We start from the raw sequence: 144,179 nt of genomic DNA on the forward strand, positions 1-144,179 counted from the left end.
TTAAATAGGTATAGCAAGAGATTGAAATAAACAAATATCAATTTAACCATTATAGGCAATTAATGCAGATGCAAATAAAGCATTAGAAACAGTTTGAAGGATGGTTTGTACAGACCACTAGGTGACACTGTTTTGTGATAAACTCCTTGAGTGAAATAATTCATATCTAATTTATAGCTTTTTATGTTTCTTTTGTAGCCACATATTGAATTGGGAAGCTAACTAATTATATTTATTAGGTGTGTTATATTTTACCTGGAATAAGTTAAACCAGCACAATAATGAAAGTAATACCATATTTAAAAGAAGTGATAAAGCAGAGTTGATTAATATCAATGTAAATGTTGGGCTGTTAAAATCAACCAATTATCAATCAGTGATCAAGGGATGTATGAACTGAAACCTTCAGCAGTTGCAATGCATGCAGTAAAATGTCTTTATAAGCATATTTAAACTGTTCATCATTTGATTCCAAAGTACCTTCCCTTCTTACAAGTGTTTATAGAAAGTGAAGAGTGAAAATACAAACACGATGATACACGAAAACTTCCTGAATGCAAATCTCCTTAATTTGTCAGTTAGCATTATGTAGGGGTCCATATCAAAGCTAAAGAGGGTGAGATTTTCTTCAGATGCCATCGACTTATTGATATCCAAATACAAAAGACACTTTTCTTATAAAAAGATAAGTATTAAAGTCTGCTTTTATTCGTTCCTTAAAATGAGCCTAAATAAAATCATTAATCTCATGTCAGAGTTAATGCTCTGTTGGACTTACATGTAGCATTTTCTTAATAGCTGTGGAAATTTGGTAGAAACTTGTAAGTATGTGAGAATTTGTACTTTTTAACTAACACAAAAGTTTAAATAATTATTAACACTCCTTTGACTGCCCAACAAGATAATTAAAGGACAAAGCTTTGAAGTCTAAGCTATTATTGTTAATAGACTATTGTAGAGTTAGATGATGATAATAAGCTGTCCTCCGATATCCACAATACTATATTGTCATAGCACAAGGTGTTGTATTTTTAGTTGTTTCTTCCTATATAATATCTCAAAATTTGGTAGCTTAATGGTACTAACCATTTGTCTCTATCATTCAGTTTCTTAAGCTCAGGAATCCAGGAGTGGCCTAGTGGTACAGTTCTAGTTCACATTTTCTCACATGGTTGTTAAGCTGTCAGCCAGGGCTATAGTCATTTCAAGTCTCAACTGAAGGATCCACTTCCAAGTTCATGATCTCTTTTCAAGCATCTGTTTTACAGCCATCTTTGGTTGCAATCCGAAGGTTTTCATTTCTCACCAGATAAGCTTCTCTATTGGTTTGAGTACAATTCATGTAGCTTGTAGGCTTGAAAAGGAGTAACATGAAAGTCAGTGAGCACCTGACAGAAGTTACTGTCTCTTCATAAGTGGCTTACCATTGTCACTCAAGCAAGGTGACTGTACCCTGGTACAAATACCCATGGGTGTGGAATCCTGGAAGTTATCTTAGAAACTGCCGAGCACATCAACACCAAAGTCTTCACATATCTCCTAAAGTTAACTAATGGTTTTCTAAAATGAATATTGCTTTATCAACTTTCAACTGATGACACAACTGATGTAATTAAAAAATATTCATAAAAAATAAAATTAAAATTAAAAAAATATTCACATAATACTAGCATAGCACCAGGCTACTGATTTTGTGAACTATACATAGAACAGTGAAGAGTCTGTTGTTGTATTTTATATCATCTTGGCAGATTTTCTGACTAATAAAAATGAATCACTAAAATAAGACAGAATAGCTTTTTTTCTAAAGTTATTTATTTCTTCTAATTATAATTGTTTATGTTATATAATACATAATCTTGGCAAAGAGATGGCTTATTGTGAATTTGTCTAAAATACTTTTTTTCTATATAAAAAATAAAATTTCCCTGACGAATCTTGTTGAAATATGATTGTTTTAGTTTTACTTCTCAGTGCACACTGAAATGTTCAAGAGATTTGGCTGCACTATTTTTGCCCATTTTACTAATTTTTCTGATAAAACTCCTTTGCTTTTTGCCTGTCCCAAGTATGTATTTCTCCATATGATATACGATTGACATATATATTTCCAGAAAGTGCCAATTAAAACTTTCACATTTCATTTTATTATCCTCTAGTGACTGGGAAAATAATTCCCCCAGAGCCTGAATGACCTGATAATTGATTTTGGCATCTAACTGATATGTTACAGGTAAAATATGTCATATGTAAAATACCTTACTATGCAAAGGGAAGACTAATTTGACCACACATATCCTTTCCTTCCTTTTGAAGACCATTTCATGCCCTTTAGAAACACACTATGCTTTTTTCTTTGTTGTTGTCTCATTGCTACTTTCAATACATTCAGACTATATCCTCCCGTAAGTATTTGGTTATTCCATTAGACCCTGTCACATGCAACATGATTATGGTAGAATTTCTGTGGCCTCTTGGGAAAATGCATGGATTGGAAAGGTTACAATTCAACCCTATACCTTCAGCAATAGGATTTCATAGCTTCAACCTGATTATTATGTCATAAAAACTAAAGTTGGTGAGGTCAAAGGAGAGGTCAACACCATTTCCCTAGTCCACACCTCGCTTACCTAAACTAGTCTTGTTATGTTTGCATACAAAGCTAGAAGAATCTATTCAAATTCAGTCCAGAGCTAGGATGATAAAAATCAAACTATATCAGAGTTAAAACATAGAATACTTCTCTGCATTCAGAATTTACAAAAGCATTTATCTGCCTGTCAGATAAACAAAGCTGTCATAACTTGAGAGGAAACTATGTAAAGGTTTTTAGTTCCCTTGAGAAGAGAGCAGAAATTCTGTGACTTCTCTCAGTAATATGAAGTTCTGACATATCCATACTATATAGGTTAAGGACCTGAAAGATAAAATTATTTTATTCTGATTGGAGCCCAACTGATGAACCAGCAATACCAGCTGTGAATAAAAATAAGAAAGCCACAGAACCTGATAACATTATCTTGAAATTTAAAGACAATCACAATTACAAATATCAAAGACCAAGGCCACCCTGGAAAATAAACATGCATACACATATACAATTTATTCTAATCATTCCTTGGTTAGCTGTGAGAATATAAACATGTTATGTAATTTTTTTCCTTCTTCTTCAAAGAAAGGGCACCAGTTAGTATAAGTATTGTATTAAACTTCGTGTTTGAGAAGTAAACTATTTACATGCCTTCCGTAGCATTCCTTTCTGGGACTACCAAATGTTAGTCTTGTTCCTTTTCTAGGAGCTGTTTCAGAATCAATAGGAAGTTCATACGTGAGTAAATTTTCCTTGTCTGTTAGTGATCTAATTGACCTTCTCCCTTTGTGGAAAACCAGTTTTTTCTCCATTTGAAGTTTGTCTCAACATTCTTTTATTTCATAATGACTTGTGCAGTTTTCTCGTTTCCTTGGAATCAGTTATAACATCTACCTGATACCTTCATGTCTTATAAGAAAAACAAACTCACTAATATGCACTTGTTTTTATATTAATGTAAGTTTTAAGTATACCTTTTTCTCCAAAATTAGCTTTTAATATGTACAGAGTATGGCCCATATTAGAAATTCAAGAATACAAATCCCAGTCCTGCTTTTATGTACTCTTATTTTATTTTGAATTCTTCACACCATTATATTTTCACAAAATTACTGCCAAATATATTTTAATAAAGTACCAAGGTATGCGATGTATATTAGTGAGTCACAAAGATATTCTATCTCTCAAGCATTCACCTCCCACAAGCCATGAGCCATATTTATAAATTTTTTCTCTAGTACTTACCTCTGAATTTGTGCAGCTATTTCATATCATCAGTTTTAGAAAGTTCCTATTGTGTTCATGCCATGATGAATTAGAATCTAGAACTCTCCTACCCTGACTGTTCAAATATTATTTAGAGCAGTTCAGTATTTATCATTGTATGTTGTATGAATGGTGCTCCTGAGGGTCTATAAGGTAGGAACAGGAAATAAATCATTCTCTATCATGCAAGCATTATTTAGTTTTCTACCAAATAGTGAACTTCAATTATTCCGTCCTTTTTCATGTTATATTTGTTAACTATTGCTACTTAACAAATGACTTAGAGCAGCAGTAAACATTTATTATCTTTCCCAACTTGTGTGGGTCAGGATTTCAGAAGTGGCTAAACCTGTAATTTTGGTTTGGAATCTCTCATGAGGTCATAGGAGCCTGGTCAGGGCTGCAGTCACTTAAGGACTTGAAGTGAGACTGGATATTACCTTACTTACAGGGCCCTTTATGGGCTGCTTGAGCATCTTTGTAACATGATGGTTGCCTTCTTGCAAAGTGAGAAAGACAAATGTGGAAAGAAGTCTTTTGTGATCTAACTTCAGAAATTACACTATCATATCTTTAGGAAACAAACAAATGGATGGAATTCTTTGAGACATAATTAATATACCACACAACCAGCCTATTAAAATTATTTTTCATAGAGAGGTCTAATTCTAGTTTGAGTAGGCCTTGAATGCATTATCCCCCTTCCTCTGCCTTCCAAGAACTAGCATTGAAATATACAGCACCATACCTGCTAACGCACCCATCTACCTTATTCAATTTAATGGTTTTTAGCATATTCAAATATATTTTCAGCCATCACCACAGACACAGCCTTCACAGCCACACACCACAGCCTTCTCTCTTCTATTTATCGCCTCTCCGCAAGGCATGATGACAGGCTTCTAGGTATATCTGTAACAGAAAATTCATTAACATAGACTGCATGTGTTTACACACCTTTAATTTGAAGTTTGTATCCTTAAATCTTAAAATGTGTATACTGTTGGTAACTTATTCTTTTTTCCCTTTCCTCTGTAACATAATAAATGGATGCTGAACCTCATGAAATGATTAATTTTCTATTATTTCCATGTATGTGTGTATGCATGTGTGTTATGCGTGTGTCTGTATATTGATGTTTTGGTCCTTTATCTTTCAATTATTTTATTTCATGTATTTTTATATTTTTGTTCTCTTGGGTTTCTTCCCATAGTATTCTAATTTTGTTACATCTTCTTGAGAATAGTAAACTTTTCACACTAAAATATTTTTTCTGAAGCTGGGTGCCAGGTGGTGGCTCACTCATGTAATCCTAGGTACTCAGGAGTCTGAGATTTTAGGATTACAGTTTGAAGCCAGCTCTGGAAAGGAAACTCCAAGAGGTTCTTAGCTCCAACAACAACAACAACAAAAACTACTCAGAAAAAACTGGAAGTGGTGCTGTGGCTCAAGTGCTACCTTTGCAAAGAGGTTCGGAGAAAGTGCCCAGACCCTGAGTTCAAACCCCAGGACTGGACAAAAATAATCTGTAAATATTGTTTATGTTTTAATATTAGTTGCTTAACCTGTTTTATACCTTTGCTCAATTATTTATACCTTATTTTTAAATTAATTTATTCTTAAAACATTAGCCCACATTAGCCACTTTCATTGTAGCATTTCCATCCGTACATAAAATGTACCCTACCAATCCCTTCCTCTCTATTAGCCTCCCTTATTTCCTCCATTCCACTTTAAAAACAATTTCAACTGGTTTCATTGTTTCTATTTTCATACACCCAGAGTAAGTATATTGATCATAATCACTCTCTCCATTTATATATTCAACTTCACACTGATTCTACTCCTTAACAAAACCTGCCACATTTTCTTGTAAGCATCTTTACCAAGGTAGTTAGATAAGTCTATATTATATTATAATGGAAATAATTCCTTTTCTTACTCTCTTGCTCCTAAATACCATTTTTAAAGTTTTCAGTGAAATTTCTTGTACCATTTTCATTATATAGACAAAATAGATTTTGATACTACATCCTCCCCATTATTTAAGATACAGCAAAAATAACAGGAAATATAATATTTAATATTAACTAAAGTCAATGGTCTCAACTCTCCAATCAAATGACATAGAACAGCAAGTTGAATTAAAAAGTAAGACCCAATGATTTGTTGACTACAAAAAAAATACCTCAATGACAAAGACAAATATCAGCTTAAGGTTTAAGAACTAAATAAAAATTCCAAGTTAATGAAACAGAAAGTAGGCAAGAAAGGGTATATTTATTGATTACTATAGTTTTAGTAAGATGTTCTGAAGAAAATAAAGCTGCAGTGTAGGATTAATAACATAGGTTTTGCAAAAATAAACAAAAATATTCATTTCTAGTGTTTCCATTTGTAGTAGGTACATATTTTTCAGGAGGAATAGCCTCTTCCTGGAACGTACATCTTCTTAGACTGTAAGTGTGGCCTTCTTTGGAAATACTGCCTATGCAGATGTGATCAATTTAAGATATGATCATACTAGATTAGAGTGGACACTACAGCCAACCTGACCACTGAACCAATAAGAAAAGGGAAATTTATAGAAAGGAATGTGAAGACAGAAATAGTGAGTGGAATGATACATCTATAAGCCAAGGAATAACAAGGATGTTGACAAACACCAGAATGTAAGAGACAAGGAAGTGACTTTCCTTGGAAAATTCAGAGGGAACCAAGTCCTGCTGACACCTTGATTTCAACTTTTGCCCTGCTGAACCATGAGAGAATAGACATCTGTTACAAGTCACCCAGATATGGTACTTCAAGGTAGCCCTAGCTAACAAACACACCATTGGCACATGAAGATGAATGTAGAAACAGAAAGATTAACTTACTTTTCGAAAAACTTGTCTCAGATTGATACTCCCTTTTTTAAAAACCTTGGTGTTTTTTTGAGTATCAGAAGACTCCGACAGCTCAGAGCCCAGCACCTTTTCCCTGTAATCCCAATAGCACTGACAATGTTAGCAACACCACATGAACGTTGTCTCTCATGACCAGGTCAGCTAAGGCAACACTAACAGTATTTTTTTCCTAGAAGGGTAAATTAAAACTCTTCTTCCTCTGATGATAAAGATAAATTGCAGTTTTATATCTTTAGCTAATTAGTAGTGTAGATAATGACTGTTTTCATATATAATTTTGGAGCCTGTGCAGTTTGATGCCTTCTTCTCTACAGCTGGATTGGCATGTATTTTTCTTTTATGCTTACAGAATTGTCTTGATGTTCTTATAATTTGACAGAATTTTTTTTGCCTCAAGACTAGTGGAAGATTGAAGGAAATAAAGAAAACATGAAGACAACGCCAGAAAATGATGAGGTCAAAAAGCAAAGAGTCAACTTGATCAAATGTCACGGAGTCCAAGTAAAACACTGTGTGGAGAGTGTTTTATGTAAAGGTAGTCTTCAGTATCTTGAGAGAGGCTGTGAGCAGGCAAATCGCTACAGGCTTATAACTGAATTATAAGTGAGGAAATAGGTAGGTGTGGAATATTCTGCTCTGTCAAGTAGTTTGGTTTTGACAGGAAAGAAAAGGGCAGTTACGGCGTAGTATTTTTAGAACAAAAACACTGGGAGTGTTTACATGCAAAAGGGAAAGAAACAGTCTGACAGGAAAGGGTCTGTGTAGACGAAGTTGAAGACATAGGAAAGATGGAAATTAGAAAAGAGGGACTGATGGACCTAACAAAGGTAGAGAGAGTTGATAAAGGATAAAAAGGAGAGAGAAAAACATAGACACAGATAATTAAGAGATAACAAATCATTAGATATTTTCTTGAGCACATATGGATGTGAACAACTTGTATGGTTTTTAGTTTTGTGCACAAGCAAGTCTCTACAACTAAAAAAATAAAATAAAAAGAGTGAGTAGATGCATGTTTGTGTAGTGGCAGTTAAGTGGGAAAGAATAGGAAATTGAAAACTCTTGACTTTCTGTGGATTTAAAATCAAGTCATGTGTGAAGTACACTAAATTTAATAACCTGAAAGTTTTATGTCAAAGTCAAAATAGGAATAAAAATTATCAAATGAGCAAAAACTCCAAGAACTCTCTTTAAAGCAAAAGGAAGAATCACTGAGCACATGGCTTCTTAGGGTGCCATTATCAGAAATTATGGATTTCATAGAGCCTAGCCCTCTTTTATTTTTAGTTCATTTACAAAAGAATAAATGACAGGTACTGACTGTGGTTCAGACACTAAGAGATCAGGAGGTTCTGTTATTTTACCTCTGAAGACTTTAAGTATCCTGTTTCGATTGAAAAAATAAACAGTGCTTCCTCTAAAAGACATCCATTGAGGATGTGGCTTTAGAAGACAAAAGTTTTACTATTTTTGCCTAAGTACATGCTCTTAAGGATCTAAGAAAATACTCATGAAAATTATATTTAACTTTCCATCTAGTTGCACTATTTTATTTCAGAATAAATAAAACCTGGTAAAAGGAAATATATGGAACCTCTAAATAAAATAAAACTTTCTGACATAAATTTCAAATATCAGTAAAACTAGTTGCTTGAAGCACTTTATGCAAAATTGCTTTCTGAAAAGAGAAGTGTACTCATCAGTTAAGCCAATGATTTATTCAATCCTATCAATTAAAGAAACACATTTATAATTGAACATTGCACAAATGTTCATCAGAACACCAAGACACATAATAAGACTGTTGTTTACTAAAGTAAATCTTACAGAGATTTTTATGAAGCCTAAAAATTGAAGAGGCATTGGGAAGGTATTTTCGCATTGACGTTTATATTCATAAATTCCCTTCTTGATTTTATTATGCAGATAAGAGTATTTCAGAGAAAATGGGGAAGTGCCACAGGTACAATTTTTGTACTGACTTCAGGAATATACTACATGGAATTCATCTCATTTCCAAGCAAAATTACAATGTAATTGGTGCAAATCAATCCAAGCTTGAATGAAAACTCTGCCTGCTATAGCAGATTAAGAGATGGGTAATGACGAAAGAGCAAAGTTGCATTAAATGTGTTACCTGATTTTTGGCTTTTATTTTTTTCTACTGAGGATTGTTTCTGAATGAAATTTAGTTGTGCAAATGAAAACACAATGACATGTTCAAGAATTCTTTTTTTAAAAAAGGCTAAAAATATAGAATTATGGAAATGATCCCAGCCTCATTTAAAAAAAACTTTCTTATACTCATGCAAATGAGACTGCTTAACTCAAAGATTAGATACAAATTGAGGGTTCTGATTACCATAGAAAAAGAAGAATTGGATTTTTTAAATACCTTTTTTTGTAATGTATCAAGGTAATAATATAAAGCGTTTCAAGACATATTGAGAAATAAGCAAAGAGTGAGCTGAAAGAATTGTTTCTATTCACTGCATAATTAAATGATAGTGAACATTAGTAGTAAGGTTTAGGATAAAATTGAAACTTAATTACAGATTAGGAAGGAGTAGAGCAAAAGTTATGCTCAGTGTTATCAAGCGTCTTTGTGTTACTATTAGGATTAGGGCTATCGGTAAAAAAATAATATACATACAGTCTACATTGTATTTCTATTGCATAGCACTCATACACACATAATATATATTTATTTAGAGAGATTTTTAATAAATAATTTTTATGACAAAGATACTATTACTCTTACATGGAAAATGCAACTAGCCATCTTATCTTATCTATTCTCCTAACCATAGAGATATTCTGTATTTCCATTTTAAAATCTTTACCCTCACCTCTATTTTCACTACTTATTTTTCTATTTTTCTACTTATCTTCCCAGAAAAAATGCCTTTTGCTTAATCTAACATAATTTCTCCAATTCATCCATTAAAGTTCTCATATTTAACTTTGTTCTCTTTTATCCTCACTCTATTTTTTCAAGGTCATCAAGATCAGACTTGACAATTCCATAGGAATTTCTTTACTTTCAACCTACTTGGCTTTTGGTCAGAATCCCAGGCACTGGCAATGATGATCTTCTGGAAATCTCTCCTCCTGAACCAGCCTGTACATAATCATTAAGGACATTTCCTCTTACCTCACTATCACTTCAAATTCAATCTCTGATTTGGGTCCTCTTTTGCTCTTTCTGATTTAAGCTCTCATTTTTCATAATATTCATATTTTTTTTCTAGGTTATTCCTTTCTTTCCTGTGGCTTTAAGGCATTCTTTTTTTTTTGGGGGGGGGGGTCCAGTAGTGGGGCCTGGGCGCTGTCCCTCAGCTCTTCAGCCCAAGGCTAGTGCTCTAGCGCTTGAGCCACAGCACCACTTCCAGGTTTTTTCTTTTTGCTTATGTGGTGCTGAGGAATTGAACCCAGGGCCTCAGGCCTGCAAGGCAAGTGCTCTACCACTGAGCCAACTTCCCTGCCCGTAAGGCATTCTTCTCTATGACCTGAATCTCTACCTGAGTTGACACAACCTTTCATGTGTTAAACTGCCTGTCAGATATCTTCACATAGATACCTAGTAGGAGTGAAATGCTTACACATCCCTCTTCTTTTGTTTTCCATCTTACAATATGGCCTTGGCCAATTTCTCAAACAGAACAAAACAAGAACAAAAAATTTTAACAATCATGCTCAATTATTTTTCCTCTAGACCATACAATTCCTGGCATCCAAATCAATCATCAGGTCCTGTTCACACTCAGAGTTACCACTGCCATTTTTTTAAACTTCTTTTTGATCTTTTCTGAAATAGTTACTATCCTTGCTTCTCTGTGTGTCCTTTTAAAATAAATTAAATTACATCCTACTCTGCTTTATCCTCTCAAACTGTTCCCACTCCGTTTTCACATCACTAAGCTCTTGTCCATCTCACAATACAAATATGTCCTCCATACCCTCTCTGAAAGATGCCATGGTTCAGCTCCCTGGCTTCATTATGCTATTTTAGTATCCATATTAACTTCATTTTTGAGCTATCTATGAGTTTCATAATGTATATTATAATGTACTATGTAAAATATAATGTAGTTATAACTTATAAAATGAGTCTTCCAACATTTGTAAAAGCTAAGTCATTTCTAGTTTTCTGAAGAAATATATTATGGTGAAAATTTCATCTCTCTAAGTAAACTTCTTTATAATTTAAAGCAGTAATTTTTAATAGAATACAAGTCTTTGGATTTAATTCATTTAAATTTCTTGTTTATTTCTGTCACTTTTGCCTGTATTTGGGAATATACCCTAAGGACAATGTTCCATAACAAAAATAAGTGCATGTGCAGGTACCCTAAGGGCAATCCTGTTGAGAAAACACATTAGCTCTGTACTGTTGTCATCTATTTAGGTTCTGTTCAGGTGTTTGACAAGATGTGTAATGGAATGCTTCTTGGACCAGCTACAGGGAAGCCTTCACTCTCTGAGAACCCATCCTCTTTCATCCATTCCACTATACTCTAGAGCAGAGGAGATAAACAAAGTCAGACTGTCTTGCTTCTTCCAGTGTGCTTCTTCCATATGCTCAATATTTCAGTATTGGATGTTAAGTATGTATTTCAGACACCAATATTCAGTACCTCAGGGTCTTATTAGGTAGTTTTGTTTGTTTGTTTGTTTGTTTCTGAGTAGTTATGGGACTTGAACTATGGGCCTGGGTGCTATCCCTCAGCTCTCAGCTGAAGTCTAGCTCTCTACTACTTGAGACACAGTGCCACTTCTGGTTTTCTGAGTGGTTTATTGGAGATAAGAATCTCATGGACTTTTCCTGCCTAGGCTGGCTTTGAACCATGATCTTCAGATCTCAGCCTACTAAGTAGCTAGGATTATAGGTGTGAGCCACCAGCGCCCTGCCTATTAGGTAGTTTTCATAGGAACATAGCACAGGATTCAAGTTAGTGTGAAGTAGAAAATAAACATTTATTATTTCTGGAAAATTTGTTTTAGAATTTAAATTGGTTGATTGGGGGGGGGGCAGTAAGGCATTAAAACAGTCTTGGTATATGAAAATTGGCCAAAAGAGTTTGAAGGAGGTAAGAGACCCAAGAAAGAGACATTTAGATCCAGGGTTACACAAACTGCAATTTATTGGGGCCATATGGACAGAAGCATGTCTTGAACAACAGTAAGACAAAAAGATCCTTAAATCTAGGGGAGAGAGGGAGGGGCAGAGAGAGAGAAAGAGAGAGATAGAGATAGAGAGAAAGAGAGAGAAGGATCTTTTATGCTGAGCTTGACAAAGGTATAAATGGCTACCTGAAAAACCACTCAATATGCCTTGCTGTTCAATTACTATACCACCTTCACCTGACTATCTCATTGATCACTTGTCCAAAAGGACTTAGGAGATGGCCAATAACACGTGAAGAACAAAATAGCAATCACAACCAAGACGGCTAAATTCCATCAAATGGATTCTCCACATTTAAGCTACTTCCCACCTAAAACTAAACACTATGACTTTCTTGAGTAGTACAGTAATTGCAATATATTTGTTTGTATTTTGTCCCCAGGTCCTTTATTGGAAGTTTTACATAATTGTAACTGAACTTATATAAATAATAAGTGAAATCCAAACAATGTTCAAATTGTAATGTTTCAGCCTTTTTTATAACTCAATTGAAAATCTAGTTTAAAGACACCCCTTTCGCATTATTGCTGAACTGTCACCTGGAAGCTTTGATTCTTTTCTGCCTCTGCCGAGACTGATTATATAAGAAAGGATATGCTAATTAGTTCCTCCCAAAGAAAAGTTCCTCATCTATAATTTGGGGACAATAAATCCTATACTGTCTACTTCACAGAATTCTTGGAATCCTAGAGAAATTTTAATAATAAATACAACAAACTCTACAATAGTTACTGAACAACTGTTACCTATACTAGTAATCTTATATTCCTATATTAGGAGTCTTAAAATTGCAAGCAGTAGAAATCAACTCAAATTATCAAGGGAACACAAGGTGGAAAAAGGATTGTATTGTAAAAACACAAAAACATGGCCCGGGAAAGTGGCTCAGTGGTAGAGTGCTTGCCTTGAGCTGAAGAGCTGAGGGACAGCGCCCAGGCCCAGAGGTCAGGCCCCACAACCGGACCCAAGGGAAAACACACACATACACACACACACACACACACACACACACACACACACACACACACACACACACACACACACAAAACAAAACATTTCCAGGGACATTTCAAGGTTTCCCAAATAAGTGGAACCAATTATTTCTTTTTTTGGGGGGGGAGGGGGTCCGGTCGTGGAACTTGAACTCTGGACCTGGGCGCTTTCCCTCAGCTCAAGGCTAGCACTCTACCACCTGAGCCACAGCGCCACTTCCGGCTTTTTTCTTTTTGCTTATGTGGTGCTGAGGAATCGAACCCAGGGCCTCAGGCATGCAAGGCAAGTGCTCTACCACTGAGCCACCTTCCCAGCCCAGAACCAATTACTTCTTAATTCTTCTCTTTTATTTATTCTCTATCCAAAGCATTATGTAAAGAAATAAAATAATTTTTTTCTGTTAATTCTTACATGAAAATATGGCTGCTCACAAATCTATAGTATTTTACTGGTCTACCTAAAAACACTTAGATATCCTGTATTTCTACCTGTGTATTCATAGGTAACCAAGCTAGGCTAGACTACAAGTAATCAATGATATGAAATAACCATTGGTTAAATGGAGATATTCTCCCATGTATTAGAGAGACCTACACCCCCACCTTCCCAAAAATGATGTATCCTCTATGTATCCAGTATTTTCTTTTCTTTCACATTCCCAAGCACCTTTACACATGAGTGAAATGAAAAAGAAAATGTATTATCCTAACAGACAGAAGGAAAATTTCTCTGAGGGATGAAGCTATTTAATTGCGAGGGGAAAAGGACACTTTGGTAAACCATTTGAAAGAGAAGGGGAGGCCTTGAGTGCATTGGTACCACCTGAGTCCCAAGTGGAAAGTAGTGCTTAGGGTGCTCTGAGACAGAAGATAAAAGGCACCAAATATTGCTCCTAAATGCATTAGGGAGGAAAGAAAGGAGAAAGAGTGCAAAAGAAAGGGACCAGACTCGCTGTGCATTAGATCTCTATGGCATAAAGGACTTGTGCAAATCTGTCTTGTAGAACATTATCTCTTCCAGTGCTTTCCATGTCCCACGTTTAAGAACAACATCCTAGGGGCCTGGCTTACTTCACCTATTTGCAATAAGTAATGTATGTCTGAGACAAGCAGAAAAGGTTGGATAAGATGATGCTAAGCGAAATGAACCCCAAGATAGGGACACAAGTGGTTTTTTCTTCCTTGCTATTGTTTCTAACGTATTTATAAGGTACCATGTGATTTTTTTTCTATTGCTTTGTATGTCCCTCCCCCACGATATAACCTCTGTTTTCACTGTGTTTGATGTAGGTATAATTTGGGGAGGGGAGGGGAAAAAACAAATTGTTTAAATAGGGATACAGATGACCCATTTCAACAATGAGATGTACAAGACGCTATGTCAAAAAACAAACTTTACAATTTAGGGGGGTAGGGGGTGGGGGTGTAGTTGAGGAGGTGGGAGGGAAGGAATAGTAGGGGAAAAACAAAGGAGGAGGCAACAATGCTGGATAAGAAATGTACTCATTACCTTGCTCATGTAACTGTAACTCCTTTGTACAGTATTTTCACAATATAAAACTTAATTTAAAAAAAGAACAACATCCTATAAGTGAATTTTAGCTCCACTTGTGTAATTTTTGTTATTTTTGGACCTTATTGGACAATGTTTGCAGAGAAATATCTTAATGAGGAGACAAGGAAGAGAGAGAGAGAGAGAGAGAGAGAGAGAGAGAGAGAGAGAGAGAGAGAGAGAGAGAGAGAGAGAGCAGACAGACAGACAAAGAGATAGAGATAGAGAGCAGACAAAGAGACAGAGAGACAGAAAGACAGAGAGAGGTGGGCAGAATTGACATATCTGGACCACATCAGTAAGGAATAGATGGAATGTATGTTAAAGCAGAAGCAGAGTGCATAGCACTCAGGATCTCAGGATGACAAGGGCTGGGAGTCGGCAGCTGATCTGGGTTGTAAATGCATTTCCTATCATCTTCCCAAGAACTTATCAAGAAATTACAATAGACGTCATTACTGTTTGACAGATGAGGAAGCTGAGGATAATCATTTACCCAACAACCTATTGCAAATTAGTCTCAGAGTAGAAACAAAGTCTATATGACTCTTCCCTGAATAGACATATCTTTTTGCACTTTCCTTCCTTCTTTCATCTATTAGGAGAGTGACAGAGCAGTAGCTGCATAAGTTAGTGGCAGAAATCAAGAAGATATTGCTTTAAATGAAATGCTTTTAGCACTTTTATGAAACCACTAAGATTGCCTTTTAGTCATTTTTCCATTCATTAAATATCTATTTGTTGAAGTTATACTCTGTCGTGACAGGATAGGTGAAAATTCTTTGCTAATGAGTAATAGTAATTTGAACAAAGGAAACTTCAAGTCAGGAAATCAAAAGGAGAGTAAATGCAAAGGAGGGACTTATATTTCATAGCATCCTGCAAGTTTTTTATTTTCCTAAAGTGCCTGAAATTCCAGTAATATACAAGGTTTAACTATGGTTTTAGCAGTCAAGGTGACGAAGGGAGAATTCAAGATTAACTATATAACTCTCATATATATGAGAGTGGGAATGTAATGACCTATCAATCTTGAAAAGTATCATGACAGTGTCATGAAAATGTTAAAACACAGAGGAGTTGCCATATGACCCAGGAGTTCCATTCCCAGTGAGAAGGTCAAGAGAAGTAAAAATAACTATTTAAACCACTACTGTTGCATATTCAAATCAGCACTATTCACAGTAGTGAAAAAGTAGAAACAATCCAATTGATAACTAGATAAACAAAATTCAGCATATCCATATATAGAATACTTATATTAGGCAGTAAAGAGCAATTGTTCTGCCATGATATAATATGGCCACATATTGTATGACTACAGTCATATGAACAGTCCAGAATAGGCAAGACCAAAGACAGAAAGAAATCAGTAGTTTTCAGGAGTTGAGGCCAATGAGGAATTAAAAATGACTAATAAAGAGGATAAGTATTGTTGGAGGGGATGATGAAATGTTCCAGGGTTGTTGGTAATGGGCATACAACATAATGCCTATATTAAAAAAATTCTGAATTCTTCATTTCATAATGGTGATCTATCCCAATTGAATAAAACTAGTCACTATAATTAGCTTATAAATGTATAATTAGCTTATAAATGTATACACTTGGCATGCAAGTGTATGCAAACATTAACTGAAATATGGTAGATCCAAGAGAGAAGTCAAATAGTATAATTCATTAGAAAGGCAAAGTCGAAGTTCAGCAAAATAAACACCAGGAAGCATGTACTCACAAAGGGTGGGGTGGCATCCAGGGAAAAGGGGCAGACAAATGAAGAGAATGGGAAGAATGCAGACAGGAATCCATTGCGCATCCAATAAAATTAAGAAGATTGAGGGATGGAGTGGGTAGGGGAGGGATGGGTGAGAATGTCGAAAGTGATTACATTGGTCAAGAAGTGCTGCATTCATAAATGGCCTTGTTACTGGTAACTGCTTTCTACAACTACTTAAAGATAATTAAAATAATAAAATTGTTTTTCTATTTATGTACCAATAAAGGACAACAAAACCTGTGCCAAGGGGCTGAGAGGTTGGCTCAGTGGAAGAGTGCTTGCCTCGCATGCTTGAGGCCCTGGGTTCAATTCCTTAGCTCCACATAAGCAAAAAAAAATGGAAGTGGTGCTGTGGCTCAAGTGGTAGGGTGTGAGCTGAAGAGCTGAAGGACAGCACCCAGGCCCAGAGTTCAAGCCCCATGACTGACAAAAAAAAAAAAAAACAACCTGTGCCAAAATGAGCACTAAACACAATACCATCACAGTACTTTCATTGCTGCATTTTCCTTTCTGATGTGTCCCCATGTTGGTCACCACTTGCTTCAGTCACTCCTTTATGTTAGAAACAATCTCAACAGTCCTAAGGAAGATGGTCTTCTAAGAAAGAACCATGCATTGCTTTACTTTTCCTTTACCAATGTTCTGCTTCAATTTGTGGTATTCCTGGTACTGTCCTCAAATTTTTGTTTTGGGGGAAAAAACACCCCAAAACAAAAACCTGTTAGCACTATGTGGAGTCTTTTGAGAAACCTCCATACTGCTTTCCAAAGTAGTTGAACAAGTTTACACTCCCACCAACAATGCAGTAGGGTTCCCTTCTGTCCACATCCCCTCCAGCATCTGTTGTTTAACTAGAGTTCTTGATTATATCCATTCTATATGGGGTGAGGTGGTATTGTTTTGATTTGCATTTCTTTTATGGCTAGAGAGGTTGAGCATTTCTTCATGTGTCTATTGGCTATCCTTCTTTCCTCTTCAGAGAAGTTTCTCTGTAAGTTTTTAGGCCACCTATGTATTGGGCAGTTGATTCTTTGAGGATTTGTTGTTGGAGTGGCACTGTAGCTTAGTGGCACTGAAGTTCAAATGGTAGCATTCTCCTTGAGCTGAAGAGCTGAGGGACAACACCCAAGCCTAGAGTTCAAGCCCCACAACCAACAACAACAACAACAACAACAACAAAAAGGCAAAGGAAAAGGATTTGTTGTTGGGAGATTTAATTTTTTGAGTTCCAAGTATATTTTAGATATGAGACCCTTGTCCATTGTATGGTTAGTGAAGATCTCCCAATCTGTGGGTTTTCTATTGATCTTGCTAGCTATGTCCTTTGCCAAGCAGAAGCTCTGCAATTTCATGCAATCCCACTTGTCCAACCTTTCTTTGATTTGTTGTGTTTCTGGGTCTCTTTTAAGAAAAAGTCAGCCTGTGCCAAGGAGACCTAGGGTTTCTCCTATTCCATCCTGCAATGTTTTCAGAGTGTCTGCTTTGAGCTCCCCTATGACCCAGCAATCCCACTCTTGGGCATTTACCCAAATGATCACAAACAAGACCATACTAAAGCTACCACCACAACTATGTTTATTGTAGCATTATTTACCATAGCTAAGATATGGAACCAACCCAGATGCCCCTCAGTAGCTGAATGGATTAAGAAAATGTGGATATATATATATATATATATATATATATACATATACATATATATACATACACATATATACACAATGGAATTCTAGGCCTCCATTACAAGGAATGCCATTGCCCCATTTGTTAGGAAATAGAAAGACTTGGAAAAAATTATATTAAGTGAAGTAAGCCAGACCCAAAGAAACATAGGTCTCATGGTTTCCCTTATTTGCAATAACTAGTATATGTCTGAGACAAGCAGAAATGGTCAGATAAGTTGAGGTTAGGCAAAATGAACCCCAAGATAAGGACTCAAATGGTTTTTCTTTCTTGCTATTGTTTCTAATATATTTATAAGATGATTTTTGTTGCTTTGTTTGTCCCTCCCCCACAGAATAACCCCTGTTTTCACTGTATTTGATGTTGGTATAATTGGTGGAGGGGAAGGGAAAAAACAAATCATTTAAATAGAGATACAGGTGGACCCATTACAACAATGAGATGTACAAGACATTATGTCGAAAAATGAACTTTATAACTTTGGTGGGGAAGGGAGGGGAGAAGAGGGGTGTGAGGGGGATTGAGGGGGAGGAGATGGGAAGGGATGGGAAGGGGAAACAAAGGAGGAGGCAACAATGCTTGATAAGAAATGTACTCATTATCTTGCCCATGTAATTGTAACTCCTCTGTACAGAATTTTCACAATGAAACAAACAAACAAACAAACAAAAACACCTGTTAGCGGTTTCCTTGCATATGGTAGGTCCATCTTTCCTTTGTTTTAAAATGATCAGTGCTTGAAGTAAGACTTTGAGAATTATTTTTACCTTTTCCTTTCTAAGAGCAAGAAAGCGCCTTTCCAACCTAAATCTTCTTTCTCTTCTTAGAGTCTTGTAAAAGGGACATAATAGGGATTATAACACCCTTTCCTCAGTCACTTTGCAGCCACACATACCCAAAGTATAGCCAGTTAAAGGGAAGAGGATAAAGCTCTGGTTGGAGTTGGAGAGCTAAGCAGCAGCTTTTAATACGAATCCATTACAAGTGTGGCAATCAATGTGCTTGGATGAGCTTGTGGAACCCAGGTCAGTTCTGAGCCCATTTACCCACCAGGGGGCCTCAAAATCAGAAACTCTCACAGTAGATCTACCTGAGTCTGTCTCTTTTTAGAATTCCAAAGCATGATATACAAGCAAAGCAGGGGGCTTATGAGTACACTTTCAAGAAACAGAGGTCTGAGACCCATTTTCTATTTAAGGCTGGAGCTGATAATAAAATTGTGAGGTTGAAGGTAGGCAAAGGAGGGAAGAAGACATAATTCATTTTGTCACACTTGTTTTTCCTTACTTACGTATCCTGCAAATCAGATTTGGGATCTAATCTCTTTCCAAATTTGGCTGATTGACTCATTTTTTTTCATGCTGTGGGGCTGGAGATATGAAAATGAATAATTTCATGTCTCAACGCTTGACATTCATGGCACTTTTTTCCATTTTGTGACCTGGAACTCTTAAAGGCCTCCTTTCTTTAAAAAAAAACAATGCAAAACCTATTTTGTCCCTTTTAACCCCTACTTTATATGTAGCCTAATAAGATATTGCTATTCAACAAATGTTTGCTAAATTCCTTAATATCAGTAGTTGGAACAATATGGCTACTAAGAGTAATTAGAAGAGAAAAGCTCTCTGATCTTCTCTGAATCCTACTGGCCTGGCTCCTACTCCCAGTTCTCCATCAGCCCAGCTGTCACAGTTCCTGCTGAGCTGAACAAGAGACACACGTGTCAGCTTCACAGCTCGAACAGAGAACTGCAGTGAAAGGAAAACGGCTGAGCCAGCAGGAAGCATAAACAGAGGGGGAGGTGACAGTATAGCTATTTTTTAATCCAATGTAGTAAATAAACACAGACTTTATCAAACCAGGTAGCTCTTTCCTTGAGAAGCCAGGCTTTGCTCCAATCTTGGCTCACTCAAGTTTTAGCTTCCTATATTAGAATAGGATTTTTGACACTTCCATGGAGTCAAATAAACATAAGAATAAGGGAAGACATGTCCTCATTCTTAAGCATATTCTCAGAGTTATGGAAACACAACGCAAAAGTAATTCATACAAAATTTTATTATTGCTCACCAAGCTGAAATTTGGTATTGTTTCATGGATTTGACTATAAAGTAATTTTATTATTTTGAATCTTATCCACTCCCTTCATCTTTGCCCTGGAAGCTCTCAATTTCCCCTGCACTGTAAGTTCTTTCACTGGCCTATTTAGGTTTTATGCTTTGATCTCACAGTGCAGAAAGAAAACAGTACTGTAATTATAGGCACATGATGAGATAGATACTATGTTATGCGTCATATTATGTAATCATTAAAACATTGAAGACATCTCCAGTTTTAAAGAAGAAGTAGGGGCTGGGAAGGTGGCTCAGTGGCAAAGTGCTTGCCTTGCATGCATGAGGCCCTGGGTTCAATTTCTCAGCATCACATAAGCAGAAAAACCTGGAAGTGGCGCTGTGGCTCAAGTGGTAGAGTGCTAGCCTTGAGCTGAAGAGCTGAGGGACAGTGCCCAGGCCCAGAGATCAAGCCCCACAACTGGCAAAAAAAATAAAAAAATAAAAAATAATAAAAGAAGAAATGGACACAAATATCAGTTTAGAAGTAGATATAGAATAACTTCAGAATGAAGTCTGATTATCAGTTGGTTATCACTGCACAGTGATATAGGCTCTGGTCCTGTCTACTTTGCAGTCCTCTTTGTCTTATCTCCTGCCTCTTACATCTTCATTATTGTACTTCAGTCAACTCAATTTCTGATTATTTCAGTTACTTTGTTAACTTTGGGTTCTTCTGTCCAACATCAGTTCTACCTAGACTTTGGACTTAGCACTCCGCCAATGAGAGAAACAAGACTCTATATGCTATTCCCCTAGAATTTGATGCTCAGCTCTGAATCATTACCCTAAACATTCCGCTGGAAGGAGCCATCTCTTTCTTCAGAGTGATACCTTGCTGTGGCCTTTGGGGTGCATCCCTGATAACACCTACATTTTAGGCCCTGTTTTAATGAGGGTGTTCTTAGCATAATACAGAGCAAGCTGGAGAAATAGACCCAGGCTGTTGTCATAATTTCTGCCTAATTCAGGACTCTTGAGCAATATCTGCTCAAGTTGTTATATGCAGAGGTCTCTATAGGCCTGGATGAAATCTCAGAGCTGCACCTTGGTTTAAGATTGTTCTTGCAACAGATTTCCTCTCTATGTCTTCTTCCCAGTTTGAGATTTGTACCATATTCAAATATTTCCAAATGTACTATGTCTCCCTTGTTCTTCACATGCATTTCCTCCAATAAATTAGAATCACATGTAATTATGTCCCACTACCCACCTCTCAATAAACTCAAATGGCTCTTATAGTTTCATATCTGCATAGCACATACAGCTATTTAATTTTTATTCAAGTTAATTGACATATTTACTTATTTATTACTTACTTATTTATATATTTTAAGTTTTTTATTGTGAAAATACTGTACAGAGGGGTTACAATTACATGAGCAAGGTAATGAGTACATTTCTTATCAAGCATTGTTGCCTCCTCCTTTGTTTCCCCTTACCATCCCTGCCCTACCATTCCCTTCTCCCCAAAAAGTTGTAAATTTCATTTTTCGTTAATCTCATTGTTGCAATGGGTCCACCTGAATCCCTATTTAAACAATTTGTTTTTTTCCTTCCTCTCCACAAATTATACCAACATCAAATACAGTGAAAACAGGGGTTATACCGTGGGGGAGGGACATACAAAGCAACAAAGAAATCATCTTATAACAATAGAAACAATAGCAAGAAAGAAAAACCATTTGAGTCCTTATCTTGGGGTTCATTTTGCCTAACAACAACTTATCTGACCATTTCTGCTTGTCTCAGACATATACTAGTTATTGCAAATAAGGGAAGCCATGGGACCTATGTTTTTTGGGCCTGGCTTACTTCACTTAATTTAATTTTTTCCAAGTCTTTCTATTTCCTAACAAATGGGACAATGCCATTCTTTCTGATGGAGGTTTCCAAGTCTTTCTATTTCCTAACAAATGGGACAATGCCATTCTTTCTGATGGAGGCATAGAATTCCATTGTGTATTATATACCACATTTTCTTGATCCATTCATCTACTGAGGGGCATCTGGGTTGGTTCCATATCTTAGCCATGGTAGATAAAGCTGCAATAAACATAGTTGTGCTGATAGCTTTAGTATGGTCTTGTTTGTGATCATTTGGGTAAATGCCCAAAAGTGGGATTGCTGGGTCATAGGGGAGCTCTATATGGAGTCTTTTGAGGAACCTCCATACTACTTTCCAAAGTGGTTGAACAAGTTTACACTCCCACCAACAATGCAGTAGGATTCCCTTCTGTCCACATTCCCTTCAGAATCTGTTGTTTAAAGTTTTTGATTATAGCCATTCTAACTTGCATGAGGTGGTACCTCAATGTTGTTTTGATTTGCATTTCTTTTATGGCTAGGAAGGTTGAGCATTTCTTCATGTGTTTATTGGCCATCCTTCTTTCCTCTTCAGAGAAGTTTCTCTTTAAGTCTTTAGCCCACTTATTTATTGGACAGTTGTTTCTTTGAGGATTTTTTTGTTGAGGGATTTATTTTTTTGAGTTCCAAGTATATTTTAGATATGAGACTCTTGTCTGTGATATGGCTAGTGAAGATATTCTCCCAATCTGTGGGCTTTCTATTGATCTTGCTAGTTATGTCCTTTAATATCTCTTTTATTACTATATCCACCTCTACCTCATTGCAGTTTTTCTAATTCATTACTTCTAGTGGTTGAGAGTAGTTTGTAACTCATTATAGATCTCCAACTGGTATTATGAATGAATTAATGAATTTAGAAGACTCTACTTCTCTAAATTCGGCTTCTCCTCATGGTTTGGTTTCTTTAGAGTTTACTATTTTGGGGGTGAGGGGAAGGGGTCCAGTCATGGGGCCTGAACTCTGGGCTTGGGTGCTGTCCCTCAGCTCTTCAGCTCAAGGCTAACGCTCTACCACTTGAGCCACATCACCATTTCCGGGTTTTTTCTTTTTCCTTATGTGGTGCTGAAGAATCGAAACCAGAGCCTCTGCATGCAAGGCAACACTACCACTGAGCCACCTTCCCATCCCCTAGAGTTTACTATTTTAGATCCTGGAAACAGACAATATAAGAGGCAAAATATCTGCCCTTCTGAATTATTTTCAAGTGAAGAAAGACAGGTAATAAACTTCCACAAAAATATACATGCTATATGATAAAAGTTATAAAGAAATTATAGTAGGTAGTAAAAGAATATGGTGGGTGGAAAAAGACTTCCCTCCCTGATATAGTGACATTTGAACAGAGATTTGAATGAAATAAGGGAGTGAGTCAAGCAGCTATGTGTCTGATTGTTTCAGGTAGGTAGAATATAAGTACAAAGACCCAATGATGGCATATATTTGGAAGCTCAAGGAATAGCCTAACAGTCAGTAAGATTGAACCACAGACACCAAGAGTAAGAGTGATTGGAAATGACATAGATGAAAATGAGTGGATATGGTGAACCTGGTAATGCCTTATATGATATAATAAGAAATTTAGATGACATTTTTTTTTACCAGTCATGGGGCCTGAACTCTGGGCCTGGGCACTGTCCCTCAGCTCTTCAGCTCAAGGCTAGTGCTCTACCACTTGAGCCACAGGGCCACTTCCAGCTTTTTTTTTTTCTGTTTATGTGGTGCTGAGGAATCGAACTCAGGGTCTCATGCATGCAAGGCAAGCACTCTACCACTAAGCCACATAAAAAATTAGATAGAATTTTTCTAAGAGGGAAAGCAAATGGATACCTCCAATTGACACTTCAAAAGGATAACTGTAGTTACTAGGTAAACAATAACATACCATAAGGTAGAAGCAGAGGAAGTAGAGGGCAGGTTAAATAGTTCACTGATAGTGTGGACTAACCGTAGATATACCCATGTTAGATGAGAGGCACAAGACTCTGACTCCATTTGATTGTAGAATTAATTGAAATTTGGACACAGATTGAATACACAGGTTTTGCGGGAAATGAAAGAACTAAGGATGTTTCCAAGTTTTGAACTTGAACGAATGGAAGAGTGGAGTTGCTTATTATTGTGCTTTGCTCAAGCTAACTTTTGCTTTTGTACAGCTAGAGTTACAAGATAAGCAAAGAATAGAGTCTACCAGATTTCAAATTTCTCCTGTTGAGTTAACAGTGGTCTTTTTTGAAGGTGTAAGAAAGAGAATAATTGTCCTGATAAAAATGGAGTGTAAGCTGAATAGAAACTACCACATGACAGGGTATGAAAGACAGAGAAATGACACAAGATCAGTGGATGGAAGGTCTCTTTGGTATTGAAGAAAAAAATGATGACAATTAGGTCAGAAGGTATGTGACGAAGCATCGGAGTTAAAGCCACAAAGTGGGGTAGCTGTGTTCTTTGCTCTTTACTATAGGAAACTACTTTTCTACTCCTGACTAAGGTTTAAGAAATCATGACAAAAATGAATAGTAAACTCTATACCTTCCTTTCCAACTGGTATCTCACCTGCCTACCACATTCTATGGTTAAAATTTGTGGTTCTATTCAGTCAATGTCTTTAATCTCAGTGTTTGCCTACTTCTTGGTCCTCCTATATGGTAAAGGCTCTATTCAAAATAGTATATCAAAATGCTTTGCTACATGTGTCTACCATCTGTCCTTTAGAAATCCATTAGTGTATAATCTAATTCAATCCAATTTTGTTTATATCTTGATATTAAATTAGATGCTGAAGGACTTTCTAATATGTGTGTAGTTAAACACAGAAGTTTGAATCACTCTAAGATTACTTGATTATATGCCTACAGCTTATAATTGCTATTGACAGTTCATTTTATTTATATCTTTCCCAATGCATGTTTTATGCATGAGATAGATGGGAGGAGGAGAAATTCATATACATGTATATATCCTTTATTTACATATTATTGTTGTCACTGGCCTCATCAACTCATCAACAATAATCTCAACATATACTTAGCAGGAAGAAACATCTCCAAAATTAATTTTAATTTGGAGTAATTAAAATTCTTCAAGTGTTAAAATATATCAAGGAAAGTTGGTATTTTGTCACAAGTGCTTACAAACTAGTTTGAATCTCAAAGTTGGACTTGATCTTAAAAGTTCATACTAATGGAGGTTGTACCCAATATGAGATCAACTAATCTTGATTTTTACATTTTAATCAAGAATGAACAAGCTTTTGAAATTACCTATTTCCTTTTGTTGGAATTGTATATAACTTTTTCTTACCCAAAGCAAAATTTTACTTTCTGTAGTTTTTTTATTTTCAATACTTCTACATTAATGATACAAAAATGATACACAGAATGGCTATTGTTTCTGTCCTCTCCTCAGTTGTTTGGAAATAACATTGAGATCACTTGGATCTCCCATTCCTAAATTAAATTCCACTAGTTCCTCCAAATGCACTTTCTGACATAGTTTAGATTTCCTTTAAAACCTGATGCTCTCAGCTAAATATGTTCTAATTTGTGTCTTAACATATGTTTGTTTCTTGACATATGATGCTCAGAATTATTCAGCAATAAAAAGGAATGAAATAATGAGACACTAAAACTTAGTTTAGTTTGAAAACATGTTAAATGAAAGAAGTCAGTTATACAAGACCACATACTACATGATTTCTTTTATTAAAATGTACAGAACAGGGAACTATGACAAAACATTAGATTAGTGATTGTCTGAAACTGGAAGAGTGGAAGAATTAGGGATGATGACTGAAGAGTATGGAATTGTTTTTTTGGATGTAGAAAATGTTCTACAATGGCCTGTGTGCAACTCTTTGGATATATTAAAAGTTACTCAACTGCACACTTTAAATAGGTAAATCCTATGGAACAAGATTTATATTTCAATAAAGTTGTTATGACAAATATGACATTCAGAAAGGAAAACAGTACTCTGAGAGAGTACTTTAACCTCTGTAATTTAAATTGCACTCGTTCACTCTTTATAAAAGCGATGAGTTAATAATGTCTACTCCACCCCCTTGACAGGGTTATTGAATCATAGTTTGCAGCTCATAATTATGTAAGTTGTTAGTTCTCAGAATTACCCTCTTACCACCTCATACTCCATTGCTACTACCATCCCCTTGTTGCTAACTCTTTTGTTTTACACATGATGATTAAAAAGCCATTTCCTAACCCCTGGAGAATCTAGGGACAGTTAGTACTAAACGTATTCAGTTCAACTCTTCATTTTAATATTTAAATCTCTCTTTTGATTTTGTTTTACATGTCCTATCAGTGTCAAAATGCATTTCTATGTTAGTTGTTAACTTCTATCTATATTAATCCTTTAGCTGGTGGTTCCTCTGAAACAAAATATTCCTTATTTTAGATTGTATGCTTATGTCTCCACAAAACTCCTAACTTGAAGTCTTAACACCCAATATGATGGTATTTGGAGAGATCTTTGGTAGCTAAGTAGGTTTAGATGAGATTATAAAGTGGGATTAGTGACCTTGTCCTAAGGCTTGAATACTCGGCCTGGGCACTGTCCCTGAGCTTTTTTGCTCAAGGGTAACACTTGAGCCACAGTTCTACTTCCAGGCTTTTTTTTTTTTTGGTCCTCGGGCTTGAACTCTGGGCTTGGGAGCTGTCCCTGACCTCTTCAGTTCAAGGCAAGCATGCTACCACTTGAGCCATAGCACCACTTCCAGTTTTCTAGTGGTTTATTGGAGATAAGGGTCTCTCGGACTTTCCTGCCCTGGCTGGCATTGAACCATGATCCTCTGATCACAGCCTCCTGAGTAGCTAGGATTACAGGTGTGAGCCACTGGCACCTGTCAACTTCCAGATTTTTGTGCTTAATTGGATATAAGATTATCATGAACTTTCCTTCTTGGGCTGGATTTGAACTTTGATTCTCAGTAGCTTCTGAGTAGCTAGGACTACCATATTCCTGTCCACAAATGTCCTTTTTTCTCTCTTTTTTCCTTCTTTTTTCTCCCTGTTTTCATCACCATGTGAGGATACAGCAAGAAGCTGACCCTCTACAAGGAAGAAAGCCCTTCCTGGAAAAGTCAATCAACTGGTATCTTAATCTCAGATTTACTGACTTCAAGAAATGTGAGAAATTGTTGTTTATGAAATTTTGCTGTAGAAGCATATACTGACAAACTTTAAATCACACACCAATTCTGTCATTACTTCCTTCAAAATTTTTTCCAAATGATTTTCTCCTATAATTTCTGCACACATTGATAACTCTCTTACATCACATCCTTTTAGAAGTTTTACTTCATACAAGGCAAATTGGCAGTTCTTATTCTCTGTGTATTTTACATTTAACTCCTCATTCCCTTAGCAAACTTTTCACTGGCTATAGGCAATATGTATAATATTGTCAGTTTTCCATTTCTCCAAAGCACAGCTTTTGCAATTGTTTCTACCAGTGCTCAGTCATAATTAATTCCTCTTTGACTAAGACTTTTGGTCCTACACTCTACCTGGTGAAGCAAGTAGTTATAAATCCACTGTATAACTGCAGCAAAATAGTAGTCACCAGACACTATGTTGGAAATGAGCTATATAACTTGTGACTGGGGGGGAGGAGATTGGGAGAAAGTGAGGAAACATTGTCCAAAAGAAAATGTACTGTTCACATGATGAGTTATGCAACTGTAACCCCCTGTACATCACCTTTATTGTTATTATAAATGATTTTAAAATGTAAAAATGTTCCTTTCAAACTAGTCGTCTCTTGTAATATGTTTTTGAACAGAGCTTCAAAGTTGATTTTTTTGTTTTCTTTTTTTATTGTTAAGGTGAAGTACAGAGGAGGTTTTAATTACATAAGTAAGGTAATGGGTACATTTATTTCTTGTCAACCTTGTTACTTCTTCCTTCATTTTTCTCCTATTTTCCCTCCTCCCAACCCCCTTCTCAAGTTGTACAGATGTTTCCAACAAATTGTCTTGTGTATGTCGCTGTTGCATTGGTTCCCCCTTGTTTTTTGTCTCACCATTCTGTTGTTCCCCTTCCCTTCTCTAATTCAACTAAATATATAAACAAAGATTTTTACAACTAAAACAATGAAAACCTCGTAGCTAATCCTAAATAGCTAGTACACAAACACCATTGAATGTTAATTTTATTACATTTAATCCTAGAGTTCCTGGTGAACATCCAATTTGCCAGGAGTTAAGGGTAGCAGTTGCTCTGTTTTGGTTGTTATTACATTACAAAAGTCTGTCGTGTATGTTTTGAGCCCAACAGGGTTTGATTATTGTAGGAGAGCCAGAAAGAAATTGAGAAAAGGTAGCTAACTGGTATGCTGGTCTCAATGATCCACCTTAAAGCTACTTTGCCTGCATCATCAGTCCAGCTTACGTTTAGAAAACTCAAGGCTGTTTTTCCAAAATTATTATGTAGAAAACAAAACTTTCAGACGGAAACAACAATTTCTTTAACAACAACAACATAGAAATATTTTTCGATACTAGTTTTGTGGTCTAGTCAATGTTTCCTGTGTATCTATCAGGTGTACCAGAGCTACTGGGAGAGACTAGACATTCATTTATTCCTTCATTCATTGCTTCTATTTCCCTGAATCTCTTGCTGGAAGATTGGTGCAATAGTGTGGAACAATTCCTCGTTGTATGCCATCAATTATCCCATAAATAATAGTCAAGGAAACTAGGTACTGCATAAAGGAACGACATGCCCACTGGTTGGTGTAGGAGCTCCTTAACAGGGTCATAAATATGGATTTGGAACTCGGCAAGGGAGCTTACTTGTGTACTCAAGGGGATCTGCTCCTGTCGGAGAACAGACTTGTTTGTGTGGGTGTGTTTTATCGCCCTTGTCATTTCAAAATACACTTTTGCTTCTTTGTCTCACATTTTCTTAGAGTGAAGAAATCCTTCAAAATGGGTTCTGTTAAGGAAGGTGAGAATGGATAGAGGACAGGAAAGCGAGAGGGAAGGCAAGAGAAAACACGAAGGAAGTTGATCCTGGTTTCCCCTGCGATCCCTTTCACCAGGGCCCCGATTCCTCTCCAAGCTCCTCTGGGCTCCCCCTGTTTGCCCCAAGGCCAGCGGTCTGGGCCAACCTAGCCAACCCCAGCACCCTTCCGCGGCTGCGGGCGTCGGGCATGCTCCGATGCCGCCCAGCCCAGGACTGGCTTCTTTCCTTCCAACTTTGGCAGCTCGCCCACCGGCCCACCCCACCCAAAAGGACAGGCACACACAGATTCCCAGGCACGGCGAGGAGGGGCGAAACCACCCCACTCAGCCGCGGAGGGCGCGGGCGCGGGGCAGGGCGAGGGCCAGGAGGCCACATCCCGGCTGGGCGGCTCCGGGCTCTGGGGTAACTTGCAGGTCGCGCGCCTGGCATGGCCGGGGGTCGGGGGTGGGGGGTGGGGCCGCGGGTGGGCGGCGAGCGCGCGCCCGGGGGGGGGTGGGCGCTGTCCGAGGGCACGTGCGCGGGGGCGGGCGGGTGCACGCGTTGGGAGTGGTCGCGGGTGGTGGGAGGGGCCGGCCGGGGCGGGGCCGCGGCGGCGGCGGCGGCGGCGGCGGCGGGCGCGCGCGGACGCTGGAGAGCTCGCCCGGGTTTGGCGCGGCTGCGGCTCGGCCGGCGGCGGGAGGGCCGTTAGCGCTTGAACCCCCGAATCTCCCAGGCCAGGACTTGCGGGGCGAAGTAGGGGGGTGGGTGGGAGGGTGGTGTCTCTGAGCAGCCGCCGGACTGTGCAGGTGAACGGCCGCCGCCTGGGGAGACTCCGAGTAGGACGTGCCGGGAGCGGTGTGGCCACCGTCGGGAGGTGTCCGAACGCCCGCCCGCCCGCGCGCCCGCATTGAGCCCGGGCGCATTCACCTGTGCTCGGCCCCGGCCCCGGCGCTCCAGGCACCATGGGCTGCACGCTGAGCGCCGAGGACAAGGCGGCGGTGGAGCGGAGTAAGATGATCGACCGGAACCTCCGCGAGGATGGCGAGAAGGCGGCGCGGGAGGTCAAGCTGCTGCTGCTCGGTGAGGGCCGCGGCGGGGCCCTGGGCGATCCGGAGCGGGGAGGGCGGCGGGCGCGTCGGTCAACGTCCCGGGGAAGGTTCGGAGCGGACCCGGAGCCGGAGCCCTGGCTGGAGCAGAGCCGAGGCGGGCTCCCCTCCCCGACTCCCCCCCCCACCCCCCTCCGCCGGCGCGGCTCCCCGGGCGGAGAGAACTCTCCACCCCGGGCCCCGTGCCGCGTGGGGAGCCCGGGAGCGCGTGGAGGCGGCGGGGCGCGCGCCGAGACCCTCTTTGCTTTGAAGTTGAACTCAGCCGTGGGGAGGGGCGGGGGGCGATCGTGATACAACATAACCCCATGGACCCCCGGGGTTGTGGAACACCCTTCATCTGGGGTGTTCCGCCCGGGTCATCTTTGTTGTGGTTGTGTGTTTGTTTATTTTTGGAGTATTCTCTGTCGGGGGTGGGGGGAGCGCCGCGCTGGGTGAAGTCAGCGAACCTTTGTTGGGGTCTCGGTGGGCTTGGCTGTCTCGCCTTTCAATTTCCGATGGCGTCCCCGAGAGCAAAAAGAGCACGGACTGTATTGAGCCTACGCGAAGGACGGACGGCGCCGGGCGCTGGGGTTTCAGATGGTTGGGGGCATGGAGCATGCTGAACTCGGGGTGGCGTTTGCGCCAGTCGTGAGAAAGGGAAGATGCTCCCGGGAAGGAAACCGCCGGGAAAGGAGCGACAGGGCCGTGGGGACAGGGTGGGTTCTGATGAGTGAGGTTTGCCAAGACCAAGCCAGGCGTTCATGTGTTCCTAGCAGCACCTTTGTCTGGCTGAAATCTCAGGCGGAGGTCTTTTCTAACTGCTTGAAGCCGACTGAGCACAGTGATCGGAAGGAGCCAAGATTCTGACCGTGGGTTACATGAAGAAAAAAAAAAGTCACAGCTTTAAGATTTCCAGTTTCAGGGAGTTAAGGCTTCCTTTCGTTGGCCTGTTTTCTGCCCACATGCCATCGTTATTTTGGTGGATGAAAGATTTCTAAGAATCTTCATTTGCACTTCCAAGCCTTTGCTGCATTTTTTAATAACAGTTGTAAGGAAAGAAATATTACTGCACAAACCTGTTTTCAGTAAGCTTCTGTGTCATTGGTTTAATGACCGCAGGATTTTCCCCCCTTACTCTCCATTACTAGTAGGTTTAGAAGAACCAAACTTGGCAGGATTAAAAGTAATAATGATCTGAGTCATTCTGCAAGCACACTGTGAAGTAAGTTCGCATTTTAAAGACCTGGGTACTTGTTGTTGTTTTGGGTTTTTTTTTTCCCCCACCCACTTCAGCCTCTGACAGCAAACACTGTTAACCCAATTTTTTTTAAATTAATGAGAACGTTGTATTTTGACTAAGTCAGTGGATTTTTAAAGCACCAACCATAGAAGAGACACACCTGAGAACGGAACCTGAGGAACCATTAAAAAGTTATTGTCTGCAGTTTCTGTACCCTGCTCTCATGAATTACCTCAGTGAGCTTGTGCGTGACTCCGAGCCAGTCATCTACCATGGTTATGGCAATTGGAAAATGAGTCCTCTTGCAGTGGTGGTTTATCTTCTGATAAGTAGATGACTTAGAAATGGGCTGGGGTAAAGGTCAGCAGAAGACAATGTTCAAAAGAGATAGGTTTCTTACCTAGCACTACTGGTATGTTGGGCTTGCTAGTTCATCGTTGTGCAGGCCGACTCTCCTGCTTTGTAGAATGTTCAGCATCTTTAGCTTCTACTCGTTAGATGTTAATAGCAGCCCTTTAATCCGTGACCCTCAAGTATTGGCATATGTTCCCTGGGGACAGAATTTCACCTCTGAGGAGAACCATTGTGCTAGTTAACAATTAAATATAGTTGGCTATGTAATTCAACCCAAAGTTAAGCCTCTGCAGCCCTCTGTGGTGAGTTACGAAAGAAATGTACACTAGTTCTCATTTTCACAAGAACATAGGGAATTCTTTCTCCACACCGGTGACATTAGGAATATCTCAGAATGATATTTAACTAAATGATATGTAACTAAATTCCTCCCGTGTATTTTCAAGTTTTTATTTTTCCATGTTTTTTCTTCTGTCTGTAGGATTATCTCATCCCTGTTTTGCTGGGCTACCCTCCTCATCTGCCTTGTACTACGCTGTTCTCCTCTTTTCCCACAGTTCCAACACTAGCTTCTTTAAATAGAATCCTGACTTATTTAATAAATTCGTGGAATAATTGAAAACGTTTTTTCACCCCCAAATTTCAAATTTCACGTTATCAATAGATTGTGACCTTTGGCCCCTTCTGGGTGTTCAGCATCCGCCTGGAGTCATTCCCTCTAAATGATGGCAGTGGAATGAACTGGAGATGAAAAATGGTTTCTAGGTAACCTGTAATCAATGGCATGTTTGTTTACATCAGTTTTATTTTTTCTTCTTCCATTGTTTTCCCCATCAATATATATTTAAGGCATACAACTCTCCAAAGTACATTTAAAAGTTTCTTAAATACCCTATTACATTTAAGATGACAAGATTACAATTCTGTTGTAATATATAGTTGTGTGCTCCTATTGTATTAAGAGATTTGTACATTATGAGTAAGGATTTGTACATTATGGTACTGGATGCCTAACTCCTGTGATTTACATCATAGATGTTTCACCGTTCTAATTAATCCAGTAAACTAAGACTGGGACCCCAAAGAAATTAGAGTTTGGGTAGTTTTAAGTCTTACAAGGTTAGTTTTCAGATTTCAGAATTATGATACACTGCTTATCCTTAATAAATCATATTTTAACCATGATTTTCAAAGATTTAAGGTATTAGTTTATGACACCGTAATTTCTCTGCATTAATGGCTTCTTAATTGAAATTTCACTGTAAGGCATAGGGTTAGATTTTCTTTTCTTCCACCTCACTATTCCACTATCTCAAGTCTTCCCTCTACCCACCCACCTTCACTAGTGAGTGAACAGAAATCCACATCTTCATCTTTAGCTTAGTTTAAATTTAACAGGGTTGAGAGAGAATAAAGAGAGGAATTGGAATACTTCAATGGGTATTTTTCCATGGCTATCAGAAGCCAGCTTTTGGGGATGCTGTATCATTAATCTTTTCAGTCTCTTTGAACTTGTCCTAGGACTACTTTAGTTGGGAAATTCTGTCATTGCAGGAGTTGTAACTTTACATTCTTCAGTTATTTCATCACCTTTGGCCCAGGATGTTAGGTATCAGTAAGCTTGTTTCCTTGAATAAATGGATCTGGTATTTCAACGTGGCTTGCATGCTTGTCTCTTCCTGATTGTCTTGTATTATTTTAATAGAAGCTACAGGTAGTATAATAGTAAGTCGAATGTACTTGTTTTCCTAAACCTGATTTTCACTCTCACACGTATGGTAGAGTGCTAGCCTTGAGCAAAGGAAGCATAGAGACAGTGCTCAGACCCTGAGTTCAAGCCCCATGACTGAAAAAAAAAAAAAGGAAATTGTTGTCTTCATTGCCTGCAGAATAAAATTTTTCTCTTATATCTGGCTTTCTTTTAGTCTTTGTACTGTTTTCCTCAGGCTTTCCTCTAGTCATAGACTATTCAGAGAAAGTTATCAATTCTAATGTATTTTCTCTAGGCTTCTGGTGTTGTTTAGTCTGTTTTTTTTTTTTTTTCCTGCCTGTTTTCCTACTACTGTGGACAATTTAGGGGCAGAATCTTTACATTATCTTTGTCTACATAATAGTCCATCTATTTAGTCACACTTTAAATAGTGTTAAAAATCTGTTTTAAATTATAGCTTTGGTATGGGCTTGAATCTTTGGGAATCAGAAGTGGACTGTGGTTGTCCGAAGAGACATGGTGTAACCATGCAGTCTGTGAATGTGTACCTGAAAATCCAACATTTTTAGTGTTTATGGCAACATACAACTACCTACTAGTATGCACAAATAGTAAAACTACACGATGACCAAAATAAATATACAGCATCTAAAAGCAATTGAGTTGAATATTTTATTTTCCATATTTATAAGAGGATGTTACAAACAGATTATTTGATAAATTAGGTAAGTTTTAGGAAATCACAATGTATACTTGTTGAAGTATGTCTGTGGTTTTTTCAGTTATGATCTGATCTACTAAATATTTTTGTAGGGTAGATCTCATTTTTTATTATTTATTTTTGATCTCTTTTCTATAAAAGCATTGGTGAACATGTGGCATTTATCAAGATTAGTAAATACAATGCGTACTTTATAGGACATAGTAAAGGATATTAGGAAATACTATAATGACTACCTTGTAGACTGACTACCTTTAGAAGGTATCTTAAGCCTGGAAAGGGATTTCCTATGCTTTTAAATAAAACGTTGACTACCCAGTCACAATCTTAATTTTTATTCTGTTATGTATTTCTTACTGCCTTGGAAAATTCAAGTTATAACACATTGAAATAAAGTGACTTGAGTGTGTTGGCTACATTTCTAGGTCACATATTTCTTACCACATGTCCTGGCATGCATTCGTCCAGTGGTACTACCCAGAGTATACTGTGTGGTGAAGTATTTGAGCTTATGAACTAAGTAAGTTTCATAGTACTTGATCTTGTAATGTTTAGTTTGTTTTCTGTCCCAATTTGTTGAATAATAGTTAAAAGACTTGCAAGAAATAGGAAAAAATAACTGTAAAAATGGCTATTTATTTACCACACATTTAGTGGCCATGTATAATTTAGAACCAAATAGAATTTTTTTATACAGTTCTGGAGGTTAGAAGTGGAAAAGTGATTTTTACTGGGATAAAATTAGGATTACAACAGAATTTCATTTTTTTCTCCAGCCTGTCTAAAGGTTACCTGCCTTCATTGTCTTAAGGGTTGCTTTCCCCATCTTCAAAGACAGCAGGTAGTTTGTCTTGTGCAGCTATTTTTCCTGACTCTCTCTTTCAATTATGAGGACTCTTGTGGTTACTGTAGGTCCACCCATGTCTTCTAGGTGAACAACCTAATTTCATGATTCCTGATTATATCTCCAAAGTTTCTTGTACCTGGGATATATCACTCCTGGGTTTCAGTGATTTAAGCTATGTCTCTTTGGGACTCCTACCCTACATATCCCAATCTATGCTTTGGCCCACCAAGATCCAAATTTCTTCTTCATATAAAACTCATTTATTGTCTTTTAATATCTACAGATCTTCAATTCATTATAGGACCACCTTCAAAGCTAGTGGTTTAATTGATGAATGAGATTCTGGGTATAGTTAATACTGGGATAAATCTTTTACATTTATGAACCTACAAAATAGAAAGACAGTAAAAGGATAGGAGAGACACAGTATGGACATTCCTTATCAAAAGAAAGAAAATGGAAATTTAAAAAGGAGTTGTTTTGAGAACTTTCAAAACCTTAGTAGATTTCAAGTCCTGGGAGCATTTCTTTGTGACTCTGGCAATTTCTGGCCACAAGATTCTGTCCTGTCACCATCTTAGCTTCTAATGAAAGGTAACAAATGTTTGTAGCCTGTTTCTTCTTCATAGAAAGGTATGTGTACGTTGCTTCATTTTGTATTCTCACTATTTTCTTTCTACTAACCCCTTTTAATTATAACCAACCAGGAAAACAAACCCTGACCAGGTGCTTGGGAATCATCTTGCAAATATCCATCATCACAGCTTGTAAGGTTTGCTCTGAACATGACTGCAGGATATTATTCTGCTAAGCTTTCTATTTCTCTATAACAAGTGTTCCCTCCCAGTCCTGTAGTTTCTACTGAAATATTCTTTCATCCACAAATTCTCTAGCACCACTTAAAGTCCATGTATCTGTCAACAGTCTGTTTATGGTAATTTAGAAATTTTCTAAGGTGAAATATACTTTTAACTTCTTGGTCCACCTTGCTAGGAAATACATTGTGTAGCTTTTAGTGTCATGTCAAGGCCATCTCAGCCTTTTCTAGCATGTTCCTCAGAATTCTTTCAGTCAGTCCCTGTCCATTAACCAATTCCAGATCTGTTTCTCCCTTTTGAGATATTTGTCACAGTAGTACCCCTCTTCTGAATATATTCATTGATATTTATGTATGATGGAGTACATAATATTTATGATTTCATAATTTTTAATCATGTATAACATCAAAATGGTTATCCTAAAATTGCCATTGTCTGGCATTCACATATTGAACCCATGAAATTTTATGCCTGTCATGTGAGACAGTAAGACTTGCATCATTCTCCATCTTGTCAGTGAAGTTTTTCCTGACTTTCCTGTTTAATTTTTTTTTGTCAAACTGGTTGTTGCCTCCAACTACGAGTGTGGATCCTTTAGGGCTTGCTTATCATCTTGATGGAATGGAGTATAAAAGCCTTTTTATAAATGTTGGTTAGAATGGATAGATTGGTGAACAATAGATTTGATTAGAGGTCCTCTAAAGAGAAAGAACTAAAACATTTTCCTTGTACCTTGGGTAATTTGAATTTATTATAGTAACTGAAACCCACTACATTGTTGCTAACAAAATTCTAAAATTTAGTTTTGGGGACCAAATTCTTCTTTTTGCATGAAAATTACTGTGATTCTTGGCAAAATGAGCAATAGAGTGAAATGTAATATGTGTGTGTGTGTGTGTGTGTGTGTGTGTGTGTGTGTGTGTGTGTGTGTGTGTGTGTGTGTGTGTGTGTGGTGTATGACATACTACTATTTAGTGCTTAATTGGAGTTAAGAGTCTCACAGACTTCTCTGCCAGGGCTGGCTTTGAATTTTGATCCTCAGATCTCAGCCTCCTGAGTAGCTAGGATTACAGAAGTAAGGTACTGGTGCCCGGCTGAAAAGTGATACTCATGCATGCATATTCTAGATACTTTGTTTTCAACAGAATTGGTACGTTGCTGCTTCATATTTGACTACTTTTTTTAAGTGAATACTTGTACAAAGAAGTTTATAATATATTCTCATGAGTATATAGGCCACACAAAATGATGTGATTATGAGTAATCTTGGCTCTCAAGAGCCAGCAGAGTACTCACCTTCCAGACTGTTCCTTCTGATTTTTCCAACTTTATGTGGTAAAAATGATTACTAGTGGCATTGGTAAAGAATGTTGTATGTTTTTGGTATCACTTTTTGCTTTAGGCTTATCAAAACTTTGCACTCTATATAAGGAAATAAAATATATAAAACATAAAATGTATAAAATAATTCCTCATAATGGCAAATGGGGAAGAAATAGAACAGTGAGAGATGCTGAGGGAACTGACCTTCAGTGTTGTTTTTGTTGGGTGGAAATGGACTGAGCCTCTCAGAGGCAGTTGTAAACTTGTCAGTTTCCTTCATGTATTTCCCAGCCTACTGTTTGATCCTAATTGGCTCATGGCTCTGCCTTCTCCAGAAATACAGAGCGACATTTCTGAGAGTTGTTTTCTTCCATTCCCTACTGATAAGGAATTTTGTCTTTCAAAGGTTCATTTAGCTCTCTAGGGAGACTACACATAGGTCAGACAAGAAAATTAACCAAAAACTCTAGGGTTAATATTTTCCTTTAAATCTTGGGCAAGTTTGTCAGATTTTTTTCTTCACTTTTTCTATAAATAGAAGAGAATAAGGGTTATTATTCGAAACACTTTCAAGACTGAAACTAGCCCTTGCTTACAGTTTGATTCATTAATGGTCTTTTGTTGGCTTTTCTTAGCAAAGATACATGTATAGTAGAGACTACAAGAAGTAAAAATCAAATTTGGTTACTAGTATTTAATCCTACCATAGATTGCTTATAGAACACAGATTTCTTCCTGGGCCTAGACCAGGCAGATATTTGTACTTAAGAATTTGATATGAAATGAATTTCAGGCAACTGAAAGACTTCAAAAAAGAATACTCCATTTTAATTGTTCCTTATTAGAATAAATACAATGATTTCTTACAGATTTTCATTTTAGCATTCTTGCAAATAAAACAAAAGCTGTTAGTGTTCATTATAAAATATTTGAATGGATTCAGAAGAATGTGTTTTTTTCTAATGGAGTTTATGATTACTTGCACATGATTTAAAGTCTTTCTGAAATTTCTATATTTTTGATTAGAAGATTTTTCAGTGAAACCCTCCAAAAATTGCTTTTAAGTGAGACATATCTGATGAAAAGTGGTAGTGACCTTGATTTAGAAATGATGAGGAATTAATCTGGGGTAGTATTTGTGTCTTGTAATAAATTATAAAAGAAATCTCTTAAGATCTAGCCTGGACTTATTGAATTCTTTCTAAGGCACATATGTTTCAGAGCATCTTTCAGTAATGCTTGTGTCTAATCTTTAGTATATACTTTTCGTGCTTGGACACATTCTCTTTTTGGCACCCTTAAGACTTACTGATTTTCTTCATGGTATGTAAGAAGCATAAAACTTGTAGGCAAAGCTGCCTACAAGGAGTTAGGAGAAAATTGCCTTGTAAGAGTTAGTTGTCCGAAAGTATTCTAATTTCAGCAAATACATTTATTGTATGGTTTATAATAGGTCCATATATGGGAGCTCACAGAGATTTCAGAAATGGAACATATCAATGGATCAAATCAAAATGTGTATGCAAGGGTGAATGGTTAACTGGGACTGGGGATATGGTGCTCCCCTTATTCAGGATGACTGCTCTTCACGTGCCTCTGTTCATTCCTTCTCTGGACCCAAGAGGAAAAATCACCCCTCTTTTATGATTAATATTCTGTGACCTCTGGGCCCTGCCTGCAAGACTTCTCTGTCCTAGTTCATAAGCAGTAAAAGTAATACAATTCAAACAAAACATAATTCTTAATTTCTTATTTCTTCATTTGAACATTACAGAATATTAGTCTGAATTTTTTGAGTATGTTTCTATTTATTCTTCACATTGCTTTTCTTTAAGTTAGGGACTTTTCCATTGATAAGAAAGTACTTATGGGACGCCTATAATCCTAGCTACTTAGAGGCTGAGAGCTGAGAATTACGGTTCAAAGCCAGCTGGGGCAGAAAAGTTCCCATGAGACTCTTGCCTCCAATTAACTGCTCAAAAACTGGAAGTGGAAATGTGGCTCAAAGTGGTAGAGCCCAAGCCTTGAGTCAGAGAGCTCAGAATGTCACCCAGGTCCTGAGTTCAAGTTCCACAGAGGACCAAAAGAAAAAAAAATGACAACCAAGTACTCCATAGATTAGAAGAATTGAGAAATATAATACCCATGTAACCCACCTGTCCATGTTTATTTGGAGAGACTATGTCTTATGTCTATTCTCTCCTCTCCTTCTGGATGGATTACTTTAATGCATGTAGTTTGGGCTTCTCTAACTTCTATTTTTAACTATGTATGTCACTCTGCCTTTAATTCTACTCATCTTCATTTGGTCTGTTCAGAAATCACCTAATGTGCCTTTTACTGTGTTGACTTTTCATTTTAACGGTGTTACATTTCACTCCTAGAAATTATTTCTAATGTTTATTTTAAAAAATTATTCTCATTTTTAAAAATTACCATAATGATTTTAAAGCTTGAAAAGTTCATTTGGAGTTCAGCTGTTCTTGTCTGGACTGTGTCTGGGATATGAGTTCTGGCCTGGCTTAGTGTTCAGTCCTGTGCTAGGGAATATAGAGAAGAGGTTGCTTTTTTTTGTTTTTGTTTTTTTCTAACTTACTTTAGCAAGGTATGTCTAAAACTGAATGCATTATTTCTCATAATTTATTTAACTGCTTGCTTCTTTCTCTTCTTTTTTCTTAGTTGGTGGTACCTCTAATCTTGATGCCTCATTTATTTTCTCACACAGAAAATCAAAAGCTTTGTATGTTCTTACTATTTTATTCACTCTCCGGCCTTATATTTTGTGGCTCAGTAACATGAAATCAGTTGCTTCCCACAATTGTGTGTGTGTGTGTGTGTGTGTGTGTGTGTGTGTGTGTGTGTGTGTGTGTGTGTGTGTGTGTGTGTGCGCATGTGCATGCATGCTTGGCACTTGTGTTTGCAAGGGTCTCCTTAGCACTGTGTTACGGATCCTCATTAACTTTTCAGGCTTTGTGAACTTGCTTCTCTGTTGTATCAACTGCTGATACATGGGTGTGCCTGTAAGTCCATCATCTCTCCCATCAGTCACTGCCAGGACCATCTCTTATTATCTTGGCCCTACTTTGTCTCCTATAGTCGCTGAGTCCCTCCCCAGTAGCCCTTTCTGCAGCACCAGTTTGTTAGCTACCTGGAGACTTCTGCCTTCTCCAGCCATATCTAATGATAAGAAAATCACACATATCCCTTCACTGGTGCTGAGAGAGGTCAGCCTGGCTGTTTCTTTGCAGAATGTGGAGACTTTCTCATCCCAAATGGGCTGCTCTGATTTAGCACACTGTTTATTTCCTTTGGCTTGTCATTCATCTCTGGAACTTTGGTACAGAAGGAGCAAGATAGACTTCTGGCTTTATTCCTCTCTCAACCCCATTTGCTTTCTGTGATGCTATTAGATGATTTGCCCACTGCCTACAGTCTTATAGGCATTGTCTAGGGTCACTTGGGAAAATAAGCCACTTGTATATACCTCTGTTTCTATCTGGATGAGACTGTTGCTTCTCTCTTTAGTCAAGAGAGAATGTAAACAGACTAATAGTTTTCAAAACTTTTCTAACATTGCATTATATATCCTCTGTTTTAAGTTTTTTTTTATTAAATTAATTCCCCTGCACAATTATTCCTGTTACATTGTTATTTTTCTTTTGGAGCCGCTATTCTTAATCTTTAATATGTATATAAATAATTTCAGATTACTTATTTGATTTGCAGTGCTGGTAACCAAAAGTAGACCATTGAACATAGGAGACAAGTGGTTTACCACTGAACTCTTCCCCAGCTAGATTTTGGATTCAAGTCTAAAGGGAGGCTTGAGATTCTGCATTACCCACAAGATCCCAGACAGGGCTGCACTGCTGGCATACAGCAAGTCCATACTTGGAGAAGCAGAGTTTTGGAGAAGTTAATCTTAAAAAAAGCAACAAGCAAACACATTTTCGATGTCTTAACTGGTTTCTGCCAGATTCATGAAAGCTACCATAATCTTTTTTTATTTTAATTATATTTTACATCATAGAACAAAGGGGTTAATTCAGTTCATCATGTCAGTATATGAATACAATGCCTCTTGATCAGTGTCATCCCTACCACCGTTCTTGTCCGTGTCTATCAATCTCACTCCTCTCTTCATATTACCTGGCTCCAGTTTCACATCTGTACATTGAATATTATGACTGGAATTGTCAAGCTTAATCTTATCAGTAAATTATTTACAGATGTGCCATGTGCAAAATAGGCTATCACTACATTTTTTATACATTTGCATATGTGCACACTTAAATATTGTCCCATAAGCCTCTGATGTTAGTCTGGAATCTTGCTTTTGTAGTGTGTCTTGTCCAAAATTACTCAATGTTTTCTGAAATGTAAGCATGTACATTCTGAGCAACAGAAATGAATTAATGATAATCATGTCTATATTTATAAGTGTGCAAGAAATTTTTAAGTGAAGTTCTTTTGATGATAGGATAATTTAGGCCAAGTTGAAAGTGTCCCCTAATGTTTTTATGATTGTTTTCTTCTGGTAGTTTTCATGATGAAATTACTTTGTCAAAAGTAAATAAAAGTTTTATTGCTGTAAACGGAATGCTTATGTCCCTAACAATTCATGTTGAAGCCATAATCTCCAGTGTGATCACTGAAAGTAGGGTCTTTGGACAGTCATTAGGGTTAGATTTGAACAGGATTGTTGGACCTTCATGGTGTGATTGAAACAGATCTTGAAGGCACCCTGATCTTGAAATTCTAGTCTCTAGATGTGTGAGAAATAAATGCTTATTTTTTATGACACCCCAGCTATAAATGCTGTCAAAGCATCCCTAACCAACCAATGCCTTTTTAGTGTGCAAAGATGCTATAGTCATCTGATGAAGCATATAGTAATTGATGTTGAAATAATTTGTTATGTTATTTTTGTATAACTTACTAAAGACACATTCAAGATAATTTTCTTTGCCTTTGGAAGAGAGTTCTGATCTTAACAAACAAGACTAACCTTTATGTTAATGTTTAGTGATAACTAATTACAAAATATGAGCTATTTTGTGATTCAATAAAACCAAACTATTTTCTAGCTTCTTTTTCTCATTTTTTTTTTCTGGTTGGGCTTGAAGTTAATCATCACATCTGGTTCTTATAAAGCATTTGTGATTCATTCAACATAATGTATAAAATGACAGTTCTATGGTCCATATGTTCTAAATATCAGGGAATGGAGTAATCCTTGGGAAGCTGCTATGAATTAGAGGAAACATTCTTTAAACATTTGCCAGTAGGTCAAAAATACGGTTGTTCAACTAATTTCATTATGAATTTAAGAATTAGGAATGGGTTCTTCATACTTTCTCTCAACCCTTGGTCATATAGTAGATCAGTTTAAATTTTGTTTTGAATGACTGCAATTTACTAGCCAGGTTGAATTTTGTTGTTTTTGATCACCTATTCCAGAAAGTTCACAGCAAATACTAAGTATTGAGCTTTACAGTAATTCATACTGTGTCTAAAATTTCACAGTTAATTTCTGAACAGTTATCAACTGGCAAATGTAGATCATTGTAGACTCAGAAGCACATCCATAATGGCTTAAAGCTCTAAGAAGTAACTAGTGTTAGAGAGTGATTTTGAGTTAAATATAAAACTCTTAATGTCTCCCTTTAGAGAATCAGCAGGACATAATTGAGACTTATGTCTGTTGTTAATTGTATTTGGCTACTTAATTATGCTTTAATCATCAATGAGCAGGTGTTTTAAAATTAAAACGTGAAAATATCAAACTTTGTAGGATTATTTATCTAAATACCAGATAGGGAATTTAATGTCAATTTTCTGAATGTAAACAAAATACTGTTTGGAATTTCTAGAATATGAGGAAATATGTACAAGTATGATATACCTGTATATATATTTTTTACTATAAATACATCATCAAATAAGCTGGCTATCCTGTGTATAATCTTATCAATGTAACATTTAGTGATTAAAACTGTATCAAAATATGTATCTTTCAAAAATATACATTTATGTTAAGTTTACCTTTCAAGTTATTTGTTCATGAATATGTACATATTCAAGAAATTCCAAACAATCTTTTTGAAGACTAGTTAATTCTTCAAATGAGATAATGTATATTTCATTGACACAGGGCATTTTCAAGGATGAATTTACAATTATTGAGTTTATAATAGTGTATGTGCGCGCCTTAAACACTCAACTTTTTTTCTCATAGTGATTTTTTGTGATATGGATTCAAGATTGCTTCATACTTCACTGTTATTCCCTCACCATAGAGAAAAGGACACATTCTAAAATTTTCTTGGGCATCAAGTAATTACAAAGTGTTTTTCCCATCCAGCTATCTCTGTTTCTATAATTTCATACTTAATAATTACATATTCTCTAAATTGATACCTTTAGTGTTAGATAAGTAAGTGTTTGGCTGATGTCTAATGAATAATGTTGATTTCAGGTTGGGTTCTTTATATGCTAGGAAGACATACTTCCTAAGCTAGCTGTAGTAAAGGGAATATTGTAAGAAGACTCAAAGTGTCACAAAGCTGAATGTCTGTTAGCTCCTTGGTCAGACACTAGAACTCTTGTCATGGACTTTGGATTGGTATGATATCACCAGAATAATTTTCATATCGTCTTCTGATTCCTACCTTCATGAGTTCTAAGCTCAGTTCATATCATCACTGCCCTAAGCTCTTAATTGACATTCAAAAAGCAGATCTGAACTTCAGTTCCTGCTTCTCTCCTCATGGAGTCCTTTGACAGGTTAACATGGGGCCTAGCAGTCTACTCTTGTCCTCAGAGTTTTGTAGGGCATATAGAAGTCCCTACCCACTTCTCTGCAAAGTCATGGAAAGTGCTTCCGAATGTTAAAGTTAGGATGCTGCTTCCAAATCCTGTATATGCCCAGTACTAAGAAACCAAAAAAGAGGTTTTATCAAGCACTTCTCTTTGTGATATTTATATTAAAATAATCTTTCATATTTTGGAGTGCTGAGTCATCAGAGCAGTATATTACTAATTGATATGTCAGTTCAATTTAAATAGTATTATGAAGTAGGAGCAATTTAGAGTAGAAGAAATTATGGGTATTACTCATATTGGTTCTGGTATTTAGGATTTATTTTTTTTTGGGGGGGGGTCTGGTCGTGGGGCCTGAACTCTGGGCCGGGGCACTGTCCCTCAGCTCTTCAGCTCAAGGCTAGCACTCTACCACTTGAGCCACAGTGCCACTTCCGGCTTTTTTTTTTTTTTCTGCTTATGTATTGCTGAGGAATCGAACCCAGGGCCTCATGCATGCAACGCAAGCACTCTACCACTGAGCCACCTTCCCAGCCCCCAGGTATTTAGGATTTTTAAATGTTGATTCTCTATAAAATATGTATAATTATTCACCTTTGGGAAAATGCATATTTGAGCAAGTTTCTTTTTCACTGGAGTTTCAGCAATTAACTCATATTATACGTCTTTTTCACTGGAGTTTCAGCAATTAACTCATATTATACGTCTGCATTTTTGTTTTATTATATATGTATCACTTTATATTTTCTTTAAATTTTATTTAATGGTTATATAATCCACTTTATAGCTCTTCCATAATTTAATCACAAATGTTGAAATTTGAGCTCTTCCAATTAGTAGTCATATTTTACATAGATGGCCATATGCATATATCCTTAATCGTGTTCCTGATTATTTTGTTAAATTACTAGGTTAGACATGTTGTTGAGCTGTTTTAAGACTTCTGTTCATGGGAAAACCATAAGATGGATCCAGATCGCAGTAATGTTTTAGCTCTTAAGGAAGATGCTGAATGCTTAGATGTTTATTATCTAATTTTCTACATATTTTATATGACAATAACATACATAAATAGGCAGAAATTTTATAATTGTAGGTCAGTTCATGTTAGTCTTGTCGTATCATTTTCCAGTGCTTCCACATCCTCTTATTTCTCAAGCTTTGTTTATTCGTTATTTGCATTGTATGGTGCATCACCCTTTTTATATTTCATCTTCATACAAGTTGGCCTGTTGTAATCTCTTCCTACCTGCTGGTCTGGCCTACATAATTTCCATTCAGAATGACAGCTTTGATCTTATCAATCATTCCCCATAAGTCTCTGATTGTTTACAGGAGAGCACCCTGTTTATTAACATGGTATTCAAGAGTTTCCGCCTGCCTTTGAGTATTTCCCATGACTCTCCTTTGCTACCCTTTTAGTCCTTCTCAGGATTTCCTGTCTCATACACATTTGCTCCTGCTGTTCGTCTTCCTTAGAATACCTAACTGTTCCCACTTTTGTCCATCTGTGTCTGTGTACAGAATTTGGTATGTTTTTTTTTTTTACTCACAATTGAGTATCTGAATCCTAAATATAATCATTCTTCAGTATTGCTAATACAAATTTAAATGCCTTGCAATATCACTTGTGTATACAATTATGCAAACATAATTAGCTTTGTATAAATTCATGTTTCTCAGTTTTAAGCACACCCGATTCTGAAAATTTGCATACAAAGGTACACACTAGTGGAATTTTCATTAACGTACCTTGTTCTGTGCTGGATGTGACACCATTGAGGAGGAGGCTGCCTCTGCGTTTGGCATGCCTACTACCAGATGGCTCAGATGCTTCAGTTTCTCCACCTTTTTCTCTCATTGCAAAACCCTCATTCTGGAAATGGATCCCACCTCAGTCAATAAACTTTTCACTGAGACATGTAGGAGATCACGAATCATAAGGCTAATTAGCATTCTTATCCAGGGCTGCTTCTAAACATGAGAAAAGTGCATCTGTACCCAATTTTAAATTGCCTATGTGCAGATAATCATTCAATAAATACTTAATTAGCTATTTTCTGCTATAGGTTGTAATATAGAAGTCTTTCCTTCCAGAAGTTTAGTGGTAGAAGAAAAGGCAAGCCCTGGTATGTGGAAAGGATAGATGTCGGAAAGTGGCACTTTAACCTTCTACAGGAAGACACGTGAACCTCAGAAAGAGAACTAAGGGGCTGGGAATGTGGCTCAGATGTAGAGTGCTTGCCTTGCATGCATGAGGCCCTGGGTTTGATTCTCATCACCACATAAGCAGAAAAAGCCGGAAGTGGCTCTGAGGCTCAAGTGGTAGAGAGCTAGCCTTGAGCTGAAGAGCTGAGGGACAGCGCCCAGGCCCAGACTTCAGACCTCACAACTGGCCTACAAAAGGAAAAAAGAGAGAGAGAGAGAAAGAGAGAGAGAGAGAGAGAGAGAGAGAGAGAGAGAGAGAGAGAGAGAGAGAGAGAGAGAGAGAGAGAGAGAGAGAGAGAGAACTGAGAGTTCTGCAGATATTAAAGGCTTAATACTTTCCTATACTTAAATCCAAGGAGAGCTTGAATCTTACATTATTTCATGTGGACATCTGCAACTCTGATGTTTGAGTGGTTTTCCCCACTCGGGAATAAGACCTGATCAAGTGAATGTTGAGTAAATATAATACACTCAAAGAGCAAATTAACTATAACTTACACTAGTAATAATTGATATGACTAATCAAGTGTTCAAATCAGATACTTTTAAAGGTAAGACTAAATGTTAAATAAATGTTTTATAAAGTGGTGTGTTTTGTTTATTTGATTGTTTTAAGTGAATGTGAGGAACTGGTTTCTGTATGTAATCTGGAGATAGTAGAAATTCAGATTTTTTTACCTTATGTCTTCAATATTTAGGACTGAAATATTTCAAATGAACTTCATTAAAAAAAAACCCCAAGGCAATGGAGTGTCCTGAATCTTTGAAGAGTTAATTACACTTAATATACTATATTTACTGCACAATGAATATAGACTATTCTGTTTCGGAGGCATTTTTTAAAATCAATGACTGGAAATGGTGCTGTGGCTCAAGTGGTAGAGCACTTGTTTTGAGCTGAAGAGCACAGGGACAGCGATGAAGCCCAGAGTTTAAGCCCCACAACTGACCAAAAATAAAAATAAAAATCAATGACTTTGGACTAGAATTCTGATGTCAACAACTTGATTGTGAAGAGAATAGACAAATTGTTTGTCATGTCTGACATAGTTTTAAAGAAGAACCAAACTGTTTTAACATTGTAGTACCTTCTCTCTTTTCTTTCTTCTTCCCTCTCTTCCTCTTTTCTTCCCTCTCTTTGTTCCTTCCTTTATTGGCAATACTGAGGATCTAACTCAAGATCCCTATGTGCTTCTTAGGCAAGCATACCCCACCCAATCTCTTCTTTTTACATATTTTTACACCCTAGATTCCAAGTTATGATTGTAAAATATGTATTTTTAAAAGTCGTAAGCTGAAAAAAATTTGAATGTTGCTAAGAAACTAAAAGTCTACTCTAGAACTCTTAAGAACACAAAAATCACAAAACCAGTAATTTGTTTTTATAGAAAAAATATGATATTTATGTTTTCGGTTAGTTCTAAAAGCTCATTTGGAAGTTAGACTCCTGAAATACATTGTAATTGTTTTTATATTCTCAAATGTAATTAGTTTGTTTCTATTTTTATTTCATTGTTCATTAATTAAATGTTAAATCTCAAGAAAAAAAACCAACAGCAGTAATCTGAATTAATATTTTCCTTGAATGCCAATTTGTCTCAATCATTACATTGAAAATTAAAAATATTTGAGCTCTGTGGGCTTACTAGGATTATACTCAGGGTATTTTTTCTGAGATAGTCTAGAAGAAAAGAGATAGAGTAGTTTCCTTCAAAATGCTAAAATAGTAAAAATATATGTGACTATTTCCAGTCAGTTTATTTGAAAGGCCTTAACATATAATAACCTAGATGCCTTTCTCCAAAAGCCACATGAAAAGACATGACCTTTGTGTCATGGTCAAGAAGTAAAAGATTAGTAGATAGAAAAAGAAAAAAAAAACTCCTTTATTATTATTTCTAATTTTCTTGCTTCTAACACATTACCTACTATTCCTACCCTTAGTCTTACGTTCTGTGTGATTGAGTTCATTTTAGTTTACACCTAATAGTAATTGAGGTATCCAGACACCTAAGTTTTAGTGGAAGTGGATTTGTGTAGCTATTGAATGGATTTTTTTTAAGAACTAGAAGGTATACTTTATTTCATTTGCTATTTTTATGCTTACAATGTATTTGAGTCCTGAGATGTATCATTTTTAGGATATATTTTGAAGCATCTGTGTGAATTTGGTAGATTTTGTGTGGCTGCAGTTGTGAAAATTAGCATTGTACTGGGAACTTAAGGATTTGAGAAAGAAAAGTTCACATTTCTCCTAATTGTATGAAGTCTGCCTGTGGAAAGCATGGCAGAGACTGGTGATCATGAGATGCTGCAAAACTTTTGTGTATGTTAATTTCCACACTGAAGTTACTGGGCAGTTGCAGTATTCTGCTTCTTATTTGAATGTGTCTTAGATAAATTATATCCTAGGGTATTTTATGTTCTTCCTTACAATCATGTAGCTTCATTATTGGCAAATAACACAGTTTAATTAGTGTACCTTTTCAGTATTTTCTTTATCCATACTAAAGGAAATAGTAAATATATTTTATGACCAAGAGAAAACTGTAAGATATCACTTAAAAATGGTATTTTTCTCAAGTTGCAAGACCTTAAAGACGCTTGACTATTAATAACTGAAGGTTTGGGATTAGAATGTCTGTCTGGGCCATGGTCCAGAATTACCAGAAGGGTATAATTGTGAAAGACTTGGAGTTATAATTTACAGATAACAATATTTCCTTGGTTATATTTTTCTACAAAGTATTGTTTCTTCTCTAATGAGATGGACTATTGTAGGACAGATGGATTGTTAAACAGTACAGAACAAATAATACATAGATCATTCTTCCCTTTTAATCTGCTCTTGAACTCATTTTAAAATGTGCTGTTTATGTTATAAATATGTTTCTAAATACAATGCAGAGAGTTTTCAGAGTTATTGACTCAATATGTGGGATGGTGCAAGCTTTGAATTATTGAGCTCTTGTTGGTAAAAGTAAACGTTTAATGTTTTTGTAGTCTTCAATCAGGGATGGGGAACCTATTTTCTGCCAAGTACCATTTGGGTATTTATAACACCATCGACCATATAAAACTGTCAATGCAGGCAGTTGGGGTTGGGCAGCAGATGAGAAATGACTGTGTCTGTCCAGTGACATACCAAATGACTTCTCAGGCCTTAAAAGGCCTAGGCCAGATAGTCCTCAACTGTGTCTGACATGAATAAGGGCAAAACATTCTTAGTTGATATTATTTTTTGGATATTTTCATCATAGTGATTTTCCCTTGCACAAATAACTCATTTTTTGTTTTAATATCAATTTTAAATTATTTATTTTATTTTTTGCCATTACTAGGGCTTGAACTCAGAGTCTGGGAGCTGTCCCTTTGCTCTTGTGCTCAAAGCTGGTACTCTACCACTTCAGATCTGGCTTCTTGGTGGTTAATTGGAGACCAGAATCTCACCAACTCTTCTGTCCAGGCTAGACTTGAACCCTCATCCTCAGATTTCAGCCTTCTAGTATCTAGAATTATAAGCATAAGCCACCAGTACACTGATAAATAATTCTTCATTTCTATCAGATTTTATTTTGGTATGTTCAAGGTCTATATTAAGTTTTTATGATCACAGAGTTTTGTTGTTAAAGGTTTTGTTTTTATTTATTCTGAATTCATCCAATTGCATCACGATTAATTTTAAAGACTATGTGCTTACTTTCTTTAAATATATTTTATGTAGTCTACTTTTCAAGACTGAACTCATAGTTATTAAGGTGTCAGAGTCACTGAGTAGGCTGGTGTCTTTATTATTAAAGATCAGTGAATATAATTGAGGTTTTGAAATCTTAAGTAGCAGTGGTATTCCATGAGGAATGATAACAGAGTTATGCAGTTAGATGTTTTAAGTAAAAAAAAAAAAATCACTGTCACTGAACAGACTATTAGGAAGCTAATGTAAGTATCAGCAGGCAAAACTGCTTCTCCCTTGACATTAAAAAGTAAGCTGTTGGAGCAAACCTTGATTATCCCAAAATGTTGTATTCATTTGTATAATCCACTGAACCATGTTCCCCCACCTTAAAAATTATGTTGTGTTTATATTCATCAAGCATTTATTGTACACTTACCATGTGCTGTGTGTCCTGATAGAAGTAAAGGAAAACCAGGAACAGAATAGTCATCTACTCTGGTTCTAACAGTGAGTGAGACACTGTTCTATATGGTAAAACAAACCCCTCAGCCCTTATATATTACCTGTCTACTTTCTCTAAAGGAGGGCTTCTGAGTAGAGATGGAATTGTTGCTTTCTAACATTACTTTTTAGAGTAGTTGTAGATTTACAACAGTATTGACCAGAATAGGGTGAGTTTCCTTCATTTTACTTTATTTGTGTGCTTGGAGTCTACTCTTAAAGGCTTCAGACTGACCTCAATTTAAATCTTTTTTTTTTTTTTTTTGTTGGTCATGGGGCTTGAACTCTGGGCCTGGACGTTGTCCTTCAGCTCTTCAGCTCAAGGAGAGTGCTCTACCGCTTGAGCCACAGCACCACTTCTGTTTTTCTAGTGGTTTATTGGAGATAAGAGTCTCACAGACTTTCCTGTTGGGCTGGCTTTAAACCCCGATCCTCAGATCTCAGACTTAGGAGTAGCTAGGATTACAGGCGTGAGCCACCAGTGCCCAGCTTCAGTTTAAATCTTATTGACCTTGCTTTAATTGGTGGCTGATTATGGTATATTTCTTACATATCTGAGGAATTCATCTGTGAAGTCATAAAGCACCCGCATACAGGATTGTGTGACAATTAAAAGAGTATGTCTCTAATGGTAGTTTAGAGAGCTTGTTAGAAGTACAGTGCTGATTTTAACTTCTCTCATATGGTTGGGTCACTCACTGCTAGCCATCAGTTAATGAAGAAGTCCCTCCTCTTACTTTCCTTCATAGATCATTACTTAGTAGAGGTTATACTGTACATCAGCTCCCTTCAGCTGCTCTGGGATGCTCTTTTAAATGATTATATCAACATCAGCATCATTCAAGTGACCTTTGTATACTGTAGGTTTCTCTGTTTTGAGTTAAAGTAATTGCAGGCATTTCTCCTAGAAACTAAGAGAGAAGCAGACCTGCTAGCATATGTAACCATGCAATTGTCAGCAGGGTGGAGATTAAAATTCAGCACCCCACAGAGTAAAGTGCCTAAATTCTCCAGACAGTACTTTGGTAACTACAAAATCAGGATGAGTGAAACCAGAAATGTTGTAAGAACTTTTCTGTTTAAAAAAAAAAGCACACACACACACACATATACATGTATACAATATCTGTATCTGTCATTGTACAAGATGGGGTCTACTATGTTCAACTTTGTGTTTTAGATGGATAGTTTGCAGATAACTGGATTATATCATGGTTTTTACATCATGGAATAAAGTAAATAAGGAGAACCTCAGTTTTAACTCAGTGTTTGGAAATTGACCATCCACCTTCTAGCCACTTTTGGTTACAGGTTTCAAAGATTTCCACTACATTTTAAAATAAGTACTTGTAATATCTATTGCAAATAAGTCTTCATTATTAGATACTTGTGAATGCAGTTGGGCTTGGTGACATATGTCTACAATCCTGCTACTTGAAAACTAATGCAGGAAGGTAGTGAGTTGTTGGCCAGCCTGAATTTATAGTTGGGTCCAAATCTCTCACACACACACACACACACACACACACACACACACACACACACACACACACACACACACACACACACACACACACACACACACACACACACACACACACACACACACACACACACACACACACACACACACACACACACACACACACACACACACACTTTATAGATAGCTGGCTGCTGCTGGCTCATACTTGTAATCCTAGCTATTTAGGAGATCTGGAGGATGGCAGTTTAAAGCTAGTCTGGACAGAAATGTCTCTAATTAATCAGCAAAAAACTAGATTAGAGTCATTATTCAAGGGGTAGAGTACCAGATAAACCAACAATGTGGGTAAGTTCAAGACCTGAGTTAAGGGTAAAGAAGTATGTAGATATTTGCCAGTGTTTCTATAGTGATCATTTAAAAATTAAGACATTGAAAAAGTTCTTTTTTTTTTTCTGGTCATGGGGCTTGAACTCTGGGTCTGGACACTGTCCCTCAGCATCTTCAGCTTAAGGCTAGCACTCTACTACTTGAGCCGCAGTACCACTTCTGGTTTTCTGGTGGTTAATTGTAGATAACTGTCTCATAGACTTTCCTGCTGGGGCTGGCACTGAACTATCTTCTTCAGATCTCAGCCTCCTGAGTAGCTAGGATTATAGGGTAGAGATCTTGTATATACATTTTATCTAATTTGGGCAGGGGAAGGGGAATAACAAAATGGTGAAACAAGGACACGTTGACCCATTGCAACAATGAGACTCACAAGATACTATTGGAAATGAACCTTACAACCTGGGGATGGGGAGGGAAGGGATAGTAGAAGAAAAAGGAGCAGGTAACAATGCTCAACAAGAAATGTGCTCATTACCTTACTCATGTAACTAACCCCTCTGTCCTGTGTCTTTACAAGAAAATAAAAATTTTAAAGAGTATTATCTTGAGTTATTATTGTAGCATTTTATGATACCTTTATTAAGGAGAATATTTGATTAAGACAGCTTGAGTAACTCCAAAGGAAAGGCAAGGAGTATGTTTGTTAAAATATTTCTCTTTTAGTAATAATTCTGTTGTTTAGAAAAAATTTTCTGAAAACATTTGTTAGGAGTTGATATTGTATAGTATACTACCTGTAAAACAGTCTTCAGCCAAACACATAATTTCCATAAATCAAGTAAAGTAGCTTCCTGGTTACAAAATCACTTCCTAGTTATAACTAAGAGGTATTAGAGAAAGTTTAGATTTTAGAAGTACAAGTAGTGCTTTTTTGAATCTTAATCTGTGAATATGAATTGTAAATTCTCAAAAAATAATACACACCTTGTTTAACTGTGTAGGTTGGTACCTACCAACGACTTGTTGATATTCTTCATATAGAGTTTATCAACTTGCTATGGTCTTATTACCTCATTTGATTCTGGGTAGGTTTTAGCAGTCAAACATCTTAAGTATTGGAGGAATTGTAGGTACATTATGAAGGTATGTGCTTATGTTTTGGTGATTAGTTTGTGTTAAGAAGGAAATTGGGTTTTAAATCAGCAGCCTCATGTTACTTTGAGAGATGTTTAAGAGATTAATTGAATGTAGTTGTAGTGATTGAAGAGAAATTTGTTAGAAGATGTTGGTTTGGAGATGAGAGATTTTGCGTGTGGACTACTTACCTCTGTCTATGTCAGTGAAAATTTCTACTCATTAATCTAGTTCGTAAGGACAGGTAAGGATTTCTTTAGTAGTTGTATATCTTTAGAAGTATATTATAGCTCTGTGATATAAACTCACTGGGTTCTCATTTAATTTAATTTAAATGTACATTAATCTATAATGTTATTTTTGCTCAAACTGACTTGGTTTCTAAAGTGGAAGCTTGACAGTCTAAAATGTCCTGAGTCATAGACTGAAGAAAAATTGAATCCAGAGATTGTTGCCATTGCTTGGTCTATTTACCTACTGAGATAATTCCAATTATCCCCCCATCTCTTGGCTGCAAGAATTGTGTAGCATGAGTTAAGTCACCAGAAATATGTGCTCTATTGGCCTACTTATTAACTCACTTCCGTGTGAGTGTCCTAAGGGTTCTATAATATTGAACCTTTTAATTCATGTAAAGGCACTTTGAACTGAATTCTTATGTCCCCTCAAATTCTGCTAAAGCCCCACTTCACACTATGAAGGTATTTTGAAGTGGGTTTTTGGTGAGGTGACTAACCGGGGTCATGGAATTGATACTCCACCCGCAAAGAACTCCTCTACAATGAGAGACTACAACAAGGAAAGTAGCTATCTATTATGATCAGTAGGAAAGCCATGGCCAAGAACCTGACCATGCTGGCAATCCTACTTCACACTGACAGCCTCCAAAACTGGGAGAAATTGCTGCTTGTTCCTTAAACCTAATCTGTGGTATTCTGTTGTAGCAGTTTCGGTTGATCAAAACAGTTTTCTAGTGGCACAGGAAGTTTGCCTGGTTCTTTCTCTAAGGCATTTGTTTTCAGTGCTGCTGGAAGTCCCTGAGGAGGTTTGTATGGTACTCGTTTTGTAGATGAGGAGACATGTACTCATCTCTTCTCATAATTCTCAACCTGGAGGTACTCAGCTGTATGTCAGGGGTAAAACAAGAACAGGAAAAAAGGAATGCTGCCTTCCACCATTTGTTTTTTGTTGAGGCATAGGGAAAATTAGCTGTTTTTTTTTAATTTTCAAATTTAGGTTTTTCTGAAAGTTTTACTCTTGGTGCTGTCACTTAAGGAGCCATGGAAACTCTCTCCACTTAGAAGGAAAACTTGGGATTTGTATGAATACTTTGCAGTTGGGGGAGAGGCATCTGAGACACTTGCCTGGGAGAAGTGACAAATAGTCCTTGTTTAGCTCTCTCTCTCTCTCTCTCTCTCTCTCTCTCTCTCTCTCTCTCTCTTTCTTTCTCTCTCTCTGTGTCTTTTTGTTTCTGTGTGTGTGTGAGAGAGAGTGTGTGTGTGTGCGTGCGTGTCTAAAATTCCATTTTATTCATCCACTAGAAAGAATGATATTACACCTTATGGAAAGACCTGAAAAAACTTAAGTAAAGTATATTAGGCCCAGAAATTCAAAGGATGTATGTTTTTCCTTACATGTAGAAGCCAGATTTACCTTGTAAACTTTTAAGTAAATACATTGGATGGTATGCAAGTGTTTGCACATGTATTACGTGAACCGAGGCCGATTGAAGAGAGAACTCAGTGTAATTCTTTAGAAAGGCAAAGTCTAAAGTTTCATAAAATAAACACCAAGAAGCTGATATTTGAACAGTGTTGGGTAGAGTCAAGGGGAAAATGGTGGACAAATGAAAAAGGAAAGAATGATGTCAGAATTGTGGGGGGGGTGGAGTGAGGGAGGTGGGGGAGGGAAGGGATAGTGGGAGAACAACAAGGGAGGGGGTAACAATGCTCAACAAGAAATGTACTTATTGCCTTACTCATGTAACTGTAAACCCTCTGTACAGCATCTTTACAATAAAATAAAACTACTTAAAAGAGAATTCAATATATATACTACAAGACTAGAAGAGTGAGAGAAGGGGTGTAATATTGTGAGGGATTGGGACAGAATCAGGGAAAGAGGTGGCATAGATAAGGATGCTTTGCATTCATAAACTGGTTTGTTACATGGCAATTCATTTGCACGACTACTTAAAGATTTTTTTTAATGGAAAATCATCCTTGTATAGTTGTGCACTAGAATTTGGCCTGGCTGGATGTGATGGATGGGCTTTGAAACACCGTGTGAGAACAGACAGAAGAGAACTGAAGTGATCTAAAGTGGAGGAAAATGGGAAGAAAGAGTGAATGTATGAGAGTTAGTACACACAACAGTCACAAAGACCCGGGAGACTCAGTGGGGCAGCCTGAAGGTGGTCTAATACATTCTGGTTTCATTTGTCTCCACAGGACTTGGTTTATTCCTTTGCCAATAGATGTGTCAGTTGTCTTTATTACAACATCTGAAAGGGCTTAGCTATTAGCATACCATGATCCCTATCCCATCCCCTTCACAATATTGTTTAAATAATTTTAGTCCCATCATCATATCTTTACTACATTATAACAGACAACTCAGCACCCACTGGATTCTGTGGGTACCACTTGGGTTTGTGGAGTCAGGCTGCATTCTGAGTACTAATGTTACACCATGCTGGATTTCTGTGCATCCTCATAGTAATATGGTATATTTATATGTAGAGTCTCCATATCGTCTGTGTTTTCCTAATCATATTCAACTGAAATGCACTAATATATCTGCTTTGCTCAAACCACTAATACAATTTTCTTAATGGGACATTTTTAATGTAGGTTCTGTACTTTACATACATTTTAATACATGTAAAAGCAGTTTGTTTTAGACAGGCCATACTGACTTTTTGAAATAGAAGTGTTAATTTTCTTTCCATCTTTTGACTCACCTCATTGCCAAAGAGTAAATTCTGGACATCATCCACATGTTGGCACTACAAGCTTATAAAGCCTTGTTTATGTAGAGGTTTGCCACTGGATACTTAAAAAGCATTGTTTATATACAGGTTTGCCACTGGATACTAACTCACCAGAATCCAATCTAGCATAATTTTTAAAAATTCCACCTTTACTAGGATTGTTTTTAATCTTTATTTTTGTTTCCATTTTTCCTTTTTAAATTTATTTTTATTAACATGCATTAGTTGTTGACATTTCCAGAGTTTTTTTTTTAATACCAACTTTACTGAGATTGTGTCTAATCTTTTTTATATTTCCTTTTTTTCTTTTTACGCTTATTTTTATTAACATATATTACCTGTTGACATTTCAACAGGTTTCATTGTTTTGTTTTCATGCATGCAAATAAACTACCTTGGCCTTGTCCCTCTTCATTCACTCTTTCAGTTAACCCTTTCTCCCAGTGCTGCTCATCTCCAGGTCAGAGATTTTTATTTTCTTTTCATTCCCCACCTCCCCCAGTGTGCATGCGTGTAAATAATAACACTGTATTTTTGTATTGAGCCCAAGAATAGCATGAGACATACAAGTAAAGCCTTGCTGCAGTGAGGTCACTCTTGGTCTCAGATGCTGCCATTCTTTGGCTTCTGATTGATAATCCTACATGGGAACCTGGGATACTTCGTTGGCTTTTCTGAATACTTACAATGTTTCTGTTAATGAGGTTGCTTTAAAATAATCAGAACTTGGCTCTCAGCCATTTCCATTTCCCACTTCCCACTTTAATTTGTGATGTTAGTCCATTTCTCTTTTTTCTTTAACAGGCTTGGTAAGTTTTTAGAATCAGTTTGATAAGTTTGTAAAAATACCAGCTATGGGAGAAGTGAGAAGGATGACTTATAATTGCCGGTTGGAAATTTCAGAGCATTAGAGCCCTGCCAACGTCTTTACTCAGCCTGTAAACAGTAAGGAGAGGCATCAGAGAAAAGTGTTTATGGGAGTTTCAAGTCAGAGCTCATGAGAAAAAGCTGAGGAAGGTATTATGTGTTCCCAGTGAGGACTGGGGATATTGATGGCTCCTTTATGTAAGGATATATTTTGGTGGCCAGCTGCTTCTCACAACCCACAGAGACCAAGCAAAAGGAAATGGATTGAAGATGTGTTACTTAAGCATTTATCCTGAGTATGAATGGAATTTTATGATTCTAAATATTATTTGTCTCTGGAGTGATTTTTGAAATAAGTTATGATTTCTCTCTGCTCTAACTTCTAAAAATAACCAATTTTCATCTGTCAGAAATATTGGAGTTTTAGTGTTCCTAAAAGCTAACAGATAACCAGTGACCTTCACAAGTCCTTTTCTTGCTCAGGGACAGTCTTTTCACAGATCTGTCCTCCCATGTAGACCTCTGTTACATTAGATGCAGCTTTGTTCTTTCTGTCATTTAAAGTGCCGTTAGTATTCTATTTTGAATCTGCTAATGGAAAAGTGGTTGTGCAGTTAGTGTACTATTCTCAGTGTAAAAATAAAACTTTAGTTCATGTCTACAGCCAAAACAGAAATACTTCATGTAGTATTTCAGTAGTTTAAAAACCATGAGTACTTGGTAAGTTATACATACAAACAAAATACTAAATTAAGTGTTTTCAGTTACTTTATCAATTGCAGTGTCTCTCCTGTTTTACCTTACTTTGAATTTCAATGGGAATTAAAAACAGTGGAATTAAACTAATATGAATTTTGTCTTCTGAATCTCTGTTTATGGATGGTGTGACATTGGACAGGACAGGTTACTTAAAGTCATTGTTAACCTCAGTTTTACCATTGATAATATAGCATGGGAATGGCATTGTTCATGTTAAAAATTAGTGGACTGCCAGGAGCAGTTCAGAAGGTTGAGATCTAGAGGTTATGGTTCTAAGCCAGCCCAGGCAGGGGAGTTCTTGATACTCTTATCCCCTGTTAACCACAGATAAAAAAGAAGTGTTCTTGTTTCAGCATTTTGTTACAAGGATACAGGATGACCCATAGCAACAATGATACCCAAAAGACACTATATTGGAAATGAACTTTACTATTTTGCAGGGGGAGGGGGAGGGAAGGGATAGTGGGAGAACAACAAATGTGAGGGTAACAATGTTCAACAAGAAATGTACTCATTACCTTACTCGTGTAGCTGTAACTCCTCTGTACAGCATCATTACAATAACACAAAACTAAAACAAAAGGACATAGAGCTGTGGTTCAAGTGATATTCCGCTTCGAGAGAGAAAAGCTAAGGGAAAGTGTCCAGCCCTTGAGTTCAATCTAGTACTGGCATGAGCACACACACACATGTATGCACATGTGCACATGCACACGACTCTAGTGGGAAATGAATGCAAAATGCTAAGTACATTGCATATTTCATAGTAAGAACTTAATTATTTTTCTGCACTAGCAAAAACAGTATAGTGTGCTCATCACTGTTCACTGGGCATTATGCTAAGCCCTGAGCATGGAAAGAGGAAAGTATTCATTGTCTACTCTGGGGAAATGTCATGCTTACATGGGAAATGTACAAACAAGTAATAAAAGAATGATCATAGAAATAGAAACTTGTAGAAAGTGCAGTTAGATTAATTTTAGTTGGTCTTTGGGGAAAACATAACTTCCAAACTGTTCAAAACAAAACAAAAAAAAGGTTAAAAGACGTATTACAAGCAGTGACATCATTTTTTAGGTTCTTTTCTTTGTGCAAAATAGTTTGAAATGTTGTCTTTACAAACATTTTCAAGGTTAGCAGTGGAAATCCACGTTTTGTTTGCTTGGGAATGAATACAGAACACTCTTGGAGGCAGGGCAGAATCACGTCAAGTGTGAATATTTACACGTTGTTGTTAACTTTATATTCTCAGTCGAATATTACATTCAGCAGAGATGTTGGAATTAGTCATACTGAATTCTGTTTCTAGTTTGTTTCTTTAACTCTACATATGATCATTTTGTTTGAGGCCTTTCAAACTGCATTGGAGTTTGATAGTAATATGATGTTTACAAAGTTCTTTTCAGTTTTCATTCTCCCCTCCTTATTCTGATCATTAATCATGGTGTCCTCAGTGGAAGAAGTGTTACACATAAATCTTCTGTGTGTTCTGTTTGATAAAGTAAACACAGTGACTCTTAAAGAGTAACTTACTCCAGTCCCCTAAGTGGGTAGCAGCTTGACAGGTGCTCTTTGCTGTTATTCTGGTTTTTTTAAAATCTTATTAGCAATAATCAATTATACAAGGGGATTTCATTTTAATATGTTCATTATTGCATACTCTGATCAGACTCACCCCTCCATCAGTCTCCCTCACCTGTCCTCTCCCTGCACAATCCAACCTCATTCTGCATTGTTTTTACACATAAAATATTTTGACCATATTAATCCTGTTTTGCCTTCCTTATTTGCTCTCTCTCTCTCCCATCGGTACCCCTACTTTGGACAGGAACCATTTTCTATTCCTTCCCTTCCCTTCCCTTTTCCCTTTTCCCTTTTCTCTTGTGTTTGCTAATTGTTCAAAGGGAAAATTTCACCATGCATATATAGTGTTGTAATAAGAATGAACCCTGGTTTACTCTCATTTCTACTATGGCTGCAACCCCTTACTCATCAACAGGTTACTATCTTCTTTCACAGAGGGCACATATTCATCTATTGTTCACACTCTAACATGTTCTCTTCTATCCCCTCAAAGAGTTCTGCAGTTACAAATATGTTTGTATATGTTGCACATATATGAATGCATATATATGTGCATAAGTTTCTATGAACTTTTATGTATACGTTTATCATTTTATTCTTCAAGGCTATAAGTCTTGAAGACCTAAAACTCTACAAAGTCTACAGAATGTTCGTGTAATGGCAGATTTTTTACCTCCAAGGTATGTTTTCTTGAGATGTGAGTTGGATGGCAGTGTCAGTAAGGAGGTGAATGGATGGCACACTCCTGCTACTCTTTCATAACTGAACTTCATCTGAGAATCATTGGCGATGTCATGGGCTTCGTGGATTTGGGAAGAAATCTTGGAGTTAACCCTGGTTTAGCCTCCCTGCTACGATGAAAATCTGGGTAGTGTGTATTCAGCCTCTGAGTAGTCCTACATGGATTGAAGAAAGATAAAAACATGTGTTTTTTTTCCCCTTGAAATGCTTAGCATTTAGTCAGAAATTTAAAGGTACATTTACAGTGCCCATAACATCTGTCAACAGGCATATGTACTGCTTTTAATTAAAATGGTCATAACCAGACATGGTGGTGAACATTTACAATTCCAGCTACTTGGGAGACTGAGATAGGAAGAACAGAAGTTCAAGGCCAGCTTGGGCTACATATTGGGACTTAGCCTCAAAAATTGACAAAAGATTTTTTTAATTAAATTTAATTTTATTTTATTTGTGAACATACTGTACAGAGGAGTTACAATTACATGGGCAGGATAATGCGTACATTTCTTACCAAGCATTGCAGCCTCCTCCTTTGTTTACCCTTCACATCCCTTCCCAGCCTCCCCCCTCCCCCCTAATCCCAATCCCAATCCTTCTCCTTCCCCCCCTTCTCCCCCCCCTCCCCCCGCACCAACGTTGTAAAGCTCGTTTTGGACATGACAACTTGTACTTCTCATTGTTGCAACAGGTCCACCTGTATCCTTAAACAACTGGTTTTTCCCCATCTCCTCCACAAGTTATACTGACATCAAATATAGTGAAAGCAGGGGTTATACTGTGGGGGAGGGACATACAAAGCAACAAAGAGATCATCTTATAAATGGGTTAGAAACACCTGCATTAAAGAAAAAAACATTAAAATATATATCTAAGGGTTCATTTTCCTGACATCACGTTATCTGACCTTTTCCACTTGACTCATACATCTACTAGATATTACAAATAAGGGAAACCATGGGACCTATGTTTCTTTGGGCCTGGCTTACTTCACTTAATATAATTTTTTCCAAGCCTTTCCATTTCCTAACAAATGGGGCAATGTCATTCTTTCTGATGGAGGCATAGAATTCCATTGTGTATATATACCACATTTTCTTGATCCATTCATCTACTGAGGGGCATCTGGGTTGGTTCCATATCTTAGCTATGGTAAATAAAGAGAAACTTCTCTGAAGAAGAAAGAAGGATGGCCAATAGACACATGAAGAAATGTTCAACATCCCTAGCCATAAAAGAAATGCAAATCAAAACAACATTGAGATATCACCTCACTCCAGTTAGAACGGCAAAAATCAAGAACTCTAACAACACCAGATGCTGGAGGGGATGTGGACAGAAAGGAACCTTACTTCATTGTTGGTGGGAATATAAACTTGTTCAACCACTTTGGAAAGCAGTATGGAGGTTCCTCAAAAGACTTCACATAGAACTCCCCTATGACCCAGCAATCCCACTTTTGGGCATTTACCCAAATGTTTACAAACAAGACCACACTAAAGCTACCAGCACAACTATGTTTATTGCAGCATTATTTACCATAGCTAAGATATGGAACCAACCCAGATGCCCCTCAGTAGATGAATGGATCAAGATTTTTTTTTAAAGATGATGTGTGGGTTTGTGATGGCTAATGATGATTGGCAATATGGTTGCTTTAAGGGGGAGCCTAGCTTAGTAAAAACACACTTGTAAGCTTATAGTCAAGGGCATCTCTGAAGAGGGGTTAACTAGGGAGAAAGACTTGTTTTAAATGTGAGTGAACTCTCCAATAGACTAGAGACCTGGACAGAAGGAAAAGGAAAATGGCAAAAGCATGTTTTGCATAAACATTCTGTTTCTCTCTACTTCCTGGCCACAAGGTGAGCTGGTCTACCAAACCCACATCTACCCACATGTACATGGTGGACTAGAGTCCCTGAAACTTGGAAGCAAAATACATGTTCCTCTCTTGTTTTCTTAAGGTGTGTATAGTCATAGTGACACAAAACTAAACACAGTGTTCATGTGGGTAGCAGAGTCTGATGTTATGAGCATTTTCAGTTCACCAGTAGTTTATCCAGGCAGTCATGAAAACACTGTGCAGAGTACAGGACAATTTGTCATTAATAGAATTGTTTTGTAGAGTACAGCCAAGAGTGTATCCATCTACTCTAATCACCCAAAGATGCTCTTAAATTTTTCCATTACAGGCCCTCAGCTCACTCCATGGGATCTTCAGCCAGCTTCAGGATAGTTGCCTCATGCCAGAGAACACATGGACCTGTGTGTTTGAAAAGTGCTCTAGACAGCTCTACTATGTATTTAAATCTACATGTTTTTGTTTGTTTTATGGAATCTTTTTGAGGGGACGATGGGAACTGTATTGAGATTTAAAATCATGGCTTTGCACTTCAGCTTCACCTTTGGCAGGTTTTGCTTTAATTATTTTTCAGATATAGTCTCATGCCTTTTTCTCAGGCCAGCACAGCATTAATAAAAAAGAACCAATTATTTGAATAGCAGAGTTCTCTAAAGAAGATATATAAATGGCCAATATATCTTAATGCTGTGCTGGTGATCGAACCCAGGGACTCAACTCAGTATGGTGAGTTACTAGTGCTTTATCATTGAACCACACTCCCAAGCCTCTCTGATTTTTACTTGGTTTATTTGTCATTTGCTGTCAAATTATAGGAGTTCTGCATATTCTGGATATTAATCTCTCACCAGGTAAATGATTTGCAAAAATTTCCTTATTACAGATATTTCCTTATTACTGTGGGTCACCTTTCATGATTTTTTTTTAATCTCTGTGATGTACAAAATTTTTATTTTTATATCTAATTTACTATTTTTTCTTTTGTTGGTGTACTTTGGTGTAATGTCCAGTAAATCATTGCCAAAAACTGTTTCATGAAAATTTCCCCCTATATTTTCTTCTAAAAGTTCTGTTAAGTTTTATTTCTTATATCTAGGCCTTCAGTCTATTTTGAGTTAGCTATGGATATGTGTGAGGGAATAGATATCTAGCTTATTCGATTTTTAAACTTTTTTTCTTTTATGAGCTTAGCTATTTTACTATTTCGATTTCTTAATCTTCTTTTCATACGTAACTTATTTCCACTTATTTATAAATTATACTGATATGTAGCATGTATTTTTAAAATATGTACATTTAATTTGTAAAATTTTCTACTATTTTACCTTTAGTTAACAATTTTTTCAGTTTTAATTATCATATATTTTACATCCAATTTTTTTTTTACTTACTGAGTAGTAAATATCAACTTCGGGTGCTATTTTCCCTTCTAAGATGATTATGCTTATTATACAGTGAGATATGATCGTTATAAAAAGAACTTTCCGATCAGATTTATAAAATGTCTGAAAATGCAAATAGTACATCGTGGTTTCAGGGACACTAACATTTTATGTAAACTGGATTGATGGATTGTGTATATAGATATTCCTTGTATCCTATACAGTTAACTTACATAGAGCCATCACATTTTTAAACATTTTATTATCCTTATGTAGTTGTACAAAGGATTTGTCATTCAACAAAGCAGTCTATAAGTACAGTGCATCTTGTTTGATGTCACCTCTTTCATCTTTCTCCCCCATCGCTCCCAAGACCATTCCTTCCCTCAGTTTCCTTAATTTTGTAGGCTATACATTAAATTTAGTGACTAAATTTTTTATGTCTTCCTTTCTTCCTTGGTCTGCTTCTCTCCTCTTAACCCTTCCCTCCACCTTTTAAGTGCCTGTTTTCTGATGTTTATTTTGTTGGACTCTGAGGTAGCCTTTCTACAGAATTACTCCTTTGAATTTCCCCTGAATCTACCATATTTCAGTTAATTCATTTGTGGATTCTTGCATACCACCTTAAAGTGTTTACTTGTATATTCATAAATTCATTCAAGCTTCCACATATGAGAAAAATGTAATCCTTTATCACATTGGATAAGTGCATTTATTATCAATGTATTTGTATCATACATAGATCTAGATATATAAAGTACATATGTTTATGTATGTCAATAGATGTGTATATGCGTGTATATGTGTGTGTGTGTAAATGTATGGTTTAATGACTCTTCTATTGCTAGGCAATAGGTTAGTTATACTTTTTTCATGTTGTTAAAATTCATAAATGTTTTCAGACCAGTTGCCACAAAGAGTTTGAATTTAGGATTGTTTTGGTTTTTCTTTGGTATTTGCAATGTTACAGCAGCTCTGCTCCCAGCAATATATGGGCCCACTTTCACATTCACATATTTCTGAACGTTCAGCTTACATTTTTGGTTTTACTATGAATATTTTTCAAGGTAACAGCTTATCTGATCATTATGGCTACAGCTTCTGTATATTTCTCGCCTATCAATTCTTTTGTTTCTTTCTTTCTTTCTTTCTTCCTTTCTTCATTTTTTTTTTTTTTTTTGGCAAGTCATGGGGCTTGAGTTCAGGGGCTGGGCACTGTCCCTGAGCTCTTTTGCTCAAGGCTAGTGCTGTTCTACTTTGAGCCACTTACCACTTCCAGTTTTCTGGTTAATTGGAGATCAGAATCTCTGGGCTTTCCTGCTGGAGTTGGCTTTGACCACAATACTCAGATCTCAGCTACCTGAGTAGCTAGGATTTTAGGCATGAGCCACCAGTGCCTGGCTGTTTCTGTTTCTTATTATTGCTTATTCTGTTGTCATATTTTGATTGGAGTATTGGTGCCGTCTTACCTGTTTTAAATGTAATGACACTTTTTCACTATTATCTATTTTCATCACTGTGAGAGAATTAAAAAATGAATGATTTTTCTCCTTTGAAATATCTTTTGGTGTAAACCAGGGAACAGGAACCGTGTGTTGCAAGGTTACAATTGTGGGAGTTCCTGTAGCCTTCACAGGACTCATGGCTGGCTTGACCTTCTGTTTCTTCTCTAATGGCAATCTTCCTGGATTTATTTCTTAGAGTTCTCTCATGACTCCTAGATGACTTAAAGACTTAGAACAGTTGAAGTCTGTAGATTTGTTTCCTAAATTTTTTTTTCCTAAGGGAATATTTTACTAGTGTAGTATCATATTCAAGTAAAAGAAATAGATCACGCTTCTATTTGTTTTTAGACAGGCTCTTGTGCTTTTGTCCAGCCCATACTCAAACTATAGTCCTCTTATTTCCACCTCCCAAGTGGCTGGGATTATAGTGTATACTACCAGTCCCTGCCCCCACTTTTGTTATTTCTTAAAACCTAAGTATACTGAATTATTAATAGCATACTGAATCCAACCTCAAACCTGATGATAGATCTAGAGGATGTTATTTGTGTAGTTCTGAATATATATATATATATATATATATATATATATGTATATATATATATATATATATTACTTTTAACTCACCTCATCCTCACATCTCACAGGAGGTGTATTGTGGCATTGTTCAAAAGACTTTTGAGAAGGAAAATCTGCATAACTATTGAAACATTTAATGTTTAAGATTCTGTAGTCCTCAAGCAGTTGGGATAAGACACAAAAATGTTGTTAAATTAGGACCCAATACTTCATTCTCTTACTGATGATCATATTAAAATTTTTAAATAACTTGTGTAAAGTCTCTACCTACATAAACCTTTCCTAATTAGCAGCTAGCATTTTACCAAGGTTTAATCAGTCTTGACAGATTTGATGCAATATTTATCCTCATTATAAATGAAATAGATAATTCCTTGTTTGTTATAGAGATTACTAACTAAAATTTACTAACTTGTCGCCTTCTTGAACATTGTTATATATTTTTAGAGCTCTAGGTTTCTGCTTCTGATTTGAGGGGACTAGGTTTAGGCTGTATCAGTATTTATCATTTTAGGATCTCTTTAGTTTGGTGGAGACAGAGATGAAGAAAAGCAGGAAGGCTTGTCTTAACGTTGATTCAGTTTTGACTTTGACCCTTTTCAAATGGCTATAACCAGAATGAATGAGCTCACACAGCAGTCACTTTAATTTTAACGTAACTTCCTAAGTCAAATAATGTTAATGATTTCCAGAGCTGTAAACTGTAATCTAGTAGTTTTCAGGTTTTGTTCTAGTTCTTTTTAACTTATATTTTGATATAAATGACTTGGTGAAATTCTCTTTCCCTCTCTCTCTCTCTCTCTCTCTCTCTCTCTCTCTCTCTCTCTCTCTGTGTGTGTGTGTGTGTGTGTGTGTGTGTGTGTGTGTATTATATCACTTGTGTGAAGAGGGTAACAATCGTATTGACAGGATACATGTTTGTAGATTTTTACATCAAATCATTAATAGATGATTGTTGTTCTGGAGATACATTTGCTTCCATACAACTGTTGTTATTGACCTTGAACTCTCTTTAATGTCACACAGTATAACTTTTCTTTGCACATAAGTGCTTTTCGGCTCTTGATCAAAGACATCTTATTTCCTTTGATCTTCATTCCACTTAAACATTATTTTCTACACCCTCTCCTGTATATAGTCTTGTGATTGTCTTTCCTAGAAGACTAATGATACTTGATATTTTAGTAGATTGTGTATTTTGGTATTATTTATACTCAACACATTTTATTTCCTTTCATTTTTCTATAAATTTGTATTGTTATTTTCTTACTTTTCATTAACTTAGTCCTCCCAATGAGCTACACTCTATTCTCTAAATGAACTCTTGTTGAGACGTGTTAGTGGGAGGTGTTGGTGTTTTAGGAAAGCCATTCTTATGTGCTAAACATTCATTCCTTTTCCTTACTACACAATCTGAATTGTTTCCTGCTACCTGTTCTCCACTTCCTGTGAGCAAGGACCACAACTCCTATTCTACAGATGGTCCACATGTCTAACAGGATGTCTATCATATGGGAAATCCTCAATCCAATTTTGAATGAATAGGTGTTGTAACTTCCTTTGCATCACTATCTCCTTATAATCTGGGCTGAACTTCAGATAATTAGGGGATCTATGCTTTATTCAACTTTGGCTTAATTTTCCCACATAGTGTTTGATACAAGGGGCAGAAATACTGGCTGTGTGAATTAGGTCAATTATTTTACATGACTACCTTGGATATAGGAGAAAAAGTGAAATGTATTTAGATGTATTTAAATGTATTGCTCTAGCGTGCTTAGATGCTTTGCTAAGAAGTTTGCAGTAGGGTTGATATAGTCTTCAACATCCTAGAAAAATAGTTCTGAGAGGAAATGGAGGTAATTAAATTTTGAATTGATATTCAGAGGGAAGTTTCCTCTGTGCCGAATTCATCTGTTAAAAACAACCAGTCTTAAGATGAAATCTTAAAAATAAGATAAAATAAAAATTACAACAGTACCTTGAATACTTTTTTCAGTTGAAAGCATATTAGTAGAATTTGTTTTCAGCAATTTTTTGATTGTACCATCATGGCTTGTTTTTTTTTTTAACAGTAATTCTCTGTTAGATTTGTTCTCCCCCCCCCCAACCTATCAAAAATGGATATGTCCTAATGTGTTTTTCAAATGACTGAGAATGTAAAGTATTCTTTGAGTTCTTAGTTTAAAGCTTCTTTGCCTTCCTATTTTTCCCTCCCCTCACCCAATTCAGTAATATTCTTTTTGTAGCTTTCCTCATTCCTTATCTTTCTAAGGTATTCAACAATTATCAGAAGGAAAAAAATTAAAAAATAAACTCATTTTTGCATATGTTGAAATCAAAGCTAGTTTCTGGCCAATGGGATTTGAGTAGAATTGATGGTAATTTCTGGATTTTTTTTTTTTTTTTTAGTGAGAAAAGGTCATTCCTGTAATGGTATGGGGTCACTCTCCCCATCCCCCAGTGGCATCCAGCTCCTGTACAGATGGGATCATGAAGAGCTATGGGACACTTGAAATGGAAGTCATGTTAGATTATGCTTCAAAACCTGTTACTTACTTATTAACCCTCAGGGTTACAATAGTTGGTTCATATGACTGCCTACATGGAGATGGGAAAATTATTTTAATTTGTCTCAACTCAGGCTGTCTCCTGCTAATTAGTATTAAAAAAGTAACAAGTTGTTCAGAAACTTCAAAAGTTAAGTCTAATTTGTGTGTGTGTTGCCAGTACTACTGGGGACAGAATTCTAGCACTCTCACTTGGCTTTATGCTCACAGGTGCTGTGTTACTAGAGCCACAGTGCCATTTCTGGCTTTTTTTTTTTTTTTTGATTGTTAACTGAAAGTGAGAGTCACAGTTTTTTGTTTCTCCAGTCTGGCTTTGAACTGTGCTCCTCAGATATCAGCCTCCTGAATAGCTAGAATTATAAGAGTGAGCCACCAATGCCTGGCTTCAAGTCTGATCATTTGATAAGTTCATTTTAAATAATGTGTGGATAGCAGTGTTTTATCAACTGACACTTATTTCCTGTTCTTCTCACTAATTCCTGTGAGAGACAAAGTTTAGGTACATGGGGGGGAAAGACTGGTTTACGTGAGCTCATTCTAGCCAAGAGAGTCTGGATTCTTAGATGTGATAAACTCTGCCTCCTCTGATGGCATCAAGCAAGATGCCATTGGCTAGAGGAATGGAAATCTTGGTGCTTGCTTGAAGTTCTTTACCCAAGTTCCTTGTAGGTACAGGTCTTGAATCACTGGCTTAGCTAGGTCTTTGTAGTGCTACAGTCTTGGTGTTTGTCAGTTCTTTTGCTATATTGAGCCATTTAATTAGCCTGGTGTCTAACAACTTGTTACTAGTACTTAGAAATTGGAGGTGGTTGGGTTAGGAAAATGACTTGAGATACTTTTGTGTTTCAATAGGTTATGATCATTTTTAGGAACTGGGCAATAAGGGGACTCAATCAGGGAGAAAGTTTAGGGGACAAATGGAGGCAAGGATATTCAGGAAACTTTTGAGAGTAAAAGTTATTTGCTGTGACTGGAGTGTGAGATTTATGTGCATGAGTGATAAGAGAGGAAGGTGGGTAGATGCAAATGAGTCTAAAGAAGATGATTTTATTCAAGTTTCGTCATGAGAGAAATGCGGCTGAATTTTTCTAAATAAATTACATAATTTTGATTCAGTCTTAGGCACAATGTAAAAATTTGGAAATTGCAGAAATGTTTGAGAAATTATGTCATATTACTCACATAAAAACACTAGGCTTTTCCATGTATTTTTTTCCCTGCACATTTCTTGTTATATGAATGTATATGTATTTATAGATCATCTATAGGCCTATGTGTATCAGTTGTTCATCATAGTTTTTTTTTTTGAGGGGGGGTCTGGTCTTCAGCTCAAGGCAAGCGCTCTACCACTTGAGCCACAGCGCCACTTCCAGCATTTTTCTTTTTGCTTATGTGGTGCTGAGGAATCAAACCCAGGGTCTCCAGCATGCAAGGCAAGCGCTCTACCCACCTTCCCAGCCCCCCTCCTAGTTTTTATATTTTGCTTTATTTGTTCTTTTAGAAAGTCACTGTATATGTAGTGCCTGGTACACAGAGGTTTATGAATGATTGAATTATTTTCCTGAAGTGAATTATGTCCCTGGGAAACAAATTCCCACACTACTCCAGGACTCTTTTAACTACCTCCTGCTTCTTGTCAGTGCTTTTGTTTTTCTTGCCAATTGATGTATTGAAGACATCTATGCTTTGATTCTCATTAATTATGAATACTCTCTCTTTTCTGTAGTTTTCTTTCCATTGTATTCATGATCTTAAATACTATTGATTTTTGTACTACATGTTGGTGGCTCATGACTATAATCCTAATTATTCAAGAGTCTAAGCTATAAGGATTGTGGTTCAAACCCAGCCTGGGCAGAAAAGTCCATAAAATTCTTATTTCCAATTCATTAGAAAAAAGCTGGAGGTGGAAGTGTAGTTTAAATGATAAAGCATCAGCTTGAAGAAAACGGAGAGACTCAGGTCCTTAGCTCAAGCCATACTACTAGCATGAAAAAAATACACACACACACACACACACACACACACACACACACACACACACACAGAAGCTTTTTAATTATACAATTATGTTTATATGCACACCTTTGTTTATATTATTAAATTTAACCAACCTTAAAAACATCAACATAATGTTGGCTTTATATCAGTGAAACTTAATTTGACTACAAGGACCTAAAGAAGGTCTCTAGTCCTCCTTTTTCTTTAGCTCAGTCCATGGGTCTGGAGTGTAGAGTTATAGAAACTTTGTTCCAGTTAGTTGGCTGCAATATGTGGAATAGTTTGGAATGGTTACTAGAATGACAATCTGAGTTAGTAATGGTCCTGTATTCAGGGGAGAAACAAATTTCTGTCTTTTGGAAGGAAGGAAGCTAGGCTCTCATTTTAACACCTAAAATGGGAGTTTGGGCTCTATTTCCTTCTATGTTTACATTTCAGAGTTGATTCCAAGATCTTCTGGAATACACTTTAGGCCTTCAGGCTATCAAAAGGCCTATTTGGTTTTAAGAGAACATGCATTCATCTCATAGGGAAAGAAAAGTACTTCTAATTATAAATTTCATAACTAAATGCTTCAGGGAAAAGGAGGGAGGGGAATAGCTTGTCCTTTTAACTTAGAGAACTAAACCTCTAATTCAAAAGTATGTTCACTACTTTTCTTACCCTTTTGTGCTCATCTTAGGAGCAGGTTCGTCTTTGTAATCTCATGGTAGAAATGTGATAAACAGTGTGACCTAAATGCACTAATAGTTTAGTTTTATTTCATTTAAATAAATAATTTGTTTTGTCTTTGTGAAAACATTTAGAATGGTTAAATTCTACATAACTAATTGGGGTTTCTGCAAAGGAGACCTCAGCTGGCTTTAGCAGCTTATCAGCCAGGAAGAGGTGAAAATGTGACATAGAATACATGACAGATTAATACAAGCATTTGGTTTCTGAAGTCAGACTTTTTTTTTTGGTTTTGTTTTGAAATTCTGCCAGTATTTAAACTTTAAAGTTGCCTACAATTTACTTCAACAGAATTGGGGCAGTGACACATAATTTGATTGTAATTTTTGTATAGTAACTTTCATGATTCTGATGAAGTTATGAGGATATAGCCAGTAATTACCTGGGTAAGATCTTGATGAGTTTCCAGTTTTCCCTCACCTCCTTAATGTCCCCTGCCAACTAGCTGTAAACATTTCCCTTTCATTGATCCCATTACTGATCTCCTGTGCTTTTGAAGGGCCCCCAAGGCCCAAACTTCCTTTCCTATAGGTATGACCTTAGGTGTTCCTTCACCCTTGAAGCATCTCTGTTCACTTTCCTTTCTGTTAAGCTTCACTTCACACACCTACTGGGCTCTGCCTTTGCTCTCGAGATGGAATTTTCCATCAGCCACTTCCTCCTTGAAGGGAGGGGGCAGGAATGGAGGGCTCCTCTCAGTGCACCCACATTGGACATAATTGTCACTAGTCAAACATGACCACATACAGGCATTTTTAGCAGGCAGGGGTGACAGACCCTCTTTCCCCCCCTGCTGTGGTGTCCTTCACTTCACCTTGAAAAAGGTTAACAGATATTTACAGTTCACTTGGTCACCTTGACCTACCAGGCCTTATGACCTGAATGAACACACACTTAGATCTTTCTGTTACATGCTGTGTCTGGATTTCTTTTGAATTTGCTCTTGGTAGAGTGAGAGCTTTTTTTCTTTTTAAATTACATTCTGAATTTAAGTGAAAAGTAATAACTGCCTGGGTGAACATTTCTCAGAAAATATGCCCTTTACTCCTTGCTTCATCCCCTTACTGTCCCCCTGTGAGTTGTGGTGTTGTTTTTATTTTAATATTATTGGTGCTTCTAGCCTTCTTCAACTTGACTGTTCTGAGATTACTGTAGAAAACAACCTTTGACTCTTTCCTGTGCGGGTGTACAGAAAGAGAGTGTCAGTATCTAGAATACTAAAGCCATCACCATATGGCATTTGTGATGTTCTTGTTGCAAGTCTCTGTATAAAAATGAGGATTGAAAATTAATTACATAAATTACTAAGCTTTGAAAGATACTTGCTGGGTTTCTACTTCCAGATAACTATTTCACAAAGAGTGCCTTGCCTCTAGTAAAGAGAATAGAAATCCAATTAATAAGATTGCCATCTCCACTCTTTCATGTTAAATAGACTTCACAATTTCTAAAGCCATAGGCCACATGCTCCTTACTAAGTAAGCAGTATTCCCTGTCACCCAATATTTTAAGAAATATAAAATGATTTTGAATTTAGAGACAATACCTAACATCAAGAGAGGTTCCCCTTCCCCCATCTCATTAAGATTTAAATTTTTTTCTCTTACTCTGCTGCATGGCTCTGAGTTATTCTCAGCCAATATCACTTGAACCTTTCTTGGCCATTGAGTTATTTTCCTCACAGAATGGAACATGGGTGGTTATACATGTAAGCTCTGTGTGTGGACACAGATTGGACATGTCCCCTCACTTGAATCAGGCAGCTCCTGATTCAACTTGTCACAATGTAGACACCAGTGAAGCTGCTACTGAATAACCCTCCTAGAATCTGCCTACCCCACAGCCTTCCCACAGTGGTCTGAGTAGATGAACCTGGATTAGAGAAGTATGTGAAGGCCATAATGCTGATTCATAAATAATGGGTTGTTTATCTTAATTGGCAGATGCCCTAAAAGATTCAAAGGCTGTCTGTGAATGAGAATGAACACCCTTTTTTGTTTCCTCAGTGCCTGATTTTCTGTGTACTGTGAGGGCATCTTGGAAAAATTTCTGAACTGTCAAATAATGAGTAAGTTTGCAGCAGTTGTCTTTGTAAATTTTTCAGATAGGCCCTTTAACTAGAACCCAGTATGAGATACCTCGAATGATTTGTGTGTAGTGGTGTGTCTGTCTACTTGGGTGTTTTTTGTGCCCGCAAAGGGAAAGGAATAGAGAGAAAGTTGAAGCCTGGAAGCTTACCACCGAATTGTGTAGGACCTTAAATAAATAGCTTAAATAAATGCAACTTCATGTCTGGTTAACTGTGTCTAGCACCAGGGAGATGCTGTGAATTCAAGTAGAAATTTGTGCACTGGGAAAGGTAGTAGGAATCACATGCACAGCAGGTCAGAAGATAGAGATGGGTGATGGAGAAACACCAGGGTGGCAAGAGGAAGCAAAATAAATTGCATTTCGGTGGAGCAAACACTGTGTTTAAAGGTTTGAGGCATGAGCAGCAGTGGGGCTCTTAGAACATTACATTGTACAGTAAGGCTAACATAAAGCACTGTAGGAAAGTCTAGTCGCTGAGCATCCCAGGCTCTGTCTCTCAGAAATTAAATGCCTCCAGGACATGTGATTGTGGCCAAAGAGAACATGTGTTTTCCTCTTTTTGTGTCCTGTGCTCAGATGTTTTCCACATTACACAGAATGTCAAAAGAGCCCAAATCAATTGTTGCTGTGGTTGGATATAAAGATAGCTGCTCTAGTTATGTGGGAAGGGCAGTAAAGTGGGCTCTACCTCTCTCTGTATGTGGTCATTGTGCTAGTAACATTTCATGAAGTAAGGTATAATAATAGGACTCATCATGAAAAGACCCTGCATTTGTCCAGAGTGAAGTAAAGTTTTGACAATGGCTCCTGTTTTTGTGACTCCTAGGAAAAGAAGGTGACAAAGCCAAGAGACTTTTGGTCTCATACTGGCAGATAAATATGCTGGGTTTTATAATGGTGATTTAACATATATTGCACAAAATATTATATTTTTACTTTGGTTATTTTGTTATTTATGACAAGATTTCACTATGTAGCTCAGGCTGGCCTTGAACTCACTTTGTAGAGCAGGCTAGTCTCTACCTTCTGAATACTGGGAACACAGGCATGTTCTGCTTTGCTAGCTTTTTAATTTTTTTTTTCATGTGAATTCCTGACACCATTGTCATTTTGACTCACTAGAGTCAAAGTTAAGATCATTGGTTAAACAGTTAAATCCTATAAAGAGGAGCAAAAGCTTGAATCAAATTTATACTGCTTCAGTTTATAAAAGAAGATTGAATTTTTAATGTGGTAGAGAATTTACAATCAAGGCAATTTTCAGTTGAGCTATTGAACTTAAATATTATGAAGTGGTACACAAATGGACTTATTTTGGAAACCAATAAAATTCATCTTTCTTTTTTCATAAATTTTATTGTACATTTTAAAGATTCATATGATATTAAGAGATTCATATAGGTATATAGTAAAGCAGTTACTGTTGTAAAAATCCAAAATATAGGGCTGGTAGTATCTTAGTTGCAAAATGTGGCCCTGAGTTCAATCTTCAGCACCACAAAAAGTAAAGAATAAGAACAAAAAGAAATATATTCAATACAATATGCTATTATTAACTGTACTATCTGTAGTACTCTTGTACATCAGATGTTTATGCTTGTTCATCCTACAAATTTGCTGCTTTGTATCTCATATTACTATAGAACAGAATTCAGCTATAAGAAATACTTGTGTGTGTACACGTATGCATAGCTCATGTATGGGTGTGCACAAACTCATATGTATACCTGTCAGGGCTGGGGGAAAGTAAGTATGTACCTAGCAAGCTAAATGATACCTTATGATACCTAAATGATACCTTAATTAGAAATAATTTATTTTATTTTTTAGGTGCTGGTGAATCTGGGAAAAGTACAATTGTGAAACAGATGAAGTAAGTCAATTTAAACTATTGATTAAAAAAAATCTAATTCTACTCTCTGTCAAAGAAGTGAATGATTTTTTTCTTTGATCTCCTTAGAATTATTCATGAATCTGGTTATTCGGAAGAAGAATGTAAACAGTACAAAGCAGTGGTCTACAGCAACACCATCCAGTCAATTATTGCTATCATTAGGGCTATGGGGAGGTTGAAGATAGACTTTGGTGACTCAGCTCGGGCGGTAAGTTATCAGAGTTGTCGGAGAGGCCTGATGAATAAAAAGAATTACTCATGTGATAAATACCATACAAAACAGTATAAGCTTGTCAGTGATCCGGAATGTTTTATACAAGTAGCCAAAAGGACAGAAGTGAGTCAGGATCCTTAGATGATAGTGAAATCAGAATATACAGAATCGTGTACTCCCTTTTATACTTACCCAGCCCATCAGGTGATTTGGATAATTTAGTAATCACTGTCATATGTTCTGTAACATGTTTTATTGGTGTAATAATCACTTTTCTTTACAGTGACATAGTATCTTAGCAAAGTGACCTACAAGGAGGAGAGGGTCAGATTCATAGTTTCAGAGGTTCCAGTCTATGGTCAGCTGACCATTGCTGTGAGCTAGAGGCAAGGCTGTGGAGTGAAGAGGTGGCTCACTTTATGGTGAACAGGTGGCAGAGAGAAAGACTGGAAGGGGAAAAAGTTAAGAGAAACCCTTCAAAGACAAGCCTCCAATTTCCTATTTCCGCCAGCCAGACACACCCACTATGAACTCATTGGTAAGGTTAGGTATCCTCATGATCCATGTATCAAGTGCTAGTAGATGGGGAGACTAAAACATTGACACATGACCTTTTGATGTCATCTCATAGCCAACCACAATGATTGGTGCCTCTCTTTTACTGTAACAAAATGTGTGTTTTGTTTTATATATTTTTTGTTTTGTTTTATATATATATATATATACACACACACACACACACACACACACACACACTTATGAGAAGAACAAAGGTAGACAGTTTTCACTTATAGGCATGGGAGTTTCAGTTCTTGTTTGCTGGCCTGTTGGTATTAGGCCTGGGGAAAGGCAGTACACTATGTTCAGAGCATGTAGTATAGGAATCTGCTAACCTCATGGTCTCTAGGAAGCAGTAAGTGAGAAGGGAAGAGACTAATATTCTATGATCCCATTTGAGGGCATACTCACAGTAACCTGTGACCTTTTACCACTTTTCCAATGTTCTGCCATCTTCCAGTTGTCAGTAGTTTGGGTAGTAGTAGTTTGATCCTTCATCCAAGATAGGCATCAATGTCTCACACCCATGATCTAGCTACTATGGAAAATGAGATTTAGAATTTCCATTCAAAGGCAGCCTGGGAAGACAGATCCTTGAGACGCTTTTCTCCAGCTAATCAGCAAAACCAAGCAAAAAGTAGAGGCATGGTTCAAGTGGTAGAGTGGCCAGCTATGAGTGAAAAAGTTAATAAGAGAATGAGGCCTGAAGTTCAAGCACATTTTTTTCTTTTAAATAAAAACCATATGTATCAGGGGCTCTTTGGAGATAGCCTGGTTCCATTCTTTATTTTCCCGGTAAAGAAATTGGAACCTACAGATTTCATGGTGAGAGGAGTACAGTCCAATTAATCAAGGCCCTGTGCCTGTGATTCATTAGTTGTCCCAACGATGTGTTTTTAGTTTCATTGGAGGCTTTCCTGGTCTTAAGATGCTGTGTTTTCCTTCTTTTTCTTCAGACCTTGTTTGTTGTGTAATCTGTTTATTCCAAGTTTGTTATTCATTTCTGGGCCTCTTACTCTCATATAGTAACTGATTAAAACTTGACCTCAAGAAATACTGAACCCTAGCATAAATTTAAAAATTTTCTGGTACAGGTTAGATATTCTATTATTGCAGTTCATTTTTATCATTCCTTAATATTTCATGTATTTAATATGTGTATGTAGTCTCCCTACTAATACTGTCAAGATTTTCTATTAGTTGACTTACTTTTTCCATTTAACCAAAAGTATAAAACAATGTGATTAAAATATCTACCACTTCAAGTTCTTTTTTAAAATAAAATGAATAAATTTTAATATGTACATTTGAGGCTTGCAGCATGATGTTGTGGAATACATATAATAAAACTAACATTTCACACAGAGTTTCTTCTTTGACAAGGGCAGCTAAAGTCTTACTTAACAAAAATTCCTAATATAGGACTGTGGGTAGATTGTTTTGCCTAGTACGCACAAGGCCCGGAGTTTGATTGCCAGTACTAAATATACATATATTCATATACCTAACACAATTTTATTTTATTAACAACAATCTTTAGGTTGTCAAAAAGTCAAGGTAACAAATCTTGCTAAGGGTATGAAGCAAAAAGAAGAAAAGGAACCCCACTAAACTTCTGGTTATAATATAGATTGGTCCTTTCTTTATGGAAAACAGTAGAAAGATTCCTAAAGGAAAGATTCCTAAAGGAGATCTAATATATGATCCAACAGTCAGGCCCAAAGAGTTCAAAGTCAACACCCTATCATCATATTCACACCTCTATATTTGTTGCATATTCAGATAGGGAGATAGTGAGCCTAAATGTCTGCCAATGGATGGATACTTTCCTGTCATTCTGGTTTTTATTTTTATTATTTTATTTTTATTTATTAATTTTTTTGTCGGTCGTGGGGTTTGAACTCTGGGCATTATCCCTGTGCTCTTCAGCTCAAGGCAAGCACTCTACCGCTTGAGCCACAGCACCACTTCCATTTTTTTCTAGTGGTTAATTGGAGATGAGTCTCACTGACTTTTCTGCCCAGGCTGGCTTTGAACTGTGATCCTCAGATCTCAGCCTCCTCAGTAGCTAGGATTATAGGCCTGAGCCACATGCGCCCAGCTTTGTTTTTGTTTTTTAATCACCCTTGGGGCTTGAACTCAGGTCTTGAGCTATTTTGCAAAAGGCCAACACTCTACCACTTGAGCAACAGCTCCACTTCTGGATTTTTGGGTAGTTAATTGAAGATAAGAGTCTCAAGGACTTTCCTGCTTGATCTGTCTTAGAACCGGAGTTCTCAGATCTCAGCCTCCTGAGTAGCTAGAATTATAGGTGTGAGCGACTGTCCTTGGCTTGTCCTTCATATTTTATATCATATATTTCTGTCTTTATTGACAGAGGTTCTATTATACTTACAAAGAACACATAAATAATCAATATTTCTTGATTCTATTAATATTATATACATATATCTCTAAAGTTCATAAGCATGAAAGTTGTATTTGTATTTAATACATATTTCAATAATTTCTGCTTGTGATAAAATAAAACTTACGGTTCATGCTAAATTTGTTGCAGATTACTAGATTTTTTTTCTTTTTAATTTCGTTAAAATTACTCATTTTTAGGTCCACTTCTTTTTTTAAAAAAAATTTTAAGGGAAAGATAAAAATGATTGCCTGTTTCCTTGTCTTAAGCCATTGTATGTGTGTGTGCGTGTGTGATTTTAGAGATGGTGTTTCATATTTACATATTTCCTAAAGTAATCCTTCATTGTCTAAGTTTGACTTCATGAGCTGTGGATGGATTGTTGAGTCCACTAAAGTTCCTGAGGAATGCATTCAGGGTGAACTGACTTTGACGAGGGGCTTGAAATATGATGGAATGTATTTGTAGAATGGGGGAGATACTCATCTTGTTATTTCTCTTTTCCTTTTCTTCTCCCACTGTTTAAATTTTTTCTCTTTATTTGACCTCTGTATTTTTTATTTTTGCTTTTTTTTCCAGGGGGACAGTTGGAGAGGGGACCTGGAAGAGATTATGTTAAGAAAATGAGCCAGATACAGAGAGGGAAAAATATCTCATGATCTCACTTATATGTGAAATCTAAAAAAAAACCACGGAGACATTTTTGAATGCCATGAAGTATACAGTTTATAAATCCACCCTCTGAAGTCTTTTTGGCTTTTCTTTAGACTCCTTCCTAGAAAGTTTGAAGAGACTATGATTTGATGACCTGTAATGAAGAGTATTAGTCTTCACTGTCAAAAAGTTATTGAAAGCTCAATTTAAAATCTACTTAAGCTGGGTGCCAGTGGCTCATGCCTGTAATCCTAGCTACTCAGTAGGCTGAGATCTGAGGATTGAGTTCAAAAACAACCTGGGCAAGAAAAGCTGAAAGACTCTTATTCCAATAAACCATCAGAAAACCAGAAGTGGCTCTGTGGCTCAAGTGCTAGCCTTGAACTGGAGAGCTGAGGGACAGTGCTCAGGCCCAGAGTTCAAGCCCCATGACTGACCAAAAAAGAGAGAAAGAGAGAGAGAGAGAGAATACTTACTTGAAAAGTACTTTATTTAAATGGAGAAGTTATGTTTGGTATAGTTTAAGAAAAGTAGTCAACCTTAGAACTTTCTCATGAGAAGGTAATTATCTGCAAAATTGAATAATTTTTTTACTGCAGTTGCATTAATGATGCTAAGAAAGACTGATGAACATGAGATACAGGGTTTGTTAAGGATATTGTGCACGTGTTGCTGGCTTGCATGCATTTCTCTTGTGGTTTACTAAAAAGGGAAACATATGCTTGAATAATATGTTCTCATGCTGAGAGACTTAATTATTTTTCCTGATGAGTTCCAGCTGAAAAGAAAACGTTTCACAAATTGGCAACAAGATGAATTCATATTGTCAGCTAGTGCATTCAGCTCTCCAGTGTCACCAAATGCAAGGTCTCTTCTAGACACTTAATCGTACTATGTTTCATCACTACAAGAATCTACTGCTATTCTTGGGGGATTGGCTCCAAAACCCTCAGTAGATAACCAGCTTTTGAAAATGCCCAAGTCTATTGTATAAATTGGCATAGCATTTGCATATGATCTATACCTAGCACATCTTCTTATATCCTTTAAATACTTTAAATATACCTAAATACAATGTAAATAACATGCAAGTAGTTGTCATTCTGTGTAATTTAGGGAATCATGACAAGAACATATTCTGTACATCTTCGGTTTAGATACATTTTCCCCTATATATTTTTTATGTGAAGAATCAATAGAAGCAATCCCCACAGATATCAAAAGGGTAACTGTACTTTGGAAGAATGTCCTTTCAATAACTATGGATTAGTCATTTAATTAACATAGGATGATGAGACCTGTAGCTTTATGTTAATTGAATGGAACTGTTCCAACTGTGAAAGGAACAACTTTTCATTTTCCTGTCCTTCCTTCCTTTTTCCCTTCTCCCTTTTTCCCTCCTTTCCTTCTTCCCTCCTTTCCTCTCTCCCTCCCTCCCCTTCATCCACCTGTCTTGTCTGTCTCTCTGTCTCTCTATATATGTCTGTCTCTCAGTCATCTGGAGGCTGTAGAGTTGTTTTTATCAAGAAAAAGTAGCTGCTATCTACATGTCACTTTGGAGTACTTAAAATGGGTGCAGTCCAAATGAAGATGTGCTGAATGTATAAACTACACAGTTTTGAAGAATATGTATATATACATATATTCAGATATGTGTATAAGTAGTGAATTATCTAATATTAAGTTTATATTGCTTCCATGTCAAAATAATATTTTTGTATATTGGTTAAATAATTATATTAAACTTAATTTCATATGAGTTTTCATTTTTATTTTCTTTTCATATGAATGTTTGAAAATTGGGATTGCCTTTAGTGACTCATATTTCTGCCTGACAAAACGGATGAAGAATAGTTGATCACTTGTGAATCAGAATAACCAAATGTTAGAAGCTTCAACACAAAGCAAACTTGAATTAACTTTATTCACAGTATTTTATCATCTAGAAATGTTTATATCCTTTCAACATGCTGTGAAGAGGTCTACTCCTAAGCTATGCTTATTTTGTTCTCTATGCCTGAGTTAGTAAATACCTGCTCCTGTCATAAGTTTAATATGTATATTCTTCAAGTTCTTCAAGTAATCTAAGGTTATTCTGTAAGTCTGCTTACTCCACATTGTCTTCTCCCTTCTTTTAATTATTTTGCACCTATAATGCATATCAGAAAACCAACACTTAATTACATTCTACAACATTTACTTGCATTCTACTTTTAGAAAAGCTATAATGGTATTTAGATATGGTGTTTCTTGGATTAAAAACATTTTGAGGATGGAAGTTAGCTATAGATTCTTTTTGTTTTCTCAAAACCATCATTAGTTTCCATCCCTTTGCATGTCACAATTTAGTCATTCTTTCAGCTTCCTAATGCCATACAACATACATAAAATTCTTGTGATTGATGATCATGCATTTTTTGGTTTAGCCAGTTTTTAAAGTGGTGCTTTTGAAAAAGAAAAGCTATGACACATCTATAAAACACTTAAAGAAACTTTTTAAAATCTCTAATCTCTTCCTTTCCTTTCTACATATTTTGTTTTCAAATGTTCAGGATGATGCCCGTCAACTCTTTGTGCTTGCTGGAGCTGCTGAAGAAGGTTTTATGACTGCAGAACTTGCTGGAGTTATAAAGAGATTGTGGAAAGACAGTGGTGTACAAGCCTGTTTCAACAGGTCCCGGGAGTACCAGCTTAATGATTCCGCTGCATAGTAAGTAATCATAACTTCAGAACCAAACTATGGTGAATAATGACTTGCAAGTCAAACAGACCTACAAGCCAGTTTTATTGCAGAATTGACTGACATATTCTTGGTACAACTCAGATATTAAGGGTGACACTATTTGAAAGCTGTGTGTGTGTGTGTGTGTGTAACTATTTTGTCAATGAGATTCCTTTTTTCTTACAATTTGATAGGTCATTGTATATATGGAATTTATAGCACAGATGAAAGTAATGAGGGATTATCATCAACAAAATAAAAGGAGTTTCTTAATTCGGTCATTTCAATACATAGAGAGTATTCTTAATCTAAAAATCCAGAAAATGCAAAAATCTATGATACTTCTGGTTTCAGGCATTTCGGATAAGTTATACTCATCCTGTAGAGGTGACACAGGCTATAATATTTCTATGCCAGTATAGCATCATATCACATACACTTCACTGTAAAACATTTTCAACTCTGTCAAATATTCAGAGATTGAGGAACTATGACAAATAAAATATTCAGAGATTGAGGAACTATCATCATATTTAAGCATGTAGAAGGCCCTTGGTTAGACCTATAGAACTAAAAAACTAACAAACAAAAATTTAAGAACTCCTTTTGTTTACAAGACCCAAACACCACTTTAAATTTACAATAGCTTGTACCTTTGGCAGTGAAACTGATTTTATTTATTTTCAGAGATACTGCATTTGCTTTAGTATTACAAAAGGTGGCATAATACTCCCCATGCTCTAACTTAGAATTTATTCTAGTCTTTTCATGTGAGATAGTACATACTCCCTTGGGCTTAGTTTCCCAAGAATTAAGACATGACCATTCCTGTCTTCATTCTGTTTTATAGTTTCTAATGTGATTGATATTCCCTGTTGCTCATCCAATTATTTTGTGTTTATGTTTATACCTCTCATTCATGAATCCTTCTTTGGTCACTCAGTTCTACATTCTTCTCTCCATACCTGGACTTTCTGTGATTATCATTTCCAGAATTTGACACAAAGTCACTTTCTTTCTTTTTTTTTTTTTTTTTTTTGATCCAGTCTGGGCCTGGGCACTGTCCCTCAGCTCTTCAGCTCAAGGCTAGTGCTCTACCCCTTGAGCCACAGCTCCACTTCCGGCTTTTTTCTTTTTTGCTTATATGGTGCTGAGGAATCGAACCCAAGGTCTCTGTCATGCAAGGCAAGCACTCTACCACTGAGCCACCTTCCCAGCCCTCACTTGCAATCTTACAATGCATGTTGTGGTACTATTACATTTTTATATCACAGCATAGTTGACAGCATTGTCAGAGTTTTAGATGAATGACTAAGAGCTGTCATTAGGGATATTTATTTCTAGAGGAGTAGTAGATAGAATCCACAAACATGCACTTTTTTCTCATGTGCAACCTAAGACATAAATTCACATTTTACCTGAAGCTTCCTTGTTCTTCCTCCAAAGTTAGGACTTTTAAAATCCTTAAAAAAGGCTTGTCACTGGTGGCTCACACTTACAATCCTTGCTACTCAGAAGGCTGAGATCTGAGGATCATGGTTCAAAGTCAGCCTGGGCAGGAAAGTCTGTGAAACTCTTATTTCCAATGAACTACTTAGAAAAATCCAGAAGTGGCTCTGTGGCTCGAGTGATAAAGCTCTAGCCTTGAGCCAAAGAAGCTCAGGGATAGTGCTCAGACCCTGAGTTCAAGCCCTAGGACTGGAAAAAAAAAAGAATCTTAACAAAGAAGGAACATATACAAATAAACAGAGTTGCATAAAAAAATATAATGAAGTTTTATGTTTGTTTCAACTCAAGGTTTCTCACTTTTTAGGCAGATGTTTGTATCCTCAAGGTAAACCTCCTGCATAGTTTTGTTCTAGCTGGTTTTCAGATAGGGTATGTCATTCTTTGCCTAGGGCTAGCTTCAGTCTATAATTGTTTTACCTATACTTTTTGGCATAGTTAGGACATGGTTCAGAGTCATTAGCTTGTAGTGAAGAATTTTAAGAATTGAACCAGGATATTCATTAGTTTAGGGGTTGTTTATAAAGTTACTGTCTCTGAATTGCTGTACTTACAAACCAAAGTGTACAAATTAAAAAAAAAACACTAAAAGATATGTGGCTGGGAAAGTGTGAACATTGTTATTTCACTAGGCAGTGTATGACATGAAAGCTTAATTTGGCTGTTTACACCATTACACAGAACATAAAAAATTTCCAGTGTGTTCAGCATACCTCATGCATTGACAAATGTTTTCGTCTTTGTTTTGGTGATCTTCATTGATTATACTTACTATTAGCATGTTATTTTGATGTTTCTTCAGCTATCTGAATGACTTGGACAGAATAGCACAAAACAATTATATACCAACTCAGCAAGATGTGCTCAGAACTAGAGTGAAAACTACAGGAATTGTGGAAACTCATTTCACTTTCAAAGAACTTCACTTTAAGTGAGTACCTTTCAAACAGGATTTACAAATTCATACTTAAAACACATTGCTTTAGAGGTAAAAGGCATAATAATAAGCATAAGCATTTAGAACATTTTGGGAACTGGAAAACTTTCCTTAAATGATTGAGCAACAAATTGGGACAAAAAAAAGCAAAAGGAAGGACTTTACAGGAAGAATATTTTATTTTTCTGAGAGAAAAAAATAGGCAAATGCCTTTTGCCTCTAATTGTTACAGTAATGTAAGAGAAAGTAGGGTATTTTCTGTTTTTGTTTTTGTTTTTTTTGCTTTTATGTTTAAATAAAAAATATTTCTCGGGCTGGGAAGGTGGCTCAGTGGTAGACTGCTTGCCTTGAGTGCACGAGGCCCTGGGTTCGATTCCTCAGTACCACATCAGTAGAAAAACCCGGGAGAGTGCTGTGTCCCAAAGTGGTAGAGCCCTAGCCTTGAGCTAAAGAGCTGAGGGACAGCGCCCAAGCCCAGAGTTCAGGCCCCACAACCAACCAAAAAAAAAATACTCTAATGTACCATAGCAACCTTGGGGAAAACTGCTGTGTGTAGTTAGGGAAAAAAAGAGAAAGATTCTTACTTGAGGACTATGTGGTTACTTATGGAAATACTGACAATGAGGGTGTGTTTTTAAAATTTTTCATGGACATTTTTATTCTTAGCAAGCTGATATTTGCAATGTTTCATGATGAAAAATATGTATTTGAAGTGTATGGAATATGAGCTTTTTAAGGTCTCCAAAGAGAAACATTGAATTTTAGCTGGCAGCAATGGAAAGAATCTCGGGAGTTCATTTTGCCCTCATTTTATAATAAACCAAACTCACAACAAACCAGTAAATTGTTAGACTGAAATTTACAAAACTATTTTTCTCCTTTTCCAATAAATACCAATTTTCAAGAAATTAGAAAAACTGGTGGACCTAAATACAACTGAATCTAATGTGTTAATTTGAAGATTCTTCTTTTCTTTCTTTATTTTTTTGGGGGGTGGTGGTTACTGGGTCTTGAACTCGGGGCCTGGGTACTATTTCTTAGCAGTTTCTTTGATCTGGTTTACTTCACTTAATATGATTTTTTAAGTTCTTCCATTTCCTTACAAATGGCCTGTGCTGTCATTCTTTCTTGTGGAAGCATAGAATTCCATTGTGTATATATACTACATTTTCTTGATCCATTCATCTACTGAGGGGCATCTGGGTTGGTTCCATATCTTAAAATATATTTTGAACTAAAAAAATTAAATCTCCCAAAAACAAATCCTCAAAGAAACAACAGCCCATTAATAAGTGGCCTAAAGCCTTTAAAGAGAAACTTCTCTGAAGAGGAAATAAAAATGGCCAATAGACACATGAAGAAATGTCCAATATCCCTGGCCATGAAAGAAATGCAAAACAAAACAGCATTGAGATTCTGTCTCACCCCAGTTAAAATGACTATAATCAAGAAATCTAATAACAACAGATCCTGGCAGGGATGTGGCCAAAAGAGAATGCTACTACACTGTTGGTGGGAGTGTAAACTTGTTCAACCACTCTGGAAAGTAGTATGGAGTTTCCTCAAAAGACTCCACATAGAGCTCCCCTATGACCCAGTAATCCCACTTCTGGGCATTTAACCAAATGACCACCAACAAGGCCATATTAAAGCTACCAGCACAACTATATTTATTACAGCATTATTACTACTACTACTACTACTACTATTATTATTTTGCATGTCCTGGGGCTTGAACTCAGGGCCTAGGCACTGTCCCTAAGCTTCTTTTGCTCAAGGCTAGTAGTCTACCACTCGAACCAAAGTGCCACTTCCAGCTTTTCTGAGTAGTTTGTTGGCAATAAGAGTCTCACAGACTTTTCTGCCCTGACTGGCTCAAACTGTGATCCTCAAATCTCAACCTCCTGAGTACCTAGGATTACAGCATGAGCCACCAGCTCCCAGATAATTCAGATACTTTAAAAAGTGTCTAGTGGATGCCAGTGGCTCACAACATTGTAATTTTAGTGACTCAGGAAGCTGAGATTTGAAGATCCTGGTTTTAATCCAGCTTGGGCAAAAAACAAATCCAAGAGACGTATCTCCAGCAAAAATCAGAAGTGGCTCAAGTGGTAGAGCACCATCCTTGAGTGGAGAAGCCAAGAGAGAGCATAAGGCCAAGTTCAAGCCACAGTTTCTCTGTCTCTCTGTCTCTGTCTCTCTCTCTTTCCCTCTCCCTCTCCTTTTCCCTCTCCCTCTTTTTCTCTCTCCCCTCTACCATCTCCACACACACACGCAAACATCAGTCAGTCACATTTTCCATGTACCAGTTAAATGTCCTACAGAAGGGACATCGCACCACAGAACACAAAGAGCTTGAACAGTGTGTGAGTTCCCATGAGATTCAGTATCTGACTCATTCACCTTAGTTAGATTCCCCATATTAATGCCTACACATTCCCTACAATGTATACATACTAGTTAACATGTATTATGGAAAATAAAAAATTTTAAAATCCTAGAAGTAAATGTGTCATATATGTGCAATCTTTTCTTTTTTGATTTTCTTGCTTTAACAGGAAGGGCTTTACTTTATGTTTCATTTTTGTTTCTTGTTTTTTGGTTTTTTTTGTCATAATGGTTAAGGTTGCTTTTTAAATTTAAATTTTGTTTTCTTGTAAAGATGCTGTATAGAGAGGTTACAGTTACATCAGTAAGTTCATGAGTACAGTCTTGTCGGCATTGTTACCCCCTCCTTTGTTTTTCTCCCACTATTCCTTCCCTCCCCTGTTTCTCCACTCCTCCACTCCCCAAAGTTATAAGGCTCTTTTCCAACATAGTCTCTTGTGAGTACCATTGTTGCAATGGGTCATCCTGCTTTTAAGGGAAACTACAGTTGCAGGCCTGTGTTAGATGCAGCCAGCTCCCTTCACAGACCTGTTCAGAGACTGAGCATGCCCTGGGTTTTCCGGATCTACCGAATGCTGGGTTAAGAAAAAAGTAGATTTATTCTATATATATTGTTTATGTGAGTTAAACTTTTTGGTTTGTTTTGAGAAAAAGTCTTGTGCTGTGGGCCTTGAACTCCTGATCCTATTGCCTCAGCCTTCTCAGTGCTGACATTATAGTTGTATCTCAGCATGCAGACATTTTCTTCTGAGAAGTAGCCTATGTAATGGAATACCTGCCTAGCAAGCAAAAGATCCCAGTTGCATCCTCAACCCAAACTATTTTGTTCTGCATTCAAGTTTTAAACTAAATATCCCTTGTTTGCTTTATAAAGACTATTTCACTTTTCTCTTTTATTTTGACTGAAAATGTTATGATTCAAGATAATCATTCCATATAATGATTTAACGTGGATTATGTATTACATTTTGCTTCAGGTATTACCAGTACTAGAAATAAATGTGCCAGAATGTTAGAATTTCTAAAGCATCTTAATAAGAGGTTGCTAGTCAGAGATTAAAAAAAATAATTATCAGATAATTTCCTGGAAAGCTCAGTAACAAGTTTAAAGATAGTTAAATAGCTTTAGCTATACATACTCTGATTTCTTCCATAGAATTTTAAAATATAATACGTGTTACTGTTACTTATCACTGATTTACCAGTGGCTTACATAATTGAAGTTTCCAAAGGACAAAAGTTCAATTTCAGTTTCCCATGGCTTCTTCACCCCTCCCCCCATAAAAATTTGTCTAGCTTTTTAAACTGAAGATACAGATCATAATTAGTTCATCTGGCAGTATTTATTTAGTACTTGAATACATAATATGGTTTTGCATATGCTTTTACTTCTTTAAAAATTCTTTTGAAATCTCTCAGTGGACAATTTTTGCTGCTGAGGTTTCTCACCAGATCATTTACCTTTTACTGTGCTTGTTATACTTCTGTAATATTAAATGACAATATCATTTGTCTATAGGACAACTGTCATTTATCCTTAAATTATGAAATGATTTTTAATTGTAAGGAAGTTCACCATTAGAATAAGTCTATAGAATGTACATTTTTAAGCTGGTGCACCTGAGATTGTTTTTTTTTTTTTTTTTTTTTTGGTTTACTTAATTTTTTAATGACCATGGTCTGAAGAAAAACTTTTATTTTGGTAATGTTAGGTTCCACTGCAGACTGAGTAGGGAATATGTAGTGGGAGAGTTAGCATCTAAGGATTCTGGGTTTATATATTCCTATTAAGAAGCTATGAAAACCCCATTAGGATTCCTGACACTCTTGCCCTTCATTGGACACTTAATAAGAAAATGAGTTATTGTCTATTTAAGGCTTTGTATATGGTGACAGATGGCAGTGACATGTGTTAAATCAATTATTTGGTACTTAAAGCAGTTACTTAGTTCTATATGAAATTGCTCCAAATTTGATTCCTTGCACTCTTAAAATATTACTTACAGATTGTATTTACAGCCTGCACATGTAGCTAAGCATCACTAGATAATTTTTCAGAGTTGTCATTTTAACATTAAGCAAGCCATAGGATTCAGTGAATTTGACTGATCCACAATTCTTGTAGGAAACCCATTTGTCCAACTCACTCCATTTTGACTCCTGGAGTGAGGTACAATGTCATGGAATATATATTAGTGACTTTTTCAGATGGCTGACTTAAAAGATAACCACCAGTTTGTCTAGAATTTCAAATAAACGGTCTCATTTGCGATCTGTGCTCCTTAAATCGCCAGCTTTACTAACATAGTGGCTCCAGCTTTCCATTTTGTATGTTGAATATGCCTGAAGGAGAGCAGAAATGTGTTTAGAATCATTCCATAGAGGATCTGTGAAAGTAGTCTGCACTTTTTATCTCTGTGTGTATTTCATGTTGGAATTCTTCTTCTGATTTTAACTGCAAAATATTCTTTTTTTAGGTTTTTAAAAAATTTTTTATTATGAAAATACTATACAGAGCAGTTACAATTACATGGGCAAGATAATGAGTACATTTCTTATCAAGCATTGTTGCCTCTTCCTTTGTTTCCCCTTCCTATCCCTTCCCATATCCCGCCCTCCCTCCCCCCCAACACCAAAGTTGTAAAGTTCGTTTTTCCACATAACGACTTGTACATTTCATTGTTGCAGTGGGTCCACCTGTATCCCTATTTAAACAATTTGTTTTCTCCCTTCCCCTCCACAAATTATACCAACATCAAATACAGTGAAAGCAGGGGTTATATCATGGGGGAGGGACATACAAAGCAACAAAGAAATCATCTTATAAATATGTTAGAAACAATCGCATGAAAGTAAAAAAACATTTGAATACTTATCTTGGAGTTCATTTCACCTAACATCAACATATCTGACCTTTTCTGTTTGTCTCAGACATATACTAGTTATCTCAAATAAGGGAAACCATGGGGCCTATGTTTCTTTGGGCCTGGCTTACTTATTTTTTCCAAGTCTTTCCATTTCCTAACAAATGTGGAAATGTCATTCTTTCTGATGGAGGCATAGAATTCCATTGTGTATATATACTACATTTTCTTGATCTATTCATCTACTGAGAAGCATCTGGTTGGTTCCATATCTTAGCAATGGTAAATAATGCTGCAATAAACATAGTTGTACTGGTAGTGTAAACTTGTTCAACCACTTTGGAAAGTAGTATGGAGGTTCTTCAAAAGACTCCACATAGAGCTCCCCTATAACCCAACAATCCCACTTTTAGGCATTTATCCAAATGATCACAAACAAGACCATACTAAAGCTACCAGCACAGCTCTGTTTTTTGTTTTTTTGTCAGTTGTGGGTCTTAACTCTGGGCCTGGGCGCTGTCCCTCAGCTCTTCAGCTCAAGGCTAGTGCTCCAGGCACAGTGTCACTTCTGGTTTTCTGGTGGTTAATTGGAGATAAGAGTCTCATGGACTTTCTTGCCTGGGCTGTGTTTGAACCGTGATCCTCAGTAGCTAGGATTACAGGTGTGAGCCACCGGCACCCAGCTTGCGAAATATTTTTATATATTTAATTTCTGATTGTATTATCAAATTCAAAATGAGACAATAAGGAATTTGTTATAATAAAAAGTTTATGAACTAGAGGCATACCTCCAGTGGCCGAGTGACTGCCTACCAAGTAAGGGTTCCGTGAAGTAGTTTGTTTTTCCAATGTTAGTGTCGTAACATGAGCAAAAAGAGACAAGGCCATTGTCTTTACCCTCTTGGAGAAGAGTTGGAGAGGAGATAAATAAATGAGAGTCTAATGTTTAGGAGATGGCACTTGTTATGGAGGAAAGTCAAATATGGAGAGAAATGTGAGAAATAGAATAAGAAAAAAAGATTACCAAATTTCTCCTCTCACCTTGTGGAGCTTAGGAAATGAAATCCAAATGTCAGCAAGGCCGGGCTCCTTCTGACAGCTCTGAGAGAGAATCTTCCTTGCAACACTCTAGATTGTGATGATGGCTGGCAATTCATAGCATTATTTGGCCTGTGTTTGTATCCGTCCAGTATCTGCCTTGTTATATGTTGTTATTTCATATGGGTGGGGTCAGAATGAGCTCCTTTTGCCTAGAAGTTCATTCCTCTTATTTTCTACCTGATCTCATTTTACTGGAAGCATTAACGACATTCACATTGCTTAAAAATTTCTTCAGCTAAATATCTGAGCTTATTTCTGTAAATTGTGCCTTCCACCTAACAGTTGAAGGTAATTTAACCAATTGTTTGTGACTTATCACAAATGTTGCCTTTCTTGCAGTGTGTAAGAACCTGTTTTTCATATCCTTTTGGTCTCATTGAAAGTATTGATCAGTGTTAAATTATCCACTATTATATATAAATGTAAATGTATACATGTATATATATTTTGTACATATGTATGCATAACATATAAATATATATGCATATATTATCAGAATGCCAAAAAGTTATATAAATAAAAACTTTCTTACTGTCCTCTATTAGCTGAGCTCATATCAGAAGCAACTTTAATATTTAAATTTCTACTAACTTTTTCTTTTCAAGATACTTTAGATTTTTTTCCTGTAAATTACTTTACAATTTCTCCAGCTTCTACTTTCTACTTAATTCCAAAGCTAAAAAATTCACAGTTTTAGATATTTGTTACAAGAACAACTGTCTCTTGGTATTATTATCTCTATTAGTCAGTATTCTCCTGAGAAACAGAACAATAGGGCTACGTTATTTGAAGAATAGCATATTTTACTGAACAGTTTCTGGCAACACCAAAATGCAGACTGCCTAAATTGTGACAGAAGTAGCCAATGCTAAGTGATTGTACTCAGAGTTGGTTTATAGGGCAGTACTGCTCTGTAGGGAAAAATTATTTTTTGCCAGGAAACTAAATAGGGACTATTTTAATTAGTGCCCCTTTAGATAAATGAAGCCTTTGAAATGCACCAGTTTCACATGTTGTTTCCATTATATAAGTGGTTATTTCTAGGTTGCATAATGTAGTCTATGCAAATTTAAACTTTTGCTTAACTTTATAAACTCTTGCTGGGAGACAGAGGAAAAGGCCATTGCCATTCTAAGAGTGAGTTACACACTGTATACTAACATAAAATAGTTCATTATTATCTATTATCTATTATTATTATTATCTATTAAATGAAAGTATTTTTACTCGATATTTCAAAGCCACATTTCAATTTCTCCCCCTTCCCCCAGTTCCATGGTTTTATTTACTAATCTAAGCAAACCTCTTAGTTCCATTCTGGATTTGATTTGCTTCACCTGCACTATCTTACCTGGAATTGTTTCTCCTTACTTTCTTATTGGCTCTGAGAAAAGTCATTTCTCCTTAGGAGAAGGGCAGCCATGTCCTTTGCTTGTAATGTTCCATGACTGGCAAGTTGAATATGTTCTCTGTGATCCCTGCATTCCTCATGCTTCATGTGACTCTCAGTGTTTACAAGTCATGTAGTCCATTAATTTATGTTTGCTCTAATGTTCTAACTGTTTTCAGATGTTAATGTGTGACTTACATGACTTATTTTTAGAATCATTTTGTTCTTGCTTTAGAGATACCTTCCTTGCAATTAAAAAAAGATTTAAAAAAAAGAGAGTTTTTTCTTCCTTTGAGAATCTGTGGGTGACATTGTTTTCTTCCTACTAAAGACTTTCCTTCTTCCTTCCCATCTCTTTCCCCTGTTCTTGGAACTTTCTTTCTTTTTTTTTTTTAGCATGACAGAGATCAGAGCTTGTTTGTTTGTTTGTTGTGCTTACAGGATGTTTGATGTGGGAGGTCAGAGGTCTGAGCGGAAGAAGTGGATCCACTGTTTCGAGGGGGTGACTGCGATCATCTTCTGTGTGGCACTGAGCGACTATGACCTGGTTCTAGCCGAAGATGAAGAAATGGCAAGTAGAACCACTTTGAAGGGTTGAGCATGAAATAGGAAGAGTTGGGGATGCCGCCAAGAACTTTTCTGAGAAAAATTCTTGAGCAATTTTTGCTTATGCCTGAATTATATGAAAGTTCAGGCTCTTTCCTTTTTTTTTTTTGGTTTGTGTTATGAAAGAGAAGTATGGCTGAAAAAGCACAGACACATCAGACATATCTTGAGGAAAAGACTGAGACTCAAGCTCATCTCAGCACGGCATACTTAATTGTGAATTTCCTATATCTAGACCTTACTTGCCGAATGAAAATCAAGTTAGTTTACAGTTGTCCAAGGCTCCTTTCTTTTGTTATTTCTGCCTGTATAACAATCTTTGATATCTATTACACTCTGCTACTTTCATGTCATTTTCAGATGTGCCTCAGGATTTCATTAATTTTAAATGCAAATTATAGCTCTTGCATTTGCAATTTTTGTTGTTGTTGTTGTTGGTGGTGGTGGTGGTAGTGGTTGTGGGGCTTGAACTCTGGGCCTGGGTGCCGTTGCTGAGCACTTTCACTCAAGGCTAGTAATCTACCACTTGAGCCATAGTGCCACTTGTGGTTTTCTTGTGGTTAATTGGAGATAAATGTCTCCGATGGGCTGGGAAGGTGGCTCAGTGGTAGAGCGCTTGTCTTGCATGCCTGAGGCCCTGGGTTCGATTCCTCAGCACCACATAAGCAAAAAGAAAAAAGCCAGAAGTGGCGCTGTAGCTCAGGTGGTAGAGCGCTAGCCTTGAGCTGAAGAGCTGAGGGACAGTGCCCAGGCCCAGAGTTCAGGCCCCACAACTGGACCCAAAAAAAAAAAAGAGTCTCACCGACTTTCCTGCCCTGGCTAGCTTAGAACTGCAATCCATAGATCTCAGTATCCTGAGTAGCTAGGATTACAGGCAGGAGCCACTGGCACCCAGCTTGCAGTGAATTTTTCAATTGAAATAAAGAAGTAGAAATGTCAGTTGTGTATTTTTTAACAAGTATCTCTATTTCAGTGCATTAGGTCTAATAATACAACATTGAATGAATTTCAGAACTGAAAAATATATCAGGGCCCTTTTTGCGCAATTAGTGGAATTGTAAGAAACAGAAATTGTAAGTCACTTCCCTAACATGTACAGTGTTGGAATCACTAATTTCACTTGTTCAGTGTATCTATGTGTAAAATAAAATAGAGTAACCTGTGCAACAGTAACATTTGTCTTCAAATATCCATGCTTGGGTAGTCCTCGGCCCCAAAACATTGTGCATCAGGAACTTGCCAGGCGCAGCACCTGCCCCACAGTGAGTAAGGTGTGACGAGTGCAAACAGCACTGAGGGGTGATGGCGGAGCCTCGTCTCCCTGCAATCAAAGTGGGCATTTTCTGAAATGAAAAAAAAAGTGTTCTTTGTGACAGAGGACTGATTCTGGAGGTGCCAACATATCATATCTTCATATCTACCAACCACCTGGAGAATCTAGTTAGAGGGGGTCTACTGGTGGTGAGCTTAGGCAAGGAATTTGCTCATTTTGGTCACACCAGGGAAAAAGAAGGCAATCAGCCTCCTAAGTCTTAACGTTAGGTTACTCAGAAGAGATCTAGGATTAGATCAACAAGGACAAAAGGTAGGGAAGGGATGACATTGTCCAAAAAGAAATGTACTCTCTCCCTAACTTATGTAACTGTAACCCCTCTGTACATCATCTTTATAATAACAATAAAAAAAGTTAAAAAGGGCCAGAAATGTGCATATTCAAGGAATCGTGGTCATTGCTGGCTCCCAGGCTGTCTAGGAGTAATTCTTCCCAGGGAGGGTTCTCTTCAGTTCTGCCATAGGATGTAAGCAAACAGAGTCCACTTTTCTTCACATAAGCTGGATAGATAGACATGCAGTTAATCAGGAAAACAATGGGAGTTAATTAGGGCAACAATGAAGTCCTCCTTTAGAATATTATTTGTATTTCCACTGCATTCTACCTTCTTGCAACATGTATTTTCAAAATATTCCTCAAAGTCATTGCCCTTAAATGAAAACTTGTTTTTATTATCTATTACAGAATCGAATGCATGAAAGCATGAAATTGTTTGACAGCATATGTAACAACAAATGGTTTACAGATACATCTATTATACTCTTTCTCAATAAGAAGGATCTCTTTGAAGAAAAAATCAAAAAGAGCCCTCTCACTATATGCTATCCAGAATATGCAGGTATGTTTATCTTTTTTGAATAACTTATGAATTCATACATTTCTAAGTGAAACTTTCCCTAAGGCCAGATTTTTTGTTTCAGTCTTTGGATTTATGGATTCTTATACCTTGAAGGGATAGTACTTAACCAGTTGTTCTTTAGCAGATAGTTCATTAAAACACTGGTTAAATTATGGAATATATCATGCTCATTTTGTGGAAGAAGCTACTAGATCCTTTCCAGTAATGACTCCAAGACTTTATAAATTCATCCAGTGAACAGATTCCATGTCAGGTGTCTGGTGGTGCACTGCCAAATAAGACATGTCTCTTTTCACTGTCTAATCTCAGAGACAGACCTACTAGTAAACAGACAACAAACAGTAGTAGGGCAATGTATTACCAAGATGGAATGTGCATGAACACTAATATTCAGGAAGAAGGAATTGTGAGGCAGCTAATTCTCCTGTCAGGGAAGGATTTAGCAGAAATCTAAGCTTTAAAATGAATGCTAGCAGTGCTTTTCTTTTCCTGTGGTGGAAAATGTACCGCAGTGAGGAAAACTGACTTGATGTACAGTCATAGCTTTTGAAATTAGCTCTTTGCTCCTGAACCAAAGCAGTTGATTTGTCTTAAATTTCTATAGCCCATTTATAAAGTCAGGAATTGGGCTATGTTCGCTCAGTTCTTTCAAGCACCTCCCTCTACCCCAGGATGCTATTGAAAATGAGTACTGGGAACTTCGTGTTTTGGGAACAGAACTACTTCACACACAGATACACACACAGACACACACACAGACACACACAGACACAGACACACACACACACACACACACACACACACACACACACACACACACACACACACACACACACACACACAGTCTTTCACCAGAGTGACTCAGCTTTCATCTGTTTTACGCATTAGGTTTCTGAATAAGATTTTATTTTAGTGAAGAGAATTCTGTGCCTTCTTTTTTTAAGGAACAGTATGAGTACCACTAGTTTGTATAACCTCCAAATCTAAATATTCTGAAGAGAGAATTTACCCTTATCCCATCCTTCCTGTTTAAAATAGAAAAAAAAACACACAACTGTTTCAAGACTTCATCTCATGATTTGTGTCGTAAGTGCTGATAAACAGCATTTCAGTCTGTTCTGCTGACTTGTACCATGGGTCCTGACTGCCCCTTCTCAGTCAGACGAGAGCCAGCTCATGTAGCCCACTCACACAGGTGAGAATATGAATTGACTAAAGCCACAGTCCAGTTCCAGACCCATGTCAATTGTACCCACACCATTCCAACTCAACTACCGTAATTATATGCCCCTTAAAACCCAAAGGGAAACAATTCTTTGATAAAACATGCTACCATGATTTTATCCCTTTTTATATGCTGTGAAGTTATACTTTGGTTCAAAATAATTTCATACTGTCATTCTCTTGAAAACTTTTTGCTTTCTTGTTGAAAATCATACTACACAAAGTCACCTTCAGGAATATTTTAGTGCTCCTTAAGAATAAAAATCACTTTCAGTTCAAACTCCAAGATTGCATTTATCCAGAATCAAAGTGGATCAGCTTCTCCTCTGTCTGGGTTTCTTTATCATTTTTTTATGATGAAGTAGCCATTTATGTGATACTTCATAATACCAGAGTTTCCAAATGAATCCACAAATCTTGTGTAACTAGGGATTTCAGAACAGCCAAGACTGTACTTGTTAACCCTGCCCTTGCCAGGTGTGTAAGGTTAACAGTCTTCACTTACATTATCAAGTTAGTGAACATCTCTGGTCTTAAGAGTCTTTGCAGAGAAAAAAATAATTCTTTTGCATCCCCTATGTTACAACTGTAATTTAAATTCTGCCCTACCTGGAACAGGTAATTCAATTCCCTTCTCTTTCAACTTGCAGCTCTCAATTCTTAATTTTTTGCTGTCACTGGAATTTGAACTCAATGTCTTGCTCCTCTTATGCAAGAACTCTACACCATCAGACACGTGTCTAGGTCTTTGTTTTTCAGGTTCATTTTTATGCAGAATCTCCTGTGTTTTGGCCCAGGCCAGCCCCAGACTATCATTCCCCCTGCCCATATCCTTCCCTAGCCGCTTGGGTTAAGGAGTACACTGCCATACACTGCTTGTTCTGTTGAGATGGGGTATCACTAACTTTTGCCCCAGGCTGGCATGGCATCCCCATTCTCCCCATCTCAGCTTCTTTAGTATCTGGGATTACAGGTATGAGCCACTGTACACTGAAGATATTTGTTCTGTGGCGATATCCAATGGCTCTATCTTTGGCTCTACCAAAACTTTGCAATCCCGAATCCCTTGGTTGGATTAACCCCTACCATTGCTACTGTACAATTCCTCCTTTTTACTATGTATTTCCATTTCACCCAATTCCATAGACACTCTTATCCTCGCATAGTCAAACTCATTCTCACTGTATTAAATCCTGAGTTTCTCTCTGGAGTCAGGCTACCAGCTGCCTAATGACTTTATAGCATGGAAAATTCAAGCAAAATGAATACTGTGTTTATTCCTCAGATCTTTCCTTCTTTGTCTTTTGATTGTATTATCTGTTCAGTGGTCCATTATCAATTGTGGTTTTATTTATACTGATCTTTATTCTGGACAGTTTCATCACATGTTAGAAAATATTATACACAAACACCTCAACACACACTTTGCTATTGTTTTCTTAAGGTTGTAAATTAGATTGAATAATGTGCTCATTGGTTTGTTCATATATCTGGTAGCTCTTGGGGTATAATAATTTGCTAGCTCCCTAGCAAATGTGTGTGTGTGTGTGTATCTGTGTATCTATAGATATATGTATCCACCTATCTACAGATAAATAGCAAGTGAGCTGTTATTTCTAAAATATATCCATAATGCATGCATACATACACATACACCTGTATAGATAGAGGTAGAGGCAGACCTTACTGGAATTTGAACTCAGAGCCTCACTATGGGTCATCTTGCTTTCTCAGCTGATGCCCTACCAGTTGAACCACTCTAGCAGCCCAGCTTTTGGTTGGTTATTTTGGAAATGTAGTCTCATGATTTCTACTGCCTAATAAGTTGGCTTCAAACCAGAATCCTCAGGATCTCAGCCTCCTGAGTAGCTAGGATTACAGAAGTGATCTAGTAGAACCTAGTTCTCAATGCATATTTTAAATTAAGAGATTATGAGTTAATAAAATAAAACTTAATTTGTAAAACAATATGATTATAGGCTGGCAATATAAAGTATGAAAATATAAACTTTTTCAAAGCCTATAATTTTATTACCTTTTCTTCATTCATAATGAGTTCCATAATTGATGCAGTCATAAAGCACATTAAACATAATGTTCCAATGGGCTTCTGTCCTATTGCATTTTGCTTTGGTATTACAGATAATATGTGAGACTTAACAGGAGATAGGAGGGCTATGGGATGTGGTCAGTAATGGAGAATTACAAAAACTGAAGTGATATGCTCTGTAGTTCGTAGGAGGTTTGAAAAGACAGACAGCCCATCTGGATCCAATTTTGGGCAAATGTAAAAGCGAGTCAGAGATTCCAGCTGGTGCAGGTCAGTGGGCAGGAAATGGTGAGAACGTATGACAATTAGCCTATCATATCCTTTTACATGCAGTGACCCCAACACATTCCAACGGCAGGCTGGCTAGCAGAGGACCTGGAAAGCAGATAAATAATTTTGCTTTACTTTATAAAAGAAGGACTTAAACAACTTTATTTTTTCAAGTGCCCATTTTATTGAATCATTTAATATCATACAGTAATATATTTTATCATTATCATTGTATCTATACAATATATATTACACTCAATATATACACTCTCAAGTGTGAAACATTGAAATTTTAAAAGGAAACAAACAAAAAATGTAAACAATATCTACCATCCAAATCAAGAGACAGGACATTTCAGGTTATTTCCTGAAGTAAACTGTAGGGCTACCACTAACATTTTCTCTATGTCTTCTAGAAAACATAAAGCATGCACATCTATCAAGTGTACACCTAAAAACTGAATTGCTGGGTCAGAATCACAATTGTGTCTGTGTATCTTTAAATACTGCCAGTTTCTGACATGTTCTAGCTCAGAGGAAGTCAGTAGTAGTTTCCTGAGTGGCAAGAATATCCAGCTCACTGTTTTATAACCTCATAGCCTTAAGTCACATGGTCTACCCTTGTCCATTTTTTTAAATGAAAGCAATGCTATTAATATGTAAATAGGAAAAGAAATAATAATGATTCTCTGGATGCAACCAGCATTGCTGATGGACCACTAAGCTAGAAATCTAATAGCTGCAACCAGCAGCTACTAGTTCAATGTTGGCATCCTGATAATAGGTGGTAAGAATGAAATGAGACACTTGGAGGTTTAGACAGGAACATAAAAGGCAGTTTTCTTTTTAAAATTTAGAGACATTTTCAGTCCTTGAAATGTAGTGAATATAGAATGTGTTTCACTGAGAAGAGATCATTGCACTCTAGAAGGGAGTATATACAATGATGTATAGTCTACGAAGTGGCATGTGTGCAGCTGATTCTGGTGTTTCAAGGTCCATCTTGCTCAGTGGTATACGTATTTTTAAATTTTGCCATTGCTTCTTTCCCTTCCCCATACCAGGATCCAACACCTATGAAGAGGCAGCAGCATATATTCTTTATCAGTTTGAAGACCTCAATAAAAGAAAGGACACAAAGGAAATATACACGCACTTCACATGTGCCACAGATACGAAGAATGTGCAGTTTGTTTTTGATGCTGTAACAGATGTGATCATAAAAAATAATCTAAAAGATTGTGGTCTCTTTTAAGTTTTGCAGATAGTGATGAAACCCATTTTCAAGCCAAATGAGTACTTATATATGGATCTCTCTAGACTAGAGTCTTGCAGTGACACAGAGTATAGTATACATCAAATGCATCTGAACCTGACCAAAGTTGTTCTGTTTTGTGTGTTTAACTGAAAACAATTCAGGGACCTTTTTAACGGTAATAAAAATGGTCCTAGAGAGAAGGTCATTGTTAAAGCTGGGCTCTAGTATATTGATGATTTCTGTGTAAGTGTAAATATGCAAATGTATGTATAATGTATTTATAACTTTAATTTTCCATATGAGTTTTAGGAGTGGCAACCTTTAATTCTAGTATGATGGTTTTGGAAATAACATAAATATTAAGTACCTTGTACCAAATGACAGATGATTACTGAGTTTTCCAGTTTTAAAAAGCTTTATTTATGTTCCTGTTCTGTAAATTTTTAGGTGTAGTAATTAATACTAGGAAATGTCATAGCCTGTATGTATACTTGTATTCATAAAAATGTTATTTGTACAAACATTGCACAGACTATTTTAATAACATGATTTGTTCTTTAAATTTAATGTGTTTTATTGAAATGTTCTTAAAGAGGATGAGTATACCTGTCTTTTAGTCAATTATTTAAGCATTATGAGCATTTTAATTATTGTTTTTCTTTTAAAGAGTGCATGCTCCTCTGTAGGTTTGAGAAATGAAAATTTTAGATTTTTTTGAGGATATACTATCTTAGATCACCAATTCTTAATTTTTATTCATTTTGTTATTTTCACTTTGAATTTTAATATCTGGATGGTATTCATGCATTTCCATAAAGGTAATGCCTGATTAATTTTATACACTTTAAACAATTGCATTTTTATTTAAAAATAAGTTTTAGGTGGACATTGAGAGCATTTTTGTGGGCAAAATTTTTTAGCATAATGAATTTTGTATTTCCTTTGGGAAATCCCTTAGTACTTCCTGTATATGAGAATTCCTTATTTGGAAAGTATGGAGAAAGATCTTTGAATTCGCTATTGCTGATATTATGCAAGCTTTAAATTCATATGTGTAACAAATTTCACACTTTCAAATTACTTTTTACTCTAGTTAAATTTACTTCACTTGCTTAAATGTGTATTTCTTTAAAAATTATGCTATTATTCCTGAGAATTATATGGACAATTGCATTTAGAAAATGAGTAAAAGTATTTAACTAAAGCAGAGATTAGATGTATGCTCTAGTAAGTATTACATATCAGCTAGATATTAAAACTTGGTAGAATCATTTTTCTTTTCATTATTTACAATGTGTCTTTGTGACCTTTTTGGGTAAAATGAACAGCATTCCCTGCCCATTTCCTGATTTTTTTAACTCATCCTGAAATTAGTCTTTCAGTAAACTATGCTAGTAAGTAGTGACTAAATTTGGTTATGTGTTGTCATTTTGTTTTAAAAACAAGTATGTTTGTTGAAGTATGTGCCTATATGTGTATCTGGATAACAATGAGGTACTTTCATATTGTTTCATTTGAGGGATTTGTTTCCTTGTAAAGAAATTCCAAGTTATCAAAATTCCTTAAGTGTTAGTTTAGATTTTTTTATGTGCCTTTCATGAAAGCTATGTTTCCATTCATTTTACTGGAAGACCTGTAAGATCCACATTGTGTTATTGTGTATGAAATTTAACTATAATGCATAAATTTGAATGATGAGAAATAAGGTTTAAAAGCCACAAAGAAGCACATATTTGTGACCATCATTGGATTCCTCAACTCTATTATGTGTAATTGTGTTACTAACAAATCCTAATAAATTTAAATTTTTAAAATTTTACAAACCTGTTTACTCAACCATTTTGCATTCAAATTTTAAGTATTGATATATTGTATCTTTGTTTCTTCTTCCACAATGACCTATTGTTTTACAGTTGTATCTGTTTCAAAAGCTTGAGATTCCCTTGCTTGGGTTTTCTCCTGCCCTTCTTGCCCAAACTATGAGACCATATTTTCAATCATGTTGCCTAACTCCGCTTCTAAGAACTCATCCTACTTTAGCTCAGTATGCCCCAAACCAAATCCATCCATCATTCTCCCAGCAACCAAGTCTCACTTTTAACATTGCCATTGTAGTGACAGCTGTGGTTTGGGTGTGGAATATCTCTCGAAGGTCCCTGTGTTAGAGATGTGGGCCCAGGGTGGGTTGGGAAGCGGTATAGAGTCTTTGTGAGATGGGTCCATGTGGAGTGTATGGAACTTTGATGTCTTCCTCTTAACTTAATATGTAAGTGTTTTTTCTCTGCTTCATGCCCCCCCACTTTGGCCACAGCATTAACACAATGAAGCCAGTCAATCATGGCCTGAAATCCACAACTGAGTCCAAAACCAACTTTTTCTGCTTATAGGATCATTCTTTCTGGGATGTTGTTACAGTAACAGAAAGCTGGCTAACAAAACTATGTAAGTGATAACCTTATTTCTCTTTCCATGGGGAACTGTTGAAGCATATAGACCTCTTGGTATCCTTTGTCTATCTCTGTTTACTTACAATTCTGCTTTTCCAAAGCCACACCTGTTTGATGGAGATATTTTTGGTGGTTTTTAATTAGTATTTCTGTTTTCTATTCACATGACATCTTGAATTCAAGTCTACTGAACTTCCACTTGACATAGTAATTAATTAACCTTCCCCTTAAGTTTTGTGTCTTGCGTCTTGCACTTACCTCAGTTATCCTCATTTGGATAACAGTGTTGCCTTCTATGCTCTGACCTGCATTGGCTCATAATTTATTAGTAAATTATTAACTGAGCCTTCATTCAAAGCTCTGGTTTTCCGCTCAGCATTATAATATACTGTTTATCATTCTTTGAAATAATGCCTGGAATATAAAACATCTTCATTTGTGTGTGTTTTTTTATTAGCACTATTATTTGTGAGATTTCTTTTAGATTCTACTGTAACTATTCTTCAAACTGCTCTTTTGAGAACTGCCAATAGTGTTTTTACTCCCTGTCTTTAGGCTCAAGGCCTAACTAGCTAATTCAATCATGTTCAATCTCTTACTGAAAAAGTGCTGAATCAATAAAATACTTTTTTTTGTTTTGTTTTTTACTGAATTCTGGAAATAACTATGAGATAAGTGAATCTCAAAGATTCCTTAAAGTTAATTTGATGATGGCCAAATAAAAGTTTCAGATCAGAAAGTTATGGTTTTATGTCAAAGGACCCCAAAGAATGCTACCTTGTTACTAAAAATTTATTAAGTGCCTCTACCTACTCATTTACCCCATCTAGTCTCTTTTGAACAATGGTACTTTTTAAAAGTAAAAAGATAATACTGCTTAAGTTTTTCATGGAAGCTACCTATGCTATCCTTGCATCAACTGGATTTGAAACTACTTAAGAAGCAGTCCTATGCTTTTTTTTTTTTTGTCAGTCATGGGGCTTGAACTCGGCCTAAGCACTGTCCCTCAGCTCTTCAGCTCATGGCTAGCGCTCTACCACTTGAACCACAGCGCCACTTCGTTTTCTGATGATTTATTGGAGCTAAGAGTTTCATGGCTTTCCCTACCCCGGCTCGCTTTGAACCGCAATTCTCAGATCCCAGTCACCTGAGTAGGGTTACAGGTATGAGCCACCCAGCCACTGGCACCCGGCTTCTGTGCATTTTTAAATCTCTATTTTATCTACAGAACCACACCTGTTCCCTTGGGAGATGAATTTATTTAATAATGGTCATTTACAAATACTCATTGTTGGGTGAATTTAAAGAAAAGCGAAATGAGATGGTGAAAGTTCTGTATACCAGCATCCAATCTGGATCTAAGCTCTGATACATTTCTAATTGATTGGTTAAATTGAGGCAAGTTATTTAATCTCTCTCTGCCTTCTTTTATCACCTGGAAAAAAATGTGACCCTAATAGACTACAAACAGTTGTCAATCTTAAGTTCACAGTGCATGCTGAGCACTTCCAAGGCAACATAAAGTAAGTTTTTCTGTGATCTGGTTATAAAGAATATATCTTTAAAATTATAACTTCTGTTGAATAGTTATGGGCATGAACTTTGGATGACAGATCTCAAAACAAAATAACTATCATAATTCATCTTGATAGTTAAAACAGTTTATATTGATGCCAGAAAATATGAATGATAGAAAATATGGATCAACTTTTGGGTATTTCTGTGTCATTTATAGTCTAGCCAAAACCATGACAGATTTGCTATTTTAAAGTTACTTTAGGAAAAATATTCAGTTGCTTTTCAAAACACTGTCTGAAGAGTGAAAGTGCATTTATATCAAGTTTTGTATTTCACAACTCTACTGGCCAGTTTCCCAGGTATTTCTTCCAAAACCAATAACTGCTTACTTTGCCATTTGTCATGATTTATTTAGATGATTTTTTTAGTTACATTAAAAGTTATGAAAACACATTTCACCAAATCTAGAGACACACAAATATGCACACAGTAATTAGATTCAATTGTCCAGGTCAGAGTTGATGAGGTTTGATCCAGAACAGCACCAGTAAGTGTAATAAATCTCTGACCACCATGTACAAAATAAAGCGAAATGAAGTAGTTCCAGATTATTTGATTTTACTGCCCTTTTCATGGCATCTTCATCTACAAAGTGAGGGGAAGTTTTTACCCTCATTGTAAAGAGATAGTTCTTAAGGTCAATAGTTTTTAATGCCAGTAAATCTCTTATCTATTGTAATGGATTAAAAAAGGCAATGGTATGTTTTTAACAAAGCAAGCATAGAGACAGTTCTAGGTAGGGACTGCTTTAGTTACTATTTATAAGTGAAGGTGTTATTCAGTTCTTGAATTCTGTAGATCACCTAAAATGGAGTATGTAGAGTAGGACTCAGAGAGCTGAGGACCTAAAGCAATTTATTTTCCCAAGCAGTCTCTATGAAGGGTGTTGTGGTTGGAATGTGTCCAACTATGGTTCATGTTTTGTAAACTGAATCCACAAATCTGTGTGTTATTATATTAGGAGGCAAAGCCTATGGGGGGTAATAATGATTGAATGAAGTCACAAAGGTAGCCCCCATTAATTGAAAACTAGTGGTGTTGTAAGAAGAGAGACTTGAATGCCAGCATTTAGACTCTCTTCATGTGTTGGCTCTTTCTATGTCTCATCAGCACTTTGATACTGGGCTTGCAGCCGGTAAACCTGAAGGAATAAATTTCCTTTCCATATCAATTTCTCATTGCCATGTACTCTGTTGGAGCAGCAGCAAACACATGGGACTTCCATTTACTTGAATTTTCTAGGTTTCTTAAATTAGATCTAAAATGTGCAGTTTTGTTTTATAAAACTGACAATTTCATCATAAAGCTCATCTTCAATGCAAATCACTGTGAAGATGTGATATTACTTGCAATTATCTATTCTGCTCCTTAACTCATAACATGGAAACTACTGAATGTCACTCTGCCCTACTTTTAAAAATAAGAAAAGATTGAAGTCAAAGCTATTTCCAAACAACTCTGTTTTCATGAAATTAAATAGTTTTGACTTGTCAGGGTTGTCACTTGGGAGTGTGGACAGCAGCAAATCCATTATTTGTGATTTTCACAGGACTTGATTTGCAACGACATGATGTCTTGTAACATGATTCCCTCCCTTAGATACATGCAATTACCTTCCTTTACGAATCCATATCTAGTAATCTTCATAATGTAATCAACTTCTAATAAATAGGTCATTTTCTCTTTTTGAGACTACCTATTAAGTAAATTACTAATTAATTAAAACTAAATATTTTTCTTAAAAATGAAACTGTTCTAAAGACTACCAACATGTTTCTTTGAAGTGAAAATGGAAAGGTTGGAGTCTATAGCATAGTGCTTTCCTCTCTGATAGGCCCCTCCACTCCCCTTCACAAAAGCATCTTGGTGAATCATTCAAAACAAAAGCATTTGAAATGTTAGTACAGATATTCTGTCCTTTATGATGCTATAAAATGCAAAGAATATACATACGTAATACTATATTACTGAGTACTTGCAATGTGCTACATAGGCTCTTCTGAGTGCCTTATTAATACTTGGAGTTACACCCCAGTTAGAATCACAAAAATCAAGAACTCTAATAACAACAGATGCAGGAGGGGATGTGGACAGAAAGGAACCTTACTGCATTGTTGGTGGGAGTATAAACTTGTTCAACCACTTTGGAAAGTAGTATGGAGGTTCCTCAAAAGACTCCACATACAGCTCCCCTATGACCCAATCCCACTTTTAGGCATTTACCCAAATGTTTACAAACAAGACCACACTAAAGCTACCAGCACAACTATGTTTATTGCAGCATTATTTACCATAGCTAAGATATGGAACCAACCCAGATGCCCCTCAGTAGATGAATGGATCAAGAAAATGTGGTATATATACACAATGGAATTCTATGCCTGCATCAGAAAGAATGACATTGCCCCATTTGTTAGGAAATGGAAAGACTTGGAAAAAATTATATTAAGTGAAGTAAGCCAGGCCCAAAGAAACATAGGTCCCATGGTTTCCCTTATTTGCAATATCTAATGTATGTATGAGTCAAGCAGAAAAGGTCAGATAATGTGATGTTAGGAAAATGAACCCGGGCTGGGAAGGTGGCTCAGTGGTAGAGCACTTGCCTTGCATGCTCGAGGCCCTGGGTTCGATTCCTCAGCACCACGTAAGCAAAAAGAAAAAAGCCGGAAGTGGTGCTGTGGCTCAAGTGGTAGAGTGCTAGCCTTGAGCTGAAGAGCTGAGGGACAGCGCCCAGGCCCAGAGTTCAGGCCCCACGACCGGACCCAAAAAAAAAAAAAATGAACCCTAAGATATGTATTCAAATGTGTTTTTTTCTTTCATACGCTTGTTTCTAACACATTTATAAGGTTTTTTTTTTGTTGCTTTGTATGTCCCTCCCCCACGGTATAACCCCTGCTTTCACTGTATTTGATGTCGGTATAATTTGTGGAGGGGAAGGGAAAAACCAAGTCGTTTAAATAAGGATACAGGTGGACCCATTGCAACAACGAGAAGTATAAGTTGTCATGTCGAAAACGAACTTTACAACTTTGGTCGGGGGGGGCGGGGGAGGATGGGGGGGGAGACTTGGAAGGGATGGGAAGGGGAAACAAAGAAAGCTACAATGCTTGATAAGAAATGTACTCATTATCTTGCCCATGTAATTGTAACCCCTCTGTACAGTTTTTTCACACACAAAAAAATACTTGGAGTTAGTCATCAGAACAGATATGAAGTTTCCATTTTCTAGGTAAGGGGGCAAATACAAGTGATATGACTATTTTTCATAATGTTTGCTACCCTCATCAGTGGCAGAGCCAAGAATCAAATCAAGAATAAGATGATTATTAATCATACCTTGAAATCCAGTGGCATGAAGATTTTTCTAAGGATGCTGCATGCTATACTGCAACATACCCAAGTGTACTGCTTGAGTAGCTGTTAATAAGTACACATAATGCAGGTTAGTGTGGCTAATCAATAGCAATGGAAAGCCCTACAATAAAAAAATCAATATGTGTTATCTCTCTGTTATACAAACTCGGGAGCTGTGTGAACACAACAGCCATGTGGCTTTAGAGCACTTGAAAAGGAGCTAGTCTGAATTGAGATGCACCATTTTATTGTAAAATACAAATTTTATTTCAAAGACTTAAAAAAATTACACTGAGCTGGTAAGGTATCAAATGTACCTAGTTCTATATTGGATTAAGTGTCTTTTACTTGTAACTGTTCAGTTCACATTATTAATGACTATGGAAAGCCATGTAATTACTCATATGTATTGTATTTATATTTCTCTAGAAAGCAGAACATTTCATCATCCCAAACATTTCTAAGTGTGTTCTAAGTTTTACAAAGAGGAATGGAAAACACTATGCTTTGAATAGGAAAGTTCTGAGTCTTGGTGTCTTGAATAAATCACTACTTTAATGTCACACTTAGAAAATGTGGGTCTCATTGAAGCTTTGGACTACTCAAATATATTTGCCTTCCTGGGTGGGAGAATACATTTGCATTTTGAACATGTCAACTATAATAGATTATCTAGAATAATCTTAGCAGATGAGCAGAATAGCTCAATAGCTATGTACATATGACCATATAAGATGATGCTAAGCAAAATGAACTCCAAGACATGGACAAAAGAGGTTTTTATTTTTGTTGTTGTTTTTAATGTACTATGTGATTTTTTGTTTTCTTTGTATGTTTTTCCCCCTATGGTATTTCCTCTATTGTCACTGTATTTGATTCTGGTACCCTGGTATTTTATATACTTCTAATACTTATAGTAGAATTAGACCTATAGGATACTGAAAAAATACCACTACTAATCACTGTAAGATAAACCAATCTCTTCATGCTCTTCAGGTAAATAACAAGCTTAGATTATTTCATATGTTGCTATTATATTGTATATGGTGGGGAAGGGGGGGCTAGTTGTTGTTGTTTTTAATGTTTCAATTACCCCAGCCATTTTTTTTTTTTGTTTCTTCCTTCACATCTCCCACGGGACTAGGCTGAATAAACACAGTCATGCATGAAAACAGTGTCCTAAACTTTTCCAGCTAAAGTAGCTCCAGGGAGCTGTGAAGGAAGACAGGAATTACTCAGTAAAACCTAACTTAGGACAGAGTATCAAATATCCGTAGGCCTTAGATGAATATGTTTTTGTTTGCTTGCTTGCTTTTAATACAGAGGACTGCAAACAGCTTGCTCCTTCAGGGTCAATAAAGCTATATCTGCTAATCTCTGGAAAGGAAGTTTGAGAGATTCTCAAACTTCTACAATGATTTGAGTCATTGGTTGAATGAAAAGAGTTACTGTTCACATGTGCACGTACACTTGTCTATAGAGGACATGTAAATGTAGATATTAATTTAGGACTATAATGATTTTGAACTTGACACAATTTATTGAAAAATTGAACTATACTGGAAAATATGAACAATTGGTTACAAATTGAAATCATTGTGACATTTTAGAAAAATGTGTACGTTTTAAAATTTGGAAGTGCCTAAATGATTTAGCTTGATAGAGTTCTCATAATAGTTGAGAGAGTAATTCTTAAAACCTTTCAATTGCCATTTGATTAAGCAACTACAGATCCAATAAAAGCCTTAATATTCAAGTGAATTAATACCCAGATGATTTTTTATCAACAAGTGTCTGAAAAATTGATGACTTCTTTTTCAAGTCCTAGTGCTCTTATTTATACAAGACCTATTGTTATTTACATAATTCTCCTAATTTTTGCCCGTGTTTCATTAAATGAGTTGGATAGACTTACCTGTTCTGAACTGCATCATGATTCTCACAAGAAATAGAGCTTTTCATGGAAAAGATCAACATCACCCCTCCTACATTATCTTTTAGGTCTATGGTTTCTCTGGGCATATTAAGTGTGTGCAAAATAAAATCAACGGTTGTTCTGTTTACTAAGCATTAAAAGATTTCCTGTGCTTGGCTGGCAATCTCAGCTCTGGGCTGTTTTCTAAATTTGACTTGTCTTCAGCTTAGCAAAATTGCTAAAGCCATACTCTCCTTTCCGATGAAATACTATCCCTCTTTTCCATGAATCTTTGATGCCCTTTATGTTCAGTTGCTGTCAAGGGAAGTTGAAACACATTTGACCTGTTAAGAAAAAGACAGCTGCCAGTTTCATTTATAGGCACTGTGACTAAGCTCTCATCATAAACCAACTTTAATTAGGTATGTACTCTTTTCAATAACTCTTATTTCCTTAAATCAACTTTAGTAAATTTAATTCTGAGATAAACCAGAAAGCTATTTTGTGTGCCTCAAAAGTTTGGATAAAATGCAAACTATTGACATTATTCCTTGTGTTCTCAACCCTTATTTTTTTTTTCCCTTTTGCACTAATATGTAGACTTAGCTCTAGCAGAGTGTTGCATAGTTTACCTTTGCTTTTCACATGACTTGCTTCTTATTTGGAAAAGCAAAACAGGGACAGTCATGAAAAACAAATTTGCATGAAACAAAACCCTTGCCCCATGCCTCCTATCAGATGACCTTGAACAAGTTACCTAGCCTCTCTATGCCTCCATAACTTCTCTCAAAACTGAGCATAGCATTAGTGTCATTCTCCTGTATTGCTGAAAGAAATAGATGTACTAACGATGTCAAACATATGATGTGGTTAATATTAAGAAAGATGGAAATATTAGCTTCTGTCATTTTCCTGGTAGTTTTAGTGATAGCGATGAATATATTACCACGAGGGTTGACAAAAGAAATGGGGGAAGGAGATGGCAAATAATTAATAGCAATTAATAACAAATTCAAGGCAAAATGAAGTGGGTATCATCTTTCCCAGTACAGTTCAAGTATGTCCTTGTGCTATTTTTTCACCCCACTGCACTCTCCATATGAACCTGTGGTCATTATAAATAAAAGCAGTTTGCCATCAGCCAAGGAGTAGATTTTAGGATTCAGGTGGGAAAAGTTGTGAACTGACTTATGAAAGAATTGTTAGGGAAGGACTCCATTCTCCTTCCAGAAGGGAAAGACAGGGTGAAAGCTAGTATTTTATTGAGTTTTCAGCCAATCAAGAAACACTAAAGCATCAGCAACAACAACAAAGTCCAAATAAGCTTTTATTGGTTTCCTATTACTGGAACAAGTTACCACAAAATTACTGGTTTAAAATAATACAAAGCTATTCTTTTAAATTCTAGCAGTCAACAGTCTAAAGTAGGTCCAGAGGACTTCACATCTGGAAGTTGTGGGGGAGAAATCAGTTTCCTTGTATTTTATAGAAGCTAGAAGCTGCCAGTGTTTCTTGGATCATGACCTCCTTCCTTTCTGCAGTCAAACCACTTTTCTCCATTGTCAGTTTCTGTCCTTACATTTGCTATATGGTTCTGACCCTACTACTTCCATACTGTAAAGAACTTCCTTGTGATTGTCTTGTACCTACCTTACAATTAGTTCACAATTGTCTCCTCATTCAAAGGTCTTTAATTTCAATCATATCTGCAAAGTTTTATTTGAAATGTAAAATAATAATTGTTCTAAAAATGAGAAAGTGGGTATCTCTAGGGCATCATTATAGGAGACTGTCTGCTTTCCTTTCTCTGATTTTAGTATCAGAGTATTTAAAATAAAAAACCATTCTATTTACAGTAAAAGACTCAGAATTTTAACACTAATACAGACACATTATAGTCAGCTAACTATAATGTACAAAATCAGAATCAGATACTCACTGACAGGTACTGACATACAGCTATGTTTCAACTAGGAGGATACCAGTGCAGGGAATTTTTTAAATCAGAAAATAGTTGATAATCAGAAAATTTTTAATTCAAGTTCTTTCAAGATATCACTATTTAAAAACTCATCCTAAATAATGATAAAGAAGATCAGGTCTTTTTTTTTTTTTTTTTTTTTTGGTCCATTGTGGGGCTTGAACTCTGGGCTTGGACACTATCCCTCAGCTCTTCAACTCAAGGCCAGCACTCTACCTCTTGAGCCACAGCACCACTTCTGGTTTTCTAGTGGTTTTATTGGAGATAAGTGTCTCACGGACTTTTCTGCCCGGGCTGGCTTTGAACCTTGATCCACAGATGTCAGCCTCCTGAGTAGCTAGGATTACAGGCATGAGCCACTGGCGCCTGGCTAGATCAGGTCTTTTTGAATAAATGAAACTTAAAGCTCTAAAAGTGGTTTATCTTGTGCTTATCAAAACTTAGGTTATCATTTCAAATGTGCTCTATTTTGTTTTACAAAGTAGTATACACAAATTGTTCTAGTATTTTTCAAAAGCAGAAATGATAGATCATGGCTGGATTTCCCTTGGATTTCAGGGATTAATCAGGAAATGTTATTTCTGAAAATACTTTGAGGCTTACTGAGACATCTTTACTCACCTGTTGCAAATGTCTTATTTACTTAAATTTTAGTAATTCTATCAGTTCCTTATTTCCATATGTGACTGGATCCAACATGATTTGTATCCATCATGTTAAGTTCTATCTGCACAATAACAGTTCTAATTTTGCTTCATAGATTGTTCTTGGTAGTTTTTTAGAACCATTTCTCTTTTTCTTATTTCATCTTTGTTACTTTGAGATCTAAGAACTTGGCAACTGGAAACTAAAAGGGAAAGAAAGTAGGAAAGTAAGTGGAGTAGAAATGTTACAAAAGCAGAAAATATTCAACAATTGCAGAGCAGTGGTTAAGTAAGAGTCTGTGGTCTAGAGGTGCGGTAGCAGGAGAGAAAGTCTAGAATACATATCAATGTCAGTGACCACTCTCTGCAGAAGGTTCAGGCAGGCAAACACAGTCATTTGTAAAAAAATGGTACGTGGAAGTGGCGCTGTGGCTCAAGCGGTAGAGCGCTTGCCTTGAGCTGAAGAGCGCAGGGACAGTGCCCAAGCCCAGAGTTCAAGGCCCATGACCGACCAAAAAAAAAAAAGAAAGAAAGAAAAAAAAAATGGTACTATGTCATTTGAGAGTTTGAATGGGACTAGGAAAGATGGGGGAGAATGATGGTAGGGATGACATTGTACTCATATTCTGACTAGTTGAACTAAAATCCCTTTGTACAAATACTTAAAAAAAAGAACCTGCAGTTTATTCACATCTTTAAGAATACTTTGTTTGGTTCAACTTGTAGCCAATTTGCACTGGGGCAGCAAAGTTTGCTCTAATGAGCTGCTGGGATGAAGATTTGTGGAATTTTGAGTTTACCCTCTAGAAAAGTATCTGTGCTTCTTCCTTATAAGTGAACATGAGTTCAGACCCAGCTAATCAGATATAGCACCCCGTAAGGAGGCTATTGGAGAAGATAAATATAAGGACAGTAGCCCTTCCATGTTGTGCAGGTATCTGGACCTGCAATGGCATCCACACACAGCATCTCACAGGAGGAGAGAGTCCTGCAACCAGTCCAGCAGTGGGGGTAGATTCCTTCTGGTGTTGGAAGCAAAAAGAGTATCTTGTGTTGAGTAAGGCCCTTTCTTTTTGGATTCCTCAGGTAAAGATTGAGATAGCACAGTAGGTAGGCATCTGATACAAGGAAAATATAAGACATCATGTTTTGCATGTATAAAGAAACTTGAAAGCGCAAATGAATTAATGGAATGAGAAAACATGGCTTTATTGATACTACAAGTAAGTTAAATAAGCAGTGCTACATTTATTTGGTTAGGTGATGTAAAAACCCTACTTCTGGTTTCTATTTCATATTAACTTAACCCAATTTAACCTTCTCTGATAAGATATGTCCTTATCCAACTATTGAAGCCTAAATCTCACAACCCCTTCAAAACTGCAATTTGTGCCATTGGTCCGGTCTTCACCAAGTCTTGTGAATCAACCAATTGTGAATCACAGTTCACGGTGAATATTTTTCTCTCCTGGAATGACCTCTATTTAGTTTCTTCTTTGATGTAAGTAAGTAGTCTGCAGTTATTAGCAACTCCATCTTAAATCACCATAGCTGTAAGCTTCCACCAACATTGCCTACAGAAATTCTATTGCAAGGACTTCCTCTTTCTAGAAATTTCCAGCATTTTCTTGTGATGACTCAAAGGGAGCAATATTTCCAATAAACTCTTAAAGGTTAAATTCCGTGTACAACATTGCCTAAAAGATGTTGCCAGTGATGTACTGTTCTCCTGAGTGGTAAAATTAGATATAAAATGTCACTGCTAGCTTTCCTTGAACCCCCAAATTCTGCACCTCTAGCTCACCTGCTCATCATCTACCAATTCCTGAAAGTGCCACAGGGGTCTCACTGGCTCCCAAAGATCTGGGTGAATTGTTTGTCAGTGTTTGTATTGAATCCACAGCTCCTTCTTATTAAAAAGGAGAATGGCCTATCCTTTAGCCAAAGTCTGTAAAAGAAACTAAGTGCAAATTCAATCGGCTTAAAAACAGTCAGAAAAATATAAACAAATAGACACACTGAATATTGATTCACTTATCTGACAAATCTAAGCATGGGATAGACTTTGAGCACATTTTGTTTCTGGAATACTAGCAAAGCAATTTCATTAAACTTTTCTATACCCTTGAGCCCTATTTCTCTGGTGGTGACTTCAAGCTTTAAGGATCTTCTTATCTACTTTGAAGAAGGATGGTTCCTCAGACTTAGGGCAACGTGTTCCTACCTTAAGAACCAAAATAAAGTGTGTTTCTCTTTTTTGGTATCTTATCTCAACAATGATTTAAATACTGCTTCTGTCACACAGGGCCCACACATTCAATCTCATTCAATGACTAGGTAGACAGGTTATTTTGATGAGCTTTGGTGAGTCTGGGGCTTGGTTAGGGGAAGATAAGATTTTGTGATTGCCAAGTTCCATCTGTAGAAGAGGAAAATCTTCACAGTAGAAATGGTAATGATGAAGCGTGTTTTGCATGTATGCACTTGCAAGCCTGAATAGATGTATACACATACCACATACACACACACACACACACACACACATACTCCCAAGGATTTTCTACATTGAATTCTACAGAAAAGACTCCTATTAACCCAGTCCCAAGGAAATTTATGTCCCATGGTTTCCCTTATTTGCAATAATACATATACTATAATTTATCAGATAAGCTGAAAAGCTCAAAAGCCATGTACATATGACCACATAAGATGATGCTAAGTGAAAAATGAACCCCAAGATATGGACACAAGAGATCTGTCTTTATTGTTATTGTTTTAAATGTACCGATTTTATTTTTTTTGTTGTTTCCTTTGTATGTTCTTTCCCCTATGACATATCCCCTGTTGTCACTGTACTGGATTTTGATACCCTGCATCTTGTATATACATTTATCTAATCTGGGGAGGGGAAGTGTAATAACAAAACTCTGAAACAAGGACACAGGATGACCCATTGCAACAATGATACCCACAGGACAGTATATTAGAAATTAACTTTACAACTTCAGTCAGGGGTGGGGGGAGATAAGGTGGAGGGAAGTGGGGGGGGAGAGAAGGGATAGTGGGACAACAACAAGGGAAGGGTAACATTGATCAACAAGTAATGTACTAATTGCCTTACTCATAACTGTAACCCCTCTGTACAGCATCTTTACAATTTTATATATATATATATATATATATATATATATATATATATAAAGACTTCTATGACTAGGTATAAGAGCTTTGTAGTGGTATAAGCTCTTTTCTTCAGGTGAAAAGTTTTCCCCTTGTGCCAGTATAACTGCCTAGAAAGATCTGTAAATGAGTGCCCAAGATGTCTGCAGTTTCCTTATCTCAGATAACATAGAGTATGTCGCTCTATGTCACTCACCACAGTGTGGTTCACTGGCCATGCCTCTCTTCTGAGGTGAAATGGTTTTTGAAGAACTGAAGCTTGAAAGGAAAATTTCATTTAGGTTCATTCTGGTCAAGCAGAAAGGCTTTTATACATTTGAATCACAGTCATCAAAGCCTCAGGCTCCTAAACACAAATGCATTCATTGGCTGAGTGAGCCCACGAAATCTACCTTCTAATACTTAATTCTATTGTTGGAAATGAATGGTGTCTCACTCCATCTGAGCCCCAAGTTCCATATTAGATTCCATATTAGGACACTGAAATATTGACCTTTCCCATGTTTATTTAATTCTTCCCTGGTTTGTTATTCACTTAAGGGCTGCACAGTTCAAAATATTTAGGTCTCATTGTATGATCAATATGGAGTTGTATAGAAAGAGAATATATTATATGTATTATGTGCAGTGTTTAGTACATATTTATGAATTTACCATTAGTATTACATATAAATTTTCTTAGAAGCTCACAAAGATCTTAGCCTCCTGAGTAACTAGGTTTACAGATGTGAGTTACCAAGTACTTCTTGAGAAGTGGAATTTTTTTTTTGAGTAAAACAACAGAATCTCTGAAATGCTTTTCCAGAAGACCGTTACTTCATGTATGATAAAAAGCCAAGGGTTGACGTGTTAGGATGGTGTAAGGAAAAGCACTCTCACTTTGGGGATGAATCATATAGAGCCTATGTCTCTCATAACATTCAGTGTAGCTTTCACTCCTAATGTTTTATTACCTTATTTTCCTTTGGTTTGTTTCATAATTATATTCAAATTTTCATTTTGTTTTATTGCTTGTTTTAGGTTGGTAGAAATTTGTATTGAAAACATAATATATACAAACTCTCTGCAAGTTGTGTGAAGAAAAATGAACAATCAATATAGAAAAATTTCTTCTTTTTCCAGTCCATTGGGAATTTCAGAAAGATAAGAAATTGTAATGAAATGTCTCAAGGGCTGGCTACAAATGGCTCATGTCTGTAATCCTAGCTACACAAGAGGCTGAGGTCTGAGAATCACAGTTTAAAGCCAGCCTGGGGAGGAAAGTCTATGAGGTTCTGATCTCAAAATGTCTTAAGGGAAATTCAAGGTTTCCTCAGAAACTTATCTCATTCTTAAGAGTCTAGAGCTGACCAGATACTCAGTTTAGCAAGACTATGCTGAGTAGAAGGAGGTACATAGTAAAGGCATGTTTAATAATCCTCAGTAGAGATATGGAATTTTTAAATGAATATAGAAGGAATCCAAAATAGAAGCCATTCAAAAAATTTACAATAGATATATAAGTGTATGTTCATGTTTTCTACAGATTCAGCAGTTGACAAGAAAGGGTAACAGGTGTAGGCATTAAAATATGCTAAGATGTAGGAAGTGGTTGACCTGTAGAACAAGAATGTGTGGCTCATTACAACAGCTCTCTTCCTGCCTTCTCAAGTACGACCACTAAGATTTGTAAAATGCTGATACTATGGCAGAGATTCTGATTCAATTTATGTTGACCTGTGGTCTTGAAAACATCATCAGATGGGACCAGTGAGCAGGAGTGAAACCCAGGGTGAACCAATGAGTTCACACAGAAACTGACCTATGTATTTTATCTTTCTTTTTTTTTAATGGTTTTTTTAATTGTGAAAATACTGTACAATCACATGAGCAAGGTAATGAGTACATTTCTTATCAAGTATTGTTGCCTCCTCCTTTGTTTTTCCCCTCCCATCTCTCCCCCCCACATCTCCAAAACTACATCCCCTCCCACCAGCCTAAATTGTAAATTGTAAAGTTCATTTATCGACATAGCATCTTGTACATCTCATTGTTGCAATGGGTCAACCTGTATCCTTATTTAAACATTTTGTTTTTTCCCTTCCACTCCCCAAATTATACCAACATCAAATACAGTGAAAACAGGGGTTATACTGTGGGGGAGGGACATACAAAGCAAAAAAAAAATATCACATGGTACCTTATAAATACGTTAGAAACAATAGCAAGAAATTAATAAACACATGCCCTTATCTTGAAGTTCATTTCACTTAATCATCTTTCTTTCTCTTCCTTCCTTCCTTCCTTCCTTCCTTCCTTCCTTCCTTCCTTCCTTCCTTCCTTCCTTCTTTCTTTCTTTTTCTTTCTTTCCTCCCCCTCCCTCTCTCCCTCTCCCCCTTCCTCCCTCCCTCCCTCCCTTCCATCCTCCTTTCTTCCCTTTTTTCCTTCCTTCCTTCCTTCCTTCCTTCCTTCCTTCCTTCCTTCCTTCCTTCCTTCCTTCCTTTCTTCCTTTCTTTCTTTCTTTCCTTCCTTCCTTCCTTTCCTTCCTTCCTTCCTTCTTTCCTTCCTTCTTTCTTTCTTTCTTTCTTTTTCTTTCTTTCCTCCCCCTCCCTCTCTCCCTCTCTCCCTCTCTCCCTTCCTCCCTCCCTCCCTCCCTTCCGTCCTCCCTTCTTCCCTTCCTTCCTTCCTTCCTTCCTTCCTTCCTTCCTTCCTTCCTTCCTTCCTTCCTTCCTTCCTTCCTTCCTTTTGTTGGTGATGGGTCTTGAACTCAGAACCTGGATGCTGTCTCTGAACTCCTTTGCTCAAGGCTTGAACTCTACCAAGTTGAGCCATGGTGCCACTTCTGGTTTTTCTGGTGGTTATTTGGAGATCATTGTCTCTTGGCCTTTCTTGCCCAGACTGGCTTGTGCTAATTCTGTATGTGACATTTTGTTCAGGAAGTTTAGCTAGTTTAAAAAAAGTCTTTTACTTACAGAAATTATTGCCAAGGAAAATTTATTTTATAGTCAAGTCTTTAACAATGACAACCAGCAGAATGCCAGTGACTCAAGTCCAATCCGAGCTACCATGGAGGCTGAGAGCAGCCAGCCAAATTTATGAGGCCCTATTTCAAAAGTAACCAACAAGAAACAGGATTAGAGGTGTACTGCCAGCTAGCACAGAGTGAGGCCCTTATTTCAGAACTCAGCACCACTAGAGAAAAGAAGTAATTTACAAAAAAAATCTTTGGTGATATTAGGTGAAATTAGGGCTTTGTACTTGCTAGGCAAGTGCTTTACTGTTGGGCCATGCTTTGCTTTCAGTTATTTTTTAGATAGGTCCTCAGATTTTCTTGCCCTAGATGATTACGATCTACCTACATCTATCAAACAGCTGGGAATATATGTATGTGACACTGTGCCTAGACCTACAAAATATTTTAAAGTTTTGCATGCTTTCTTAGAGCACGCATGTATTTTCTTTCATCAGTACTATGTTTACTAGTATACCAAATAAAAGCTACTCAAGGACCAAAACTGTAAAAATAATTATATATTTTGTTTCTAAAAATATATTACTATCAAATACCTCAGCATCTATAAAGATGAAAGAAAAAACTATCGAAATAACATGATCTTGCATGGTTTTGAAAATAAAGGACTGATGATTTCTCTCTAGTCAGAAAGAATAAACTAAAGAGATGGCTTCTTCCTTGAACCCTAAGGCCAAGAGACTGGCTTTTTATTGAAACATGGCCAGCATCCAAGGCTTTGTCCTTTCCTGTCACTCACTCATCACCCATTACCAACCATAGTAGTCCATAATGAAGGTAACTATGAAATTACCTTTGGGGAGCATCTTAATGCCTAATGGGAAATGCCAACACTTACTTATCAGCCCAGATTTTGTTACCAAGCAAGAGAATCAATATATTAGGTATCTGCAAAATGCCATTTTACCTCAATTTTTCACAAACCACTCATCTTCAATATGAGGGTCACTGAATTTGCAAAAATTATGAAAGAAATAATGCCCTGTCTACAATCTTACTACTACTATGAATATACCCTAGGAAACTAAGAGCAATCTCAAACCTTCAGAGTAATAGAAAATTACTTCAGGATAATTTATTAGTATAGACAAACGAAAACAAAAAGTTGGAACCTCTGCAAGCCCACGGGGATATTCAGTGTTGATTATTTAAATAATGCAAAAAGTATCAGAAATCAGTACCTGGGTCAGCCTTCACGGAGTGCTCAAGCACAAATCAAAACCATTTACTAAATGCCGATGCAAATCATTGAGCTAGATACTTCCCAGCACAGATCGTTTCATTCTAATTATATGGGTTATGTTAAAAAGACAGGTTTTGAGCTGTTTGGGATGCATACACCTAATCCTAGCATTTGGGAGTCAGAGAAAATGGATCATGAGTTGGAGTATAGCATGGACTATATAGTGAGACCCTGTTTCAAAAATTAGAAACAAAATTAACTGAAAACAATAAAAAATGGAATAACCAAACACATTACCAAGACAGACATTCATAGCATATATTATTAATAGAGTATTTTTTTGTCGGTTGTGGAGCTTGAACTCTAGGTTTGGGTGCTGTCCCTGCACTCTTCAGCTCAAGGTAAGCACTCTACTGCTTGAGCCACAGTGCCACTTCTGATTTTCTAGTGGTTTATTGGAGATAAGAGTCTCAGATCTCAGGCTCCTAGGTAGCTAGGATTACAAGTGTGAGACCCATCAGCATCTGACAGAGATTGAATTTTCATGGTAAAACAAGTATTTCTCATCCATTCATCTACTGAGGCATCTGGGTTGGTTCCATGTCTTAGCTATGGTAAGTAATGCTTCAATAAACATAGTTGTACAGGTAGTTTTCGTATGGTCTTGTTTGTGATCATTTGGGTAAATGCCCAAATGGGCATTGGGATTCATAGGGGAGCTCTATGTGGAGTCTTTTGAGGAACCGCCATATTACTTTCCAAAGTGGTTGAACAAGTTTACACTCCCACCCACAATGCAGTAGGGTTCCCTTCTGTCCACATCCCCTCCAGCATCTGTTGTTATAAGAGCTCTTGATTATAACCATTCTAATTGGAATGAGGTGATATCTCAGTGTTGTTTTGATTTACATTTCTTTTATGGCTAGAGAGGTTGAGCATTTCTTCATGTATCTATTGGCCATCCTTCTTTCCTCTTCAGAGAAGTTTCTCTGTAAGTCTTTAGGTCACTTGTTTATTGGCAGTTGTTTCTTTGAGGATTTGCTGTGGGGGATTTAATTTTTTGAGTTCCAGGTATACTTTAGATATGAGACCCTTGTCCGTTGTATGGCTGGTGAAGATCTTCTCCCAATCCGTGGGCTATGCCTCCATCAGAAAGAATGACATTGTCCCATTTGTTAGGAAATGAAAAGACTTGGAAAAAATTATATTAAGTGAAGTAAGCCAGACCCAAAGAAACATAGGTCCCATGGTTTCCCTTATTTGCAATAAGTAGTATATGTCTGAGACAAGCAGAAACAGTCAGACAAGTTGATGTTAGACTAAATTAACCCCAAGATAAGTACTCAAATGGTTTTTCTTTCTTACTATTGTTTCTAACATATTTACAAGATGATTTTTTTGTTATTTTGTATGTTCCTCCCCCACAGTATAATCCTATTTGATGTTGGTATAATTTGTGGAGGGGAAGGGAAAAGACAAATTGTTTATACAGGGATACAGGTGGACCTATTGTAACAATGAGATGTACAAGACATTATGGCAAAAAAATGAACTCTAGGGGGAGGAGAGGGGAGGGGAAGGGGAAACAAAGGAGGAGGCAACAATGCTTGATAAGAAATGTACTCATTACCTTGCTCATGCAATTGTAACCCTCTGTATGGTATTTTCACAATAAAAAACAATAATAAAAAATATTTATGAGTAAAATTAAACACAGAGACAAAATGGGATTGCTACAATTTGGAAGTTTAATGTTTCCTAAGGGTTCATTTGTTCAAGACTTATAGTCTTTTTTTCCTTTTTTTTTTTTTTTTTCAGTCATGAGGCATAACTCAGGGCTAGGATGCTGTCCCTGACATTTTTTGCTCAAGGCTAGTGCTCCACTAATTTGGGCCATAGCTCCACTTTCAGTTTTCTGGTGTTAATTAGAGATAAGAGTTTCAGGGAGACTCTTCTGCCTGGGATGGCTTTGAACCATGATCTTCAAATCTCAGCCTCTGAATATCTAGTATTAGAGGCATGAGCCACCAGCACCCAGCTTGGTCCTCAGATATTGGTAGAAACATTAGGAGGTGGAGCCTCCTGGAAGGATCTTAGGTCATTGGGAATGTGTCATTAAAGTGAACATTGGACCCCTCTGCCTACACACACACACACACACACACACACACACACACACACACACACACACACACACCTCCTCTGGTCTCTCCTTTTGCTTACTGGATGAATTGAGGTAAGGAGTTTCTTGCTTACTGGATAAATTTACCAGCTGCTTAACACTGAGATTCTGCCTGATTACAGGCATAGAGAACAACAGGGACAAACGATCATTGATGAAAACTTTAAAACTTTGAGCCCAAATACACTTTTCCTCCTTAAAAGCTGTCATGGTAAAGGAAAATTGACTAACATGTGATATTAATGTTTGGCTGGCATTTACATTTTTTTGATGTTTCTCTTTGGAAGCAAAATCTAATTCTACCATCTAAATTAGTCCAAAAATATGATCATAATTTGGGGTATTTTTAGCAAAAATAAATAAATTTGAAGTAAGTAGATGAAAATACTAACAAAATATGTAGAGCATTCCTCTGTCTCTTTTCCAGTTCTTTTGTGCTAACCAGGGCTATGGACTTTCAATGAATGGCATGGCAAAGCAGAAACCAAAAGGACACCATCTAATATCATTAATGGTTCTTGAAATGTTTATAAGTTGATAAGCAAGTGACTTAATCATAAAACTTTGAACAAAAGAAGAAAACAGACATAATCTACTCCAATACCCTCACTCGAGAAGAAGAATCTAAATCCCAGAGCAAATGCCAGCACTACAATTAGGCATATCTTGATCATATGTACACTTGACATGTAGCCAATGCATGTAGCAATGCATTCTGGTATGATAGAGCATAAACGAGAAAACAGTTCATTGGTGCTCCTCAAGATTTTATGTCCTAGTGTGTTCATAAATGCCCAGATATTATAACCAATCTGAGTGGAACTTAGATATCTGCAATTTTGACAAGCGTTCATTAACAACCTCCCAGCTTGGGGGATGAAAGTCATCCTTGACTAATACTAGGAAATACAGAACTGGAAAATGTAAAGTTCTGAACAAAAGTAGAGATTATGCCCAGGAAGCATGTTCTTCCAAACTACTCCCTCCCCTCCCCCATACAAGTGTAATTATTTCCCATTTTCTTAGAATTCTAAAGAAAAGTGGATGCTACTTAAACAAAAAAAGAAAGAGGGGAAACCGGAAAGCATTACTTCAAAATTACTTCTCACTTGTGGATCCTTGACAAATCCAGGAGAATCTATTGGGAAGTAGGTAGAAAGTCCCAGGGATCTATGAGTTTCAGAATCACTGTCACTGTGAACTAACCAGTTTGAAATCTTGGCTAGGACATGTTCTATTCATGTATGCTTCATTGATTCTCAAATGTGGCATAGAACAAGAATCACATTGGGGATTCTATAAATAAAGTCCTACCTCAGAGCTTTGGAATAGGTAAGTCTGGAGTGGAGCCAATAATCTGCATTCTTAGCAGGTTTCAAGACGATGCTGATGATGTTATTCCAAGGATGACATTTTAAAAAATTGTTCTGCTGAATTATGCTGTGTTAATTGAGGCTAATGTTTCATTCACAGGAAAATGCCTAGAAGCTGCAACATCTCTGCAAACACCCACACATCTGCCTGTCTTTGCTGTTAGAATGATAGGGTGTCCTCTACCTCTTTTCTTCTTCCAAACTTCAAGCCCATGCTTCTGATTACTAGAGCCTAAACTAGAACCTTTTGTGAAGGCTTCTGTCAAAGGCAATTCCTAGGTTGTACAATGTGGTTAATATAGGGGAAGTAGTGCTAAATTGTTAACATATAAGGCAAGGAAGATGTACAAGTTAGTATAGGCAAACTATAGAAGTCAGTTAATCCCTGGCCAGATTTCAAATGTCAAGAGGTTAGTAAGAATTGACAACCTAGGATGAAGGAAAAAAAATCTTCTTAACACAGGGGAAGAAATTTCAGGGTTGAAGTGAGCAGGGTGACATTAAACTTTTCATTTTTCCTAATAATATAAATGTAATCTGTAGCTTTGGCAAAGCCAAAAATGAAAAGTGATCAATGAACAAAGCCACTTTTTTTGTTTAAATATCGCCAATCACCTCCAGTGATTAGTAAAGAGAGTAGACCTTGAAAGCTAAAGCAGAGATCATAAGAACCGCCACAAAACTTTGTCGGAGAATTGGAGACTAGAAGAAAGTAAAGCACATTTCAACCGAGGATGCAAGAGAGAAAAGAAGACTGAAATTTGATTTGCGTATGCAGAAGTAAGATAACATTCACTAGGCAAAGGAATGTACCAATAGACAACTATGAATAATAATCATAATAAAAAAGATAAATGAGTAAATGTGAAAGTTATAATCAAAGGAGAAAACAGCAGCTAAAGCAAGAAGCAAAGTGTTCAAAGTTAGAGTTCAATGAATACAGGGAAGTCAACTATTAAGACTCTAGTTGGCTTACCTGACTTCTATCATTTAAAAATTAAGCATTAGCCGGGTGCCAGTGGCTCATGCCTGTAATCCTAGCTACTCAAGAAGGTGAGCTCTGAGGATCAGAGTTCAAAGCCAGCCCAGGGAAGGAAAATCTGTGAGCCTCTTATCTCCAATAAACCACCAGAAAACTGAAAGTGTCTCTGTGGCCCAAGTGGTAGAGTGCAAGCCTTGAGCTAAAGACCTAAGGGACAATGTCCAGGCCCAGAGTTCAAAGCCCCACAACCGACAAAAAATAAAATAAAATAGAAAATTAAGCATTAAGGGTTGGGGATTTAGCTCATGTTGGCAGATCACATGCTTAGCATGTGTGAGGGCTTGGGTTCCAACTCTAGTGACCAATATTCCCGGTTTAAAAAATTCAAGTTCACAAATGATATTAAACAAGGATTTGAAGCTGTCACTGATTTAGGAAGTTCAAGTTAACTAGACAATTATATTAGCACAGAGGCAGACTTTCAAACCATTTCCTGTTTTCTATTGCAATCTTAGTTATGCTTTATAGAGAGGTGAAAAGAAAAAAGAATATGCTTGCTACTGTAGGTTAAATAAATGCCTTAATATTGCTTAAGTATATAAACACATCTTGGCTAAATGAAGCATTTAGAAATGATTAGGATGGAAGAAATTACAAAACAATATACATAACGACTACATTACAGTTTAAAAGTTTATTATGTCTTAAAAACAAAAAAATGGAGGTAACAAAGCTCAATAGGAAATGTACTTATTACCTCATTTATGTAACTGTAACCCCTCTGTGCAGTATCTTTGTAATAAAAAAAAATTAAAAATGGCATGTTTTGGAAAGAAAAGCCTGTGATAGATATATTGAATGAACAAAAATATTATGGCAAAATATGCTACAAACACATGTTATAATATTAACAAAAGAACAGAGAGAGACACATTAATTGGGAAGTGGGTACAAATGGTAGTCAGGGAAGAGAAAGGGGGGTTTTGCATTACTCACAAACACACACACACACACACACACACACACACACACACACACACACACACACACACACACACTTTGATAGCACACAAGTACTTACTTTTTATTTTTATTTTTTTGTCGGTTGTGGGGCTTGAACTCTGGGCCTGGGTGCTGTCCCTGTGCTCTTCAGCTCAAGGTGAGCACTTGAGCCACAGGGCCACTTCCGGTTTTCTGGTTGTTAATGGAGATAAGAGTCTCATAGACTTTCCTGTCCTGTCTGGCTTTGTACTGTGATCCTCAGATCTCAGCCTTCTGAGTAGTTAGGATTACATGGGTGAGCCCCCAGCTCCCAGATGACACAAATATTATTAATGAAGCTTCTCTTTATAAATATCTAAGTCTTATTTAATATTAAAATACTGGATTTAGGGAGTTGAGTGAACAGCTTCCTGACTCTCATGGCTTTGTTGCCGTCTTACTTGTATATCCTAATGAAAGTCAATGGTATTATATTTACTAAGGAGGGAAAAGCTGTTCAACAAAAATAGGAAATGTACTCTTTCCCTCACTCATGTAATTGTAACCCTCTGTACAGCATTTTTACAATAAAAAAGTACAAAAATGTGATATGTAGGCAACAGAAAGGCAACTTTCAATGAGCAATAGTCAATATATTCAATATATTTTTATTATTCATGCCTTCCTATTATTCATGCATAAGGACACACATACACATATATATATTTCATTAATTAGAAGTCACTGTGCAAATGACCACTTATGAATATAGAATCCATTGAATCATAAAGTTAATAGTAAAATGATGTAAGATACTACTGCAGAAAAGAATATAGAAGCTGAAATTCATGAACTGAAAGCTGCATAACAGAAAGTATTTTTTTCTCTATTAAAGAGCAAAACACAAATTGTACAGTGTACCTCCAAAATGTGCCAGAGTAGCAATGGGAAAGCACAATCACAAAGATGTTCTCAGCTTTCCAGTATGGAAAACTCATCTCAAGTGCATGTGGTGATGAGCTCCCCAGGGGCACCATCAGTGTAAAGCACTCTTCTTCATCTATTGCAAAAGTTACTGGTGTGCTGCTGAGTTAACAACCCACAGTCCTCAGCAACATTTGGGAATTGCTTCATTTGAAATGAGTCACTGACCCAAGGTCATGCCCCCTTTTCTCGGATGGATTTCCTATTGTCATGGGTCACCTAGGGTGTCTAGTCAAAACTCTGAAGCATTGATTGTCTAAGTTTCTGAGTTTGAGTTCTGAGTGATTTGTTAAAAACTCTGAGATGGCCTGACTATATATCTCCTGTCTCTGGCCAAGTAAATTTCTTCTCTCCCTCCCTTAGGTGTTGAGTCCAAGGTCATTCCCTCAACGTCATCCTCACTTAGATCTCCATGGGTCCTAGATAATAAGGTTCACAAAAAATTAATTACATTGACTTGGTCGAAATCAGAAAAAGAAAGACAGTTGACTATATAAAAGGCATAAATAAAATGAACAAATGTAAAATGCTCTGTGAATTTCACAAGGGGATCAATGAAAGATGAATGTATTTAGAGCCCCTAACAGCCAAAATAAGTAATGGAATCATTCTAAAATTATAGCAGCTTTACCCATTCACTATAGGATGAAGGGAAATAAGAAGAGAAAAATCTCAATTCTGCTAGCTTTCAGGAAATGCCACCACCTGCCCCTTTTCCTGACTGAAAGGGCTGCCTGTTTTTGACTTGGTGTCTTCCCCACTTACCCTTCTCCACTCCCCAAGAAGTATGAATTTATATGTTCAGTAAGTTTCCTACATACATGTACTGCCTGCTCATTCTACCAGGTTAAAATAACGTGCTTGTGAAATGTCTGGGTGTCCAGCTGACTTCTTCAGATTTGATTATATTAGAAAGCAGGAGAATAAATGGTGTTTTGTGCAAAGGCCATAAAGATTTATTTTCCTCATTTGACTCTCACCATAAATTTGAGCTTCCCTTGCTTCTTTTACTTACATGGGAGGGTAAGGAGTCATGTGCCAAGTTCACATCTGTATAGCCTACTCTAAGGCTGGCAAACGCTCTACCACTGAGCCACCTTCCCATTCCTAGCTACAGTTTGTCAGATGAGACTTTTTTTTTTCCAAAATGGTCGCATCTACTACTGTAGATGTTACAGTGACAACTACCTCTACCTTCTTTAAGTCTACAGTAGATTATCTACCTTTAAATATTCCTTAGATATTAATTTTCCCTGAGCTTCTATCCAAGGCCTTCCTCAAAAATGGGCTAATTATAGTGTAATAATGGATCCTGAATATTATTCATACGCTTTCATTGATCTAAAAGTGTTATGCTACTTTCTGGTCATTTGGTAAGCCAAGTTCAATGTATTAGGAATAGAAACTATCTTCTCTTTATAAAGTAGCTCCCTATTCTCATGACTCCTATCTCAGTGAAAGGCATCTCCCCTAAACATTAATTTAACCAGAACCAGGGAGACTCATTTACTCATTGTTTATTCTATATCTAAAGGATAGTTGATTTTTCTCTCAATTCTATTTATTTTCTCTACATGTTTTGCCTTATCATTGGTCAAATCTCATGCACAGCCTTTAAACTGGCTGAGCTTTGGTATCATGCTGAAATCCAAGGTTCTGACAGAATTTTTCCAGTATCTGTTTTATTTGACCACACTTTACAGCTTCATTTCTCACCACTCCTCAATTACTACTATATTTGCCCCAGATTTCTGGCCAACCCATCCCTTCTTAACTGAGATCTAATTTGATACCAGTTTTTGAGGAAACACAATTATGCAGGTGATTGGTATAATTTATTAGTTAGCCAAGTATGTCTTAAAATCAGTCTCTTAAATAAATGGTTGCTTATGAGCTGTCTGATGAATTACCAAACATTTTAATGTCTTCATTTATTTTTTATTTTTTAAAAATGTCTTTATATGGGTATTTATTTCCTTTCTCATGATTTTGTGATAAGAAGTAGATGCAGTCACACATATAAAATATTCAGAATATTAATATGTGAGACAAACAATCCACTAAATACATTTAAACTAATTTAAAATTTATTTCTTGTTAATTTCTGTTCTTGTTCTGTGAGCTTAGAGAATGTGAGCTCAGTTCTAAAGACTGAACAGAGAAGAGGGACCCAGTGTGGAAAGCAGGCTCTATGAAGGCATTGAAGCACTGAACACTAATAGTTGTAGTTCATGAGACTGCTGGGAATAGGCAGGCAGAGGAGTGGAGAAAAGAAAGCTGGGACTCATAAGGAGCAGATGATGACCCAAATTAAGACTGCTTTCCATACACCTAACAAACCAACCTGCTGTAGGCCCAGAGGCAGGTGGTTCTTAGGTAAAAAAAAAAAAAAAAAAAAAAAATTGGCATCAATGCCCTAGCTGGATTAGAACCTAGAACTCTAGTTAATTGTGCTAAAAAAAATTAAGAAATGTTGCTTTCACCCTGTATGTCTATATTTCACATCATCTAATTTTAACAAATAAGGAGATTGTAAAAGTCTGAAAACACAAGGGACTAAAATTACAATACAAGATAAGAAACTACAGTGTCATTTGTCATTATCTTTACCTATATTGCAATTATCTATTTACTGCTCTAGTTAATGACCAGGCTGTAAAATCTACAATTTACCGTTTATGTTGTTTTTTTTTTCTCTCTTGCCCTAGAATAGTGTGTCCACATAGTCCTAAAAGGGACTGATAATTGGGGAAATCTGTCTGCAAGAGAACATTCTGTTTAAACTAAAGGTTGTGGGTACATTTCCAATGAAATAGGAGTTGAAGGAGATAAAATAGAGAACAGTAAAGAGAAAACTCAGTGTGAATCCTGGAGAAAAGAAGCACAGGCCAAGGTTGCATTGATAACATAATGTGGAAAAGAGAGACCAGGGGATTTTCACTAAGGCCTGTTGTTAAGTAGGACAATGATAAGACAGAGCAGGATATGCTGGCCTCAACTCTAGCCTTGAACGTTTCCATATTAGAACAGTTAGACTTGTGGAGGTTCAATGGTAGATTTTGTATTCTATTTGGAACCAAGAATTTCCTAATTAATGAATGGACTAAAGACTTAAAGAGAAACTTCTCTGAAGAGGAAATAAGAATGGCCAATAGACACATGAAGAAATGCTGTCTAGCCATAAAAGAACAGCAAATCAAGACAATGCTGAGATTCTACCTCACCCCAGCTAGAATGGCTATAATCAAGAAATCTAATAACAACAGATGCTGGAGGGGATAGGGACAGAAGGGAACCTTATTGAATTGTTGGTGGGAGTGTAAACTTGTTCAACCACTTTGGAAAGCAATATGGAGGTTTCTCAAAAGACTCCACATAAACTGGGTGCTGGTGGCTCACGCTGCCTGTAATCCTAGCTACTCAGGAGGCTGAGTAGCCTGGGAAGCCTGGGCAGGAAAGTCCGTGAGACTCTTATTGCCAATAAACCACTAGAAAACCAGAAGTGGTGCTGTGGCTCAAGCGGTAAAGCACTTGACTTCAGCTGAAGAGCTGAGGGATAGTGCCCAAGCCCAGAGTTCAAGCTCCAGGACCGACAGAAAAAAAAAAGAGACTCCACATAGAGCTCCCTTATGACCCAGCAATTCCACTTTTGGGCATTTACCCAAAGTATCACAAACAAGGTCATACCAAAGCTACCAGCACAACCATGTTTATTGTAGCATTATTTATCATAGCTAAGATATGGAACCAATTCAGATGTCTCTCAGTAGATTATATATATATATATATACACACACACACACACACACACACAGAATGGAATTGTATGCCTCTGACAGAAAAAAATGACATTGCCTCTTTTGTTAGGAAATGGAAACACTTTGGAAAAAAATCATATTAAGTGAAGTAAGCCAGGCCCAAAGAAACATAGGTCCCATGTTTTCCCTTGTTTGCAGTGACTAGTACATGTCTAGGACAAGCAGAGTAGGTTAAAAGCTATCTACATATGACCATATGAGATAATGTTAAGCAAAATGTACCCCAAGACAGGGACACAGGAGTTGTGGTTTGTTTGTTGTTGTTGTTGTTGTCAGTGGTGGGGCTTGAACTCTGGGCTTGGGTGCTGTCCTTGTGCTCTTCTGTTCAAGGCAAGCACACTACCACTTGAGCTATAGCGCCACTTCTGGTTTTCTAGTGGTTTATTGAGATAAGAGTGTCCTGGACTTTCCTACCCAGGCTGGCTTTGAACTGTGATGCTCAGATCTCAGCCTCCTGAGTAGCTAGGATTACAGGCGTAAGCCACCGATGTCTGGCTTGCTAGCGCTTTTAATGTACTTACAATACATTATGTGATTCTTTTGTTTCTATTGTATGTTCTTCCCCCATGGTATAACCTCTGTTTTCACTGGATTTGATGCTGGTGTTCTGCACCTTGTATATATATATTTGTAATTTGGAGAGGGGAAGGGATATTGCAGAATGTTTAAATGAGGATGCAGGCTGACCCATTGTGACGACGAGATGTACAGGATATTATATTGACAACAATCTTTGCAATGTCGGGATGGGGGCAGGAGGAGGAGTTGGGGAGGTGGAGAGGGAAGTGATGGTAGGGGGAAAATAAAGGAGGAGATAACAATGTTCTAGTTGGTACTCAATTAATGGAATGATATGGTTAACCCATGTCATGAAGTCATCATAAAATGACCAGCACTAATTCCTTAGTTTATGAAACATTATCCTAGATTACAATGTTTAATTCTTAGTACCTCTCTATCTTTTCTGCATATTGCTTCCTTTTCTCTTTTCATTAATTTCCCTCTTTTTTCTCCCTCTCTTGTACTTCTGTTTCTCATATTTCCTAGTTTTTTCATCTGTATTTACATTCCCTCTAATCATTTTTTTCCATTGTGAGGAAGGAAGAGAGTTTATGAAAAAGTAGCTAGAACAGAAGAAAAGAGATGAGATATGATGTGTGCTGAGCATTACTTTCTTTTCTCTGACATACAGAAAACTGTCCCCTATCTTGGGCTTGATTAGAAATAAATTGCGTCAGCCATCAGGATGAATAGGTGGATAGATGCGTTTCAGGGTCACCAATGTGCACTTAGCATTTGGTTCTAGCTTTTCTATGTTCTATTTTCTGTTTGATTCCTGTCAAGGATTTTTTTTAAGGGTTTCTGAATCTGAATTTCATATTTCTAAAATGAAAATATTACCTAACAGCACTAAACACAAATTTGGCCCCTAGGATTGCCCTTATATTACAACCAGGAATATGTTACATGGAAAAGGGGATTTTTCAGAATGTAATTAAGTTTAATTACATAAAAATTAGGTAAGGCCATCCAATGTAGTCACTTATGATGACCTTAAGATATTCAACCCAAGAGCTGAGTGATCTGGCCCAGTGGCATACATGAGGCCTTGGGTTCAATTCCCAATACTACCACAGAGAGAGAGAGAGAGAGAGAGAGAGAGACAGAGAGAGAGACAGAGACAGAGACAGAGAGAGACAGAGAGACAGAGAAAGAGACAGAGAGAGAGAGAGAGAGAAGGAGAGACATTGAGACAGAGACAGATACAGAGAGAGACACATAGAGACAGAGAGAGAAAGACAGACAGAGACAGAGACAGAGACAGTTCAAAGAACTAAGATGTTCCATGTGCTGTTACTGTTGCTGACTTGAAAATGGAGGAAGTATCTTCTATGAAATCATGCAAAGGAGTAAACTGTAGCATCAATCAGTTACTGTGTCAGAGGATTCTGAGCCCTAATGAAGAACCAGAGCCCCAGCCAAACTGTTGATTTCAGCCTGCTTTGATGCTGGCCAAAGATTCTAATTATGTTAGGCTAGGCTTCTGACCTACAGAAACAATAAAGCAGATATGGGGGTTTTTAAAGGTGTTAACATTGTGATAATTTTTTTTAATTTTATATTATTTTATTTGAGAACATACTGTACAGAGGGGTTACAATTACATGGGAAGGATAATGCATACATTTCTTACCAAGCATTGCAGCCTCCCTTCCCAGCCTCCCCCCTCCCCCCCACCCAATCATACCCCCCTCCCTCCCCTACACCGACATTGTAAAGCTGGTTTAGACATGACATTTTGTACTTCTCATTGTTGCAACAGGTCCACCTGAATCCTTAAACGACTTGTTTGTCCCCATCTCCTCCACATGTTATACTGACATCAAATATAGTGAAAGCGGGGGTTACACTGTGGGGGAGGGACATACAAAGCAACAAAGAAATAATCTTATAAATGCGTTAGAAACACATGCATGAAAGAAACGAAAACATTAAAATACATATTTAAGGGTTCATTTTCCTAACATATCATCTGACCTTTTCCGCTTGACTCATACCTATACTAGATATTGCAAATAAGGGAAACCATGGGACCTATGCTTCTTTGGGCCTGGCTTACTTCACTTAATATAATTTTTCCAAGCCTTTCCATTTCCTGACAAATGGGGAAATGTCAATCTTTCTGATGGAGGCATAGAATTCCATTGTGTATATATACCACATTTTCTTGATCCATTCATTAACTGAGGGGCATCTGGGTTGGTTCCATATCTTAGCTATGGTAAATAATGCTGCAATAAACATAGTTGTGCTGGTAGCTTTAGTGTGGTCTTGTTTGTAGACATTTGGGTAAATGCCCAAAAGTGGGATTGCTGGATCATAGGGGAGCTCTATGTGAAGTCTTTTGAGGAACCTCCATACTGCTTTCCAAAGTGGTTGAACAAGTTTACATTCGCACCAACAATGAAGTAAGGTTCCTTTCTGTCCACATCCCCTCCAGCATCTGTTGTTGTTAGAGTTCTTGATTTTTGCTGTTCTAACTGGAGTGAGGTGATATCTCAATGTTGTTTTGATTTGCATTTCTTTTATGGCTAGGGATGTTGAACATTTCTTCATGTGTCTATTGGCCATCCTTCTTTCTTCTTCAGAGAAGCTTCTCTTTAAGTCTTTCGCCCACTTATTTATTGGGCAGTTGTTTCTTTGAGGATTTGTTGTTGGGGGGTTTAATTTTTTGAGTTCCAAGTATATTTTAGATATGAGACCCTTGTCCGTTGTATGGCTAGTAAAGATCTTCTCCCAATCCGTGGGCTTTCTATTGATCTTGCTAGCTATGTCATTTGCCCTGCAGAAGCTCTGCAACTTTATGCAATCCCATTTGTCCAACCTTTCTTTGATTTGTTGTGTTTCCGGGTCTCTATTCAGAAAATTTCGGCCTGAGCCAAGGAGACCTAGGGTTTCTCCTATTCCATCCTGTAATGTTTTCAGAGTGTCTCCTTTGACTCTGAGGTCTTTGATCCATTTGGAGTTGATTCTGGTGCAGGGTGATGTATAAGGATCTAGCTTTAGTTTTCTACATGTAGTTAACCAATTTTGCCAGCACCATTTACTGAAGAGGCTGTCTTTCTTCCATTCTATTGTTTTAGCTTCCTTATCGAAGATTAGATGGCTATAGGTCTGTAGGTTCATTTCTGGGTTTTCAATTCTATTCCATTGATCCTGAGGTCTGTTCTTATGCCAATACCAAGCTGTTTTGATTACTATGGCTTTATAGTAGAGTTTGAAATTTGGTATTGATATTCCTCCAGCAGTGTTCTTTCCGTTAAGGAGCGTTTTTGCTATTCGGGGTCTTTTATTGTTCCATATGAATTTTTGGATTGCCTCTTCTATTTCCTTGAAGAATGAGGGTGGAATTTTGATAGGTATCGCGTTGAATTTGTAGATAGCCTTGGGAAGTTTTGCCATTTTCACCATGTTAATCTTTCCAATCCAGGAGCATGGGAGGTTTTGCCATTTTTTAAGTTCTGTGTTGATTTCCTTTTTCAAGATTTTAAAGTTTTCATCATAGAGGTCCTTCACTTTTTTAGTTAAGTTAATTCCTAGGTATTTTATTTTTTGTGGGGCTATTACAAATGGAGTTGCTTTCCTAATTTCCGCCACACTTTTCTCATTGTTGGCATACAGAAAAGCCATTGATTTTGGGGGGTTAATTTTATAACCTGCTACTTTGCCAAAGTTTTGAATCAGCTTGAGTAATTTGGGAGTGGAGTCTATGGGATTCTTTAAATACAAGATCATGTCATCTGCAAAGAGGGAGAGTTTTACTTCTTCTTTCCCTATTTGGATCCCCTTTATGTCTGCATCTTGTCTTATTGCTGTAGCTAGGCATTCTAATACTAGATTGAAGAGAAGTGGAGAGAGTGGGCATCCTTGTCTTTTTCCTGAGTTAAGAGGAAATGGCTTTAGTTTTTCACCATTGAGTATAATGCTGGCTGTAGGTTTGTCATATACAGCCTTTATTGTATTGAGGAATGTTCCATGGATTCCTAATTTTTCCAAAACCTTCATCATAAAGGGGTGTTGGATCTTGTTGAATGCTTTTTCTGCGTCTATTGAGATAACCATGTGGTTCTTGTTCTTGCTCCTGTTGATGTGATGAATAATATTAATTGATTTGCGTATATTGAACCAGCTTTGCATCCCTGAAATGAATCCTGTTTGATCGTGGTGTATGATTTTTTGGATGAATTGTTGAAGTCGGTTGGCCAAAATTTTGTTGAGAAGTTTTGCACCAAAGTTCATCAAAGAAATGGGTCTATAGTTCTCTTTCTTTGATGAGTCCCTGCCTGGTTTTGGGATGAGCGTTATGATGGCTTCATAGAATGTGTTCGGTAGTGAGCTTTCTCTTTCAATTTCGTTGAAGAGTTGGAGGAGAATTGGTGTGAGCTCTGCTTTGAAGGCCTTGTAAAATTCCGCTGTAAAACCATCTGGTCCTGGACTTTTCTTAGCTGGGATGTCTCTTATTGCTGTTTCTATTTCAATGCTTGATATGGGCCTGTTAAGATAGTTTAACTCATCTTGGTTTAGTTTTGGCATGTCAATATTTGCTAGGAAGAGGTCCATTTCTGCCAAGTTGTCAAACTTATTAGCATAAAGTTTTGAGAAGTATTCCCTTATAATGTTCTGAATCTTGGTTGTTTCCGTGGTGATGTTTCCATTCTCATCTCTGAGTTTATTAATTTGGGTGTGTTCTCTTCTTTTTCTGATAAGATTTGCTAAGGGTCTGTCAATTTTGTTAATTTTTTCGAAGAACCAACTCTTTGTTTTGTTGATTCTTTCTATAGCTTTTTGGATTCTAATTCATTTAATTCTGATTTAATTTTGATTATTTCTTTCGGTCTACTGGATTGGGGTTTATCTTGCTGCTCTTTTTTCAAGGAGGTTTAGATGTGTCATTAAATTGTTAGTTTCAGATCTCTCCAATTTGTTGATGTAGGAGCTCAGAGCTATAAACTTGCCTCTGAGTACTGCATTTGCTGTGTCCCAGAGGAGCTGGTAATTTGTGTGTTCATTTTTGTTGAATAGCATGAACATTTGAATTTCCTTTCTAATCTCTTCCATGACCCACTCATGATTCAGCAGTGTGTTGTTCAGCCTCCATGTGATACCGGACTTTCTTTGGTGGCTTTTGGTGTTGAGTTCTAATTTTATTCCCTTGTGGTCAGAGAGAATGCAAGGCATAACTTCAATGTTTCTGAATTTAGACAAGTTTGCTTTGTGGCCTAAAATGTGGTCTATTTTAGAAAACGTTTCATGTGCTGCTGAGAAGAACGTGTATTCTGATGCTGCTGGGTGAAATGTTCGGTAAATGTCTGTTAAGTCTAGTTGATCTATGCAGCTGTTTAGATCTGCGGTTTCTCTGTTGAGTTTTTGCCGAGTTGATCTATCTAGTGGGGAGAGTGGTGTGTTAAAATCCCCAACAATTAATGTCTTTGGATCTATAAGGGATTTGAGGGAAAGTAGTGTTTCTTTGATAAATTTGGGTGCTCCATTGTTTGGTGAATAGATATTTAGAATTGTAATATCCTCCTGAAGGAGAGATCCTTTAATTAATATGTAGCGACTTTCTTTATCTCTTCTCACGAATTTTAATTTGAAGTCTATTTTATCTGATATTAGGATTGCAACTCCCGCCTGTTTATGAGGGCCGTTTGCTTGGTAGATTTTGTTCCAGCCTTTAACATTGAAGATGTGTTTGTTTTTACGGGCAAGATGTGACTCCTGCAGGCAGCAGATAGAAGGGTCGTGTTTTTTAATCCAACTAGACAGTCTATGTCGCTTAATTGGAGAGTTCAGTCCGTTAACGTTAAGAGATAGGACTGAGAGGTATTTGGGAGTTCCTGCCATGTTATCCACCTTCTTGGGGGCTGTGAAAACTGGGTTCTTCCTATGGTTCTTGGATTCTCAGTTTGGGTGCAGTTTCTTGGCCTTTATTGTGGTCTTGTTGGTTTTGTATGTGTAGGACATCGTTAAGAATCTTTTGTAGGGCTGGTTTGGTGGAGATGTATTGTTTCAATTTTTCTTTGCTGTGGAAGGTTTTTATTTGGCCTTCAGTTATGAAGGAGAGTTTAGCTGGGTACAGTATTCTTGGTTGATAGTTGTTTGTTTTTAGGGCATGGCATACATCATTCCAGGCTCTTCTTGCTTTGATTGTCTCTGCTGAGAAATCTGAGGTCATTATAATTGGTTTCCCTTTATAGGTGATTACCCTTTTCTCCCTGACATCTTTAAGGATCTTTTCCTTGTTCTGAGTTGATCCTGTGTGGATTATAATGTGCCTGTGGGATGTCCTATTCTGGTCTGGTCTATTTGGGGTTCTAAAGGCTTCTTGTATCTGAATAGGCCTATCTTTTTGTATGTTTGGGAAGTTCTCTGCTACGATCCTGTTAAACAAATTTCCTAGACCATTAACTTCTGTTTCTAGGTGCTCCTCTACACCCATTATCCTTAAGTTAGGCCTTCTGATGGTGTCTTCCAGGTGTTGAATAGATCATATTTCTTGGACTTGTCTTGGATGGTTGTATGTTCTTTCTCTATGATATCTAGGCTGTCTTCAATCCCTGAGATTCGATCTTCTGCATGGTCTAACCTGCTGTCAAGACTCTCTACTTTGTTTTTTATCTCTTTTCCTTCTAATTGGTCAGCTTTGATGGCTTCAAGTTCTTTGTTGAATCTCTGTTTTAGGTCTTGTATGAATCTCTTTACTTCCTTAATTTGGTGTTCAGTGTTTGTTCTCAAATCACTTAGTTGATTGGATATGGTTTCTTTGGACTCCCATTCCTTCTGTTGGGTTCCATTCAGCTTTCCCTTTGTGGTCTCCCTGACTTCCTTCAGCTCTTTGTTAATGGATTCTATGGATGCCTTTAGTGATCTTTGTATGTTCTCTACCTGGTCTCTCAATTACTGTATTACTCTTTGATTAGCTTCCTCACGTTCGTGGGATTCCTGCAGTTCTCTTTGAGTGTTCTCAGCCTGCTCACGCCATTCCTCCTTTTCTTTTTGAGTATTCTCAAGTTGTTCACGCAAATCCTGTATTAGTTTTTGAGTAGCTTCCTCACGCTTATGATATTCCTGTATAAACTTCTGGGATGCCTCCTCTCTCTCCCTATCACGCTCATACAGAGTCCTTTGTACATTGTCAAACTTCTCATTTATCATGTTTGCTAGTAGTGTTTGTAGAGCTATTTGGGAACTCTCCTCTGGATTATTCATTATCTGTTCTAATCCCTGATTATCAAGATTGGGAATTGAGATACCCGAATTTGCCATTTTTCTTGTGTTTTTCCGGCTAACTCTGCCCATTTGAGATGAGGATAGCACCAGTTTTGTGCTAGAACACTATCTTAAGGCAACCATCAACCAAAGTTTGCATTTGTACAGTCAATAGTCTACAGACACAATCTAGTTCAACAGATACATCTATTCAACATCAAACAACTATATGTTAAAGGACTTTGAACCGCAGAAAAGAATTTGGAAAACCAGAAATTATTAGGATTAGGGAGAGATGTGGGTAAAAAATAGGAATAGATTGGTGTGGGGAGGCACAGGGAGAGTTAACTATGTCCTAGTCACAATGCAGGAAATGGGTTGGGTAGGATGCAAGTAGAGAGAGAAACAGAAGAGAGGGAGAAGGGAATGAAAAGAGACCAGAAAAAAATAGAAACGGAAAGATTAATGTTTTTATAGAGATTCAAAGACCATCTATTTAGAGAGGAATGTGATTATGTTGAGAGAAAGGGAGGGACATAGAGGAGGTGTGAAAAACTTTAAGGATGGGAAAGGGAGAAGAAAAGATCAGAAGTTCAGTAGAGCTAGACAAAAAACAAAAAGACAATTAAGAAAGAAAGAAAAAGAGAAAGAAGACAAGAAAAGAAAGGAAAACGCTCATTTACATATTCCTAAAATAAAAATTATAAGAGGAGAAAAAAAAAGTTACTGGAAAACAATTGTTTTTTCAGAAGAGGCAAAAATTAAAGATTAATAAAAGTTTTAGAAGAGAAAAAATTTTATATATATATAAGGTAACAAAAAACAAAAAACAAACAAAAAAAGAAAAGAAAAGAAGAAGAAGAAGAAAAAAAAGTCTTTTGATTTTTTTTTCGGGTGGGGGGAGGTGTGGGAAGAACCCTGTATCTCCCTTTTGTCTGTAACCAGTCTCTTGTTGGAGTCTCTGGTCAGCTTGAGGTCCTGTGGCTTGATTGGTTTCTTAAGTCGGTTTGTTGGAAGAGGCAGAAAAATGCTCTGCTTTACCCAAGATTTTGAGATCCCCCTTCCAGGTTAGTTTTCTGGGAGGGTGATCTGCTTTGAGAATCACAAAAGAGGGGGATGCGGTGATTCTGGGTAGAGTTGAGGCCTTTCAACAAACAGTAGCTTTTCCCTGGGGCTATTTTGTGATTAAGCTCACAACGCCCAGCCTGGAGCCATTCTCAGGGTTTCTGTTTTTCAATTGATTGTGGTGGCTGCTAGAGGGAGGGGCATCCTCTGGCTCTGGTTACCCTGTGAGGCAAGCCACTCCAATGGCTGGCGCCTGAGCTGGGTGACTTTTCCCTGGATGGAGCTGAGTCTGGCAGGTCACTTCGCCATTAAGTTCTTGTGACCTGCTAAATGACTCGTTTTATTCCAAGGCCTGAGCTGGAGCTAGCAGCTCCTCCGAGCTTTGTCGGTATCCAAGATGGAGATCACCGGTGCTGGGGGGGGAGGGGTGGCCTTCCCTCCTCTGCTCCCTGAGAAGGAGTGAGGACGCCGAGTCTTGGATCCTGGGTGGTCTCTGGTCTGCAAACTGCAGGATGAAGATGTCCGCTCCTTGTCGGTTCTTGTTGGTGTTGAGTAGAATCCGCTCGTACGCTGAGTCTGGCTCCTTCGTCCCGGACTCTCTGTGTCTCAGGTATGGCCCCGCGGTGGTCACCGCCGCGACCCTGCCGCCTGCTGGCAGGCGCTCAGATGTGTCTTTTTGCCTTGGCTTCCCCTCTCTTGTCTAACTCTCTGTCCTGTGATGGCACACTTGGTGTGATTCTCTGGCTTAGGACTGTTCACTGGAACTCTAAAACTGCTTTCTATGTGAGAGCTTGTTCAGATTTCAGCTTCTCCTCCGCCATCTTCCCGGAACCCCCTTTGTGATAATTTTTTATGTCATCAATAAATATCTGACACTAATACAAATAATATTAGAAACAAAAGAATTGGCATTGGGCTTTAGATGGTAAATAAATTATACCAATTTTATATTTCTGATATAGGGCTGAGAAAGAGGACACAGAACACAGATAAGAAGTTCATGGCAGTGTTATTACTGATAAGAATGAGTTTGGTCCTCACCCAACTTTTTTATACTTTCTTCCATAAATAAATGCCTGCTCACAGTCACAAACAGTTGAATGACCACAAACATCCTCTTTAGGGAAAAACAGCATCTAGTTAATAAGTCATTGAGAAGAGCTAATACAGAAGCCTTCTCCCCAAATAGGCAGGTATGAAAGATATTTCATAGGTTTGAGGAAAATATAATTATTTCTTCCTAACATACTTACTAATTGGGTAAGCATATTTTCCCAATGGGTAAAAAGAGAGATTACGATGGCTGGTCCAACTAAAAACATTTCCAGGTGGAAAATCTGGCCATGAGAATGAGAGCCATAACAAAGTAACAATCACAAATTAAACACTTATAGATAGTTAGTCCAAGTGATAATTGCTTATTTTTCTAGCACTATTAAGTTCTCTGTATGTGGGACACATCTTGTTATAATGTAGCTCTGTTTCCAGAGTCTGGTCCTACCTCCTCACTTTCACATTACTTAGAGATAGAATACAGAGGTCTTTCTTTTTGCGCTCAGCTTAGGCTGGCACCTCTTTCAGTAAGCCTTCATTTGACTACCCAGTTTGCTTTACTCTCTGTTCTAGTCCACTTTCTGACTAGTTTATTAGTCTCTTGGCACCAGGAGCCCTGTGCCTCTACAAGTTTAATTCTATAAAATATGTACCTAAACCTATAAAATATGTACAGAAATCATTGTGGATGTGTCTTTACTGAATAGATACAGCTGAATTAGCTTTGTTCCCCATTCTGGGCACCTTCTGTAACTCAAAATCTCCCCCACACTCAAAATTAATTATTATTGAAATGGAAGCCTTTACCTTATTTTAGGAAGCAAGTAAAACTAATATATTTTATGCATTTAATTGATATTTTTTCCTTTTTTTTGTTGGTCGTGAGGCTTGAACTCTGGGCTTGGGCACTGTCCCTGTGCTCTTCAGCTCCTGGCAAGCACTCTACCACTTGAGCCACAGTGCTACTTCCAGTTTTCTAGTGGTTTATTGGAGATGAGTCTCATGGACTTTCCTGCCCCGGCTGGCTTTGAACCGCGATGCTCAGATCTCAGCCTCCTGAGTAGCTGGGATTACAGGTGTGAGCCACAGGCGCCCAGCTAATTGATTTTTTTCTATAATTGCTAAAGGTTTTTCATAATCTAGTGACCAGTGTAATATAATTTGCCACAAAATGATTGATGGTCTGATTTCATTTACTGATTTAATTAGAGATTTGTAGTGGCTACATAATGAGTATGACTTTCATGTCTTTTACCAGAACAAATCTAATTTAAAAGTATAGGACATAGAAGTAGTAGGTACTTTAGACCAGAGAGGTAAGAGAAGTAGAACAGTAATTCTCTGATGAAGGTTGCAGAGAAAATAGCACACTTTGCAAAAGAACCTTATAAACTACAAACTTGTATGCATTATCCTGCCCATGTAATTGTAACCTCTCTGTACAGTATGTTCTCAAATAAAATAAAATTAAATTAAAAAAATTAACATAAAAAAAGTCACTGGCTTTAAATCTTGGCTTGTTCTGACTATAATACTATTTTATGTTTTCCTTTCCCAGCCAATTAAAATTCTAGTGATTACAAAAACATTCCAGTTGGCTACTTTTGCTGTGTATGTAAAGGCAGACATTTATCTTGGAATCACGGGATACAAAAAAGAAGTCAGTGCCAAACGCTGGTGGCTCACACCTTTAATCCTAGCTATTAAGGAGGCTGAGATCTGAGGATCACGGTTCAAGCCAGCCCAGGCAGAAAAGTCTCTGAGACTCTTGTCTCCAATAAACCACTAGAAAACTGGAAGTGGCACTACGGCTCAAGTGGTAGAATGCTCACCTGGAGCTGAAGAGGGCAGGGACAGCACCCAAGTCCAGAGTTCAAGCCCCATGACCGACCACAAAAAAAAAAAAAAAAGAATAGTTCAGATGCCTCTTAATTAAAAAGGCATACATACTTCATGAGAAGAAAATTGTGTATTCACCTCTTGGCATTAGCAATATACCAAAATCATTTCCAAAAAGTGGATAATGAGTTAAAAAGAATAAAACTCTTGCTCTTGTACTTGTAAAACAAAACTGAAAATTTGTGAGACTTTCAATGTTATTTTTCTCTTGCTTTAGCTTTCTCATTTGAAAAAAATGGGGAAAATATATTATCATTTTCTAGGATGTTTTTAAATATAAAATTATGGCTTCTCTTTTTTCATCTCTCTGTTTTTATACACACACACATTTATGACAGTTCCAACCACATAAACTATTGGTATTGTTTTCCCTTAACAATGTTTAAATTGTTAAAATGTAAAAAATTTTAATATTTTTCTATTTGTGAAGTGCTTTAATAGTTTACAAAGCTGAACTCTCACAGGAAGATCTAATGGACTTGAAAACTTACACATCAATTGTGAGATTTTTAAAAATGTTAGCATTTTGTTTGAAACATATTTTTAACTTCCATCAGGCTTATTTTGCTATATGGTTAATCATGTGATAGAATCAATGTAAGCCTCTTTATTCTCCTTTAATCTCACCTTTTTTTTCCCCCTCTACTTCCCCCATTAATACATTCATGTCTCATTTTCTTCTTCTTCATCATCATCATCATCAGCAGCATCATCATCATCATCATCATTGCTGTTACTACTGCCATCATCATCATTGCTGTTACTACTGCCATGAGTCTGAAACCTGAATATTAGAGAGATTATGCAATATTTGGCTTTTTGAGTTTGGTTTATCTCGCTTAACAAATAATCAACATTCTTGATTGAGTAAACCAAGAATTGTTCTCTGAGTTCTGAACCAATAAACATTTGTTTTTCAGCTTATAAATAGACTATTTGGCAAGCACTGGCCAATGAGGAGTGTTTGACTTTCTGTAACCTTAGAGGAAGATTTCCTTTGAGCATCTGAATTTACATTGTCTCAAACAAACAATGACTAGGCTGACCTTTGAAAAATAACCCAAAATTGATTGTAAAAGGATAGAAACTTCAATGAAATAAACATTAAATATCAATATGCACCACAAAACATAGACAAATCATGGGAAGTTACACATTGAGTTCAAGAGAAATCACGTTACTCAAGAAACCAATCTGTGAGGTAAACAGAAAAAAATATGAAATTGAAGAAGTGATGCACAGTTATATAAGTAAGGTAAAAAGTATATTACTTCTTGAACAATTTCACCCCTTTCTTCTTTCTCCCAGTTTTTCCCTCCCATTCCTACCCACAAGTTATATTTTCAAGCTCATTTTCAAAATAGTGTCTAATGATTATCACTTCTGCATTTGTTTACCCTTTGTCCCATCATTTCTATGTCCCCCTTTATTGTCCCAAAGACAAATAAACAAAAGGACAAGACAAAACAAAAAAGAAAACAAAAACAATAATAAAGAAAAAACTCTCTTGTTTCCATTTCCTGGAGTTCGTTTTGGCAAATACTATTTTATATGATCAGATGAACATAGATATTGCGCTTTTGTGACCCTTTCCTGCCAACATCCTCTTTTGGTCTTGGTGGAATTCCAAGTGAATCTGTATAATTCATCATATCCTAGTGTTGTTTTTTTAACCATTTATTGTGTTTACTTGTAGATTTATTGGTACATTCTAGTTACCACATATGAAGGAAACCATGCAATCTACATTTCTTTGGGTCTGGCTTACTTTACTTAATATAATTAATATATGGGCTAAAGGCTTAAATGACACTTCACAGGTGAAGAAGTAAGCATGACTAGTAGACACATGAAGAAATGTTCAACATCTCTGGCCATAAAAGAATGCAAATCAAAACAACATTGAGATTCCACCTTCCAAGTTAGAATGGCCATTGTCAAGAAAACTAACAACAACTAATGCTGGCAGGGATGTGGTCAAAAGGAACTCTCTTACACTATTGGTGGGAAAAAAATCTTGTTCAACATCTCTGGAAAACAGATGGAGGTTCCTCAAAAGACTAAACATAGAGTTCCTCCATGACTCAGCAATTCTACTCCTGGACATTTATCCAATAAAACACAAACAAGGCCACACTAAAGCTACCAGGGCAACCATGTTCATTGCAGCATTGTTTACTATAGCTAAGATGTAGAATCAACCTAGATGACCATCAGTGGGTGAATAGATCAAGAAAATGTGGTATATATACACAATGGAATTCTATGCTTCTATCAGAAAGAATGACATCACCCCATTCCTAAGGAAATAGAAAGACTTGTTGGATCTATCGCTTCCCAAAGTCATATGTAAACAAATATGCATAGTAAATACAATTGTAATAATATGATTCTTTTTTGAAGCAAGATTCTGTTTAAGTTGCAAAAATAAATACAATTTTCTGTTTTCTCTATATTATTTATTGATATTGTAAAGGTGATGTACAGTTATATAAGTAAGATAAAAAGTATATTACTTTTTGAACAATTTCACCCCTTTCCTCTTTCTCCCAATTTTTCCTTCACATCTAGAACAATGATGGACAGCTAAAGAGAAATTCTGTAAATCTTTGCTCCATCCATACATGGAAGCTGTTTTAACATTTCTCATTGTTCAAGAGTCAGAGAGGCTGTCATATATATATATATATATATATATATATATATATATATATATATAATCAGATTATATGAATGCTAGATATAAAAATAGATGCCCTAACTTGGGCTTCAACTTCTTATTATTACATACTTTAAGAAAAGGTTTTGAATTAGAAGAAGTGTATACCATCTCAGTGCTTGGGTCTGGGGGTGAATAAGCAGTGGACACAGACGTAGAAACGGTGTTTTAAGAAATAGAAAACATTTAATTCTGAGTCAAATGTGAGTGGCTGCGACCTGGGAGCATGGCTTCAAGTTACCCTGACTTACATATCCCACCACCGGGAAAGAAAATCATGGACCAATGTGTTTAAATACTACATAGGAGGAGTCATGGAGATAGTTTATAGGAAATTTGTAGGATTTAGATGACAGCTTTATCACATAGTATCTTTGAAGTTGGTGGCAGCAAGATGTGCTTTGCTACACATTCCAAGAATTTGTCTGAAAATGCAAAAGATAACTTAGCTTTCAAATACAGTCTGATACAAAGATACATAGTTAATGCCTATTTTGAAAAGTGAACACTAGCTCAAGATAAATTTTGGCTATTGACCTACAGTATTCTATGTATACACAGTCACAATATTCTACTTGGCAAAAGTCAAGTGGTCTTTAGGACTAGGTATGAATCCTGGGCCTTTTGCTTATTCAGCTTGCTTTCTCAACACCAGCTTTACCACTTCATCCAGGCCTTTGCCCTGGCTTTCTGCAGATTAGTGGGTAAAGACCAAAGGTACCCTAAAATATCTGGAAGAAGCTCCTCTAAACTATTGCTCCAGAGAGTAGAATCTCTAGCTTTTGATAGAAGCTCCAAAGTCAAATTGGTGAGTTGTAGTCATGCTTTCTCCTTGCAATGGGGATATGGAGTCAGAAACATCACCTTATTTGACATCTGTGAGGTTGAGTAATATCTGTTTAGATTATGAAAATGGGCAGATAAATGAGTAGGTATCTTAGATACTAGGCAATTGTAAATTATGTCAAATATCTACTGTAAGTTCTACTAGGTGTGCTTATGTGGGT

The 144,179-nt window shown here is 36.9% G+C and overlaps 1 protein-coding gene across 1 annotated transcript; it reads left to right on the top strand.

Annotated features, from left to right (window-relative positions):
• The first annotated feature begins 29,665 nt into the window (after window positions 1–29,665).
• Window positions 29,666–100,877, top strand: Gnai1 (G protein subunit alpha i1). Its single transcript, XM_069996348.1, has 8 exons — window positions 29,666–29,979; window positions 74,650–74,692; window positions 74,780–74,921; window positions 81,099–81,256; window positions 83,577–83,705; window positions 91,896–92,025; window positions 94,078–94,231; window positions 98,861–100,877. Exons 1-8 carry the CDS (start codon window positions 29,862–29,864, stop codon window positions 99,049–99,051), a joined length of 1,065 nt encoding a protein of 354 aa, XP_069852449.1. The 5' UTR covers window positions 29,666–29,861; the 3' UTR covers window positions 99,052–100,877.
• The last annotated feature ends 43,302 nt before the right edge of the window (window positions 100,878–144,179 follow it).

This window comes from Dipodomys merriami, unplaced genomic scaffold (assembly GCF_024711535.1).
Source record: "Dipodomys merriami isolate MVZ:Mamm:240054 unplaced genomic scaffold, mDipMer1.0.p SCAF_5, whole genome shotgun sequence".
Lineage (NCBI taxonomy): Eukaryota > Metazoa > Chordata > Mammalia > Rodentia > Heteromyidae > Dipodomys > Dipodomys merriami.

What these genes read in the sequence shown, in the direction of transcription:
- Gnai1 (XM_069996348.1), top strand. Translation starts at nt 29,862, where the DNA reads ATGGGCTGCACGCTGAGCGCCGAGGACAAGGCGGCGGTGGAGCGGAGT. An exon ending in TTGGTGACTCAGCTCGGGCG is followed by an intron (nt 74,922 to 81,098) that starts GTAAGTTATCAG and finishes TCAAATGTTCAG; the next exon opens with GATGATGCCCGTCAACTCTT. An exon ending in CTTAATGATTCCGCTGCATA is followed by an intron (nt 81,257 to 83,576) that starts GTAAGTAATCAT and finishes ATGTTTCTTCAG; the next exon opens with CTATCTGAATGACTTGGACA.